Here is a 134,505-nt window from a genome sequence, read left to right as displayed (position 1 = left end):
AAAAAACCGAACCAAAACCAGGTCAAACCGACCGGTTTCGGTTCGGTTTGGTTTTTTAGGGCAAAACCGGTTCAAACTGGTTTGACCTGGTTTTTCCGGTTTTGGCCTGGTTTTTCCGGTTTTGGCTTGGTTTTTTTCAGTTTGGCTCGGTTTTTCCAGTTTGGCTTGGTTTTGGCTCGGTTTTTTTCCGGTTTTTTGTCGGTTTCGGTTCAGTTTGGTTTTTTCGGTTTTTTGCTTATAAAACCGAAACCGAACCGAACCGGCCAGTTTTTTCAAAAATTTAATCGGTTTTTTTTTTCGGTTCGGTTTTTTCAGTTGTTTTTTTTTTCGGTTTTCTCGGTTTAATCGGTTTTCAGGTTTGTTTGCTCACCCCTAGTTTCTTGTTGTGGTAATTACTTCATTTCGGCATCAACATTGAAAAACTTGGAAAGCTGGAGTTTTCAATCCCTTAAAGAGTCTTCTTCAACATTAGTAGAAGATAAATTCATCAGTAACGCTGTGTTCATACAAGAGATTCCAATGCTACTAAAAAGCATTGCATTCGTTTAGATGACTTGACTTTGATAGAATTGGGAAGTAGAACTCTCTGTGTGCACTAACAATAGGATCATATATAGTAAAAAGGAAGAAAAGAAAAGATATCACCCCTCTTTTTTATTATCAGGAATACAACATCTTTAGGTTATTAAAATTTGGTGGTGACGGAATGGCTAGATTTCATATAGGAAAACATAGCAAAAGGGAAAAATCCGAACTGAAAAAAACATGAAAACCAAACACAGAACACCAAGAGGTGCTATTAGATAACATAGCAGCAGGAATAAGAAAACTGGATAAAATAGCAGCTCTCTAGTTAAGATCAGCTGGTGGAGAAGACTGACGCATCCTAGAGAAGATTGGAGCTCCATAATTGCCTCCTGGACCAGTTTTGCAAGAAATGGAAGCTTTTTATGCTTTAAAAGGCAGGCTTGCGGAGGAGAACAACTGAATTGATCACATCATTAGTAGGGTGAAAGATGGAGAGAAGCTCAAAGCCAAGAACATCCTGCTCCTCGACAACAGGATAGAGAAAGGCTCTAGCCCCTTTTGCACTCCTCACCAGCAGAACCCCACCCTCCTTCATGTACTTCCTTATATGGCCTAGAATCTTGACTTTGTCTGCTTTGCTCATGCCAACCAAGGCAGCCAAGAATATGCAATCATATTCACTCAGCTTCTCTTTAACTTCCATTATGTCACCCGTCTCAAACTTCATTCTCTTCTCAAGTTCAACATCAGAAGCAACAATTTGACGAGCGACATCATTAGCAGCCTCATCAATGTCAAAATTATCAAAGTGAGTGAATTTCATATGATGTGTAGCCATTATAAAAGAAGTGAGAGGCATTGGACCTGAACCCACAAAAGCCACCTTCTTTGGCTGCAGCACCACACTTTCATTCAAGATCCTGTATTCAATGTTGGCTAGCTTGACATAGTTCCCGTAGTAGGGAAAAAGGTTAAGGTTGTTCAAAGGTTGATGGATTTTGCTCAAGAACGTTGCGAATTCAAGCTCCAACAGGCCCTCGGCATGGCCACATAAATTGATGAGGCTTTCTCTCATTGCTTGCACTTCTTCAGGCAAGGCAGTAATGTCTATGGATGATGGTAGGATACATAGTTTCACAAGGTTAGAGAAGAGGCTATTAACTTGCTTCGAAGGCCTTAACGAGCTAAGCTTGGATATGCTAGCATGGATTTGCGTTACCCGAGCTATGAGGAGCTCAGTAGAGATTTGGCTCTCGCAGTTGGAGATTTGGAGGGCAGCCATTGATGATGAATAGTTTGCAGTATCTGATTCTGTTGTGCGAACTATTCAAGCTGCTAGCTAGAGTGTGTTGGTCGTGTGGTAAGGCCTTCCTATCGAAGTATTTATAGTAAATGCTGAACAGAATCATGCGCATTATTGAGAAAAATATACAAGTTTCGTACAGTGTAAGACCTTTATTATTTAATGTTATTGATTAGTGTTTCTTATTTGCTGAAATTTCCTACATGATCCGAATTCCTTACGCAGTAGAAGCTTTCTTTAACGTTGATCTATTAATTAGTATTGAAGCATGAAAATTAATGGTGCTAATATGCTGGAAATCTTACATGGTCAACAACAACCGTGCTGCTCCATGCCGTATATGATCTAAATTAGCAATGGATTGCAGCAAAAAACAAGATCCCATGAAGCTTCTTTCCCAATTTTTTCAAATATAAAACAATAGTATGTGGTGGCCACGTGATGCAACCTATATGTGTCAACTAGGGCTTCACTCTTTGAACATTTTGAGCTTCGATGCCTTTCACACTCTGTTTTCTAAGTATATGATATAGTATGCTTTTAAGCAGATACTAAAAGTGATTTATGTTCACACTACGCTCATAATCAACTGGGAGTCAAAGGTCATCAAGGCATGGAACATGCCTTAGGAGTTCAATTTCTTAGGTTTTTTTATTGATTTGTCAATCGTTTGCTTAAAAGATTGTCTCTGTATTTCATCAAAAAAGCTGATATAATTGCAGAATTTAGCCCCCAAGTTTCTCCAACTCCTGGGCTCTAGATTTTGCAGAACCTTATCAACCTGGCTCTGCCATTGAGTGGGGTATTTTAAGTTTTAACTTGTGTGTATCATATCATCAAGAGGGCAGCAACACTTTTATTGAGCCGGGAATGAATTAAAAGCATATAGTAAAAAATTTCAAATTTAATTAGAGGCGCAATTTGTAAGAAGATTACAGGTTTCTCTTATAACAAAACCTACCCAGATCGTGTCAGTCTGTCTACTGTTGGCACAAATCCTATCACAGGACAGAGTTCATGCCTGCCTGATCACCAGCCCACTGCTCACACGCCATGAAACCCTAGTCCAACCCCATGCACCATTCTTTTACACGGTGTATCAAGCAAGCATAGCTCCTACATTATTTTGCCGTCTAAGCTTAGTGTCGAATTAAACTTTTTTACGTTAAAAAAATATTAAGAAGTTGTTAATATTTTTTTTAATAAAAAAAATTCAAAATGTGTAAGAATAGATAGTTCGGTTACTTTGATATATTTAAAAACATGGTTTGACTCAAAATAAATATTTAAAATGAGATTTTTTTAATAAATAATAAGACGATAACATATTAGATCAATTCAGAATAACACGAGTTAACCTGTCAATCATCATACCAAAAAAATGAGATCATCATAACCTCGTAGAAAACAAATCAAAACAAGTTGTGAAATTCAATTTTTAATAAACTCAATGTTAAATGATAGAATTGAAGAAAATCAATTAAAAAAATACCGAGTCAACTCGGGGTTAACTTATCAAACCCACGTCCTGGATCATGAGACTGGAATAACTCAATAAAAAACAAATTATAAAGTTCAATAACCATAACCCGAGTCATAAGATGAGAATAACTTTTTAGAAAACAGACCAAAACAAATTACAAAATTTAATTTCTAATTAATTCATTGTTAAAGGATGAAATTAAAAAAAAAACTAATTAGAAAAAAAAACTTGAATTAACTAAGTTAATTTATTAAACCTATAATACGAGTCAAAAGTTTAGAATAAAACATATAAAAAAAAATTGAAAAAAAAAAATATAAATCTCATTTCTTAATAAATTTAATATTAAAAAATAAAATTAATATATATATATATATATTAAAAAAATAATACCATTTCAATAAATTGTATTACATGACTCCTCCATTAAGATTTTTCTTTTTAAAAAAATTATGTAAGGCCTTGCTTCCCTATAAATTGGCCCGTCTATTTCACCTCTCTTTGACGAATGTTCGAATTCATGAAATAGAACTCTGCTTACCATAGACAAATAGACCTCTGTTTGAGAAATAGAACTTGTGCTTATAGGTACTTCACAGAGAATACCAGTTTAAGTTTTATAAATTTAAGAATTATTTTTATAATTATTAATTTTAAAATTTGTAAAATTAATTGAATTAAAATAAAATTTTTACTGTTGAAAAGAAGAGAGGTCTGAAAGTTTCTAACTTTCTATAGACAATTTTTTTTTTTTATCAAAACAAGAAAGAATAATAGAATAGAGTTAACACCAGTGGGTTTGGCTCCCATCGCATGCCTTGCTATCAAAGCCATTAGGCAGATGAATCTCCTTTCTCCTCTAATGTCCAAAGTCCCAAATCTCTTTTCACTTCTTGACCTAACTTGTTAATCCCCATGACCAAATCAAAACCAACTCGAACCCACATGCCCCTTTGACCCTCCTCCCTTTGCCCTTTGCTTTCTTGTCCAAAAAATACACAAAAGAAACTTTTCTAAAAAACAAGCCAGAACCTCATCATTCGTTCTCCTTTTCCTGTCCTTCTCAGGATATTCCTGTCCTGACTAATTCCCTAACCCCCTCTTTGATTTCTCTCTTTCTTGACTAATCTTCGAAACCCTAAAAAAGAGAAACTGCTTTAGTTCCTTGCATGATCATGTCTTCACTATTTTCTTGTAAAGATCAAGACTTTTCCAGAACCCTTGACTCTCTTCACAAAAAGCTAACATTTTAGGGTTCATTTTCGGATTCCAAACATAACCCATTTTTCTACATACAATGTCTGATGATATGCTAATGCATTTCTCTTCAAACTCTTCAAACCAATCGGACCAGTCTTTGCCTACTAAAATCGCTAAACTTGAAGCTCGTATGGCTGGCAAAGTATCTTCTGTCTGTCCTGCCCCCCATGTTCAGCTCCAGCAGCAACAACAGAAACAGCCCATTTGGTCTTCTGTTTCTCCGGGTCCGAGATTTGGGCCTCCTGAGGAATTGGCAGAGTCTAGTGATTCTGACGATGATGTAAGTTTTCATGTTGTCATTGTGTTTATTTATGAATTTGAAGTGGGTGTTATAGAAATGGTGAAACTTATGATTGTTTTGTTACGTGGAGGATAATTACATTGACCTGTTTGATATATTTGATTTTGTTATGAATCATTTTATGTGCTGTGTAGTCATACTTTGTATTTTCCAGGGCTTAATCACTTCATATTCAATCCACATATGCTTGTACTTTGCCAAACTTTGGTTGAAAGTTGAATTGATTACTTGGTCGTATTCAGTTTGGACTTTGTAAGGAGCCTGTAGATGCAAGTCGAAATTTTTATGTTTGGACTATATGTGTTCCTCATGGAATAATAGTGGGTGATGATTTGTTGGTTTGAGAATGTGGTTTTCAGAATTTTTGAAAAATGTTTTATCATTATGTTTTGGTTTTGAGTTTCTGTTTTATGTGTGGGAGTTAAAGAGGATGCTATGTGTGAGGTTCTGCTTTTTGATGGGCTATATAAAATGGGCAATGGATGGATATTCAAGAGGGAATGTTGCTTCTGTAAACAAGTGGTTACTAAAAGATTCATGTTGGTTTCTAGCATTGCTGAAATATGCGTAGTTAGGATTTTGCTCTAGTGTTGTAATTGATATTATAAGGTTGAGAAATAACACTCGATAAATCAAGTTGTTTCTCAATGGTGAACTTAAATAGAATGTTGAAATTGATGTATGGTGGCATAGATGGACCTCAATATCGAAGTGTGATTGCAACATCTGTTTGCTCTTTAAACACATGAAACTTTGTTGATTTGTTGCAGTTAGATTGCAATGGAGCACATGCAATTTTTTAATCTATGCTCTGTACTTCTGAAGTGATGCTAAATGTGCAATTCTTGTGTATACTTGTGTGGAAGCTTACCTTTTCAATTAAGGAAGCCATTTAAACATTATGCTCAGTTATTTATTTTTCCTGACCTATGACTTTGTCTTTTCCCTCTTTTATGCAGAATGGAGGGGGATTTCTTATACAAGCAAACACTCAGAAGCGCCGGAGATTACAAGAAAATGATAATTCAGCTGTCTTTGAACATCTTGAGGTAGATTGATGTTAGACAATCTACTTTGGTCTGCAGTTGTTCTTCTCGATCATTTTTTTTTTAATTTGTTTGTGTGACCATTTTGAGGCAATAGTTATGATTGACTGGTAAACTAGAAGATGATAACCTTATGTAGATTTTCTAGGCATAGTTTAGGTGTTGCTTAGCCAATTCCTTAACATAAACTCCTCTTTTGACTCTCATTTAGGCAAAATATTTTCACACTAATCTCTGTTTAAAACAATAAAAAAGACACAGACAGTGAATGATGGAAAGCAAAAGATTGGGAAAACTGTAGAGACCAAGGTCAGTACTGATGCAAATAGGAGAAAACAAGGTCGTGGAAGGGGGCATTCTAATTCTAGTAGAGGTCGTGGTGTGAGAGCTAATGATCAGACGAGATCACAGAGTTCTGTTTCAGCAGCCTTGCCTTCAAATGGTCAGCTTGAGAATTCATGTCACAAGGTATATGCTCTTTCTCCAAAAATTCCACTAAATCCTGGTTTCATCTATTTATTGAAATTCAATTTCATTGTAGGTTACATTTCAACATAGCAAAGAAAGGGTTTGCTCCTTTTAGGGGCTCAGTTTATCTCCTCTTAACCTGGCATAGGAGAGAAAAAAATATGTATATATGCCTTAACAGTACAGTGTACTAATATGTGAGAGAGTGAGTTTCCACAACTCCATGGTGTGTGTGTGGAAACTGCAAAGATGTGATTTTATGGGTTGAGTTGCAAATGAACTATGAGCCAATTCTCTTATTGTGCAATACAATGAATTGGTTGTACAATTATTGGTGCATTTATACTTATACTATGCGTCAATATGTGTGCATTACTTTCAGGTCCATTATGTAGTGTTTGAAAAGTATGTCGTTCAGGAGGAAATTTATGGTGTATTAGGGAAAATTGGAATCTAAATCTGGCATAACATTCCTGCAGACAGGCATGCCATGATTTCTTTTATTCAAAATGAGGAGTTTAATTGCATTTTTTTAAGGCTTCTAGATTAGATACTGCAAAATTTATTGAAGAATTAAGTGAGTTGTGATAACCATATTGAAAAGGAATATATTGTACTTTCATACTGTTATACAAAACTGAAGGGAAGATATGCATTTTCATTTCTTCCTTTAACATGATGCCTTAATGGCTCTCTTTCCAACTCAATCACAACTTATTGATCAAATTTTTTGTACATCATCAACCATTTGTAACCTGAAAGGAAATGGACATCATTTAACACAGAAAAAAGCAGATAAGGCATTTGTTCTAATGCAATATTTTCTTTGCTTAACATCTGGGTTGCCAAACTATGCTAGTTGTTTGCGACGGTAGTTGGTTGATGATTGTGAGTGAGAAACAGATGGTGAGCTTCAGTAGCAGGCTCATGCTTTTTTGGGAAAATAAAATATGGTTTTAGTGAGCTTCTCCAATTACATTTTAGTTCAAAACCTTATTTTGCAATGACTTTCTTATGTTTTATTAAATAGACTAATCTAAATATACTCATATTTCTTTTTCCTTAAAACAAACACATCCTCCTATTTAATAATTCTTACTGTTCATTTAATGTTTATTATCATAACCATGAGGTGAGATTGCAGTGACTTGTAATTGATATCATGAAAATAGTTATGAATCTTATTTTTTGTCATGCTTGAATTGAATCTGATTTGGAGGCCATTTATCGCTGCTCTCGTGAATCTTTAGGTGGCAAGTTTCCTTATGGAATTCATTGTTGTTTATTGCATTGATAATTTTTTTTGTAGTTGACCATAAGAAACTACAATTTGTGGCCTAGACCCATTACTTTGACTGCAAAGGCCACTAAAAGACCGCAACTAGAAATGTTTTGTCATACATACTGAACCCTTACTCTGCAGCTTAATGTTGAGAACTGCAGGAATGCAATCTATATAAATCTATTTAGAATGACATACATATTCATTACACAGGATAGCACGGCCAAAGAGCACTTCCAAAATGGTGATTGCACATCTTTAGAGGTATCAGTTCAGTGATTTGGTGTTAAATTGTTCAGATTTGTAGAATTCCTGCAATTTGTTAGATTTTATTGTTGCTGTTGTTTTTGCCGTTGCAATTTGTGGAATGCTTTCCTCAAGGCACAACTTGTTTTGACACTGCATTTCTAATCCTTCTTTTCAACTGGATTTAGGAGGAGCTCACATCTTTACATGCTAAAGTGGCTGCACTAGAGGATGATCTACGTAAATCTTGTCAAGAGGCCTCCAATAATCATGATCTCTGCCACCAGTTAGAAAAGGTATAGTTTTGCCATTACTTTATGGATTTTGGTTATTCACTATGGCTAATGATCTTTTATTATATCTGCACAGGAATTGAAGGAACTTAAAGATCTTGAACAACAAATGAAGCCAAAGGTATGCTTTTGGAGGGACTTTGGTTTTTTGTCCATTTTTTTCTCGCATTCTCAGTAAGTAGTATATGGTAATAAAATACCCAAATGTTTCAAGTTTTGTTGCATGCTATGATGCCATATGATACTTAGCAAATGGGTTAAGTTGTTTGTGTCTCTTATTTTGCACCCTTACTAAAGAATTGGATATTCTAAAGTGGGAAATGTAATGTTGATGAGGAGATTAAATATGGCTGCCCAATAAGGAATGTATCAATGGTGCAGGAAGATTCTAGAGATGATGAAACTTGGAAATAACCAAACATTTAACATTGTTTTAGCCGGAAGGCAATGACATTTAAGGCACGTGTTGTTGCAAGTCATTGGTGAAGAGTTTTGGGCTTGTTAATTTACTTGATTTAAAATTGTTAGTTAATACCTTTTGCATATGGCTTCAGGTGGAATCTTGATCCTGACGTTTTTATTTTTTCACTAGGCATTTAACCTGCATGCTTAATTTTCTCTTCATTGTGTAACCAGCAATAGGCGGGTTATCCACACATTCAGTAGTTTAATAAGTTTTTCATTAGCAGATTTGTGACCATATCTAATGCTCATTTACTCCTTGATGCAGAGGACCAAAATCATATCGGATCTATTGATATCTGTTTCCAAAGCAGAGAGACAAGAAGCAAGGATGAAAGTTCGCCAAGATTCTTTAAGACTTGGCAGCGTGGGTGTTATCAGGTATACTCACATCTTCTTAAGCTTGTCCTGAATGTGCTTGAATGATCTCTCTTGGAGTTATCTAATAGAATTATCTCTTGTGAGTGATAAAAGTAGTGAAAAAAGATATTGATGAAAAAGGACCACCGAATTAGACAATCTGGGACCATGATCTCTTGAACCGTGTATGATCCCAGTGTGCAAGTTTTGGATTGTATAACATGCATGATCCGTTGAAGAAATAGGCTCTAAAGTGATTAAGTAATTACATTTTTTGACACTAGGTCAGTACAATCTACTTTGTGGAAAAACAAATTCTATAATGCAACTTAGGAGAAAAGCTACTTCAAAGTAAAATCTAGAATACCAACAAGTTTTGATTCTATAACATTGCAGGTTGCTCACATCCTTCAGTTAATTTGTTGGTTTCTCTTTTAACAGCAGAAAATTTTCCTTGAATTTTTTTTTGTTCATATGGGAGTGCTTATTTTCTTTGTCCATTTCAGAGCTGGAACTATCATATCCGAGACGTGGGAGGATGGGCAAATGCTGAAAGATCTAAATATCCATCTTGTATGTTGTAGTCATCTCTCTCTCTCCAGTTAATTTGCCTTATTACAAGCTCAATTTTTCTTCATTATGAGTTACTTTTGACAATTTTCCTTTCTTTTTCTAATTTGCAATGTTTCCAAACTTCGAAAATGGTTTTGTAATTTAGCTTTTTAGTATTTTGCTTTACTAGTAGTTTGCTGCTTTCTAATTTCACTCAGTTGATTGGCCATGATTCCACTAGACTCATTATCCCAAGCTGGTTCTTCATCTTTAATCCCGCATCCATGTTCTGTTGAAATTCATTTCCTATTAAGGGTTCTTTTCAGTCTTTAGTTTTCATTAACAATAAATCCAGTTTTATGGAATTTGTTTACAAGCTCCTATATAGGTGGTCGTAATGTTCTTTCATGATTTAATTTTCAGAGACAGTTATTAGAAACCAAGGAGGCTGTTGAGCGGCAGCGGAAATCATTGAAGAAGCGACAATCTGGTAAAACATATTTCTTGTAATATTTGGCAGTAACTTCTTTCTACTCTTTGTGCATGTTCTTGGCACGTTTCAAACTATGGTTCAGGCATTTATATACCAAGAAAGGATCTTTGGTGATCTTCAGTCACAAGGCATTGGTGCTGTCTATACTCTAAATTATTGGCATATGTCTCTGGCTATGAGAAACTATCTGAAGCTTTTGTGGCCTTCCAAGTTACTGCCATATTTATGATCTGCTTTCTGGTTGGCCTCTTGCTTGCTGTCATGCATGCCTATATGCTGATGGGTGTATGGTAATATATTGCCCCAAAAGTTTCTGTATATTCGTTGCTAACTCGGGTGGGTGACTTTTTGGAAGAAAATGGCTTATTATCGTTTATTATTGCCACCCGTTGCACTAGAGGTGATAGATTGATGTTGCACTGATGTGTCCTGGCCTCAAACCCCAGCAAAATAATATTACTTATCACTGTAAAATGAGTAAATAAAAAGAAAAGAATTATTCCTCATGCTTTTACGATGTCTATCTTCTACCTGTGATTTATTAAGATACTTTCTGAGTATTAACATTAGTTGTTGTTGCTATGAAGACAAAGGTGATGGTACAGATGCAGAATCAGGAGCACAAGAAGAAGATTTTCTCATCCAGGATGAGATTTTTAAATCTCGTCTAGTGAGCATCAAGCGTGTAAGTCATTCTGTTATCTCCATGTTGCCTTTTGCAAAAGTTGCAAGTGCTCCTTTATACATGCATCCCTTGTTATTGAGTTGTTGATTCTCTATAGGAGGAAGAGACAATTTTGCGTGAGAGAGACCGCTATGAACTGGAAAAGGGACGGCTTATACGTGAATTGAAAAGGATACGAGATGAGAATGGTTCACGTTTTAATAATTTTCAGATTTTAAATCACCGATACGCCCTTTTAAACCTTCTTGGGAAAGGAGGATTTAGTGAGGTTTACAAGGTCAGAACTTACAGCAAGTAGTTTCATTTGATGATAGAAACATTAACCTCTGCTTGTTTGATGAAATTCATATTTACCATGACAAGAGTATAGATTATTCTGTTGCCAATATTGGCAATTGTAAAAAGCACATCCTTTTGCAGTGATTTGAAGTGAGAAATTTCCGGCAGGCTTATGATTTGGTGGAGCATAGATATGTTGCATGTAAGCTACATGGTCTGAATGTTCAATGGAGTGAGGATAAGAAGCAAAGTTACATACGGCATGCACTGCGAGAGTACAATATTCACAAGACCTTGGTGCATAATCACATTGTTCGGCTTTGGGACATTTTTGAAATTGACCAGAATACATTCTGCACAATCTTAGAGTACTGTAGTGGTATGACATTAAACTCCTTGACAACTATCAATCTGTTTATTGATGTACAGTAGAGTGAAGACCCAATCTATTAGGGCATCCAAACATTTGGATTATGGAATTTGCCTCCAACACTCAGGTTTTTTTCTTTTCATGTACCCATTTTCTACTCTCAGGTAAAGATCTTGATGCTGTTCTTAAAGCTACACCTGTATTACCTGAAAGAGAAGCTAGGATCATTATTGTCCAGATATTTCAAGGCCTTGTATACTTGAATAAGAGAGCACAGAAGATTATCCATTATGATCTGAAGCCTGGGAATGTTCTTTTTGATGAATTTGGTATCGCAAAAGTTACTGATTTTGGTCTTAGCAAGATAGTGGAGGAAGATGTTGGATCCCAGGGAATGGAACTTACATCTCAGGGAGCTGGAACTTATTGGCAAGTAACACTGAAGTTTGTCATCTGTGATTTTGGATGTTGTAAATGTTTGATCTTTTGCTTCAAGAAATAAATGCACTTGCAGTAATTTCCTAGACAATTAGTTCCTACTCTCTTGATAAATCTTCTCTAGTTTAGCTATATGGGCAAAATTCTGATTCCGTTTTCTTCTTTTGTAATTTTAGGTATTTGCCACCAGAATGCTTTGAGCTCAGCAAGACCCCTTTAATATCATCAAAGGTATATTTTCTCCCTATCAAGGACATTTAGTCACAGCCATAGCCAAGAGAATAAAATGCATTTACTGAAATGAGAGTGTCCCCTGTTTTTTGGGATTCATGGTTCTCTGACTCGTTGCTTACCTGCTGTTCAGTGATTGAGTCTATTTAGACCTCCATGAGAATTCCAAAGAGTTAGTTATAACCGAATATAATTGACTGTTTAAGCTTCATCTATTTAACCTTCATCAAAATGCCCTTTCTTGGGATGCAGGTTGATGTCTGGTCAGCTGGAGTTCTGTTTTACCAAATGCTCTTTGGTAGACGCCCTTTTGGGCATGACCAAACTCAAGAACGAATACTACGCGAAGATACAATTATCAAAGCTCGCAGGGTTGAATTCCCTACAAAGCCTACTATCTCAAATGAGGCGAAGGTGAGTTTGATTTGAATCTGGCAGTTTTCACTGCATATTTTCTTAGGTCTTATTCTCACAGCAACAGTGGATGATGATTTTTGTACGTCCATCTGATGGATTACAGGATTTGATTCGTCAATGTTTGACCTATAACCAAGCAGAGAGACCAGATGTTTTGACCATTGCTCAAGATCCATATCTTACATACTTGAAGAAGTAAGAGTGTACAAAGTCAAGGATTAAAGATTTAGAGAGAGCAGGGCTGGCGGTGGAGAGTTTTCTTTGGCCAAGCAGGAAAGAAGGTTATTGCAGTACCAACTTGGAGTTTTGTATAGGTTGTAAAGGTTTGTAATTTTCCCATTCTTTCTCAATGTAATTCAATTGAAATGTATCCAGATATTTTTTTTCATGGTTTTTTTTTTTTAATTTGTTTTGTCAACACATAAAAATCATTAAAAAACATTAATTCAATACTTTTTCATGTGAAAAAATAGTTTGAAAACATGTTTCGCGTTAAGCTTTATATCAGCACTTAATCACTACTATTAATTTTGTGAATTATATAGCACTGACCAAAGGGAGAACAAATTGAATAAAAAAAAAACTCAAAACTTGGATAAAACAATATGCACTAATTCTCACATATTAAGCTAAGAATACTGGTAATTTAGTGATTCCAACAATTAAATCTTACATATGAAAATAGAAGAGCTTAAAATTGATGCATATTAACAAAAAATAAGTTGAAAACATTATGGATTGGAGTAGTGATGTTTTTTAAATTTCATTTGATCCTTGAATTTTTTCTTTGCACAATTGAGTTTTTTTTAGTCTAAATTAGACCTCAATTGCCTTTTTTTTTTAGAGAGGGTTGAATTGAAAGATAAATAATGAAAGTGAAAAATATGGATAATATAGGTGGCACTTTCAAATTTGTTTGTGAAGTATATTTTGGTCCTCCATCTTTTTTTGCTATAAGGTGATTGGTTCTGTAATTTTAAAAATAAAAAAAACTACACTTTGGTATCAAAATTTATTTTCCTCTTTTTTTAGTTTTTTTTCGTGAGAGGATTCGTCGGATTTCAGTAAAGAAAGAAATAGAGCTCTTCGTTGGCGACGAACCTAACCACCAAAATTGTTAAAATTGGTGTCAATGGGTTCCACTAGGTAAGGGGAGTCTTATAGTAGTTGTTTTAAACCTCAAAGTAACTTAAAAAACCAGATCTAGATCAAGGATGCAATATTTTTTCCAGTTTGTTTTAGTGGTTTGAACCTTTTTTTTTGGGTTTATTAGGTTGATAGATTGGTTTTTTGGTGTTATAAAAGTGTTTTGTGGTTGAAATGGTTGAAAAAATGAGTTTTTTGGTACAAAAAACCTGCAGATCCAAATTTTCCAACAACCACAATGAATGTTGAATTTTGGGCTGACAAGCAACACGTCGTTTGCCAATTCTTTTTTTTTTTTTATAAAACAAACAGGGGCAGATGACTTGAAAAAAATTGCAGGCCCAGGTATGCGGGCCTGGGCTTTTCCTTTCTTTATACTATTCTTTTTTTTTTTCAATTAATACTTTTTTTATGTCTTTTTTAAAATATTTTTTAATTAATACTCCTCCTATGTCATTTTTTAGGCTTATTTAGTCTTTTTTAAATAATGATTATTTTTTAATTATATTGAATGTCTTTAATTTTCCATGAAGTTAATACGATTTATCTTTAATTTTTTAATATTTTCATATAAATTAAATTTATTTTTATAATACAAATTGATTTTAATAAACAAATTCATTTAACACAATTGTATAAAACCCTGTGTTATGCTATTAAATATCATGATCTATATTTACCTTTTAATTTTTGCAGGTTTGTTTTTATTTATCATCAATTTATTTTTATATCAAATTATTCTGACCTCGTGATCTAGGATGTATGATAGACATGTAATCTTGACATATCTCATGTTCAGGTTACTGATTTAACGTGGTAGCCCAACTTTTTCTAGAGTGATATTTTTTTTTTTTTATTGTCACCTATTAAAATTTAACTTGATTATTTTAAAAAAAAATTATTAAAAAAAATTGATTCTGCCCGTTGCTTCCCGGCTGGCAATCTAGTATCATCTCCTTCATGTATAGGCTGAGGCATCTTCAAACATTAGAGAGCATCATGGCTGCCGGTATCAACAACAATAAAATGGGATGATGATATTTAAAAGACCGTTTGGCCTGCGTTTCTAAAAAAAATTTAATTTTTTTTTATATTTTGGATTATTTTATTGTATTGATTTTATTAGAAATAATTTTTTAAAAATAAAAAATTATCATTTTAATACATTTCATCATTAAAAACATTTTAAAAAACAATTACAACCACACTCCCAAACAGACACTAAGATCAGAAACAACACCATTGGTATTTCTGCCATGATATTCAATAATAAAGTGAATCAGAATTATGATGTTCTTGAATTTTCTCATAAAAAACATGATGGCAAATCTTGAGATAAACAACACCGTATTAGTTTCATAACCATTCATACCTTGAGAAGTTAATTTTCCTTGGAAATGATCAATTGTTTAAATTAAACCATAATAATTTACCCGCTATTTTTCCTTAATTAATTAATATACATATTATTAAGAAATAACTATTTTATAAAAAAATTTCCAATTATCAATTCAATCCTCAAAACAAATAAATTTTCATCATATTACCCTATTAACCCTCACTTAAAAGTATATTTATTAAATTCAACATGACTTAGTATGTCGATTCAGAACCCGATTCAAAGATCAAATCTAGTCAACTTCAATGATTTTTTTTTTAATATTTTTTCCAAAACAATGTCATTTTAAGATATACATAGGTTGACCCCAAAATAAATAAATTATCACATGGGTTTTCCATCTATTAGACATTACTCGAGTAACATTTACTCCAAACAATAGTTATTAAACCAAGCATGGTTTAAAAAGTCTACTTGAAATCTAATTGACTTGGGTTTTTTTTGAACCTGAATAGATATTGACCCGATCAAACTAAGATAAAACCAAAATTATGAATTTCAAGGATTTTTGTTTTCAATCTTTTTTTTTTTAAAATGATGTTATTTTATGATAAATCTAAATTGAATTATCAATTTATAGGTTTATCAGGTCAATCCGCGACATGAATCTTGGATTAAATTTAATACCTATGATTAAAACTTTTTCCTCCAAAATGACATAAAAGAGGACCTATTTTGTTTTAAAATGAAATCATTATTATCACATGTTATAATAATATGGGTAATGCCTAATAGATCATGTCATGGGGATCCCATTAGTAATATTTTTTTGTTTGGGAACCTACTTGAGAAACATGAAAGAAAACTATCCGTTAACAGCCTCGAAAAATCAAACCGACCACACAATAGGAAAAGAGTCACGTTAAAATTAAAACAACCCGCCTGCAACACTTCCACTTCATTGATTTTGATTTACAGTACACGAAAAAAAAATTCCTTGATATTTCAAGTTCCTCTTTTCTTTGCCTGTTAAATTCTGTAACAACAATGGAGTTCCACGGTGGAGACAAAGTAGAAGTATGTAGCGAAGAGGAAGGATTTCTTGGATCATATTATGCAGCGACAGCGGTCAAGAAACTTGAGGCCAACTCTTATGCAGTGCAGTACGAGAACTTAGTGGAAGAGGAAGACATGTCAAAGCAACTGATAGAGACACACCGCAAGCCCAGCGCTAAAACACACTGCTTGATCAGCACTCTGCTCAACGGCCTTAACAGGCGCACCCACCCAACACCTAAACCATTAACTCGCCCGTCCGCTCAAACCCAGTCCTCCACTACTCTTCTTCTTCTTCAAGCCAAACCCCTTTCAGTCGATGGAGTAACAATTTCGTAAGTTTTCTTGCTAATCTAGCTCCGCTACGTCGTGGTTTTAGTGCCTGCATTTGTTACTTAGAACTCAGGGTTTGAGACTCCGATTTTTGTATATTCTGTAAATTTCTGGAAGTTGAAACCCTAGTTAGCAGTTGTTAGTTTTTTAAGCATTTATTTTTTAATCTTGGAAACTGTTTTTGTTTTATTTATTTATTTTTGATTTCCTGCTTAAAAAAGCATGAAATAATTTCAGAGATTTTGGATCGTACAGAGATAGGCATGCTAATCCTTTTTTATTTTGAAAATTTAAATTAATTTTTTTCTGTCTCTAACAGTAAGAAAACTCCGCTAATGGTGCTGTTCTTTAATCTCTTTGGAAGGTGGATGATTCTGTAATTTCAGGATGTATATAAAGCAGGTAATGTCGTGCCGGAATTTTTTTTTTTTTTTTTTTTTTTTTGTGTATGGTTTTGTTTTTGAAAATACAGATCGAGCTGAATTTCATTTCTGTTCGGATAAAGGCTGTAATCGAGATTCTAGGTAGGGGTGAGTAAAAAAATCGAAAACCGATTAAACCGAGAAAATCAGAAAAAAACCGAACCGTGAAAAAAAAACCGATTAAAATTTTACCAACCGGTTCGGTTTCGGTTTTATAAGCTTGAAACCGAAAAAACCAAACCGTACCCAAACTGAAAAAAACCGAGCCAAACTGAAAAAACCGATTCGAAACCGATCGGTTTGAACCGGTTTCGGTTTGGTTTCAGTTTTTTTTATTTTAAAAAAATATTTGGTTTAGTTTTTTTTTTTGTGATAAAAATTGAATCGAATCGAAAATGATCACTTTTATTTCTAGGAGCTATCGAGAACAAATTGCTACCGAGTTCCTTTCAGTTCGAAAATTAATTGTGTTGGTAAGTTTGTTTTAAGAGCTATCGAGAACATATTGATTTATTAATTTTTTTTAATATAATTTTATTCATTTGTTGTCTAGCTGTTATAATATATTGAGTGAGGAGTATTTTAAATTTCTGGACTGAAGGATTATTCTTTTTTTGATAAGTGTCAATAGTCAAATTGATCTCTTGTATTGCCATTGTAGCAAACAATGCACTTAAGAGCTTCTGTTTCTGTAATGGATGCTGGCAAGGATAAAATTGTTGCTGCTGCAACTTGACCACATCTACTGGAGAAATCAGTTGAGAATGATTGATTTGGTGGCTGCCTTTACTTTTAACAAAACTGCTTTGCATTCTGTTCATGCAATGACTGTTTTGCTGCTGGTAAGGATTAATTTAGAAACCAAATGGGTTCCCTTAGAGATGCCTTATCTGCTGAATTCATTTCTATAGGAGATGCCTTTGTGATGGATGATTTCTGCGCAATTGTGTTGGTTCATTTACATTTTCATTGAGTCACTTTCTACATGCAACCATTGATTTATTTGATTTTTATCTTGAGAGAATATATGACCTGTGTGCATTTGAGTAGCATTCTTAAATATGACTCATCATGGAAATGTGCATAAATTTTATAAGCTTTTGGCTTGGTGTTTGCTTACAAAACATTATGTATATTAATTAGGACGCCTAAATTTGCATTACATTCAGTTCTCCACCATGCTTGTTCTAACTAAAATTGTATTGATCCAGCAAAAACATTGATTCGAGTTTGTTGTTAATAATTTGTATGTTGGTTTACGTGCAACTGAAAACTCAGTATTTACTTGTGCTATTTTGTTCTAGAATGTTATTTCTGTACGTGCTGCAAATTTGGGTTGAAAGTTTTTGGTGTGAGAAGCTCTGTAGTGATTGCTTTTGGAATCCAAGGATGGATAGTTGTGAGAAGAAGTTTTAATTTCATAATTGTGGTCGATTGGTACTAACTATAAAAGTAAGCAAGGCTATGGTGTCTACCCCAAACCACAATGCTACTAGGAAATTTATATGATTTGCGAAGTAAAACAATTTTTTCTTGATATGATATTTGTAAGTAACTTAAATTATTTGACTGGAAAGTTCTTGGATACTGGTGGAGCATTGTTTATGCCCGAGGGCTTGTCTATAAATGTGTGCATTTTTGGAAAATTTGCATGAGCTAAATTGTCAATGAAGTTGATGTGACTTCTGCAATGGTCTGCATGCTTATATCGCTGCATATTCTTCTTAATCTCCTAAGTGTTTACTTAAACTGTGATATGTCAAGATTTGGATGTGTCCACAAACTGATGGTTGGACTGCATAACTGTTGATGGTTAGGATAAATTAAAATCTTATTTGTTATTTTACATGATGATCGTTATACATGTTTATAATGCCTTAACAAGTTACTAATGATCAGGTGATTAAGTAAGGAAGAAAGTCGATATAACGAGGTTTTTTTTATGACTATCGATGCTCAAAATTGAAGTTTATGAACATAATTATGTAGAATAGATCGCATTGAGGTAAGAAATCTCATGAATGTGTAATTTCCATCACGTAGACTAAAATGAGAAAAGCGGAGCTAGAGACTAATTTCATAACTAATCTGAAATGACAAAAACAAAAGTTGGAAGCCATAATATCCTTTGCAAAGTCTGAAATTTTACATGGTGAAGCTGAATTGAAGGGGCAGGAACTGAATGAAGCTAACTTATTGGCTGAAGTCGTAACACAAGAACTCTGAAGGGAGCTTTGAGTTGTTCTTAGAAACTTGATTATAATATTTCACTGTAAAAGACTTCTTCGACTAGCTGTTCTTCCAGGTGTTTCTGATAGAATGGATAGACTCATTGGCTTAAGTCACAACACAAGAACTCTGAACTATGAATTTGCTTTATTGCTTTTTTATGTGATAAATGACTAGGTCGAGCTTCAGTTTTTTGTTCTTGGCTTTTAATGTATTGTTAAACTATTATGTTTTGTAATTAATCAATGTTTTAAATCTATTTATCCTGCCTGATTTGCTAGCCGATATCTATGCTGAAATCCTAGAAGATGATGTGTCAGCTGATATATATATATATATATATATATATATATATATATATATATATATATATATATATATATATATATATATATAAAAGCTGATCAATTGGCTAATATGAAGAGTATGAAAACATTGATTGATTTACATACAATTCATCAAATAAATGGATTTGCAAAATAAACAAATGAAGTCGTTCAACAAATAATTAACGTAATTAATGACAAAATATGAAGTGAAAGTTTTAATTGATTATGGAATTAACATAGATAGCTTAAACATCTCTCTTCACTTTCTACTTGAGAAATTACTTAGGAAAATTATATATTTGTAAGGAAATTACTAGCCTATTTTGCTAGTGGTTGAGTTATATTTTTGCTAAAATTTAATTTTTTTAAATTAATATTTTATATTTTTAGATCGTTGTAATGCATATAAAAAATAATATATTTTTTTAATATATTTTTAAATAAAAAACACTTTAAATTATAGAAAATAACACCCATAAACTTTGTATATGATAATAGCTTCACCTTCGTTTTTTTTTTTGATAATCATCGAGAGTATATTGAGAAGGCCATAAAGCGAATAGCCAAAGAGAAATACAAGCGATATAAAAAAGAAGAAAAGAAAAAAGAAAAAAGAAAAAAACTGATTTACTACAGCAAACAACAAGAAGACTACCTAAGATTTCTTATTACTCCATAATTTGATGCCATCAGAAGATCTTAAGAGGTCATTTCCTGTATAATTGAAGTTTGAATCTTGAGTATGCAACCAAATAGCAACCCGATGAAGGATGGTGGAGAAACAATCAAACAAGTTTATAGTTCCCTCCTCAAAAACAATTTTGTTCCTCAGCAACCATATACCCCAAATAGTACTACTTGAAATTAATCTCCAAGCTGATCTTTGGAATTTGCCATGTACCATTTCGGGCCACTGCAGAAGCAGCAAGTCAACTGTTCTCGGTAAACAACATTGGATACCCCACCAATCCAAAACTTTCATCCAAACACTCCTAGAAAAGTTACAATGTATAAAAAGATGCTCTGAGGTTTCCAAATTTGAGCTGCAAAAGACACATGAAGCTTGTGTGGCAGACAAAACAGTCCGTTGATGGAGAAAAGCTCTTGTACTAACTTTGTCCTGTACTGCCAACCAGAGAAACACCTGAACTTTCGGAGGGGCCCCTTTAATCCAAACATTGGCTTCGAAGACTCTATCAGTCGCAGAGGAGGTATTGTCAATTAGGGTGCAACACGATTTAACTGAAAAGCTTCCATCAGAATTGCATGGCCATATAAGTTTGTTATCTTTTCTTTGACGAATTATCGTTGGCTCCAACATTGAGAGCAAATGATGAAATTGTTGCTCTTCATAAGATAAGAGCTTCCTACGCCAAACCAAATTCCATCGCCATTGATCATTCACCCATTGACCCATCTCATTAACCAAACCATTCCGAAAAGTAGAAATTTGGTAAAGCTTAGGGAAAATGCTACGTAAAGCATTTGATCCTATCCACACGTCAGACCAGAAAAGGATGGAGGATCCATCTCCAATCTTGAATTTAATGTTTTCACGCAATACTAAGCCGATGACACTGTTTGGATCCAAGATTGACAAAACGTCTTTCCAAAATGGGGAAATATGACCATGCAATTTTGGGATTCCATTCTCGAAAGTTGGGGAGTAAAGATGGGTTGTTACCTGTTTCCATAAGGCATGGTCTGGTAAGCTTAGCCTCCATATCCATTTGAAAAGCATGGATATATTTTTTGACATTAAAGAACCCAATCCGAGGCCTCCTTCTTTTCTAGCTTTCACAACAATACGCCACTGCACCTTGCAGATTTTCTTTTGCTTCGCCACTCCAGACCACAAGAATCTTCGTTGAATAGATGTTAGTATATTACAGACACCTTTCGGCATAAGAAAAGAAGACATATAATATACTGGCAATGAACTCAAGACACTTTTGATTAGGCAGATACGTCCTGCCATACTAAGCATACGACCTCTCCACATGCTCAACTTTCGTCTGAAATTCTCAATAATAGGCTTCCATGTAGACAATCTTTTAGGATTGGATCCTAAAGGCATGCCTAGATAAGAGCAAGGCAAGAAATCAAATCTGCAAAAGACTGAATATGCCATACTAGCACAAGTATCTTCCCCAACATTTATGCCAATTAAAGAGCTTTTATGGAAGTTAATGTGCAAACCTGAACAAATAGCGAACCACAACAGGATCCTTTTAACTGTTTTGACCATATGAAGATTAGCAGGCATGAAGATCAAAGTGTCGTCTGCATATTGTAGGTGACTGAGGCAAAAGCTGTCTCCAAAAGGGATACCTTTGAAAAGATCATTTGAAGCTGCTCTTTGAAACAAAACAGATAATCCCTCTGCTGCTATTAGAAAAAGGAATGGAGAAAGGGGGTCACCTTGGCGAATCCCACGACCCATTAGAAGGAGATCCATTAATCAACACTGATAATTTTGCAGTGGAGATGCAAGTGTTGATCCAATTAATCCATTTTTCACCAAAACCCATATGCCTCATAACCTGCTCTAAATAATCCCACTGCACACTATCGAAAGCTTTGTGAAAATCCACCTTAAAGATAAGGCTCGGCACTCTGTGTCTTTTCAAGGAATGAACTGCTTCATTGGCAACCAAAAACCCATCAATTATTTGCCTCCCTGCCAAGAAAGCTGTTTGATTCTCACTGATAAGGTCATGCATAACCGCTTTCAGACGGCTAGAAAGAACCTTAGCCATTATCTTATAAATGCCATGAATCAAACTAAGAGGCCTGAAATCTTTGAAGCCAACTGGGGAAGCTATCTTCGGAATTAGATGAACATAAGCATGATTGACTCCTTTTGGAAGCCTACCTGTTTTGAAGAAATTCTTGGCCAGGTCTAACAGATCATCTGCAATGAAATTCCAAGCAAGCCTGTAGAATTTGAAATTGAAACCATCTGGACCCGGACTCTTGCTCCCATCACAATCCCAAACACTCTGCTTTAATTCTTCCAAAGTGATATCTCGCTCCAAGCTAGCTGAAGAAGAAGCCGAGAGTGTTTTAAAACCAACAAGCCCTAAACCAATTCGGAATCTATCAGGACTTCTAAATAAGTTGGAGAAGAAGTCAACTGCCGCATCTTTTATGACCGGTAAACCTTCAACAACAGAACCATTATGAACCACTTTCAGGAGATGGTTTTTAGCCCTCCTGAAGTTAGCAACTAGATGGAAGAAACGCGTGTTGCGATCGCCCAGGCGACACCAAATTTGGCGAGACTTTTGACACCACATGCTTTCTATATGCAAGTTACATTGCCACTGTTTCTTGATCAATGAATCAAGCGAGTTCTGCTCTACAATAGATAATTGCCCATACTCTGATTTCTTTTCTATTGCTGAAATATTGCTTTGGATCAATGACAAAGCAGTCTCCTGATGCCCAAAACCAACCCTGTTCCCTGTCCCAAAGCAGTCAATGACAATAGCTTCACCTTCGTGATTAATCCACCTTGCAATTATAATGAAAGACATGGGTGAAGAGCTCAAATCCAACCACTTGACATTAAGGTATTGGATTGTTTGAGTACTATGAATTTTCTGTAAATATTTTGTTTGCCTTCCAAAAAAAAAAAAAACTAAAAAGAAAGATGCAAGGAAGGACTTTCAGGCTCCATTGACCCGGTCGTATTGGAACTAAGATATGTGAAATGAAAAAAAAAAAAATGATGGGTTGGTATATAATTTATATAAAAAAATTCATCTTGAATTGAAATAAAGTGAATGAGAATTTAGGTCATGGTGCCATCCCCTTGTTGTGCTTTTAGCATGCGTATAGGTGGCCTAAAAAGCCTCCAAATAATTCCCATCTGCATGTCTTGGTCATGTTTTAATATTTTTAATTAATTACATTTCGAGGATGCATTTATTGACTTTGGAATGAGTATTTATTTTGGTGTTTGTGTTTATTTTTCCCATAACAATCCCCTTAATCATAAATTTCTCTGCGTACCCCAAACGTTCGAGGTTGGTGGCTTTGACTTGGCTTCATTGGGGTTTGTCCACTACATATGTATTAGTAATTGTAGACTTTGATTTGGTCAGTGTTATGTGAATTCTTCCTAGCTACTAGCTAGGTACCCCTATTTTGTAATAATGATTTCTTGATTTATTAATTTTTAACTCTCTCATTATATCTTCGATCAGCCGTTAAATAATTTCTAGAAATTAATAAAGCTCCAAATCGAAGAGCGTGAAAACATTGAAAGATTTAGATATAATTGATCATCAAATAAATGGACAAGTAAAATAACCAAATGAAGTCAATTAACAATTAAGCAATGAGAAAAATCTAAAGTGAATGAAAGTTTTAATTGATTATGGGCTAAAACATCTCTCTTCAAGTTTGCACGTGAGAAATTACGAAGGAAAAGTATACATTTGGGAGGGAATTAACCAGGCAGATGCAGCCAACGACTTTGCATGCATGCCAACTGAGATAGCATATCTTCTAGAGATCTTCTACATGTTTTTTTTTTTTTTTTATACAATTTTTCTTGCTTTGAAAAATAAAAACCGAAAAGAAAGATCTAGGAAAGTAGTATATATATATATATATATATATATATATATATATATATATATATATATATATATATATATATATATATATATATATATGTCCTCTACAAGAAAAGAAGTTGCAGTAGTGGTTTGGAGCTTCTTCATACAAATCTTCTAGGGGTCAATTGCTACTTATTAAGCTGGGAGGTGCATAGTCATGTGGGTGTTTTTGCTGATGATGTCGCTATTATCGTGTCCAGCTGCAGCATCAACAGCAAGCCCAGATGTAAAACCTGGCTGCCAAGATAAGTGTGGGGATGTTAGTGTTCCTTACCCCTTTGGGATTGGAGAACAAAGCTGTGCCATGAATAAGCCCTTCTTTCTAAACTGCACTTCAGGCGCTGATGGGCAACCTGAACTGTTGTTTGGAAGAAACATGCCTGTTCGCAAAATATCACAGCTGAACGGCACAGTCACTGTAGGCGTATACACTGCTTCCGACTGCTATAACGAAACAGCATGGAACAGGACAGAATCTTCTGTCACCCTTGGATCAGGCCCCTTCATGTTCTCAGACACCCTAAATGTATTCACAGGTATTGGTTGTGATACCTCTGCTCAGGTGATCAACAAAGATCGTACATACGGAGCTGCATGTCTCTCCATATGCACCGAAAACGTGAGTTTGTTAGAGAATAATCCTTGCTCAGGTTCTGGATGCTGCCAAACCTCGATTCCCAGGGGCCTCAAGTCACTTAACATTTCGACTTCCAGTTATAACAACCACGCGAATGTTTCGGACTTCAATCCTTGTGGATTTGCCTTTTTAGTGGACAGAAGCTCCTTGAAGCTTTCAGATTGGCCGCTCTCTCGCAAGCCAAAATATGGAAATGATGCATATGCAACAGATGTTGTGATTGAATGGGTAGTTAAAAATGAGACGTGCGAAAAGGCCAATAAGACAAGTGCGTATGCTTGTGGCTCTAATGCAAATTGCACGGACTCTGAGAATCAAGGATATCGTTGCTTATGCGAAAAAGGGTTCGAAGGAAACCCTTATCTCCAAGATGGCTGCCAAGGTAAACTGATTATTTCTTTTGTTTAGGCTTTAATCACTAGTAATTATGCTTATCTTGTTTAGGCTTTAATCACTAGTAATTATGCTTATCTTGTTCAATGTGGTCTCTAATTGTCAGTGCGGTGTTCATCACGTTGAATTTTTTTTTCCCCAATAGATAAGGATGAATGCAAGGATCCAGGAAAAAACCCTTGTGAAGAAGGTACTTGCGAGAATGTGATTGGAGATTACAAGTGTCGATGTCCACTTGGCAAGTACGGTGATGGTAAAACAGGCTGTAAAGGACCTGGTATCGTCACAATTATTGCAGGTAATTAGCTTTCTTTGCATTCTCTTGTAAGTATAGAAATTCGGCTAACTTGGATGGATCAAAATCAATTTTTTATATTATTTTATGTTTTTATATTTAATGGGATGTTGATTCATTTATTATCGATTTTTTTCATTTAATTAAATTAAAATTAGTTTGTTTATTTTAGTTGAGTATGTAATCCAAGTCATATATATATATATATATATATATATATATATATATATATATATATATATATTTTAAATACACTTATTATACTTAAATATTATTTTTTATATAAAAAAATAATTCGGCTTGGTACAGTAACTATTCATGAATCCCTTGGTTCTAATATGAATAGCCTGTTTTTTTTTTTTAATTATTATTGTACTTGGACTAACGATTTTCTTGCGTAAACATATTTTGAAGATATTTGCCGTAAAAAAAAAAAATAGAGATATGGATACTGAATTTTTTTATTGCAAAAATCCTCAAGGCCATCAATTAGTAATTAGTAATTAAAAAGGTCTGAACTTTTTGATTTTTTAAAAATGTTTTTTTAAACTACAATTAAACCATTATAAATTAATATCTTTTAAAACCATAAAAATTAATTAATTAATTAAGCTATATTTTTTAAACTTCAAATTTAAGTTGGGATTAAACAAAAATATTATTTAATAAAATTTATGAATTTATGAATTAAGGTTTATATAAAGTGTACACTGTTTTCATGATCATAAGATGCCTTCTAAAAAATTACTTCAATGAGACACGTGGAATCACATGATTTAAACAAAAAAATTAAAAAGGGGTTAAATTAACTTGATTATTTTTATAAATTAATGGTTTGATTGAAAACTCTCTCTCTCTCTCTCTCTCTCTCTCTCGTGTTCTTCAATCAATTGTTTTAGCTTTGCTTCATTTCTTCTCCTTCTGGCTGCTATTGACGTTGAGGAGACCACGACATTTGAGGTAGCGCTTTTGATCGGAAGGCTAACGAAGGCTTGATTTTAACTTCACTTGATAGTTCGAGGGATTAAAATAAATTAAAAAATAAAACATCAGGAATTTAGTTGGATTAACGAAGCTCAAGGAGGCTTTCGATCAATTACAATAGTAAATAAATATTTTCCCTTGATTTGATTTTGAAAGTAACGTCCTTCTTTGACATTTTCTTGCAGCTGTTGGCGCAAGCATTTTCCTTGTGGTCATTTGTCTGCTACTCTACATGATCTGCACGAAAAGAAAAAAGGAGAAGAACTTCCAAGAGAACGGGGGAAAATTTTTAAAGAATCAACGAGTAAGGATTTTCAGCGAGGCAGAGCTGGTAAAGGCAACTAACAATTATGCTGATGATCGGAAACTCGGGGAGGGTAGTTTTGGTTCTGTTTACAAGGGAGTTTTAACAGACAATACAGTGGTTGCTGTCAAGAAGTCCAAAGGGGTGGACAAAGCTCAGATGAATGCGGAATTTCAAAAGGAAATGAGCATTGTTTCACAGGTCAATCACAAGAATGTGGTAAAGCTCCTGGGCCTGTGTTTAGAGACCAAAGTTCCATTACTCGTCTATGAGTTCATCTCAAATGGAACTCTTTCCAAGCACATCCACGACAAAGGTTCCCGGATATTGGTTTCCTGGACCAATCGTTTGAGGGTAGCATCGGAGGCTGCCCTTGCGCTTGATTATTTGCACTCTCTGGCAGACCCTCCGGTTATTCATGGAGATGTCAAGTCAGTAAACATACTTCTAGACAATAATCACACAGCGAAAGTAGCAGATTTTGGAGCTTCGGTGCTGATGTCTCCTGGCCAAACCGATATCTCAGCTACAAAAATACAAGGGACCCTAGGCTACCTGGATCCTGAGTATCTTATGACGGGTATTTTAACTGTTCAAAGTGATGTCTATAGCTTTGGGGTAGTTCTTGTGGAGCTTCTCACTGGAGAGATGCCAAACTCCATTTCCAAGTCTGGAGAGAAACGAAACGTTATTCAACACTTCATCTCAGCACTGGAAAATAATCATCTCTTCAAAATTTTGGATTTCCAGACAGCTGATGAAGATGATATGGATGAGATAGAAGCTGTAGCAGAGCTTGCAAAAAGATGTCTAAATAGCATGGGAGTAAACCGGCCAGCCATGAAGGAAGTGTCCGATGAGCTTGCTAAGCTGAAAGCTCTTCACCAGAAATCATTGGCTCAGCAAAATAGCGAGGAAACAGACTACTTGTTAGACGAATCATCACAATCTTTCTGCGAGAATGCAAGTCATCTCATGAATCAATCCCAGACTGTGATATCATTGCAGATGGAGAACTACACTAACAGCAATTAAAGTGAGACCACAATCAGTTTCCAACATTCAATAAGTCAGATAGCTCCATTAATAAATTGTAGATTATGGCTATGGATGTTCTTGAGTTATTGTCTCTAGTAATTCTCCAGCAGGAACTTGGAAGCTTGACATATTTCAAGAATCCAGATTTTCCTTTTCTTTTGTCACCTATGTTCAAATAAAAATTGTGTGTTTACAGGACTAATTAATATACTCTCTCAAAAAGAAATTGATAAGTACCTTCGATTTCCTAATCAAACCAGATTCAATGATGTTTACCTACATTCACAGACAGAGAAAGCTCCACAGCTAGCTCAAATTTCCATAGCATACGAATTCTTACCACAACAAGATTCCAAGAGCAGCTATAACCATAGTTTAAATTCAACCTGTTGATCTCAGGTTTTTGGGTCAAGTGAATTGATCTCGAGCAAGTCTTAAGTTTTGAGTTATGTGAATTGATTGGAGTTAATTTAATTTTTTAATTTTATAAAAGTAAAAATGGTATAATTTGAATAAAATTAAGAAAGAAGAAGAAAAACAGATCTCAGGTAATCTAGATTTTTTATTGGATCCATTTTCCTTTTATTTTTGTTGAAACTCTTCCAAGACTAAGCTCTGAATCACCAGAAATTATGGGTTAACTGTGAAAGAAGTCAGGTTTAAAACAATGAGGTGTTCTTTTTCTCCTTTTTATTTTATTTTATTTTATTAGAGTAGAATAAAATAAATAATGTAATCGCCTTTAATTTTGACTTAAAATAATCAATTTCTTTTCTATATTTGTATCCTCCGTACGCGCACACTTATAACTTTCCTTAAGAAAAAGAAAATATACTGAAAACATGGGATTCAGTAATGACATCAAGTGACCATTTCTCTTTTTCTCTTCTTTTTTTGGCAATAAAAGAAATTTACGCCCCTAAAATTTACTGTGATCTCTTAATTGAAAATTTAATATTAATCAAACTAATCATAACTTATTATTTTTCACATAGTTTTATAAAAAAAAGGACTTGAAATCATGTGTCATATTATGTGTTGTATTAATTGATGATAACAAGGATAAGTTTTATAGCATTGTTTTTTGTGTGTATTGGCTCGGTTAGATGGTGGTAGATCAGTTACTTGTGAATTCTTATATTAAATCTAACCAAATGCACAAATTATCTATTCAAAATTAAAAATATTTTTAAATTTCCTCCTATAATTTTTTTATCTTTCAAATTTGATCTTTTTTATTTTAGTTGCTATTTATTTTGTTTGGGATCATTTTTTAAATTATTATTTTTTACAAATTTCATCATCCTTGAGTTTTTTTCCTATCAAATTTTATCTCCATTGTTTTTGTTGCTTTTTTTATAAGTTTTTTTATTAATATTTTTCTCACGATTTCATCTTTTAGAATTAAATTTATTTAGATTTAATATATATATATATATATATGTGTGTGTGTGTGTGTGTGTGTGTGTGTGTGTGTGTAATGGATTTGATATAAATATTGTCAAACATGATTTAAAACCTAACTTGAGATATATATATTTGTATGATATAAATAATGTGATATCTTTTTAGATTAGAAAACTGATAGCTAGCATTTAGAGATGGACCAAGGAACCACAATCATCATGTTATGAGAAATAATTGATTTTTCTTTTCGATGTTAATTGGACACTTTGAGGATAAGTTTTTTTTTATCTATTCTAGATGTTGTACTGGCTATACATGTTCAAGATTTACTTAACTAGTAGATGTGCAAGAAATGATCATGAGGGCATTTTTAGCATTGGGTTTTCAAGTTACTGGTTCTTCATCTTGGATTTTAGACTCAAGTGTATCTAATCATATGATCAATTCTCTCAATGGTCTAAATAATGTCAGAGAAAATTGTGGCTCTTCACATATTTAAACAGCAAATGGTAGTGTTCTATCCATTGTTGCATTTGGTGATATATCCTTTTTCCTTTAAAGATGTTCTTGTGTCATCTAAACTCTCTATGAATTTAGCTTTTGTTAGTCAGCTTGTTGACCAAAATTATGATGTACACACTTTATTCATGATGGTTGTTTTGTGCAAGATCAGATGTCAGGGTAGTTGATATATAGCGAAGGAGCCTAAACATGGATGTCTCTTTTACCTACAACGACCTATTCCACGAAGCTTACCTTCCTTCCCTGTTCTGTCTTTACTTTGTCATAAGTCAAGGGTGTCAAATGAAGTCTGGCATAAACGTATTGATCATCCTTATTTTAGGGTTCTATCTTATTTGTTGAAATCTGGTCTATTGAATAATAAAGAGCATTCTTCTTCTACTATGTTTTTTGATTGTGCAACTTGTAAACTTGAAAAAAGTAAGACTTTTACCCTTTTCTTTTGAAATAAGTAGAGCCACTCATAGTTTTGAGATCATTCATAGTGATGTCTGGGGTATCAATCCTCTTATTTCTCATGCACAATACAAATATTTTGTAATATTTATTGATGATTACAACAGATATACATGGGTGTATTTCTTGCAAAACAAATCAGAATTTTTTCATATGTTCAAACTGTTCTTAGCTCTTGTTGACATTCAATTTTCAGTTGCTGTTAAAATTCTTTGGTCCGACTCAGGTGGAGAATATATGTCTCATGAGTTCCAATCTTTCTTGCAATCTAAATGCATTATCTCTCAATGTTCTTGTCCATTAATAATAACTATTAATCTCGGTTGTATATGCTCTCATAAATATGAAAGTAGATTTAGCTTACCATGTATACCTTCCTAAAATCACTCTAGATAATTAGCATGTACAGATTTAAGTTTCTTTGTATAATTGGCAGTCTGCCTTATATAATGAAGACCTTCTAAAAAGAAAGGCATTTTGAGATTCTAACCATTACGTTACTTATATTTGTTTTAGATAAGCAGAAGGATGAAACGTTAAAACACTTTCAAAGGGGTTGCTTAGTAATTCCGCCAAGTATTCTATGAACTTATGCAAGGCGGTCATGACCATCTCGTTATGATGAAGAAAAAGGTTAGTTAAAGGAGCCTTTTAAGTCTTAGTTTCATTTGTTCTTTCTATCTCCTCCTATTGTTCATTTTTCCTTTGCTACTCTTATATATGCAATGCCTTGGCATTATTCCTTTGTCTTTTTATTGTTTTCTAAGTTTAGTCAGTATTTTTTTTTTGGTCTTTTATGTTGAAATTTTGAGATAACCATATGAGTGTATTTTAAAGTTTCATGTCTTACATTTGTGATCAATCTAGATAGCTGTTGAAACAGTTCTATAAATTTTATGGTATCCTGACAGGATGTTGATCACAGAGATGATAATTACGATGATGATGGACTTCATGAAACAGATCTAGAGGGAAGGGTTGTGAAATATGTTGGTATGATAATGATGGTATATATGTATTTGTTATCGCTCAGTTATGTGTTTATTTTTCGCATAAACAAGGAGGTAGAAATAAAAAAGGACAGATTAGATGTCCCTAATTGGATAATAAATAGGTTTTTACTTCAGAACTTTCTGTTTATTGACATGGAAAAAGTGGTAAGATTAGGATTTCAGCTGGTTTTAAAAAATATTTTTCTCCATGAAATGCATGCAAATCTTGTTTTTATTTGTCATGTTGCCTTTTAGTAAACATGGTGAGCGAAAGTATATTGCCCGCGGTATCTTCTATACTTGAGAATATGGGCATGCTTATTTACAGGGCAAGGGGAAACACAATCAATGAAACGGTTGTCAGGGGGTCAGAAAACTGTTGTAGCCCTGACATTGATATGTTCCATGCAACAATGTGATCCTGCTCCTCCCTTTTATATATCTCTTTGACGAGAAAGACGCAGCATTGGATCCACAGTACAGGACTGCTGTTGGAAGTATCCTATTTCCATGTATTCTATTTTGCTGTCTCCTTCAAGCTTTAATGGTTTCTTTTTGTGGTCTTCTTTTGGCTATCAGTATGGAGTCGGATGTAAATTTCGCTTTCCTGCCATGCTGTTCTGTTGCTACTACTCATTGAGGGGAGTTGATCTTCAGCCTCCTAGAGTGGAAGTAGGTATTTATATCTAATGGGAAACTCGTGCATAATTGAATACATGCTTGTATATATGCAGATATGTGCATAGTGTTAGTTTTTTGTTGCATGCTGTATTCCAGTGTAATATTTTCCATCTTAGCTCATATGAAATTTATCTGTGTCTAGATGTGATGAGGGTTATTCTTCAATAGGGGCAAGTGGCCACTTAATCTGCTACTGGATCTGAATAATTTGATTGACAGCAAGATTCTGAGAGACTACTACTCATCTGATATTGTTTAACCATATGAATGGCAAGATATTGGCTTGTACCTCCGTGCAATGAAAATAGAAATGTCAACCCTATAAAGAAGATCTAAGGGCTGTTGGTGTGTAGTTATGTGTGCTCTGTATTGATTTTAGCTATTTTTTTTTCATCTAATATATCCTTTAGAGGAGATCCTTGATTACATTGTTTGCTAGACATGATCCGTCGCCTGTCGCCTCGCTGATATGACAAATACACAATTTATAACCACCACTTTCAGGCCAGAACTTGTGAAGGTTGCTGATAAGTTACATGGGGTGAACACACAAAAACAGGGTGAGACGTGTCAGTGTTGTCTCCAAGAAAGACGCACTAGAATTTATCGAGCATGACCAATCTCATAATGCAGAATAAGGTCAGAAAGTTTTTTAACACACGAGAATTTCTTCTTTCTTTTTGTAAGTATATTTACATTTTCATGGATCTGCCAATTTTATATCCTTGGACTTGGTGAAATCCGTTGCTAGTGATAAACCGTGACTTAAATTAACTCATTCATCCTTGTCGGTCGGTGCGGCCAAACTCTGATGAACGATGACAGATTGATCTATATGACACTGCTGCAATATATTTGTTAGCTCTCACCATGAACTATATCTTTTTTGCTGGAATCTCAAGATTGTAAATAGATGCTAAACACCTAGGCATGTATGAAAATTATGCTTTTCAATATATTCTCTCCTGTTATTTACTTAATGGAAAATTTTCTTTCTTGGTATTGTTGATGAATGCTACTGATTGGATTTCTATAGGCCTTCATGTCTCCTCTAGATGCATTATTTGAATTGAAATTCATGCTCAAGTTTTCCTTTGGTTAAGAAATCAATATTCCTCGATCATCTTTTCCCCCTTGAAAGAACCTTATTGAGCTGAAATAATAATAATAATAATAATAATAATAAAAGGTATTTAGGCCGCGTTTGGGAACGCGGTTGAAACCACATTCTTTTAAAATTTTAAATTTTTTTTGCTTTTTTTTTTTTATGTTTTCAGATCGTTTTGATGTGCTGATATCAAAAATAATTTTTAAAAAATAAAAAAAAAAATTATTTTAATATATTTTTACATGAAAAATACTTTCAACAACAATCACTATCACACTCCTAAACAGTCCATGCAAAAGCGGAACAAATATACCATTTTTAAGGCCTAAAACTTCATTTTCTCTCTGCCTATTTTCGTGTAACAATTTAGATGGCTGTAAATAGGGCCAGAGTTGGATTTTGCTTCAGTAGTTGGATGGAGTAGGTATTTATTTGGGTGCTCAATCCGAATTATTTTTTAAATCATTTTAAAAAAAGTAAGATATAAATTTAAAAAACAAAATTTTATTTCTATCCATGAATCATAAATTATAAAATAAAGTTTAAATTTAAGTTTATATATATATATATATATATATATAAATCTTTCACGAATATTAAGATACAAATTTATATTTTATATTGAAAAATAAAATTATAATTTCATAAAATTAAATAAAAATAGATTAAAAAAAAGGGATAGGGGTGAGGTTGAGGATGGATTGAGTGAATTCTTCTTAGTTTTTGTATTTGATAGATGATTGATTAATATTACATATATACTAAAAAGGAAAATGGTTTTTTACTGTAAAAATAACATAATCCTAATTTTTTTCAATTCTTTGTTGTAGTGGAGATAAATTTTTAATTTTGTTTTTTTAGAAAAAAATGTTTTTCTTATATTTTTTCTTTTATACTTGGCATATTTATCATTTAATATTTGATTTATTTATCACTATTTTTTCTTATCTTTATTTTTTGTAATATTTTTTTAGTTTTTTCTTTTTTTTCTTGAAATCTTTTTTTGAAAAAAAATATTATTTTTTATTATTTACACTTATAATATTTATCCCTCTATACTTAGCCTCTATATACTATTCTTTTTGTTTTTATCTTCATTCTTGTGTAATTTGTTTTTAATTTTTTTTCTTTACTTTTTTTTTTGAAAAAATATTATATAAAGACTCATAAAATGGTGTTTTACTATAGCAATTGTAACATTGCCTTATTTTTCTACTATATTAAAAATTAACTTGAGATCTTATAAGTCTTTATTAATATATATAATCTTCACTATATTTTATTATATGTAAGTATCGATTTTTTGATTAATAGTTATAGTTTTTACTCCATGTAAAAAAAAAACTTTAATAACACCTATAAATTAGTTTTTTTTATATCAAAAAAGAAATTATTCGCCTTGCAGTAAGGCGAGTTGAATAGACACGTTAATATTTTTTTTTATATTTATTGGTATATATGATTCTTGATTTATTTAATTAAATATACATGTAAAGTTTTTTTTATTTATAATTAGGATTTTTTTTTTAAAAAAAAACACATTTGAAAAGCTTGTATATTTTTTATTTTTACTATAAAAAAATAATAATCTGATTCACGACTATATGCACGGGTCAAATAACTAGATGTGTACACAACGAAGGCGGGTAAATTTGCCATCAAATGAAACGAACTCTTTTTACATCGTTTTTTATTACGAGCCGATGGAGCCTTTGCGGTTGCTCTGCAATCAATTTAATAGACCTATGGACCTGAAGGCCTTCTTTGAGTCCATAGGTCTACTATCAATTTTCCTTGTGATTATTTGTCTCCAGTTCTACATGATGTGCTGGAAAAGAAAAAAAGTAAGGAGAAAAGCTTCAGAGAGAACGAGGGAATGGCTTAAAGCATCAGCGAGCAAGGATTTTCGGTGAGGCAAAAGCAACCAACAATTATTTTGATGATCAGAAACTTGGGAAGGTGGTTTTGGTTCTGTTTACAAGGGAGTTTTAGCAGATAAGACCTTGGTTGCAGCCAAGAAGTTTAAAGGGGCAGACAAGGCTTAGATGAACGAGGAATTTCAAAAGGAAATTAGCCTTGTTTTGCTGGTCAATCACAAGAATGTGGTCAAGCTCTTTGGCCTGTGTTCGGAGACTAAAATGCCATTGCTAGTTTATGAGTTCATTTCAAAAGGAAATCTTTTCAAGAACATCGATGACAAATTAAAAGTTGCATTTGCTAGCTTCCTGGGGCAATCGTCGAAGGATAGCATCGGAGATTACCCGTGCGCTTGATTATCTGCATTCTCTAGCAGACCCTCCAATTGTTCATGGAGATGTCAAGTCGGTGAGCATGCTTTCAGACAACAATTATACGGCAAAGATTGCAGATTTTGGAGCTTGACCACTGATTTCTTCAGGCCAAACCATCATAGTAAAAAAAATATAAGCCACTTTTAGCTAGCTGGATCCTTAGTATCTTGTGACAAAGTGATGTCTATAGCTTTGGAGCTGTCCTTGTAGAGCTTCTCACAGGTGAGCTGCCAAACTGAGATCTCAAGTCAGGAGGGAAACTGGACATTACTCGGTACTTTATCTCCGCACTGGAAAATAATCATCTTTCCAGAATTTTGGATTTTCAGGAAGCTGATGAACGTTAAATGGATGGGATAGAAGCTGTAGCTGAGCTTGCAAATTATCATAAAAAAAAAAAAAACACTAAAGCTACTGGTGATATGATTGTCGATCTACTATTCATTGTAATAATATAATTATGAATTTACCCAACCAAAAAATAACGACACTAGAGCTCCTAGCGAGGTCATCCGACTCTGCCTTAGTGTAGGGCAAGGTGGCCCATGGGGAGCCGCTTGTAGGACACGGTTTTCTAGTTTTTCATCATCCCTTGTTTTTTTTTTTTATTTTATCATGAGAGGACGTGGGTTGTGGAAGAAGAAGAAGAAGAAGAATAGTGCCACTTAAAAGGACATTGTTTTTTCTTAAAAAAAATATGAAATGGTGTCGTTTTGACTGAAATGCGCTGTTTCATTTAAAAGAAAATGATGCCAAATTACGTTAATTTTCGAATTAACCATCAATGTTGGTGGGGGGGGGGGGGGGGAGAGACAAGAAGAAACAAAAGAAAAAAACAAAAAGCTTCTCTTCCCCAATTGCACTTCCAGGGGAAGAAGAAGAAGAATAATGCCACTTAAAACGACACTGTTTTTTCTTAAAAAAAACATGAAATAGTGTCGTTTTGACTGAAATGCGCTGTTTCATTTAAAAGAAAATGGTGCCAAATTGCGTTAATTTTCAAATCAGCCGTCAATGTTTGATTTATTCAATCAAGTCCTTAATTGCAATTTTGATTTTAAGAATTCATTCAATTGCATTCCTGCCAAATTCAATATCCAGCCCTGAAGTTGGCTGCCTTTTTTATTTCGGTCATTGGTCTCGGAATTATGCAATTTGACCCTCATTTGAGCAATAAACTTTCAATTTCTTCAATTTGACCCTTGATTTAGTCAATTGCAGCCCCTCTATTTACACGCATTTTTCATTTTGGTCCTTGATTTTGGATTTCTTCAATCAAGTCCCTAATTAGCCATCAAACATTAATATTTATGTAGTTAAGCCCCTGATTTGACCAAATTAATATTTATGCAGTTAAGCCCCTGATTTGACTAAATCAACTCTAAAAAAATATAATTTGACCCCAGAACCTTAATTTCTTTCAATTAAAGCCCAAATTGACTTAAAAATTAATTTTTCTTGCAATCAAACCCTCAATAAATTCAATTAATCTTCAATAAATTTAATTGAGTCCATAAACATCTAATTTTGAACTTTTCTTTCTCAAATTAAATTCTCTTTGTCAATAGGGCTCTCATAAGTAAAAAATATAATGTTAGATTTCAATCTTTGTATTTTTGAACCTCCTCAACCAATTTCTAACTATTTTTTGGGCGCTCCAGCATCCTTTTCTCACTGTTATTATATTTTGGATTTTTTTTGTTTTTATTCCGAATAAATTTTTTGATTTTTGGAAGAGAAAAAATAAATTTGGGGAATAACCCAAAATGAGTTATGACAAAGATGATGTTTCATTATTTTTTATCCTCTTTTTTGTTTTTTATTTTTATTATCACCCCTCCTATTTTTCAATTTATAAATAATCTATCAAAATACAAACATTTTTCAATTTATAAATAATCTATCAAATTACAAATATTTTTTAATTTCACCCCCTATGATTTTTTAATCTTTCAAATTTGGTCCTTATTATTTTAATTACTATTTATTTTGTATGGAATCATTTTTTTTTTTCAAATTTTATCTTCCTTGGTTTTGTTCTCTCAAATCTTATCCTCATTGTTATGTTGTTATTTTTTTTGTTTTAAGAAGTTTTTTTATTAATATTTTTCAATGATTCATATAAAATTAAATTGATTGAGATTTAAGGTTCTTTATTGAATTTGAGTCTAGAATTCAGTGAGTTGTGGGTTCTAAAAATTAGATTAGATTTAGAAAATTCAACTGAGTTTGCTTGGTACTTTTTAAAAAGCTTATGTTTTTTTCTTTGAGTTTTGCTTTGTTATTTTTTGTAATTTTTCTTTTATCAGATTATAATTAGGTTATTTAATAATCCGAACAAACATAGATTAATTCTATTTACCTTTTTATAATTAGGTTTTTTTACCCTAATATTTTTTTTACATTGAAAATTTCTTTTCCTGTGGATGTCTAAATAGCATGCATGGTAGTAAACCTACCAACCACGAAGGAAGTATGTGATAAGATTGCTAAGCTGAAAGCCCTTCATCAGAAATCACTTATTAGGCGAATCATCACAATCTTTCGGCAACAACGCAAGCCTTTCCCATGAGTACTCAATCCCAATAATTAATGTAATTAATGAAAAAATATGAAGTGAAAGTTTTAATTGATTATGGATTAACATTTATAGCTTAAACATCTCTCTTCACTTTCCACTTGAGAAATTACTTCGGAATATTATATATTTGTAAGGAAATTACAAGCCTATTTGGCTACTTGGTTGAGTTATGTTTTTGTTAATTTGTTTTTTAAATTAATATTTTATATTTTTAGATTATTTTAAATTAAAAAACACTTTAAATTATAGAAAATAACATCCATAGACTTTGCATAAATAGCTTTCACCTTCATGATTAACCCACCTTGGAATTATAATGAAAGACATGGGTGGAGAGCTCAAATCCAACCACTTGACATTAAGATATTGGATTGTTTTAGTACTATGAATTTTTTACAAATATTTTGTTGGCCTTCCCAAAAAAATAAAATAAAAAACTAAAAAGAAAGATGCAAGGAAGGACTCTTAGGGCTCTATTGACCCGGTTGTATTATTAGAACTAGTCATAAATTAAATTAAGATAGGCAAAATGAAAAAAAAATGATGGGTTGGCATATAACTTGTATATAAAAAAAGGAACAACATGATAATTTATATATAAAAAATTCATGTTGAATTAAAATAAAGAAAATGAGAGCTCAAATCCAACCACTTGACATTAAGATATTGGATTGTTTTAGTACTATGAATTTTCTACAAATATTTTGTTGGCCTTCCCAAAAAAAAAAAAAAAAAAACTAAAAAGAAAGATGCAAGGAAGGACTCTTAGGGCTCCATTGACCCGGTCGTATTATAGTAACTAGTCATAAATTAAATTAAAATAGGTAAAATGAAAAAAAAAATGATGGGATGGTATATAACTTGTATATATAAAAAAGGAACAACATGATAATTTATATAAAAAAATTCATGTTGAATTGAAATAAAGCAAATGAGATTCACTTGCCATTAAGATATTGGATTGTTTTATTACTATGAATTTTCTACAAATATTTTGTTGGCCTTCCCAAAAAAAAAAAAAAAAACAAAAAAGAAAGATGCAAGGAAGGGACTCTTAGGGCTCCATTGACCCGGTCGTATTATTGTAACTAGTCATAAATTAAATTAAGATAGGTAAAATGAAAAAAAAAAATGATGGGATGGTATATAACTTGTATATAAAAAAAAGGAACAACATGACAATTTATATAAAAAAATTCATGTTGAATTGAAATAAAGCAAATGAGAGCTCAAATCCAACCACTTGACATTAAGATATTGGATTGTTTTATTACTATGAATTTTCTATAAATATTTTGTTGGCCTTCCAAAAAAACAAAAAAAAAAAACAAAAAAGAAAGATGCAAGGAAGGACTTTTAGGGCTCCATTGACCCGGTAGTATTATTGTAACTAGTCATAAATTAAATTAAGATAGGCAAAATGAAAAAAAAAATGATGGGTTGGTATATAACTTTAATAAAAAAAAAAAGGAACTAGGATAATTTATATAAAAAAATTCATTTTAAATTGAAATAAAGCGAATGAGAATCTTAATAGGGATTTCTAGCATTTAGGTCATGGTGCCATCCCCTTGTTGTGCTTTTAGTATGCGTATAGTTGGCCTAAAAAACCTCCAAATAATTCCCATCTCCATGTCTTGGTCATGTTTTAATATTTTTAATTAAATACATTTCGAGGATGCATTTATTGACTTTGGAATATGTAAGTGGGAGTATTTATTTTGGTGTTTGTGTTTATTTTTCCCACAACAATCCCCTTAATGATAAATTACTCTGCGTATCCCCAACGTCAAGGCCGATGGCTGTGATTTGGCTACATTGGGGTTTCCATAGTTTGTCTACACATGTATTAGTAATTTTAGACTTTGATTTGGTCAATGTTATGTGAATTCTTCCTAGCTACTAGCTAGGTACCCCTATTTTGTAATAATGATTTCTTGATTTATTAATTTTTAACTCTATCATCATATCTACGATCAGAAGTTAAATAATTTCTTGAAATTAAAAAAGCTCCAATACGAAGAGCGTGAAAACATTGAAAGATTTAGATATAAGTGATCATCAAATAAATGGACAAGTAAACTAACCAAATGAAGTCAATTAACAATTAATTAATGAACAAAATCTAAAGCGAACGAAAGTTTTAATTGATTATGGGCTAAAACCATAGTTATTATACCCGGACCGGCCCGACGGGTTGACCTGAGACCCGGTTGACCCGGAGGCTGGACTGGTTCGGGTTTGTCAAAAGACCGGCCGGTGCAACGACTCGGCCAAACCCGATCGACCCGGCAGGTCAACCCGTGACCCGGGCGAGACCCGGTTTTTTTTTTTTTTTTTCAAATGTAGGATTTGAAACCCATTAGTATATTTACTCTATGTTCCCAAGAAAAAAGTTATGTTTTTTCAATATGAGATAAAAAAAACCTTTTAGTTTAAATACTTAAACTTAAAAAGATAACATAGTATGTGAGATTTGAAACCCATTAGTATATATACTCTATAATCCCAAGAAAAAAATTATCTTTTTTCAATATGGGATTTCAAACCCATTAGTATATATACTCTATGTTCCCAATAAAAAAAGTTATTTTTTTTCAATGTGGGATTTGAAACTCATTGGTATATATACTCTATGTTCACAAGAAAAAAACTATATTTTTTTAATGTGGGATAAATTTTTTATTTATTTAAATACTTCAACTTAAAAGCTTAACATAATATTTTTTTAATGTGGGATAAACAACTTTTTAAAATATTATTTTAAACTTCATTATTTACAATATGTATAGCCTATATTTAGATGGATTTTTTCTTAATTTTTTCATATAAAATATTAAAACTTTAATTTTTTTTAAAAAATTTTCGAGTTGATCAGGGTTGACCCGAGTTGACCCATGAAACCCGGGATCCGGCTCCTTAGCCGGGTCAACTCCCAGACCGAGTTTAATAACTATGGTTAAAACATCTCTCTTCAGTTTCCACATGAGAAATTACGAAGGAAAAGTATACATCTAACCAGGCAGATGCAGCCAAAGACTTTGCATGCCAACTGAGATAGCAGATCTTCTAGAGGTCTTCTACATGTTTTTTTTTTTTAATTTTTCTTGCTTTGAAAAATAAACTCGAGAGTGAAATAGAACCTTGACTTTGGATAAGCCGTCCTGCCCATTTAATACTTCGAACCCTCCAATAAGGTCAATTGTCTTAAAGGGTAATTGGGCCGGAAAAAAAACCGAAAAGAAAGATCTAGGAAAGTAGTTTTCGTGCTCTGTGTTAATTAGCTTATATATATATATATATATGTCCTCTACAAGAAAAGAAGTTGCAGAAGTTAGTGGGGGGCGGGAGAGAGTTAGTTTGGACTTAATTTGGAGCTTCTTCATACAAATCTTCTAGGGGTCAATTGCTACTTATTAAGTTGGGAGGTGCATATATAGTCATGTGGGTGTTTTTACTGATGATGTCGCTATTATTGTGTCCAGTTGCAGCATCAACAGCAAGGCCAGATGTAAAACCTGGCTGCCAAGATAAGTGTGGGAATGTTAGTGTTCCTTACCCCTTCGGGATTGTAGAACAAAGCTGTGCCATGAATAAGCCCTTCTTTTTAAACTGCACTTCAGGCACTGATGGGCAACCTGAACTGTTGATTGGAACCATTCGTGTTCACAATATATCAGTGCTGGAGGGCACAGTCACTGTAGGCATTTATGCAGCATTCGACTGCTATAACAAAACAGGGAACAGAACAGACAAATTCTCTCAGCATATCAGACTTGGATCAGGCCCCTTCATGTTCTCAGACACCCGAAATGTATTCACAGCTATTGGTTGTGATACCTTTGCTCAGGTGACCAACAAAGATCTTACATACGGAGCTGCATGTCTCTCCATATGCACAGAATATGTGAACATGTCAGAGAAAAATCCTTGCTCAGGTTCTGGATGCTGCAAAACCTCGATTCCCAAGGGCCTCAAGTCACTTAACATTTCAACTTTCAGTTATAACAACCACACGAATGTTTCGGACTTCAATCCTTGTGGATTTGCCTTTTTAGTGGACAGAAGCTCCTTGAAGCTTTCAGATTGGCGGCTCTCTCGCAAGCCAAAATATGATAAAGATGCATATACAACAGATGTTGTGGTTGAATGGGTAGTTAAAAATGAGACGTGCGAAAAGGCCAATAAGACAAGTGCGTATGCTTGTGGCACAAATGCAAATTGCACGGACTCTGAGAATCAAGGATATCGTTGCTTATGCGAAAAAGGGTTCGAAGGAAACCCTTATCTCCCAGATGGCTGCCAAGGTAAACTGATTATTTCTCTTCTTTAGGCTTTAATCACTTGTAATTATGCTTATCTTGTTCCATGTGGTCTCATCAAGTACGTTGAATTTATTTTTTCCACTAATATTTTTAACATTTACAATAGATATGGATGAATGCAAGGTTGGAGGAAAAAACCCTTGTGAAGAAGGTACTTGCGAGAATGTGATTGGAGATTACAAGTGTCGATGTCCACGTGGCAAGTACGGTGATGGTAAAACAGGCTGTAAAGGAGTTGGTATCATCACAATTATTGCAGGTAATTAGCTTTCTTTGCATTTTCTTGTAAGCATAGAAATTCAGCTAACTCGGTTTCATCAAAACTATTTTGTTATTTTATTTTATTTTATTTTTTATATTTAATGGGATGTTGACTCATTTATAGATTTTTTTCATTTAACTAAATTAAAATCAGCTTATTCATTTCAGTTGAGTATAATATTATTCAAGTCACATATTTTTCTTTCTTTTTAAAATACACCTAAATATTATTTTTTATGTAAAAAAATAATTGGCTCCACATCAAAGAAGCACGGGCTTGGTACAGTGACTATTCATGAATCTCTTGGTTCTAATATGAATAGCCTGTTTTTTTTTATTGTACTTATACCAACAATTTTCGTGCATAAACAATTTTCGTGAAAAAAAAGAGATATGGATACTCAAGACCATATTATTTATGAAGATGTTTTTTGAAAAAAATCCTCAAGACCATCAATCAGTAATTAAAAAGGTCCGAACTTTTTGATTTTTTAATACTGATTTTTAAAACAACAATTAAACCATTATAAATTAATATATTTTCAAACCATAAAAATTAATTAATTAATTAAGATATATTGTTTAAACTTCAAATTTAAGTTGGGATTAAACAAAAATATTATTTATGAAGGTTATATAAAGCATACAGGGTTTATATAAAGTGTACACTGTTTTCATGATCATAAGATGCCTTCTAAAAAATTACTTATATTAGACACGTGGAATCACATGATTTGCAAAAAAAAAAATTAAAAAGGGGTTAAACTTAATTATTTTTATAAATTAATGGTTTGATTAAAAAACTCTCTCTCTCTCTCTCTCTCGTGTTCTTCAATTAATTGTTTTAGCTTTGCTTAATTTATTCTCCTCCTGGCTGCTATTGGCGTTGAGGAGACCACGACATTTGAGGTAGCGCTTTTGATCGGAAGGCTAACGAAGGCTTGATTTTAACTTCACTTGATAGTTCGAGGGATCAAAATAAATTAAAAAATAAAACATCAGGAATTTAGTTGGATTAACGAAGCTCATGGAGGCTTTCGATCAATTACAAGAGTAAGAAGTTAGTAAAAAATATTTTCCCTTGCTTTGATTTTGAAAGTAACGTCCTTCTTTGACATTTGCTTGTAGCTGTTGGCGCAAGCATATTCCTTGTGGTTATTTGTCTGCTACTCTACATGATCTGCACGAAAAGAATAAAGGAGAAGAACTTCCAAGAGAACGGGGGAAAATTTTTAAAGAATCAACGAGTAAGGATTTTCAGCGAGGCAGAGCTGGTAAAGGCAACCAACAATTATGCTGATGATCGGAAAATCGGGGAGGGTGGTTTTGGTTCTGTTTACAGTGGAGTTTTAACAGACAATACAATGGTTGCTGTCAAGAAGTCCAAAGGGGTGGACAAAGCTCAGATGAATGCGGAATTTCAAAAGGAAATGAGCATTGTTTCACAGGTCAATCACAAGAATGTGGTAAAGCTCTTGGGCCTGTGTTTAGAGACCAAAGTTCCATTACTGGTCTATGAGTTCATCTCAAATGGAACTCTTTCCAAGCACATCCACGACAAAGGTTCCCGGATACTGGCTTCCTGGACCAATCGTTTGAGGGTAGCATCGGAGGCTGCGCTTGCGCTTGATTATTTGCACTCTCTTGCAGACCCTCCAGTTATTCATGGAGATGTGAAGTCAGTAAACATACTTCTAGACAATAATCACACAACGAAAGTAGCAGATTTTGGAGCTTCGGTGCTGATGTCTCCTGGCCAAACCGATATCTTAGCTACAAAAATACAAGGGACTCTAGGCTACCTGGATCCTGAGTATCTTATGACGGGTATTTTAACCGTTCAAAGTGATGTCTATAGCTTTGGGGTAGTTCTTGTGGAGCTTCTCACTGGAGAGATGCCAAACTCCATTTCCAAGTCTGGAGAGAAACGGAACGTTATTCAACACTTCATCTCAGCACTGGAAAATAATCATCTCTTCAAAATTTTGGATTTCCAGACAGCTGATGAAGGTGATATGGATGAGATAGAAGCTGTAGCTGAGCTTGCAAAAGGATGTCTAAATAGCATGGGAGTAAACCGGCCAGCCATGAAGGAAGTGTCCGATGAGCTTGCTAAGCTGAAAGCTCTTCATCAGAAATCATTGGCTCATGAAAAAAGCGAGGAAACAGACTACTTGTTAGGCGAATCATCACAATCTTTCTGCAAGAATGCAAGTCCTCCCATGAATCAATCCCACACTGTGATATCATTGCAGATGGAGAACTACACTAACAGCATTTAAAGCCGGACCACAATCAGTTTCCAACATTCAATAAGTCAGATAGCTCCATTAATAAATTGTAGATTATGGCTATGGATGTTCTTGAGTTATTGTCTCTAGTAATTCTCCAGGAACTTGGAAGCTTGACATATTTCAAGAATCCAGATTTACCTTTTCGATCTTTTGTCACCTATGTTCAAATAAAAATTGTGTGTTTACAGGACTAATTAATATACTCTCTCAAAAAGAAATTGATAAGTACCTTCGATTTCCTAATCAAACCAGATTCAATGATGTTTACCTACATTCACAGACAGAGAAAGCTCCACAGCTAGCTCAAATTTCCATAGCATACGAATTCTTACCAGAACAAGATTCCCATCATTTTCTAGCCATTGCAAGAGCAGCTATAACCATTGATGTTATGCCATGTCATCAACATTAACAATCTTATAAATGAATGTATTTTAAATTCATTATTAGCCCCTTCAACTCCATCTTATTTAACTTCTATACCCTCTATCAGTTGAGCGGCACAATTTGATTGGTTCAACTCAAAAATTACTCCCAAAGCCTTTGATTTTTCATTAATTGAATCTCATCCATCCATCACTACGCGCACATGATCTCGATCATGCATCTATTATGTGTGATTTTTCCATTTGTTTTCTTTTTTTCTGTAACTCCGAGATTACAATTCTAAAATTTAGGGAACAAGACTAGAATCCCTTAAACCTTGAAAGTATGGCCTTTAACCATAGAAAAACTCCGAACTAAAAACTTTAAACAATCAATATTCCCCTCTTATATTTAATTTGAGACAAAACTGACCTGAGTATAGAAATTTAAATCATATAAGATTCTAAAACTTATATGAAAAAAAAATCGACTTGAGTCATGTGTCATATTATGTGTTGTATTAATTGATGATAACAAGGATAAGTTTTATAGCATTGTTTTTTGTGTGTATTGGCTCGGTTAGATGGTGGTAGATCAGTTACTTGTGAATTCCTCTATTAAACCTAACCAAATGTACAAATTATTTATTTAAAATTGAAAATATTTTTAAATTTCCTTCTATAATTTTTTTATCTTTCAAATTTGATCTTTCTTATTTTAGTTGTTATTTATTTTGTTTGGGATTATTTTTTTAATTGTTATTTTTATAAATTTCATCATCCTTGGGTTTTTTTCCTATCAAATTTTATCTCCATTGTTTTTTTGTTTTTTTTTATAAGTTTTTTTATTAATATTTTTTCCACAAATTCATCATTTAATTGAATTGATGGAAGATAGTAGACTCTTTGATATCATTGATGCTCAGGTTAAGGGGGATTGCACTGAAGAGGAAGCCATAGTTATAGCGAATCTTGCAAAGAGATGTTTGAATATGAATGGAAGAAACCGGCCACCAATGAGAGAAGTTGCGATGGAATTGGAGGGGATTCTATTATCACGTAACGGTATCAATATTCAACAAATGGTTGAAGTGGATAATTCATCTAGGTCGATTTCCTGCAGCAGTTTCGAGATTGGTACTATAGATGTACCATTAGATTGCAAGCTGTTGACTTCTTCTGAAACATGGTGAGCGATTAAGAAAAATATCACAAATCATATGTTTCTTTTTTGTTTTTAACACTTTTGCGAGGGTTGCTGATTGAATAAAAACTTATAATTGTATTGTGGTCCATGTGTTTTAGCACATGTTCTTAGTCTTTCATGTTAAGAACTTAATAAATTAAAAATCCTTCGCGCTGATTATAAGATCAATTGGTAACTTGAGCCATGTCTCTATCTTGAGGAATCAAAGCCATCTTCAGTTAGCAAAGACTTCATTTGAGAAGTATTTAGCCTCTCGAATCCTCTGGTGTGAGAGGATTCGAGAGGCTAAATACATAGACGTGGACATGGTTACAAGCACAGGATATGACATATGACATGCATTTCGAATTATGTAACAAAAAAGTTGCCCTTAATTTATTGTACTAAAAATATAGACGCACAATTGTCGTTCATAAAAATCATTTTGAAGATATTGGCTGTAAAAAAAATCCTGAAGGCCATATATCAATTAGTAAAATGGTCTAAATGTTTTTATTTTTTAATACTATTTTTTTAAACCACCGTACGTTAAACCTTTATAAATTAATATTATTAAAATAATGAAAAAAAATTAATTAATTAATTAAGATATTGTTTAACCTTCGTAGATGCGATAAACCCTAAACTAATTAATTAGCTAGCTTCGTAGCTCTGTATGTTTCCCAACGCCAGGATGGGCTCAGCCCAATATAATTGGGCCAGCCCCATCCAATATATTAATATAATATTATTATATAATATAATATAATATAATATATAAAAATAAAAAAATTACACAGAAAAACAAAAAAAATATTTTGTTTTATACATACATTCAAGTTTCTCAAAATAAAAAATCATATCGAATTTTTATACAACAAAAATTTAAAAATATTTGTTAACAAAAAAAATTCAACATTTTATTCTTTAATATTCAGATTGAGAAACTGAAATGCCGAAAATATCATTCTACAGCTTAAAAATTCTTGTACGTGTCCTGCAAGGACTAACATTTCTTCTTTTAATAAAAAAAATAAAAATTATTTCTTGAACTTGACCTTACCTTAATTTTCAATTCACTTCTTTCTTTATAAATCTTCAATATTGAATTAGTAGTACAACACTCACCTCATCTTTAATTAATTCCACACTTTATTTTCAGACTTGAAAACTTTTATTTTGAAAATGCTCCACCAAGAATAAAGTGATAGTAGTAAACATCACCAATAAATAATTCCGTCGTTTTTCTCTCATTCAGTCACATGGTTACCACAAGCATTTCTTGCAAAATCTGGCTTTGGGGTCCTTTGAAAATTATTAAGGAATATCATCAAGACATCGATGACAATCACACTCAAATTTCAAAGAATCTATCCCAACGAGTATTTATGTGCTCATAGCTCTGCCCTTAATTTTCCACAGGAAGATCCAAAAGCCGAAAGGGTTGATGTGCGTTTTCCACGATAATGGATGGCATCGAAGTGGCTATAGACGATCCAAAAATCAACCCTTTGACCCGAAGGTGGTCGCTACCTTGCCAGTTAGATTTTGCGAAGCCATGGACCCTGATTTTTCATCCACGTGTTTGAAAATATAGTTATAATTATTTTTTAAAATATTTTTTATTTAAAATTATATTAAAATAATATTTTATATTTAAAAAAAATTATTTTTAATAACAATACATTAAGTAATTTAAAAATACAAAAAATATTAATTTAAAATAAAATAAAATAAAATAAAACATTTTAAAAAATACTTTTAAAATTCAAAAACAAACAGAGCCTATTGTGGGGACCTACTCTTTGTTATTTGTATGGGGAGTGTTTTTTAAAATATTTTTTATTTTAAAATATATTTTTTTATTTTTGATATCAATACTTCAAAATAATAAAAAAATGATAAAAAAATATTAATTAAAAATAAAAATAAAAAACTTTAAAATATTTAAAAAACTTGATATAACCATATTTACAAACAAACACTTTAATAAGGTCACTGCACTATGTGTGGCTCTCATTTTGTACTAATTCTTTCATTTAATAAATTGAACTAAGATAGGCGAAATGAAAAAAAAAAATGATGGGTTGGATAATTTAGATAAAAAAAGGAACTAGGATAATTTATATATAAAAATTCATGTTGAATTGAAATAAAGTGAATTCGAATCTTAATAGGGATTTCTAGAAGTTAGGTCATATATGGTGCCATCCCCTTGTTGTGCTTTTAGCATGCGTATAGTTGGCCTAAAAAACCTCCAAATAATTCCCATCTCTATGTCTTGGTCATGTTTTAATATTTTTAATTAATTACATTTCGAGGATGCATTTATTGGCTTCGTAATTAATATGTAAGAGGGGGTATTTATTTTGGTGTTTGTGTTCATTTTTCCCTTCAACATCAATGTATCTTTAATTAGTTTCAAAGTTAGTTGAGATTAAGTTTGTTTTTAATAATTTTAAGAATACATACTTAATATTAATTATTACATTAATGTATTTAATTAGAAAATCAAATTCTATTAAATACGAATTCTAAATATGAATTAAAAAAAAATCCGCTTAATCGTTAATTACTCTGCGTACCCCCAACGTCGAGGTTGGTGGCTGTGATCTGGCTTCATTGGGGTTTGTCTACACATGTATTAGTAATTGTAGACTTTGATTTGGTCACTGTTATGTGACTTCTTCCTCTATTTTGTAAGAAACTCCTATTGGTCAATTTCAAAATAGTTGAACTACTTTGGTGACCTTTGAGACAAAAAGGTATAATTCTCTAGTAAGGATATTTAATTTGGCCATTTAATATTATTTCCTATGGTTTTATAAGAAACTCGAATTGTATCATCTGTTATATTATAAGAAAAACTAAATGTTGCGGAAAAATTATTGTACATCAAAAGAGTTTTTATTATGAATTTTAATAGTGATTTCACTTTAAATTTTTGAAATTGTATACTATTTTCTACCCGCCCAGAGTCTTCCATTTTGAAATTGTCACGGAGGAGGAGGGTTTTTTCTCACTTCTTTTCTAAAAGTGACACTTTTTATTGTAGTTGTAAAATTATGCGTTATAAATTCAAAAGAATATTGTTTTAGATCTTTTAAATAAAATATTTTTAAAATTTAAATCGAGTTTTATTTAAATTTTCATCACGTTAATTAGATTATAAATAATTTTTTGTATTTATTAGCATAAATAATTCTCAATTTATTTAATTAAATGCATGCATAGAGTTTTTAATTTATAATTAAGATTTTTTTTTGGTAAAAAACACACATTTAAAAAGCTTATATATTTATTTATTTATTAAAAAATATTATATAAAGACTCATTAAATGGTGTTTCACTATAGCAATTGTAATATTGTCTTATTTTTTTAAAATATTAAAAATTAGCTTGAGATCTTAGAAGTTTTTATTAAAATATATAATTTTCACTATATTTTATTATATGTAAGTATCGACTTTTTGATTAACAGTTATAGTTTTTACTCAATGTAAAAAAAAACTTTATTAACATCTATATATTAATTTTTTTGCATCAAAAAAGAAATTATTCATCTTGCAGTGAGGGGAGTTAAATAGATACATTAATATTTTTTTTGTATTTATTAGTATAAATGATTTTTGATTTATTTAATTAAATTATTTATAATTAAGTTTTTTTTATAAAAAAAATATATTTGAAAAGCTTGTGTATTTATTTTATTTTATTTTTGGCTCAAAACATTATCACACACGCGACTCTACGCGGTTCAAATAACTAGATGTATACACAATGAAGGCGGGTAAATTTGCCATCAAATGAAACCAATTCTTTTTACATCGTTTTTTATTAGGAGCCGATGGAGCCTTGCTTCCGGTTGCTCTGCAATCAATTTAATAGACCTATGGACCTAAAGGCCTTCTTTGAGTCCATAGGTCTACTATCAAATTGAGCCCATTATTGGTGATGGGCTTGTAAGTAACATTAACGGCCTATCACTACTTTGGAAACTCCTAACTGTAAAACAATAGAATAGAAAATAATTGGATTTGAATCTTCTCAGTTCCTGTAAAACAATACAATTCTGCATGATGTGCAGGAAAAGAAAAAAAGAGAGGAGAAAAACTTCAGAGAGAACGAGGGAATGGCTTAAAGCATCAGCGAGCAAGGATTTTCGGTGAGGCAAAAGAAACCAACAATTATGTTGATGATCAGAAACTTGGGAAGGTGGTTTTGGTTCTGTTTTCAAGGGAGTTTTAGTAGATAAGACCTTGGTTGCAGTCAATAAGTTTAAAGGGGCAGACAAGGCTTGGATGAACGATCGAGGAATTTCAAAAGGAAATTAGCCTTGTTTTGCTGGTCTCTTTGGCCTGTGTTCGGAGACTAAAATGCCATTACTAGTTTATGAGTTCATTTCAAATGGAAATCTTTTCAAGAACATCCATGACAAAAGGTTGCATTTACTAGCTTCCAAGGATAGCATCGGAGATTACCCTTGCGTTTGATTACCTGCTTTCTCTAGCAGAAGCGCCGCTACTGTTCCGGTGGTGCAGACGGCCTTCCCTGCAATTTTTGAAGTTTTTAAGGGTTATTTTGTAAATTTTAAATTGTTTAATGTAATTTTTGTTTAGTTTAGAATTTTTTATAATTTTGTATTGTGAATGTAAAAAAAAGAAAAAAGAACAATATAGTGAAAGTGAATGTGCTGTTTGTATTTTTTTTATGGATGTTTTTTTTATGATAAAATTGCAGAGAATAAAGAATAATTTAATATTTTGATTTGCTCACGGTTAAGAATTATGAACTTACACGTAAGTCGTATTTCTAATACCTGATGAAAAGACAAAAATTTTAAAACTTCTTTAACACATCAAAGCCACGAAGCAGCTTACCTCAGGTAGGGTGCATTAGGGGTGCTAATACCTTTTCCTAACCACAACCAGCCCCTTACCCGTGAATCTCTGACAAGACCAGTACACCCGGGTTTTCTAGTAGCCCTCAATTAAATACTAGGTGGCGACTCCCAACGAACATATAAAAAACAAAATGAAAAAAGTCACCAAGCCAACGCCAATGCCGCGCGGGTGTTGTGCGACAATAATTACCATGCACCTTATTTATGTTTTCCTTTAATCTTAGCAGAAGCAGTCTTCTTGCACTTGTGTATCCGAAAGGATTACTTAAAAATCAGTAGCTCTTAGTTTCCAGCTTACATCAATCAAGTCTCGAAACTTAACTTAAATGTTGGGAGACACTAGTAATTACATGAAGTGCTCTGCACGTGATTCACTTTTTTTTTTTAATATTTAGATAAATAAATTTTTAATATAAAAGATTATTTGATAATATATCAAGTTTTAATAAAAAAAAAATGTAAAAAAAAATTGGTAGATATCAAAATTAACACGTTTGGTTAGCTGACATACCTTTTCTGTTGTATTAATTTCTATCATTTACCCATTAGTCCAATTCTCACAATAATAGATCAAAGGGAGGTTTCTGTACGCAGTGCTCTCACATTTTTCATTGAGTAATACATCAAAACTAAATGCTTTCTTTATGAGAAAATAGTGATTTTACCATAACAATGCTTCGGTGAAGAAAATATGGGAAAGTGAAGGTATATATCATCAATAATTATAATCTTTTTGACGTGGGCAGGCCATCACGTGATGGTTTCAGTGAATCCAGCGAGGACTTTGGAGCAGTAGGGGCAGCAGGAACTTACAAGGAAATTACAGCTTATCCTGTAATTTGAGAACTTTTATATTGTTGAAAAGAAAACGTGTTGATTGTACGTTTTCTACTTTGATAAAAGTACTTTTTAGAAGATAAAATGTTAGTCTATTCAAATGAAAGGAAATGTAAAATTGATGTGAAATTAATAACTGTATATTATATTGTTCTACTTTCAAAAATTTCATAGCCAAGACTTTTCATGTGATGAGAATAGCATAAATAATGTTTCTGATTGGACCCAAGAAATGAAGGGTAAGCTATCAGCTTTTGGCCTTCATACTGATGGTTTAGCTTTTATTAAATGCAAAAGATTAACAAAAGATGCTGAACTACATGAACAAAGACTTGACCATAAATTTTAAAGATTCCATGGGTTCAATCATCCACATTATTATTTAAATAGAGCTTATATATAGATTAAGTTAAAAGTACTATTTTACCCTTAATATATAAAATAAAATAAATATATTATTTAACACCCCTAACGTCGAGGTTGATGTCTGTGATTTGGCTTCATTGGGGTTTCCATAGTTTGTCTACATATGTATTAGTAATTGTAGACTTTAATTTGGTCACTGTTATGTGACTTCTTCCTAGCCAGGTACCTCTATTTTGTAATAGCTCCTTCATTTCAATGATTTCTTCATTTTTAACTCTCTCATCATATCTTCGATCAGCAGTTAAATAATTTCTTAAGATTAATAAATCAAGTTCCAATATGAAGAGCGTCAAAACATTGAAAGACTTCGATCCTGTTTGATATCGTAGTATAGTGAATATTTTAATTTTTAATATTAGTATATCAAAATTATTTAAAAATACACAAAAAATAATTTAAAATATAAAATATTAATTAATTTTTTAAAAAATATTTTTTAAAAAAAAACATACATATTCTTAGATATAATTCACCAAATCAATTCACAAGTAAAATAACCAAATGAAGTCAAGTAACAATTACCTAATTTAATTAATGAACAAAACCTAAAGTGCAAAAACTTATTCCACGTCATCTTTGGTTTTTATATTTATTTTATTCTGATTAAAATTCTCTCAATATATATAATCGACATATTTTAATTGGTACTTATAAACAGAGTTAGCAATAAAAAAAATCCTAAATTAAGAGACAACTCTAAAGGAAATTTGTTAACAAAAAAAAATTGAATATTTTGTTCTTTAATATTCGGATTGAGAAACTGAAATGCGGAAAATATCATCCTACAGCTTAAAAATTCTTGTACGTGTCCTGCAAGGACTAACATTTCTTCTTTTGATAAAAAAAAATAAAAATTATTTCTTGAACTTGACCTTACCTGAATTTTCAATTCACTTCTTTCTTTATAAATCTTCAATATTGAATTGGTAGTACAACACTCACCACATCTTTAATTCCACACTTAATTTGTTTTTAGACTTGAAAACTTTTATTTGGAGAATGCTCCAATAAATAATCCCCTCCTTTTTCTCTCATTCACTCACTGAAATTATTAAGGAATATCATCAAGACATCGACGACAATCACATCAAATTCCAAAAATAAACCCTTTGACCCGAAGGTGGTCACTACCTTGCCAGTTAGATTTTTCGAAGCCATGGACCCAAAGGCCACTCCTTATTTTTCATCGGTTGATTTTGAAAGTATAGTTATAATTATTTTTTAAATATTTTTTTATTTAAAATTATATTAAAATAATATTTTATATTTTTTAAAAAATTATTTTTAATAACAATACATTAAGTAATTTAAAAATACAAAAAATATTAATTTAAAATAAAATATTTAAAAAATTACTTTTAAAATTCAAAAATAAACAGAGTATAATTTCATTATGAGTGACTTTGCTATTGTTGGGACCTTCTATTTGTTATTTGTAGGGGGAGTGTTTTTTTAAATATTTTTTATTTTAAAATATATTTTTTTATTTTTGATATTGATACTTTAAAATAATAAAAAAATGCTAAAAAAATATTAATTAAAAATAAAAATAAAAAACTTTAAAAAATTTTAAAAACTTGATCAAACCACATTTACAAACACACACAAATTAACAAGGTCACTGCAATATGTGTGGCTCTGTACTAATTCTTTCATTTAATAAATTGAACTAAGATAGGCGAAATGAAAAACAAAATGATGGGTTGGTGTATAAATTCTATATAAAAGAAGGAATAATTTATATAAAAAAATTCATATATGGTGCCATCCCCTTGTTGTGCTTTTAGCATGCGTATAGTGTATAGTTGGCCTAAAAAACCTCCAAATAATTCCCATCTCTATGTCATGGTCATGTTTTAATATTTTTAATTAATTACATTTCGAGGATGCATTTATTGGCTTTGGAATATGTAAGAGGGAGTATTTATTTTGGTGTTTGTGTTTATTTTTCCCTTAACAATCAATGTAACTTTAATTAGTTTCAAAGTCACTTGAGATTAAGTTTTTTTTTTTAATAATTTTAAGAATACATACTTAATATTATTACATTAATGTATTTAATTAGAAAATCATATTCTATTAAATATTAATTTAAAAATATGAATTTAAAAAAACTCCTTAATCATTAATTACTCCTTAATTTAAAAATAAGATAGCTTTTACATTACCTTGCAATTATAGTGAGCCCCTCAAGCTCACCTAATTGACATCAAGATATTTTGGTGGATGATTTATAGTACTAGCTAGGAGTCTTCTACATGTATTTTTTTCTTGCTTTGAAAAATAAAAACTGAAAAGAAAGATCTAGGAAAGGACTCTCAAGACTCTATCGACCCTGTAGTCAAGTTTTTTGGCGCAGTTAAATAATATAAATATAAATGCCCTTGGAAACAAAAAAAGTAACAGGGTAAGTGAGGTTTATTTATTTTTAAATAGTAAAATAACTTCATTTTTCTTAAAATAAAAAACTTAAAAAACCATTTAGCGTGCGTGCAGTGATATTCGATGGTAAAATACACCTATCCGCCGTGTTTGTTGATTCATAAAATGGTGGTGCAGCTCATGAAGTGACACGTGTAGTGATAATCATAATGGTTCAGCATGATTATATATTTTTCTCCTTTCCTTTTTTTTTTTTCTCCTCTCCTCGAAATCCACATTGATTCTAGAATTTATAGTTGTCCTTGTCAACCTATTTATTTTGTCTTTTAATTTTGATTATTATTCTTTTGATTTGTCTTTTTTTGTTTTGGATTAATTTTTGGATTGGTTTTTATTTTAATTGCATCCCTTATTATTTGGTTTTATTTAATTTTTATATCAAATATAATACTCATTATTTTAATTGTTTTTGTTTTTTTTTATTTTCTTGATGTTTTTTTCAATTTTTTCCCTCAACATTTTTATTTTATTTTATTTTATTTGAAAGTGTGCTGAATGGCTTAGATATTAAACCATGTTCTGATAAAACCTTAATTATCGAGTGTTCTTTGACATATACAAGGTGACTTTTTGTAATAGCTAGGAATGAGAATTTAATTCAAATATAATTAAATGAGGTTTTTTTTGGATATATATATATATATATATATATATATATATATATATATATATAATGGATTTGATATAAATATTATCAAACTTGATTTAAAATCTTGGGATATATAAATTTGTATCATATAAATTTTATATGTAAAACCGTTAAAATATGCATAGCTCTCATTTTGTACTAATTCTTTCATTTAATAAATTGAACTAAGATAGGCGAAACGAAAAAAAGAAATGATGGGTTGGTATATAAAAAAAGGAACTAGTATGCATGGTACTACTACTAAACCGACCAACCACGAAGGAAGTATGTGATAAGCTTGCTAAGCTGAAAGCCCTTCATCAGAAATCACTTATTAGGCGAATCATCACAATCTTTCGGCAACAACGGAAGCATTTAGAACTGGACCAGTCATTTAACGAGATCAAGGAAATATATATGCAGCTCTTTTGTAGAAATCAAGCTGAATTGGCTAATATGAAGAGTATGAGAATATTGATTGATTTACATATAATTCATCAAATTAAATAAATGGATTTTCAAAATAAACAAATGAATTCGATCAACAAATAATTAATGTAATTAATGAAAAAAATATGAAGTGAAAGTTTTAATTGAAAAAATATGGAATTAACATACATAGCATAAACATCTCTCTTCACTTTCCACTTGAGAAATTACAAAGGAAAATTATATATTTGTAATGAAATTACGAGCCTATTTGGTTACATGCATGGTTGAGCTATGTTTTTATTAAAATTTAATTTTTTTATATTTTTAAATCATTTTGATGTGTATCAAAATTAAATATTTTTAAATATTTTTTTAATATATTTTTAAATAAAAAACACTTTAAACCAACTATAAAAAATCACAATCATAGACTTTTCATACTATAGCCTTCATCTATTAACCCCCCCTTGCAATTATAATGAAAGAGATGGGTGGAGAGCTCAAATCCAACCAAATGACATTAAGATATTAGATTGTTTTAGTACTATGAATTTTCTGCAAATATTTCGTTTGCCTTCCTAAAGCAAAAACTAAAAAAAAAGATGCAGGAAGGATTCTCAAGGTTCCATTGACCCGGTCGTATTGGAACTAGTCATAAATTAAAAATAAAAATGATGGGTTGGTATATAACTTTTATATATATATATATATATATATATATATATATATATATATAAATAAAGGAATAATTTATATAAAAAAATTCATGTTGAATTGAAATAAAGTGAATGAGAATCTTAATAGGGATTTCTAGCATTTAGGTCATATATGGTGCCATCCCCTTGTTGTGCTTTTAGTATGCGTATAGTTGGCCTAAAAAACACTCCAAATAATTCCCATCTCGACGTCATGGTCATGTTTTAATATTTTTAATTAATTACATTTCGGGGATGCATTTAATGGCTTTGGAATATGTAAGAGGGAGTATTTATTTTGGTGTTTGTGTTTATTTTTCCCTTCAAAATCAAGGTATCTTTAATTAGTTTCAAAGTTACTTGAGATTAAGTTTTTTTTTAATAATTTTAAGAATACATACTTAATATTAATCATTACATTAATGTATTTAATTAGAAAATCAAATTCTATTAAATATTAATTTTAAAATATGAATTAAAAAAAAATCCCCTGAATCATTAATTATTACTCTGCGTACCCCCAACTTCGAGGTTGGTGGCTTGATTAATTTGGCTTCAATATTGGGGTTTGTCTACACATGTATTAGTAATTGTAGACTTTGATTTGGTCACTATTATGTGACTTCTTCCTAGCTACTAGCTAGGTACCCCTATTTTGTAATAGTGATTTCTTGATTTATTAATTTTTAACTCTATCATCATATCTACGATCAGAAGTTAAAATAATTTCTTGAAATTAAAAAAGCTCCAATACAAAGAGCGTGAAAACATTGAAAGATTTAGATATAATTGATCATCAAATAAATGGACAATTAATTGATTATGGGCTAAAACATCTCTCTTCAGTTTCCACATGAGAAATTACGAAGGAAAAGTATACATTTGGGAGGGAATTAACCAGGCAGATGCAGCCAACGACTTTGCATGCCAACTGAGATAGCTTTCAAATTCGTGATTGGCCTATACCTTGCAATTATGGTGAGCCACTCAAGTTCAGCTACTTGACGACATCAAGATATTTTGGGGAATGATTTATAGTACTAGCTAGCTAGGAGTCTTCTACATGTATATTTTTCTTGCTTTGAAAAATAAAAACTGAAAAGAATGATCTAGGAAAGGACTCTATCGACCCTGTAGTCTTGGACTTGGTCGTGTTAACAATTGTTTTAGTGATCTGTGTTAATTAGCTTACATATATATATATATATATATATATATATATATATATATATATATATATATATATATATATATGTCCTCTACAAGAAAAGAAGTTGCAGAAGTTAGTGTGGGAGGAGAGAGTTAGTTTGGAGCTTGTTTATACAAATCTTCTAGGGGTCAATTGCTACTTATTAAGTTTGGAGGTGCAGTCATGTGGGTGTTTTTGCTGATGATGTCGCTGTTATTGTGTCCAGTGGCAGCATCAACAGCAAGGCCAGATGTAAAACCTGGCTGCCAAGACAAGTGTGGGAATGTTAGTGTTCCTTACCCCTTTGGGATTTTGGAACGAAGCTGTGCCATGAATAAGCACTTCTTTCTAAACTGCAGTTCAGGCGCTGATGGGCAACCTGAACTGTTGTTTGCAAGAAACTTTCCTGCTCGCGAAATATCTGTCCTTGAAGGCACATTAACTGCCAGCTTATACACTGCTTTCACCTGCTATAACGAAACTGGGAGCAGGACAGACAATTACCCACAGTCTTTCACCCTTGGATCAGGCCCCTTCATGTTGTCAGACACCCGAAATGTATTTACAGTAATTGGTTGCGATACATATGCCGGGATGACCAACTATGAGTTCACATACGGAGCTGCCTGTATCTCCTTATGCACCGAAGATGTGAACATGTCCGATGGAAATCCTTGCTCAGGTTCTGGATGCTGCCAAACCCCAATCCCCAAGGGCCTCAAATCACTTAATTATCCATTATCAAGTTTTTACAACTACACGAACGTTTCGGACTTCAATCTCTGTGGATTCGCATTTTTAGTGGACAAGAAGTCCTTCAAGATTTCAGATTGGCCGCTCTCTCGCAAGCCAAAATATGGAAAAGATGCATATACTACAGATATTGTGATTGAATGGGTAGTTAAAAATGAGACGTGCGAACAGGCTAAAGCTAATCAAAGTACATATGCTTGTGGCACTAATGCAAAATGCACCTACCCTGAGAATATTGGTCAAGGATATCGTTGCTTATGCAATGAAGGGTTCGAAGGAAATCCCTATCTCCCAGAAGGATGCCAAGGTAAACTGGTTATTGCTTTTTGATATGATTTAATAATCACTAATAATTATGCGTATGCAGGTTATGTTGTTCCCCGTTGTCTCTTGTCATGTTCAGTGTTCATCAAGATTTTTTTTTTGTTGGTAGTATTCTTAGATTCAAATCCGGGAAAAGATAGACTACAGATTCAAGAATGGGAAAGGACTACACCATTTTGTGTTGCTTAAGTCCTATTCAGCCATCTCCATCGTGAAGAATAATAAAAAAGAAAAAAGAAAAAAGAAATCTGTTTTCGAAGTTTGAAATTTGGCCTTACAAAGCATTCTATTTCACGTACTATTTCCTTTTTATAGTTTTTTTTTTTTTAATTTGTATATTCAGGTTTTGTTTGCTAATATTTTTAACATTTACAGTAGATATAGATGAATGCAAGGTTCGAGGAAAAAACGCTTGTCAAGAAGGTACTTGCGAGAATGTGATTGGAGATTACAAGTGTCGATGTCCACGTGGCAAGTACGGTGATGGTAAAACAGGCTGTAAAGGAGTTGGTATCAACACAATTATTGCAGGTAATTAGCCTTCAGTTTTTTACACACGCACCTGAAGCAGTTAATAAGAATATATACTAGTTATTTGATCTGTGACTTGCCGCAGGTCAAGTAATTTTTTTTTCTTTTAATAAAACAATATTTTTTATTCTTTTTTAATATAAAAAGATTTCAATCACAAATAAAAAATTTCATATATATATTTAATTAAATAAATTCAGAATTATCTCTGCAAATAAAAAACAATTATAAAACATAATTTTTAACTAACTGAAGTTAACTAGCTAAACTCGTAACTTGAATCATGAATTTTATTGAGCTAATAAATAATTTTTTTCAATAATTTTTTTTTATCTTAGATGGACACCTATAAAACTGAGAGCCAACCAAAAATTAGGGCAATTGAAAAAAATATATCAAATTACAACAAATTATGTTGCCTAATTAATAATCAATAAAATATTAAATGATAAAATTAGAAAAAAAAATTAAACAAGAAAGATCAATAAATATCAACTGTGATGGATAAAATTTAAAGAAAAAAATAAAAAATAAAAAGAAGGAAAAAGGCCCAGTCACTTGGGCTTAGTTGGCTAGAGCAAATGGCTTTAAAAAAAAGACTCAAGCGCACTGGCCTAGAGTAGCCCATGCGCTTGGGCCTTATTATTATTATTTTTTAATTTTTTATTGTTGTTTGCCCTTAATTTTTTAAATAAAAAAAAAAGTTGGTGAAGTGTTATCTACCCTGTCAAGATTTTAGCGACCAAATTTAAGCTGTGATATGTTTCAGACAAAAAAAAAACATTTTCAACCATGTTTCCATAAAAACAAAATCTTCAAACACCTTTTAAAGCATATTTATAACCTCAAACAACTCAAAAATTATACCGAAAACCCACAATCAACCCCAAGCCAAAACTATTTTCATGCTCAAATCTACCATAAAAGTAAGTCAAGGGAAAAAAAACACGTAGTATAAACTCTTCCTATTAAAAAGAAACTCAAAGATACTAAAATCACTATTTTTTCATAGCTTGAATTGATGTAAATGATAATTTTTTCTCTCTACAACTAGAATCTAATATTTTTCTCTTTCCTTTTTCAAACCGAGGATCAAAAGATAATGAAAATAAAGTTTGAGACAAAAATTGACTTTGTTCTTATATTTTAAAAATTGAAGGGACCAATTATTTATAATTAGAAAAGTTTGGGGACTCTACAATGAATATTTCAAGTAAACTTTTTTAAAGCCTATTAATTCTTTTTTGTTTTCACTTTAATCTCCAGTCTTTTAATCTCACCCCTTCTCTATCAAATTAATCTAAATTAGCTTTTAATTCGGCAATTTAAAGATGAATTTTAAAAAAAATTTGAAATGAAATTTTATTTTTTACCATAGAAGTCCACAATGAATTGTAAAAGGATCTACAGTTCTCTTGCCTATTTTTATTGGTCGCTATACATGTATCCCTTGGTTTTAATATGCCTGAGCTAAGTGATATTTTCAACTCAAACCATATGCCTGAGATAAGTGATTTTTTTTCCCTCTGAATACAGTTATCGGTCTGGCCCTTGCAGTACTGTTGTTGCTCATTGGTGCTTGGTGGATGTCCAAACTTATCAAAAGAAGGAAGTGCATTCAGTTGAAGAAGTTGTTTTTCAAACGGAATGGTGGTCTCTTATTGCAGCAACAATTATCCTCGAGTGATGGTAGTGTTCAAAAGACAAAAATATTCAGTTCAAATGAGTTGGAAAAGGCGACCGATTATTTTAATGAGAACAGAATACTTGGTCATGGCGGCCAAGGCACCGTTTACAAGGGAATGTTAGCTGATGGGAGTATTGTTGCAGTTAAGAAGTCTACAATAGTGGATGAAGAAAAACTAGAAGAATTCATCAACGAGGTTGTCATTCTTTCACAAATCAATCACAGAAATGTGGTTAGGCTACTTGGATGTTGCCTGGAGACTGATGTTCCTCTGCTAGTCTATGAATTCATTCCCAATGGAACTCTTTCCCATTATCTCCATGAGCAAAACGAGGACTTTACGTTATCATGGGAATCGCGGTTACGAATCGCCTCGGAAGCTGCAGGTGCGATATCCTATCTTCACTCGACAGCATCTATCCCGATTTACCACCGAGACATTAAGTCCACAAACATACTCTTAGATGAGAAATATAGAGCAAAAGTTTCAGATTTCGGAACGTCAAGATCAGTTTCCATTGATCAAACTCATCTGACCACCAAGGTGCAAGGTACTTTCGGTTACTTAGATCCAGAGTATTTTCGAACCAGTCAATTAACAGGAAAGAGTGATGTTTATAGTTTTGGAGTAGTTCTCGTCGAGCTCTTAAGTGGGAAAAAACCAATTTTCTTAACCCATTCACTGAAAACCATGAGCCTAGCCGAACATTTCATTGAATTGATGGAAGATAGTAGACTCTTTGATATCATTGATGCTCAGGTTAAGGGGGATTGCACTGAAGAGGAAGCCATAGTTATAGCGAATCTTGCAAAGAGATGTTTGAATATGAATGGAAGAAACCGGTCAACAATGAGAGAAGTTGCAATGGAATTGGAGGGGATTCTATTATCACGTAACGGTATCAATATTCAACAAATGGTTGAAGTGGATAATTCATCTAGGTCAATTTCCTGCAGCAGTTTCGAGATTGGTACAGATGTACCATTAGATTGCAAGCCGTTGACTTCTTCTGAAACATGGTGAGCGATTAAGAAAATATATCACAAATCATATGTTTCTTTTTTGTTTTAACACTTTTACGAGGGTTGCTGATTGAATAAAAACTTATAATTGTATTGTGGTCCATGTGTTTTAGCACATGTTCTTAGTCTTTCTTGTTAAGAACTTAATAAATTAAAAATCCTTCGCGCTGATTATAAGAGAGTTTCTTTGATCAATTGGTAACTTGAGCCATGTCTCTATCTTGAGGAATCAAAGCCATCATCAGTTAGCAAAGACTTCATTTGAGAAGTATTTAGCCTCTCGCATCCTCTGGTGTGAGAGGATTCGAGATGCTAAATACATAGACATGGACATGGTTACAAGCACAGGATATATATAGGTACATTTTTTACACATTAAAGACGAACGTCCACATATGACATGCATTTCGAATTATGTAACAAAAAAGTTGCCCTTAATTTATTGTACTAAAAATATAGACGCACAATTGTCGTTCATAAAAATCATTTTGAAGATATTGGCTGTAAAAAAAATCCTGAAGGCCATATATCAATTACTAAAATGGTCTAAATGTTTTTATTTTTTAATACTATTTTTTTAAACCACCGTACGTTAAACCTTTATAAATTAATATTATTAAAATAATGAAAAAAATTAATTAATTAAGATATTGTTTAAACTTGAGGAATAAAAATATTATTTAATCAGAATTATTAATTTATCAAATATAATAAATTGATGTAATATAAAGCCAACATCGTTTCCATGGTTCCTTCCTAAAAAGTAACTTAAATGAGACACGTGGAAGCACATGATCTGCAAACAAAAAAAAATTAAAAAAAGGGTTCCACTTAATTATTTTAATAAGTTTTTTTTTCATTCTCTTTTATATATATATATATATATATATATATATATATATATATATATATATATATATATATATATATATAAAGCTCTCTCTTTATCTATATCTCTCACACATGTAATTCTCAAAATCAAAACACCCAAAGAGTACCACATCAGAGACAACCACCATCATGGAAGCAATACATAACTTTCGTGGTTGCTTATCTACAAATAAAAGGCCTGTATTTGTTCTTCAATCAATTCATTGCTTGTCCTTTCGGCTACATAACCACCATCATGGACCTAAAGGCCTTCTCTGAGTCCATAGTTCTTGTTGTAATCAATTTTTGGATTCTCACAAAATATATATATAAAAATATATATATATATAGCCAAAAAAGGTTAGAAAAATAAACAGGAGGCAGAAGCGCTCAGAAAATGCTCGGAAAAGGGGTCAATGAGGTTAAAAATACAAAGATTGGATTTTTGACAGTATATTCTTGAAGGAGGAGAGCCCTGTTGAGAAGGAAAATTTGAAATTTGAGGAGAAAAGCCCAAATTTGGATGTTTCTGGATTTAATTGGATTTTTAAATGAATTTATAGGGGATTTGATTGCAAGAAAAATTGATTTTTAAGTCAATTTGGGCTTTAATTAGAAGAAATTTAAGTTCTGGGGCCAAAATATTTTTTTTAGGAATTTACTAGGTCAAATCAGGGGCTTAATTGCATAAATATTGAAGTTTAAGGGCCAATTAGGGACTTAATTGAAGAAATCCGAAACCAAGGGCCAAATTGGAGAAGGCGCGTAAGTATAGGGGTTGTAATTAACGAAATCAGGGGCCTAATTGAAGAAATTGGAAGTTTATTGATCAATGAAGGGCTCAATTGCATAAATCAGAGGCCAAGGACTAAAGTGAAAAACGCGGCCAACAAGAGGGGCGGAGACCGAATTTGGCAGGGATGCAATTGAAATGAACAAAAGATGATTGAGGGCTGATTTGAACATTGGCGCGTTCTGGCGCCACATATAAATAAAACGACGCGTTTTCTCCAAAACGACGCCGTTTCATACATTCAAAAAAAAAAAAAAGAAAGAGCAGAACGGTGTCGTTTTGAACGACACTGTTCCTCTTTCTTCTTCCCCCCGAACATTGCAGCGGGGAAGAAGGAAAAAAAGGGCTTTTGTTTGAATTTTGCCGGGCCCTCTCTCGCCTGGAGCCCACCGACCGAACACACTGGCCGACCACCCGCCGCGCACCTGCCAGAAAACCGGGGGGAGCCGAACCTTGGCAGTCGCGCCCAATGGCCGACCAGCCGGCTGCTCCCCATGAGAACAGTAAAAAGCCACGCCCTTGGCTCTATAAAGAGAACCCAAGAACACTGATACCAGAGGTGGTGAAAAAGAAGGAAAAGAAACGAAAAAAACAGGAGGGGAAGAACGAAAAAACCGAAAGGGAGAGAAAAGGAGAGAAGAGGAGAAGAAACGAAAAACAGGGGAAAAGAAAAAACGAGGAGAAGGAAGAGAGGCAGAGGACAGTAAGAATATAGAGAGAGAGAGAGACCGAAACATAGCGAGAGGAAGGAAGAGTTGAAAACTTGAAGAAAACAAACCGGGAGGATCATGGGAAAGCACTGAAAAAAGTAGCACCGCCGCCGCTGCTTGGAGCCGCCGTCCGTGAGCCAAGACACCGCCAGCAGCCTCCAGCAGCACCAGCACCTCCACGACGCCACTGTAGAGAGAGAAGAACGTTGTTGACAGAGGGAGCAAAGGAAACAAAGAGAAGAAGCAGTGTCGAAACAGTAGGGAGGAGGAAGAAGGTCGCAGCAACGCCACTACCGCCGTCCGTGAGCCACCAGCCTCCGCCTCCAGCAGCACCAACACCAGCGCCACCGCCTCCTCCGCGCCAGGTAAACTTTCCTTCCCCCTCATTTTACTTTTGTCACCTGCGTTTCCTTCTGCATGCGGAACATTCGTTCTGCATGCAGGAGGATGGGGGAAAATAATTCCCCCCGTTAGTTTCTTGTGCTGGGCCAGACTTGTTCTGGCCCAGCTGGTTTTGTTGATGGGCCAGGCGGATCCTGGCCCAGCCCTGCCTTCTGGGCCGGGTCTGGCCCAGAAGAGAAATACCAGACTCTTGTTGGGCCGGGATCGGCCCAACACATTTTGGGGCTGAGTCTGGCCCAGTTCGTTGGGCCGGCCCAGCCCAACCCAATTTAATATTATATATATATATATATATATATATATATATATATATATATATATATATATATAAAATTAAGAAAATTCTGCAAAAATATATTTACCAAATCTGTGATTTTGTTGTAATTTTATTACTGTATTTTGATCAATATCGGTTTGTATTTTTATACTGTAAAGATACAAATCCGGTATTAAAATACCCGGTTTTCGTCAAGACATAAAAAATAAAATAAGTTAAAAATATTTTGTTTTCGTGCATACGGCCTAGTCTCTCCAATATATATATATATATATATATATATATATATATATATATATATATATATTATAACATCATATTTTCATACAAGAAAGGAAATTTCAAAAACAATATATGTATCAGCATGCATTTTGGCTTTAATAACCAGTTTATTCAAGCCATGAGAACTAGGCCAATATTTTAAAAATTCTAAAAAATCTTTTTGTCCTCTTTTAGTATAGGGGATTACGAATTTATACGTAAAACGTATTCCTGATGTTAAAAATATGATTTTTACATAGACGTTAGAACGGTTAGGTTTTACCCGATAAGATAAGGACCTCCTTATTGAGGAGGACTTTTCTTGAACCATAGACAGACCAACAACTAGAAATACAATAACACCTTAGCTTTTTTTATCAGACAATCAAACAATGCAGCTTACCTTAGGTAAGGCGTATTTGGGGTGCTAATACCTTCCCTTTACGCAACCAGTCCCCGTGCCCGATCTCTGAGACCAGTTAGGGTTCCTAGTGACCAAAATACTAGGTGGCGACTCCCACACCATCTCTCACTGCTAAGAGACAAAGAATTCCTTGTCTCCCCATATTTACCAGATATATATATCCCCCCATACATTCGAGGGTGGACGATCGCCGCGACGTCGCTCACGTGCGACAGAATGACGACTCCACTGGGGACCTTGTGGACTAAGCTTTGTTTTTGTCTGATTTGTTTTTTGTTTTCGTGGGTTTATTGTTAAATATAGAACTGTCTCATGCATATATGCTTTAAATATTTTACACATATTTTACACATATTGTTCATGCATTATATAGAACTGTCTCATGCATCACATACTTTGATTATTGAGAGCACACACAAACTTTAAGTTAAGTGGGGGACTAGCAGCTTACCTTACGACTGTTAGTCAAGGTTTAAGTTTGTGTAAACCCCAACTCTTCGCTGAGTGCTTAGACTGGCAATAGTTGGTACATGTGCCATCTTATTGCCTACAAGCCCCCATATTGCCTCCACGAGGGCAATCACTGGGACAGCAAGAGACCCTTTTTAGAGACTGAATAGCCAACCTACCCTCGTCAAGCACAAAAGATTTAGAACCGGCTATAGGGTGTATGCTCCACAAAGTACATTTTGCAAAAAAACAACCTAAACCATAAAGCATTTGGTTTTCAGGTCTTTTGAAACGATAAGATGGCCATCATTACCAAATTTACTACTATGGAATATGGGCAGAATTCTGAATTGTCACAACTATCAGAGGGAGATTGCTCTAGATATGATGCAAGGAAGCTTCCAGTAGTTAAAGACCTGAATTGCGTAGTATATGAGATGAAGAGAATATTGGGCCATAGTCAAAACATTGATGAGGCGGCATTTTTCGGGAAGTATGGGCGATTGTTGGAAATAGCAAAGATAGAAGTATTGAACCCAGCAATCAAAGCCTTGATTAACTTTTGGGATCCCGATTACAGATGCTTTTCCTTTGGAAATGTGGATTTGTGTCCCACTATAGAGGAGTATGGAATGTTGACGGAGTTTCCCAAACACCTGCACCGGGTTTATTTTCCTTTGAGAAATGACAAGGTGATTCCTGAGTTGTCAAAATTGCTGAAGATTCCATATCTGAGCAGATTTTTAAAGAAGAATGGTAGCGGTTTAAAGTGGAAATTTCTGGAGGTTGAACTAGAAAAGAAAAAAGAGCAATACGGGTCAATGCTAGAAAGAGACAGGTTAATCGCTCTGGGGATCTATGGGCTCATGTTATTTCCAAGCTTAATAGGGGTTATAAGCCTAGAAGCTGCTGCTGCATTCGTGGAATATGAAAATACTCATGTCAACCCTACAACTGCCATATTAGCTGAGACCTTTCTGACCCTCAACCATTTTAGAAAGACGGGGAAAGACGCAGTGAGATGTTGTACTCAATTATTATACATCTGGATGGTAAGCCATGTTGAAACCAAGAAGCCGATCTTTAATAATTTTTGGTGGTTTAACCAAAAACCCTTGAAGATAATGGAGGAAGAAGAATGGGTAATCCTAGGTGATCAAGGTTGGATGAAAAAACTGCAAGAGTTACCTAGTAGCAGCTTTAGTTGGAAGGCCCCTTGGGTTAAATCAGTTGATATCATAGTAAGTTGTGGACAAAAATGTTGGGTACCTTTAATTGGGATCACAGGTTATGTCAGCTATGCTCCGGCTCTGGTGATAAGACAATTAGGTGGCATACAACATATCCCAAGAACTGTGAGACTTGCTGAATTTTTTGGGTTTTTCAAGGATCAATCCGCGAGAGAAGTTCTTGAAACCATCAAACAAGATTGGTGCCATTTGACTGTAATTCAAAAGGAGTCAGAAAGTTTGAGAGACCCTAGCTCAAGTGAAGGATATGAAAAGTGGAGGAATTTGACCCCGATTGCCGCTCCGAAAAAAACCATGTCCTGAAGATGGGCCTTCACAAATTGAAGAAAGGTCATTGAAAAGAAAAAAGGTCAGTAATGAGGAAGACCTTATGGAGCAATTAGAAAGACTACAAATAGAATTGGGAAAGAGTAAGGGAGATAAAGCAGCATTAGAAAGGATGATGATGGAAGGAGATAAAAGCAAAGTGTTTCTGAACGAACAGCTCGAATCTAGAGATGCGAAAATAGTGATGTTAGAGCTGCAATTGAGCAAAGGAAAGGCTGTAATAGAAGAGTCCGAGAAAGAAAGAGGAAGACTGATTTTGGATTGGATGCAAAGCAGCTCTGAATTGGAAGCGTTGAAAGCCGACTTCAACGGCTATCAAGAGAATGTCGGGGACAAATTCTTGCATGTTCAAGCAGAGTTGTTGGACCAAATTGAGAAGTATGATGAGTTAAACAAGAGATATATGAAGAGAGAAAGTCGCCTAGCTGAATTGCAAGAGTTCGAAAGAAAAGGGAATGAAGAGGAGGTTTTAAAGGCAGATTTGGCAGCTAAGAAAATTGAAATTAGAACGCTGAAGGTGAAGTTTGACAAAGAACGAGAAAAGGTGAAACAGTTGACCAAAAAGTTGGAAGTTTCAGAAAAACATAAAAAACAGATCGACACCAACAACAATACCTTGAATCGGAACAACATGTTGCTTATAGAGAAGATGGCCAAAGTAGATGAGCAAATGGATGAAGCTACCATTCATGCACGGATTATTAGAGCCAATGCTCGGAGGGTGGGAAGGGACATCTTTCGTTATCGACAAAGCTTTCTTTTTATTATTTTGTACCCTCTTTTCAAGAGATGTATTAGCCAATATTAATGAAAAGGGGCTTTGACCCATCTTTTGTAAAAAAATATAAGCCTACCAAAGCAGCAGCTTGAGCAAAACTACTCCTGATAAGGAACGCAACAAAAAAAGTCCATGCCCATTACGCCAGAGGAATGTTGGCCATCGATCGTTTTTTTGAAAAAAAAAAAAACAAGCTCATATTACATATGCATTCATGCATTGTTTCTTTATCATACATTCATTTACATTTTTCCATGCGCGCCAGACCGTGAAACATAGGTCCCACATCCAAAATCCACAACACCCGGTCTAGAGCGAGAATGGAGAACGAAGAGAGAGCTCACTTAGAGTCACATTATCAGACCGAGTTGGAGTCCGTAAAAAATGAAGTTTCTCGGCTAACCGACTTACTTGACCAGCTTCTAAGAGCTAAGAATGGGGAGGGAACATCAGCACAACAGCCTGAAGGAGCGCCAGCAGCTCACATCCCTCAAGCATCTCAAAACCAGGGGGCAAACTCGGCCAATGAACAACATTTTGTGCCTATCACCCCTATCCAGCCAACTCAAGCTCCAATCACTGTGGATTTAACAACGGAGGGAGTCCCGGATAATAGGTCTCCCAGTTTGATAGACCAAGACAAGTTATTTGCTCTGGAAGAAAGATTAAGGGCAGTTGAGGGTAATGACTGGTTTGACCCTATGCGAGCAGCCGAAGTATGTTTGGTACCAAACATCGTGGTGCCAAAAGATTTTCGGATAGCAGAATTCATTAAGTATACCGGTTTGGAATGCCCAAACACTCACCTTCGATCCTACTGCAACAAAATGGCGGAAGTAATCCGTGATGATAAATTGCTAATCTATTTCTTTCAAGATAGCTTAGCAGGATCCGCTTTAAGCTGGTACATGAGGTTAGACAGCATTAGGATCAGGAGCTGGAGGGACTTGGTGGAGGCTTTCCTGAAGCAGTACAAGTTTAACATGGAGATCGCTCCTGATCGAACAAGTTTAATGTCAATGGAGAAAAGGAGCCAAGAGTTAGTAAGGGCTTATGCACAAAGGTGGAGGGATGAGGCAATGCATGTCCAACCCCCTTTGATAGAAACAGAGATGGTGAGCTTGTTTGCTAATACCTTCAAGGCACCTTATTATGAGCACCTAATGGGTAGTTCCTCTCAACATTTCTATGATGCGGTACGCATAGCTAAAAGGATAGAGCAAGGGATTAAAGCTGGGCGTATAGCAATGCCGGTGGAAAAGAAGGGTTTTATTGGAAGAAAGAGAGAAGGCGATATTAACAACTTGGAAGGCGGGTATAAGGGCAAGAAAGTAGAATCCCACAATCCACAAGTACCTACCTCTCAATTCTCACACATGAACTTTAACCAACCTTTTTCCCCTAATCGAACAAATAACCAGTCAAACAACCAAAATCACTACCAAAGACCCCATACAAGATACACTTCAGAACAATTGTCGCCGCTACCCATGCCTTTGAAGGACATGTACGCCAAACTATTGAGCATTGGGCACATAGCTCCAATCCCTACACTACCATTACAACCACCATTCCCAATTTGGTACAAGCCCGAGTTAACTTGTGAGTACCATGCGGGTAATCCCGGGCATGGGATTGAAACCTGTTACGCTTTCAAGAAAAGATTGTTGGAGCTTATTAAGATAGGATGGGTATCCTTTGAAGACAAGCCCAATGTTAATTCAAACTCGTTGCCTAAACATGCCTCAAGTAGTAGTGGAATAGGCATGATAGAAGTTGGAAATCAATGCAAGGTGTTGAAGGTGTCTATGGAAAAGATGTACTACATGTTAGTACGATCAGGATTTCTAGAGGCAAATGTGCAAAGCCATTCGGAGGGAGGTGGTTATTGTGAGTTCCATGGAAGAGATGGACACCATATTGAGGATTGCATCGAGTTTTGCGAAAAGATTGCAAAAATGTTAAAAATAGGGCAATTGAGAATTGAACCCATGGAGAGCAGGGGTGAGGTGAGTATGATGGAAGGTCAGATGGAGATGACAGGAGTATGCAGGGTCCAACAAACAGCTAATGGTCCCCCAAGGCTAATCTTGGTTAAACCGTCCTACACAAAAGGGAATCACAATGCCATGCCTTATAATTATGGTTATGCCTCCAACGTTCGAGCTCCTCCTCCTTTGTTCCAGACTGAGATAAGTGGTTTGACCAGGAGTGGTCGTTGCTTTACGCCTGAGGAGTTGAGGAAGGAAAAGGGTAAAGAAGTGGTAGATCTGGACAAAGCACTAGAAGTTAATAAGCCGGTAACGGAAGAGGAGTCGAATGAATTCTTGAAGTTGATCAAGCATAGCGAATATTGCATAGTAGATCAACTAAAGAAGACTCCAGCTAGGATCTCCCTTATGTCCTTGATACTCAGCTCTGAGCCGCATCGAAACGCCTTGCAAAAGGTATTGAATGAGGCATATGTACCCCAAGACATTGAACATAAAACCATGGAGCATCTAGTGGGGAGGATCCATGCAACTAATTACTTGTACTTCATAACTGATGAGCTCGATGCTGAAGGTACCGGACATAACAAGCCTTTATACATTACGGTTAGGTGCAAGGACTGCCTCATAGGAAAAGTACTCATTGATAATGGCTCGGCCCTTAACGTGTTGCTAAAGCACATGCTGGAAGAAATGCCAATCGATGAATCCCATATAAAGCCAAGTACTATGATGGCCAGAGCGTATGATGGCTCGCCTAGGCCAATAATTGGGACTTTAGAAGTGGAGCTATATGTGGGACCACAAATGTTCCTAGTAACACTTCAGGTTATGGATATCCACCCTTCCTAGTATGTTGTTAGGAAGACCTTGGATTCATGCAGCGGGGGCAGTAGCTTCGTCATTGCACCAATGCCTGAAGTATATCATAAATGGGATGTTGGTCACTGTCAAGGCCGAGGAGACAGTATCCATGATAAAGAATGTGGTTGTGCCTTTTATCGAAGCGGATGATTGCAAGGATAACAATATCCATGCCTTTGAGATTGTGAACACCGACTGGGTGCCGGAGAACACAGTGCTAAGAAGGCCAAGGATCTCAGAAGCAGCAAGGATGGCAAGTCTATGCTTCTTGAACCGCGGGATCCCATTTCAGTATAACCTTATTATCGGGATACCAGAAGGGGTTAATCTGGCAAGGATGAAAAGTGCTTGCTCAAAGATTTGGGCTAGGGTACCAACCTAACCAAGAGGATTATCGGTGGGCTGCTGGTCGGAGAAGGGCAAGAAGGATGACTAGAATTAAAGGAAGAGAGCCTGATGAAGAAAAGCTAGAAATCCCTCCCCTTAGCGTGTCATTCCCAAAAGCCACATACATAATGCAACATGATAAAGGAGCCGAAAGCCTTGGTCAAGAACTGTCAAACATGGGCATAAATACCTTGGGGGAAAACAAGGTGGAAGGAGATGACATGAAGACAGTAGCAAGAAAGGGAGATGAAGCACTCCCACAACTGACGGTCTACACCATAGAAGAAGTCTCCGCCAAGACCTTTGTGCGCAAGTTGGCTCAGGACGAGAAGTTTCAGAACTGGGGGACCCAAGAAGCTCCAGTGGTTTTCAAAATGTAAACCAACTTTGTTTGCCTTAACATGCTTTTGTCATTGCTTATGTTTGCTTTTATTTCCTCTAGTTGACAATCAAGGCTCATGATGTCAGCTAGATTTTATGTTTGTCATGGAGCCCACCTTTTCTTTAAATGAATGATGAGATCATGCACTTTTCAAATTTGTTTTTTATACATTTACACCAAACACTTCCCGCTTTCAGGAATCCTGAAAGCGGATCTCCTACAACATCACATACATTTAGCATCAAGAATAAATGGCCAAACTTGAACGAGCATGTGATAGCTATGGAAGAAGAAGAATGGGATGAAAGCAATATTAGTGAATTCACCAGGCTAGTAGAACAACAGGAACAGACTTGGAAGCCTATCGCCGAGGAACTCAAAATCATCAATGTGGGTAGTGATCAGCTCAAGAAAGAGTTGAAAATAGGTACCTTAATTACTTCTGAACAAAGGATAAAAATGATCACCCTATTACGAGAATATTCAGATGTCTTTGCTTGGTCCTATGAAGATATGCCTGGTTTGGATACAAATATTGTAGTACACAAGATACCGTTGGAAGAAGGTTGTAAGCCAGTCAAGCAGAAGCTGAGGAGGGCCCACCCGGATGTTTGGATCAAGGTCAAGGCAGAACTTGAGAAGTAATGGGATGCTGGCTTCCTAAAAGTAGTTAGATATCCACAATGGGTATCTAACGTTGTTGTGGTGCCTAAGAAGGAGGGGAAGATTAGAGTTTGTGTGGATTTTCGGAATTTGAATAGAGCTAGCCCTAAGGATGATTTTCCCCTACCACACATAGATGTTTTAGTGGATAACGCTGCCCGGAGTTCCACTTATTCCTTTATGGATGGTTTTTCAGGATACAACCAGATAAAAATGGCTCTAGAGGATAAGGCGAAAACAACTTTTGTCACACCTTGGGGAACCTACTGCTATAAGGTCATGCCATTTGGTTTGAAGAATGCAGGAGCAACATATCAAAGAGCAATGGTGACTTTGTTCCACGACATGATGCACAAGGAAATTGAGGTGTATGTGGATGATATGATTGCCAAGTCTAAAAAGGGACAAGATCATGTCGAAGTTTTGAGGAAGTTATTTGAGAGGTTGAGGAAGTATGAATTAAGGCTTAATCCTGCAAAATGTTCATTCGGAGTTAAATCGGGCAAGCTGTTAGGATTTGTGGTAAGTGATAGAGGTATAGAGGTGGATCCAGATAAAGTAAGGGCCATCCAAGCTATGTCATCCCCTAAGACGGAGAAAGAAGTAAGAGGATTCTTGGGAAGGTTAAACTACATTGCTCGATTTATAGCTCAGCTAACAACGACGTGTGAACCTATATTCCGACTACTAAGGAAAAAGAATCCTGGAACCTGGAATGAGGAGTGTGAGGAGGCATTCAATAAAATCAAGCATTATTTACAAAATCCACCTTTACTGGTTCCTCCGGTATCAGGAAAACCTCTAGTACTATATCTAACAGTAACTGAAGCAGCCATGGGATGTGTATTGGGTCAGCATGATGAAACCGGAAGGAAGGAAAGAGCTATTTATTACTTAAGTAAGAAATTCACTGAATGTGAGTCTAGATACACGGAGATAGAAAGGCTTTGTTGTGCGTTGGTTTGGGCGGCAAAGAGGTTGCGACATTATATGTTATACTATACCACTTGGTTGATTTCAAAAGTGGATCCTCTGAGGTATATTTGTAACAAGCCCTTTCTCTCAAGTCGAATTGCAAGATGGCAAGTTTTATTAGCAGAATATGACATAGTATATATGACAAGGAAGGCCGTAAAAGGAAGTGCAATCGCGGACCATCTGGCCGATAATGCTGTTGAAGATTACGAACCTTTGGATTTTGACTTCCCCGATGAAGATATATTGTCAATAGAGAAAGAAGAAGAGAAGACAGATTGGTGGACGATGTTTTTTGACGGTGCAGTGAATGTATATGGTAACGGGGCCGGTGCGGTAATAATCTCTCCTGATAAGAAACAATATCCAGTTTCGGTTAAACTACATTTCGAGTGCACCAACAATACGGCTGAGTATGAAGCTTGTATCCTCGGGTTAGAAGCGGCATTAGAGTTGAAGATAAAGAAGTTAGATGTATATGGAGATTCAATGTTGATTATCTGTCGGGTTAAAGGGGAATGGCAAACCAAGGAGGAAAAGTTGAGGCTGTACCAGGAATACCTATCCACGCTAGCAAAGGAATTTGAAGAAATTAGATTCACCTATCTGGGAAGGGAGGGGAACCATTTTGCGGATGCTTTGGCCACGCTAGCTGCTATGACCACCATTGATCTCAAGTGCAAGGTACAACCAGTACACATTGACATTAGAAATGACCCAGCTCACTGTTGCTTAGTGGAAGGAGAGATAGACGGACAACTTTGGTATTACGATATCAAAAACCTTGTGCAAAATCATGAATATCCGGTGGGAGCTTCCAAGACGGATAAGAAAACCTTGAGAAGGTTGGCTATAGACTTCTATTTAGATGGAGAGATTTTGTACAAAAGATCATTTGATGGAACCTTGCTAAGGTGTTTGAATGAGGCAGATGCTAGAAAGGCATTACGGGAGGTCCATGAGGGGATTTGCTCAACCCATGCTAGCGGGCATATGATAGCAAGGAAAATACAAAGGGCTGGTTATTTTTGGATGACGTTAGAGAAAGACTGCATCGACTATGTCAGGAAATGTCACAAGTGTCAAGTTTACAGTGATAAGGTCCATACACCGCCAGCTCCGCTGTTTAATCTAATATCTCCTTGGCCATTTGCAATGTGGGGAATTGATGTAATCGATCCGGTTAACCCAAAAGCTAGCAATGGGTATAGATTCATCCTCGTGGCTATTGACTACTTCACCAAATGGGTGGAAGCTAATTCGTATGCCCATGTAACACAGAAGGTAGTGAAGAGGTTTATAGAAAAGGACCTGATTTGTCGATATGGTCCTCCGGAAAAGATAGTGACCGATAATGCACAGAATTTCAATGGCAAAATGATAGTGGAGTTGTGTACCAAGCGGAAGATCAAGCATTCGAACTCCTCGCCATACCGGCTAAAAATGAATGGCGCAGTAGAAGCCGCCAACAAGAACATCAAAAGATTATTCAGAAAATGGTGGTCACGTATAGAGATTGGCATGAGATGTTGCCATTTGCTCTCCATGCATACCGCACTACCGTCAGGTCCTCGACAGGAACTACTCCATATTCTCTGGTGTATGGTATGGAAGCAGTGATGCCTTTGGAAGTAGAAATCTCGTCGTTAAGAGTGTTGATGGACTCCAAATTAGAAGAGGCCGAGTGGGCCAAAGTGAGGCACGAGCAACTGAACCTGATCAGTGAAAAGAGGATGGCTGCAATATGTCATCACCAACTTTACCAGAAACGAATGGCCAAGGCATATGATAAGAAGGTTAGACCGCGGTTGTTTCGAGAAAGGGATCTAGTATTGAAGAAAATATTGTCACTACCTGGAGACAATCAAAGCAAATGGGCACCGAATTACGAGGGTCCTTACGTAGTAAAGGCATTCTCAGGAGGAGCGCTGAAGTTGGCTAGAATGGATGGAGAAGACCTAGCTCGACCTGTGAATTCTGACTCTGTAAAAAGATATTATGCTTGATGTAGGCTCCTAAATCAATAAAGCAAAGTTTGGCCATTGACTTCTTTCTCTTTTGCATTGATCTCACAACAATCATTTTTTGCATTAATCCCAACAGTGCATGTCTTGTTGTTATCGCACCTAAAAAGTTTAGCATCGGCTGAATGAATTTCTTCTCTATACAAAAGCCCAGACTAGGATCACACCCCTACACTGGGGGCAATACGAGATGTTTTTATGAAAAGTCTTACGTGTTTAAAATCGGACGGAAGCCTATAGATTTGAAAACCAAGCTAAAGCATTTGACAAAAGCATGACAAAGAGGCAATGACAAGTCATATATTTTGGGAAAAGGACTACTTGAAGAAAGTCAGAGACTTCTTCTCTAAGAATATGATAGGAGGCAACACGAGAGATGAATCTAGCATACGACTTCAAAAGCAAGCTCATGTTAAGAAGGAGTCTCATGAACTAGAAGAAGAGGATGGGGCCTATGTTTCGAAACCAGGTACGAATGCATGCATGGCATCTAATCATAAATCATTGCATATATGTTTTTTGGATCGTTACAGGAGGAGACCTTAATGCATTCCAACAAAATTGGAGACGAAGAAAGAATCATTGAGTTGATTCTAGAACAACGAGAAGAGAAGATAATAATTTTCAAACCCTGCCATCAGGAAGAACGACATCGAGCAATCGGTAAAAGGGAATTGCCAGATGGGATTCCAGGTTGACCGATTTACAAAATAGATTTTTTGGTTTTTGATTAAAGGAGATCGCCAGAAGGGATCTCATTATTTCAGCTTCGAATAAAAGGAATCGCCAGATGGGATTCCAAGTTGTTTGAGATCGCCAGAAGGGATCTCGTATTTCGATATTGGTCAAAGGAGGTCGCAAGAAGGGACCTCGTATTTCAGCTTTGAATAAAAGGAATCGCCAGATGGGATTCCAAGTTGGTGGAGATCGCCAGAAGGGATCTCGTATTTTTCTATTTGGAGGTCGCCAGATGGGACCTCATGTTTCATGTTTGTTAAAAGGAATCGCCAGATGGGATTCCAAGTTGAATAAAGGAGATCGCCAGAAGGGATCTCGTGTTTCGCTATTTGGAGGTCGCCAGATGGGACCTCGTATTACCTGTTGAATAAAAGGAATCGCCAGATGGGATTCCAAGTTGAGGGAGATCGCCAGAAGGGATCTCGTATTTCGCTATTTGGAGGTCGCCAGATGGGACCTCATATTTCGTTTGAATAAAAGGAATCGCCAGATGGGATTCCAAGTTGATTAAAGGAGATCGCTAGAAGGGATCTCGTGTTTCGCTATTAGGATGTCGCCAGATGGGACCTCATATTTCATGTTGGTTGAAAGGAATCGCCAGATGGGATTCCAAGTTGATTAAAGGAGATCGCCATAAGGGATCTCGTGTTTCGCTATTTGGAGGTCGCCAGATGGGACCTCGTATTACATGTTGGTTAAAAGGAATCGCCAGATGGGATTCCAAGTTGAATAAAGGAGATCGCCAGAAGGGATCTCGTATTTCGCTATTTGGAGGTCGCCAGATGGGACCTCATATTTCGTTTGAATAAAAGGAATCGCCAGATGGGATTCCAAGTTGAAGGAGATCGCCAGAAGGGATCTCGTGTTTCGCTATTTGGAGGTCGCCAGATGGGGCCTCGTATTTCATGTTGGTTAAAAAAAAAAAGGGATCTCGTATTTCGATATTGGTCAAAGGAGGTCGCTAGAAGGGACCTCATATTTCATTTTTGTTGAAAGGGAATCGCCAGATGGGATTCCAAGTTGTGTAAAGCAACAATTATAGATTTTGGTTTAAAGAGATCGCCAGAAAGGATCTTAAGATGATAAATTTTGATCATAGTTTTTTTTTTGGTTGAGGAGGATTGCTGTAAAAGACAAGTTTCAGATCAATCAAGCTTCAACCAGATCAGTTTCAGGAGTTTCGTTTTGGGGTTTATCTTTATAAAACTTACTGCGCAAAACCCCTGCTCCGTAAGCATTATAAAGAGGGGGCATCTGTTGTAACCCATTTTTGGGTCCCCACAAAATATATATATATATATATATATATATATATATATATATATATATATATATAGCCAAAGGAGGTTAGAAAAATAAACAAGAGGCAGAAGCGCTCAGAAAATGGTCGGAAAAGGGGTCAATGAGGTTAAAAATACAAAGATTGGATTTTTGACAGTATATTCTTGAAGGAGGAGAGCCCTGTTGAGAAGGAAAATTTGAAATTTGAGGAGAAAAGCCCAAATTTGGATGTTTCTGGATTTAATTGGATTTTTAAATGAATTTATAGGGGATTTGATTGCAAGAAAAATTGATTTTTAAGTCAATTTGGGCTTTAATTAGAAGAAATTTAAGTTCTGGGGCCAAAATATATTTTTTAGGAATTTACTAGGTCAAATCAGGGGCTTAATTGCATAAATATTGAAGTTTAAGGGCCAATTAGGGACTTAATTGAAGAAATCCGAAACCAAGGGCCAAATTGTAGAAGGCGCGTAAGTATAGGGGTTGTAATTAACGAAATCAGGGGCCTAATTGAAGAAATTGGAAGTTTATTGATCAATTAAGGGCTCAATTGCATAAATCAGAGGCCAAGGACTAAAGTGAAAAATGCGGCCAACAAGAGGGGCGGAGACCGAATTTGGCAGGGATGCAATTGAAATGAACAAAAGATGATTAAGGGCTGATTTGAACATTGGTGCGTTCTGGCGCCACATATAAATAAAACGGCGCGTTTTCTCCAAAACGACGCCGTTTCATACATTAAAAAAAAAAGAAAGAAAGAAAGAGCAGAACGGTGTCGTTTTGAACGACATTGTTCCTCTTTCTTCTTCCCCCCGAACATTGCAACGGGGAAGAAGGAAAAAAGGGGCTTTTGTTTGAATTTTGCCGGGCCCTCTCTCGCCTGGAGTCCACCGACCGAACACACTGGCCGACCACCCGCCGCGCACCTGCCAGAAAACCGAGGGGAGCCGAACCTTGGCAGTCGCGCCCAATGGCCGACCAGCCGGCTGCTCCCCATGAGAACAATAAAAAGCCACGCCCTTGGCTCTATAAAGAGAACCCAAGAACACTGATACCAGAGGGGGTGAAAAAGAAGGAAAAGAAACAAAAAAAACAGGAGGGGAAGAACGAAAAAACCGAAAGGGAGAGAAAAGGAGAGAAGAGGAGAAGAAACGAAAAACAGGGGAAAAGAAAAAACGAGGAGAAGGAAGAGAGGCAGAGGACAGTAAGAATATAGAGAGAGAGAGAGACCGAAACATAGAGAGAGGAAGGAAGAGTTGAAAACTTGAAGAAAACAAACCGGGAGGATCATGGGAAAACACTGAAAAAAGTAGCACCGCCGCCGCTGCTTGGAGCCGCCGTCCGTGAGCCAAGACACCGCCAGCAGCCTCCAGCAGCACCAGCACCTCCACGACGCCACTGTAGAGAGAGAAGAACGTTGTTGACAGAGGGAGCAAAGGAAACAAAGAGAAGAAGCAGTGCCGAAACAGCAGGGAGGAGGAAGAAGGTCGCAGCAACGCCACTGCCGTCGTCCGTGAGCCACCAGCCTCCGCCTCCAGCAGCACCAGCACCAGCGCCACCGCCTCCTCCGCGCCAGGTAAACTTTCCTTCCCCCTCATTTTACTTTTGTCACCTGCGTTTCCTTCTGCATGCGGAACATTCGTTCTGCATGCAGGAGGATGGGGGAAAATAATTCCCCCCGTTAGTTTCTTGTGCCGGGCCAGACTTGTTCTGGCCCAGCTGGTTTTGTTGATGGGCCAGGCGGATCCTGGCCCAGCCCTGCCTTCTGGGCCGGGTCTGGCCCAGAAGAGAAATACCAGACTCTTGTTGGGCCGGGATCGGCCCAACACATTTTGGGGCTGAGTCCGGCCCAGTTCTTTGGGCCGGCCCAGCCCAGCCCAATTTAATATTATATTATATATATATATATATATATATAATTAAGAAAATTCTGCAAAAATATATTTACCAAATCTGTGATTTTGTTGTAATTTTATTACTGTATTTTGATCAATATCGGTTTGTATATTTATACTGTAAAGATACAAATCCGGTATTAAAATACCCGGTTTTCGTCAAGACATAAAAAATAAAATAAATTAAAAATGTTTTGTTTTCGTGCATACGGCCTAGTCTCTCCAATATATATATATATATATATATATATATATATATATATATATATATATATATATATTATAACATCATATTTTCATACAAGAAAGGAAATTTCAAAAACAATATATGTATCAGCATGCATTTTGGCTTTAATAACCAGTTTATTCAAGCCATGAGAACTAGGCCAATATTTCAAAAATTCTAAAAAATCTTTTTGTCCTCTTTTAGTATAGGGGATTACGAATTTATACGTAAAACGTATTCCTGATGTTAAAAATATGATTTTTACATAGAAGTTAGAACGGTTAGGTTTTACCCGATAAGATAAGGACCTCCTTATTGAGGAGGACTTTTCTTGAACCATAGACAGACCAACAACTAGAAATACAATAACACCTTAGCTTTTTTTTATCAGACAATCAAACAATGCAGCTTACCTTAGGTAAGGCGTATTTGGGGTGCTAATACCTTCCCTTTACGCAACCAGTCCCCGTGCCCGATCTCTGAGACCAGTTAGGGTTCCTAGTGACCAAAATACTAGGTGGCGACTCCCACACCATCTCTCACTGCTAAGAGACAAAGAATTCCTTGTCTCCCCATATTTACCAGATATATATATCCCCCCATACATTCGAGGGTGGACGATCGCCGCGACGTCGCTCACGTGCGACAGGTCTACTATCAAATTGAGCGCATTATTGGTGATCGGCTTGTAAGTAACATTAACGGGCCTATCACTACTTTGGAAACTCTTAACTGTAAAACAATAGAACAGAAAATAATTGGATTTGAATCTTCTCAGGTTCCTGAGGAGATCCAAATGCTCATCACTTAGCAAAAAGTTAGTAAATGTATCCTTTCCATTGGTTCGTTTTGTAAGTTACACACATCTTTCGTTGACATTTTTTTGCAGCTATTGGAGCAACAATTTTCCTTGTAATCATTTGTCTACAATTCTTCATGATGTGCAGGAAAAGAAAAAAAGTGAGGATAAAAACTTCAGAGGGAACGAGGGAATGGCTTAAAGCATCAGCGAGCAAGGATTTTCGGTGAGGCAAAAGCAACCAACAATTATTTTGATGATCAGAAACTTGGGAAGGTGGTTTTGGTTCTGTTTTCCAGGGAGTTGTAGCAGAAAAGACCTTGGTTGCAGTCAAGAAGTTTAAAGGGGCAGACAAGGCTTAGATGAACGAGGAATTCCAAAGGAAATTAGCCTTGTTTTGCTGGTCAATCACTAGAATGTGTTCGGAGACTAAAATGACAATAAACTAAGCTTTGAATGTAAAATTGTCTTTTTAACATGTATTTAACATATTATATGAAGTTATATTTATCATTTTATTTTTATTTTACACAGTAAAATTACTACTGCTTTGGAATACAAAACTCTTATACTTTAGTCTTGGGGGTGTTCCTGCCCTTTTATTTTTTTCAAAATAGTTAATAACTTAGGTATCTTTTGAGACCAAAAAAGTATAACTCTGTTATTTTATTCATTTGATATTGGTTTTGTTGTAAATTTTGAGTTTTTTTTTTTTGTATTATTATTATAAGGAACATATATTAAATATTATTTAAAAAAAAACTTGTTGGCATGTGCAACGCATTAGCCAATGTGTGAGTGGTCCTCGCATCATTTAGGTCGCGCGTGTGGGACTATCCGGCCATCAAAAATAGCTTTTCAGGGTGGTGTTTAAAAGATCTCAGCGCTCTTTACATGGTGGTGTGCTGGTTTGACGTCAGAGTTCATTTCTTTTTTTTTTCCTTCTCTCTCCACAAAATTTATGCAACCCATGCAAAAATTCAGAGCACCCTCTTCAATTTTTTTTTCTTCATATTTTGTCCATATCCTTTTGATTAATACTTTTTTATTTTAGAACGAGCTATGAAATTACAAGTGTTTTCCGATTTCACCCCTCTATAATTTTTTAATCTATAAATAATTTATTAAATTATAATTTTTTTTTAATTTCACTCCCCTACAATTTTTAAATATATAAATGATCTATCAAATTATAAATATTTTCAATTTCACCATTTGCTATTTTTTAATCGATAAATAATCTATCAAATTACAAATGTTTTTTAATTTCCCCCTATAATTTTTTCAACTTTCAAATTTGGTCCTTATTATTTTAGTTGCTATTTATTTTGTTTAGGATCATTTTTTTTAATTTTTTTTCTATCAAATTTTATCTCCATTGTTTTTGTTGCTTTTTTTCTTTTGTAAGTTTTTTATTAATATTTTTTCCATGATTTTTTTATTCAAAATTAAATTTGTTTAGAGTTAAGCTTCTTAATTGAGCTAATTGAGCCCAGGATCAGGATTTCACAAGTTACAAGTTTTAGAGATTAAACTAGGTTTAAGATATTTACCCAGGCTTGCTTGGTTTTTTTTTTCTTTTTTAAGATGATGTTTTATTATTTTTTATCCTTTTTTTTTGTTTTTTGTTTTATTATTTTTGATTTAATTCTATTGGGTTAAACCTCTATAGTTTTTTTTTAATATCACTCCCTCTTATTTTTTAATCTATAAATAATCTATCAAATTAGAAATATTTTTATTTCACCCCCTATGATTTTTTAATCTTTCAAATTTTGTACTCATGCTTTTAATTGCTATTTATTTTGTATGAAATTAATTTATTTATTTTTTCAAATTTTATCTTCCTTGGGTTTTGTTCTTTCAAATTTTATCCTCATTTGTTATGTTGTTTTTTTTTTTTTTTTTGCTTTAGAATTGGATCAGTCATTTAATGAGATCAAGCAAGTATATATGCAGATCTTTTGTAGAAATCAAGCTGAATTGGCTAACCAAAGACCAGTTCTTCAAAGAATCTTAGTACTTATGTTTTGGGACACAGAATCTGGAAGTGTGCTGAATGGCTTAGATATTAAACCATGTTCTGATAAAACCTTAATTATCGAGTGTTCTTTGACATATACAAGGTGACTTTTTGTAATAGCTAGGAATGAGAATTTAATTCAAATATAATTAAATGAGGTTTTTTTTGGATATATATATATATATATATATATATATATATATATATATATATATATAATGGATTTGATATAAATATTATCAAACTTGATTTAAAATCTTGGGATATATAAATTTGTATCATATAAATTTTATATGTAAAACCGTTAAAATATGCATAGCTCTCATTTTGTACTAATTCTTTCATTTAATAAATTGAACTAAGATAGGCGAAACGAAAAAAAGAAATGATGGGTTGGTATATAAAAAAAGGAACTAGTATGCATGGTACTACTACTAAACCGACCAACCACGAAGGAAGTATGTGATAAGCTTGCTAAGCTGAAAGCCCTTCATCAGAAATCACTTATTAGGCGAATCATCACAATCTTTCGGCAACAACGGAAGCATTTAGAACTGGACCAGTCATTTAACGAGATCAAGGAAATATATATGCAGCTCTTTTGTAGAAATCAAGCTGAATTGGCTAATATGAAGAGTATGAGAATATTGATTGATTTACATATAATTCATCAAATTAAATAAATGGATTTTCAAAATAAACAAATGAATTCGATCAACAAATAATTAATGTAATTAATGAAAAAAATATGAAGTGAAAGTTTTAATTGAAAAAATATGGAATTAACATACATAGCATAAACATCTCTCTTCACTTTCCACTTGAGAAATTACAAAGGAAAATTATATATTTGTAATGAAATTATGAGCCTATTTGGTTACATGGTTGAGCTATATTTTTGTTAAAATTTAATTTTTTTATATTTTTAAATCATTTTGATGTGTATCAAAATTAAATATTTTTAAATATTTTTTTAATATATTTTTAAATAAAAAATACTTTAAACCAACCATAGAAAATCACAATCATAAACTTTTCATACTATAGCTTTCACCTATTGACCGCCCTTGCAATTATAATGAAAGAGATGGGTGGAGAGCTCAAATCCAACCAAATGACATTAAGATATTGGATTGTTTTATTATTATGAATTTTCTGCAAATATTTTATTTGCCTTCCTAAAACAAAAACTAAAAAGAAAGATGCAGGAAGGACTCTCAAAGCTTTATTGACCTGGTTGTATTGGAACTAGTCATAAATTAAACTAAGATAGTCAAAATGAAAAAAAAAAATGATGGGTTGGTATATAACTTATATATATATAAAAAAGGAATAATTTATATAAAAAAAATTCACGTTGAATTGAAATAAAGTGAAGCAGAATCTTAATAGGGATTTCTAGCATTTAGGTCATATCCGTCCCCTTGTTGTGCTTTTAGCACGCGTACAGTTGGCCTAAAAAACACTCCACATGGTTCCCATCTCTACGTCATGGTCAAGTTTTAATATTTTTAATTAATTACATTTCGGAGATGCATTTAATGGCTTCGGATTATGTGAGAGGGACTATTTATTTGCTGTTTGTGTTTATTTTTCCCTTAACAATCAAAATGTATCTTTAATTAGTTTGAAAGTTACTTGAGATTAAGCTTTTTTTAATAATTTTAAGAATACATACTTAAAATTATTACATTAATGTATTTAATTAGAAAATCAAATTCTATTAAATAGTAATTCTAAAATATAAATTAAAAAAAAAAACAAATCCCCTTAATCATTAATTACTCTGCGTACCCCAAACGTTCGAGGTTGGTGGCTGTGATTTGGCTTCATTGGGGTTTCCATAGTTTGTCTACACATGTATTAGTAATTGTAGACTTTGATTTGGTCAATGTTATGTGAATTCTTCCTAGCGGTTTCCATGTATTAGTAATTGTAGACTTCCTAGCTAGGTACCCCTATATATTTTGTAATAGCTCCTTCATTTCAATGATTTCAATTATTTTTAACTCCCTCATCGTATCTTCGATCAGCAGTTAAATATGATTTCTTAAGATTAATAAATCAAGCTCCAGTACGAAGAGCATCAAAACCATACTTATTAAATCTGGTTTAGGGTTGATCCGGTCAAGGGGTTGGATCCTGGATTTCATGGGTCAACCCGAATCAACCTGGAAAAATTAAAAAAAAATTAAAGTTTTAATATTTTATATGAAAAAATCCATGTAAATATAGGTTATACATATTGTAAACAATGAAGTTTAAAAGAATATTTTAAAAAGTTTTTTATCCCATATTAAAAAGATATTATATTAAGCCTTTAAGTTGAAGTATTTAAACCAAAAGATTTTTTATCCCACATTAAAAAAACATGATTTTTTTCTTGGGAACATAGAGTATATATACTAATGGGTTTCAAATCCCACATCAAAAAAACATAACTTTTTTCATGGGAACATAGAGTATATATACGAAAGGGCTTCAAATCCCACATTGAGAAGATACTATGTTATCCTTTTAAGTTGAAGTATTTAAACCAAAAGACTTTTTATCCCACATTGAAAAAACATGATTTTTTTCTTGGGAACATAGAGTATATATACTAATGGGTTTCAAATCCCACATTAAAAAGATACTATGACGTTATCCTTTTAAGTTGAAGTATTTAAACCAAAAAGTTTTTTATCCCACATTGAAAAAACATGATTTTTTTCTTGGAAACATAGAGTATATATAGTTATATACTAATGGGTTTTAAATCCCACATTCGAAAAAAAAAAAAAAAAACCGGGTCTCGTCCGGGTTCGCCCGGGTGGCTCGGGTCATGGGTCGACCCGCCGGGTCGCCCGGGTTTGACCGGGCTGTTGCCCCAGCCGGTCTTTTAGTAAACCCGGACCGGTCCAGCCACCGGATCGACCAGGTCCCGGGTCGACCCGCTGGGTCGGGCCGGGTTTAATAATACTGATCAAAACAATGTAAGTAGTGATTATTTTTTAAAGTATATTTTTTATTTAAAAATATATTAAAATAATATATTTTTATATTTTTTAAAATTAATTTTTGATATTAGCATATCAAAATTATCTGAAAATACACAAAAAAAAAATTAAAACAATTTTTTTTTTAATTTCTTAAAAAAATACTTTTAAAACATGAAAAGAAATATATTCTTAGATATAATTCACCAAATCAATTGACAAGCAAAATAACCAAATGAAGTCAATTAACAATTAACTAATTTAATTAATGAACAAAACCTAAAGTGTAAAAACTTATTACAAGTTATTGAATTGTTTGATTTTTTTTTTAATTTTTATATTTTGATGGAGATTCTCTTAATATATATTGACAATATATTTTCATTGATGTTTATCACTAGAGTTATAGTGGAAAAAATTCAAAAAAGACAACAAAAGGGAATTTGTTTACAAAACAATTGAATATTTTGTTCTTCAATATTCAGATTGAGAAACTGAAATGCCAAAAATATCATGTTACAGCTTAAAAATTCTTGTACGTTCCCTACAAGGAGTAACGTTTCTTACCCTTAATCATTTATTACCCTGCGTACCCCCAACGTCGAGGTTGGTGGCTGTGATCTGGCTTCAATGGGGTTTCCATAGTTTGTCCACTGCACATGTATTAGTAATTGCAGACTTTGATTTGGTCAATGTTATGTGAATTCTTCCCAGCCAGGTACCTCTATTTTGTAATAGCTCCTTCATTTCAATGATTTCTTGATTTTTAACTCTCTCATCATATCTTCGATCAGCAGCTAAATGATTTCTTAAGATTAATAAAGCTCCAATACGAAGAGCGTGAAAACATTGAAAGATTTAGATATAATTGATCATCAAATAAATGGACAATTAATTGATTATGGGCTAAAACATCTCTCTTCAGTTTCCACATGAGAAATTACGAAGGAAAAGTATACATTTGGGAGGGAATTAACCAGGCAGATGCAGCCAACGACTTTGCATGCATGCCAACTGAGATAGCTAGCTTTCACATTACCTTGCAATTATAGTGAGCCACTCAAGTTCAGCTACTTGACATCAAGATATTTTGGGGAATGATTTACAGTACTAGGAGTCTTCTACATGTATTTTTTTCTTGCTTTGAAAAATAAAAACTGAAAAGAAAGATCTAGGAAAGGACTCTCAAGACTCTATCGACCCTGTAGTCTTGGACTTGGTCGTGTTAACTATTGTTTTAGTGGTCTGTGTTAATTAGCTTATATATATATATATATATATATATATATATATATATATATATATATATATATATATATATATGTCCTCTACTAGAAAAGAAGTTGCAGAAGTTAATTAGTGGGGGGCGGGAGAGAGTTAGTTTGGAGCTTCTTTATACAAATCTTCTAGGGGTCAATTGCTACTTATTAAGTTGGGAGTTGCATAGTCATGTGGGTGTTTTTGCTGATGATGCCGCTATTATTGTGTCCAACTGCAGCATCAACAGCAAGGGCGCCAGATGTAAAACCTCGCTGCCAAGACAAGTGTGGGGATGTTAGTGTTCCTTACCCCTTTGGGATTAGAGAACCAAGATGTGCCATGAACGACGACTTCTTTCTAAACTGCAGTTCAGGCGCTGAACTGTTGTTTGGAAGAAACATTCCTGTTCGCAAAATATCAGTGCTGGAGGGCACAGTCACTGTAGGCATTGTTGCAGCATTCGACTGCTATAACAAAACTTGGGACAAAGCAGACAAATTGTCTCGGCGGCGTATCAGCCTTGGACCAGGCCCCTTCATGTTCTCAGACACCAGAAATGTATTCACAGCTATTGGTTGCGATACCTCTGCTCAGGTGACCAACAAAAATGGTACATACGGAGCTGCATGTCTCTCCATATGCACAGAATACGTGAACATGTCCGATGGAAACCCTTGCTCAGGTTCTGGATGCTGCCAAACATCAATTCCCAAGGGCCTCAAGTCACTTAAAATTTCAACTTCACTTTATTCCGGAAACATGAATGTTGCGGACTTCAATCCTTGTGGAGTTGCCTTTTTAGCGGACAGAAGCTCCTTGAAGCTTTCAGATTGGCCGCTCTCTCGCAAGCCAAAATATGGAAATGATGCATACAGAACAGATGCTGTGATTGAATGGGTAGTTGAAAATAAGACGTGCGACCAGGCCAAAGCTGATAGTACAAGTGCGTATGCTTGTGGCACTAATGCAAATTGCAACTACCCTGAGATTGGTCAAGGATATCGTTGCTCATGCAATGAAGGGTTCGAAGGAAACCCTTATCTCCCAGATGGCTGCCAAGGTAAACTGATTATTTCTTTTCTTTAGGCTTTAATCACTAGTAATTATGCTTACCTTGTTCCATGTGGTCTCTAATTGTCAGTGCGGTGTTCATCAAGTACGTTGATTATTTTTTTCCACTAATATTTTTAACATTTACAATAGATATAGACGAATGCAAGGTTCGAGGAAAAAACCCTTGTCAGGAAGGTACTTGCGAGAATGTGAATGGAGATTACAAGTGTCGATGTCCACTTGGCAAGTACGGTGATGGTAAAACAGGGTGTAAAGGAGTTGGTATCATCGCAATTATTGCAGGTAATTGGCTTTCCTTGCATTTTCTTGAAGGCTTATAAATTCAGTTAATTTGGGTTGATGAAAACTGTTTTTTATTTTATTTTTTTATATTTAATGAAATATTGATTTATCTATTATTAATTTTTTTATTTAATTAAATTAAAATTAATTAATTTATTTTACGTTAGGTTTAATTTAGGTCGCATTTTTTTTTTAAAAAGGTACACTTATTATATTTAAATATTATTTTTTATATAAAAAAATATTTCTGCTCCACATCAAAGCCCGGGCTAATCTATTCATGAATCCCTTGGTTCTAGTATGAACGAGATGACATGCCCGCGCGCTGCCACGGACTTATAAAACAAATGTATTTGATAGTGTTATAATTGTGAACCAGCGCTAGATAAGTAATAGAAATTAAAGGCATGATGGAGCAAATATTTCATGATGAAAAAAAAAGTTGTGTTGGTGATCCAAAACTTAGAGACCGAACAAAATGATTTGTAGTAATTTACAGTGTTTTGTGAGGAAAGATACAGTGCTTTCGCCACATGATTTAGCTTTTCAGTTAATAAAAAGAAAAAAAAAATACAAAGCTAAATTCTCTACCAACTTAATATTAAAAAAAACCAACAAAGATAATTTTGGAAGGAAAAAAACCCATGAGAAAAAACATTGTAGCAATTGACAATGTTTTGTGAGGAAAACTATAACGCTTTTCCCAATAAAATAAAAGAAAAAACCATTTAGAGAAATATTATAGCAATCCACAGTTTTTGTGAGAAAAACTACAACTCTTTCCTCATATGATTTAGTTTTATTGTAATTATAATTCTTAACCAACTCAATATTAAAAAAAAATCGACAAAGATAATTTTGAAAAAAATCATAAAAAAATCACATGGAAAAACACTGCAACAATTCACAGTGTTTTAAAGAAAAAAATTATAAAGCTAAATTCTTAATCAACTCAATATTAAAAAAAAAATCGACAGAGACAATTTAAGAAAAAAAATAACAAAACAAACACCAAAAAAAGGAAAAAAAATCATGTTGGAAACACTGTAGCAATTCACAGTGTTTTGTGATGAAAGCTACAGTGCTTCCCCACATGATTTAGCTTTATTTGTAATGACTTGTAATTGTAATTCACAAACAACTTAATATTAAAAAAATAAAATTGAAAAGGATAATTTGAAAAAAATTATAAAAAAAACCATGTGGGAAAAAACACTGTAGCAATGAACAATAATTTTCAAAAAAAGTTACAGTGCTTTCCTCACATATTGTAACTGTAATTTTTAACCAGCTCAATATTAAAAAATAAAATAAAAAAAAGATAATTTTGGAGAAAAAAAATCATGCGGAGAAACACTGTAGCAATCAACAATGTTTTAAAGAAAAAAATTACAAAACCAAATTCTCAATCAGCTCAATATTAAAAAAAATCAACAAATATAATTTTGAAAAATAAAGAAATAAAATAGAAAAACTAAGTGGAAAAACATCACAGCAATGCACAGTATTTTAAAGAAAAAAATTACAAAGCAAAAATTTTAACCAGGTCAATATTTAAAAGGTAAAATCAACAAAAATAATTTTGAAAAAAAAATAAATGAAAAAAAAAGAAAAAAATAAGAAAGTTGAACAAAAAAATTTGAAAAAAAAAGAAAAAAAAAGAAAAAAAAAGAAAAGGAAAAGTAAAAAAAAAAAAAGGGAGAAGAATCACTGTGGATTCCTGTTGTAATCCACAGTGTTTTGTGTGTGGGGGAACAGTAAATCCCCCACACGGTTTAGTTATATGTATATAATAGCCTGTTTTTTTTTTTATATTATTATTATTATTATTATTGTACTTTGACTAACAATTTTCGTGCATAAACATATTTTGAAGATATTTGCCGTAAAAAAAATAGAGATATGGATACTCTCATGTTTTTTGAAAAAAAATCCGCAAGGCCATCAATTAGTAATTAAAAAGGTCTGAACTTTTTAATTTTTTAATACTGATTTTTTAAACTACAATTAAACCAATATAAATTAATATCTTTTCAAACCATAAAAATTAATTAATTAAGATATATTGTTTAAACTTCAAATTTAAGTTGGGATTAAACAAAAATATTATTTAATAAGAGTTATTAATTTATGAAGGTTATATAAAGTATACAGGGTTTATATAAAGTGTACACGGTTTTCATGATCATAAGATGCCTTCTAAAAAATTACTTAAATGAGACACGTGGAATCACATGATTTGCAAACAAAAAAATATTAAGAAGGGGTTAAACTTAATTCTTTTTATAAATTAATGGTTTGATTAAAAAATCTCTCTCTCTCTCTCTCTCTCTCTCTCGTGTTCTTCAATCAATTGTTTTAGCTTCGCTTCATTTCTTCTCCTTCTGGCTGCTATTGGTATTGAGGAGACCACGACATTTGAGGTAGCTTTTGATCGGAAGGCTAACGAAGGCTTGATTTTAACTTCACTTGATAGTTCGAGGGATCAAATTAAATTAAAAAATAAAACATCACGAATTTAGTTGGATTAACGAAGCTCATGGAGGCTTGCGATCAATTACAATAGTAAGAAGTTAGTAAATAAATATTTTCCCTTGGTTTGATTTTGAAAGTAACGTCCTTCTTTGACATTTGCTTGCAGCTGTTGGCGCAAGCATTTTCCTTGTGGTTATTTGTCTGCTGCTCTACATGATCTGCACGAAAAGAATAAAGGAGAAGAACTTCCAAGAGAACGGGGGAAAAATTTTAAAGAATCAACGAGTAAGGATTTTCAGCGAGGCAGAGTTGGTAAAGGCAACCAACAATTATGCTGATGATCGGAAACTCGGAGAGGGTGGTTTTGGTTCTGTTTACAAGGGAGTTTTAACAGACAATACACTGGTTGCTGTCAAGAAGTCCAAAGGGGTGGACAAAGCTCAGATGAATGAGGAATTTCAAAAGGAAATGAGCATTGTTTCACAGGTCAATCACAAGAATGTGGTAAAGCTCTTGGGCCTGTGTTTAGAGACCAAAGTTCCGTTACTGGTCTACGAGTTCATCTCAAATGGAACTCTTTCCAAGCACATCCACGACAAAGGTTCCCGGACATTGGCTTCCTGGACCAATCGTTTGAGGGTAGCATCGGAGGCTGCACTTGCGCTTGATTATTTGCACTCTCTGGCAGACCCTCCAGTTATTCATGGAGATATCAAATCAGTAAACATACTCTTAGACAATAATTACACAGCAAAAGTAGCAGATTTTGGAGCTTCGGTGCTGATGTCTCCTGGCCAAACCAATATCTTAGCTACAAAAATACAAGGGACTCTAGGCTACCTGGATCCTGAGTATCTTATGACGGGTATTTTAACCGTTCAAAGTGATGTCTATAGCTTTGGGGTAGTTCTTGTGGAGCTTCTCACTGGAGAGATGCCAAACTCCATTTCCAAGTCTGGAGAGAAACGGAACGTTATTCAACACTTCATCTCAGCACTGGAAAATAATCATCTCTTCAAAATTTTGGATTTCCAGACAGCTGATGAAGGTGAAATTGATGAGATAGAAGCTGTAGCTGAGCTTGCAAAAGGATGTCTAAATAGCATGGGAGTAAACCGGCCAACAATGAAGGAAGTGTCCGATGAGCTTGCTAAGCTGAAAGCTCTTCACCAGAAATCATGGGTTCAGCAAAATAGCGAGGAAACAGACTACTTGTTAGGCGAATCATCACAATCTTTCTGCAAGAATGCAAGTCCTCCCATGAACCAATCCCAGAGTGTGATATCATTGCAGATCGAGAACTACACTAACAGCAATTAAAGTCAGACCACAATGATCAGTTTCCAACATTCAATAAGTCAGATAGCTCCATTAATAAATTGTAGATTATGGCTATTGATGTTCTTGAGTTATTGTCTCTAGTAATTCTCCTGGAACTTGGAAGCTTGACATATTTCAAGAATCCAGATTTACCTTTTCTTTTGTCACCTATGTTCAAATAAAAATTGTGTTTACAGGGCGTACTACTCTCTCAAAAAGAAATTGATAAGTACCTTCGATTTCCTAATCAAACCAGATTCAATAATGTTTACCTACATATTTCACAGATAGAGAAAGCTCCACACCTAGCTCAAATTTCCATAGCATACGAATTCTTACCAAAACAAGATTCCCATCATTTTATAGCCATTGCATGAGCAGCTACAACCATTGATGTTATGCCATGTCATCAACATTAACAATCTTATAAATGAATGTATATTAAATTCATTATTAGCCCCTTCAACTCCATCTTATTTAACTTCTATACCCTCTATCAGTTGAGCGGCACAATTTGATTGCTTCAACTCAAAAATTAATCCTAAAGCCTTTGATCTTTCATTAATTGAATCTAATCCATCCATCACTACGCGCACATGATCTCGATCGTGCATCTATTATGTGTGATTTTTCCATTTGTTTTCTTTTTTTTTCAGTAACTCCAAGATTACAATTCTAAAATTTAGGGAACAAGACTAGAATCCCTTAAACCTTGAAAGTATGGCCTTTAACCATAGAAAAACTCCGAACTAAAAACTTTAAACAATCAATATCCCCCTCTTATATTTAATTTGAGACAAAACTGACCTGAGTATAGAAATTAAATCATATAAGATTCTAAAACTTATATGAAAAAAAAATGGACTTGAATCATGTGTCATATTATGTGTTGTATTACAAGGATAAGTTTTATAGCATTGTTTTTTGTGTGTATTGGCTCGGTTAGATGGTGGTAGATCAGTTACTTGTGAATTCCTCTATTAAATCTAACCAAATGCACAAATTATTTATTCAAAATTAAAATATTTTTAAATTTCCTCCAATAATTTTTTTATCTTTCTTATTTTAGTTGCTATTTATTTTGTTTGGGATCATTTTTTTAATTGTTATTTTTTACAAATTTCATCATCCTTGGGTTTTTTTCCTATCAAATTTTATCTCCATTGTTTTTATTGTTTTTTTTCTTTTATAAGTTTTTTTTATTAATATTTTTTCCATGATTTTATCATTTAAAATTAAATTTATTTAGATTTAATATTCTTGATTGAGCTCAGGGCTAAGATTTTATAAGTTGCAAGTTTTAATGATTAGACTACATTTAAGAAGTTCACTCGGGTTTACTTGGTTTTTTTTTTTATTTTAAGTTGATATTTTATTATTTTTTATCCTCTTTTTTGTTTTAAATGTATATATATATCTGTGTGTGTAATGGATTTGATATAAATATTGTCAAACATGATTTAAAACCTAACTTATATATACATTTGTATCATATAAATAATGTGATATCGTTTCAGATTAGAAACTACGTACACTGATAGCATTTAGAATTGGACCAAGGAACCACAATCATCTAGATGTTGTACTGGCTATAAATGTTTGAGATTTACTCAAGTTCTACAGCAGTAACTAGTAGATGCCCACCATTAAACTAAAAACCAGACCCTTTTGAGAATTTCTAGTTCTATGGATTAGTTGAAATTAGATAAAGATGTTTCGTTACTTGGTATGAGTATGCAATTGAACTTCTTATCTCTGTTGTTGCAAGTCCTTGTGCCTCTCTTGTCGTTTCCTTTATATTCTGATGTTTTAATGTTAAATAGGTCATCTACTTGTGTGTATCCCAAGAGCAAAATCTTCAGGAAGAAAATTATAGGCTGAATGCACACTTAAAAGAGCGAAATGCCTACGTTGAGAGCCGCATAGCTGAAATCATCATTTTCTAGTCTCGTGAAGTATTCAATAGTCATAAAGCATAGAGAAACAAGCTACAAGATGAGCGGAAGTATGTATCTTTTTCTCTTTTTATTTTGGTCAGGCTTATTGAAAGACCATAGTTTGACTAGGCTTACTCTTGAAATTGATAAGCTAAGAACATAAGTGTACTTATTCCTCTTCCATTGGGTCTTATTTATAGGAAAATCACTTGTAGATGCTAGGAATAAAATAGATCAACTTAAAGCCAGTGTGACCAAGAAACAAGATGAGATGGGCACAGAGCTCATTGATCACTTAACACCACAGGAAAAATATGAACTATCCCAGCTGAACTGAGAAATAAAAGATCTTAAAGAGGAGCTTATTAAATTTAGAATAGATCGCATCACGTATTGTTTCTAATACTGTATTAGTTGCCTAAAGCTGCTCATGGCAAGGGGAAGGATCGTGACATGAGCACTACACGATGCTATAGTTGCAAGAAATATGGTCATATTTCCCCTAATTGTCCTAAACAATTCTATAATTACTGCAAGCAGCAATGTCCACATGATGTGCAGGAAAAGAAAAAAAGGGAGGAGAAAAACTTCAGAGAGAACGAGGGAATGGCTTAAAGCATCAGCCAGCAAGGATTTTCGGTGAGGCAAAAGAAACCAACAATTATGTTGAAGATCAGAAACTTGGGAAGGTGGTTTTTTCCTCTGAATACAGTTATCGGTCTGGCCCTTGGAGTACTGTTGTTGCTCATTGGTGCTTGGTGGATGTCCAAACATATCAAAAGAAGGAAGTGCATTCAGTTGAAGAAGTCGTTTTTCAAACGGAATGGTGGTCTCTTATTGCAGCAACAATTATCCTCGAGTGATGGTAGTGTTCAAAAGACAAAAATATTCAATTCAAATGAGTTGGAAAAGGCGACCGATTATTTTAATGACAACAGAATACTTGGTCATGGCGGCCAAGGCATCGTTTACAAGGGAATGTTAGCTGATGGGAGTATTGTTGCAGTTAAGAAGTCTACAATAGTGGATGAAGAAAAACTAGAAGAATTCATCAACGAGGTTGTCATTCTTTCACAAATCAATCACAGAAATGTGGTTAGGCTACTTGGATGTTGCCTGGAGACTGATGTTCCTCTGCTAGTCTATGAATTCATTCCCAATGGAACTCTTTCCCAATATCTCCATGAGCAAAACGAGGACTTTACGTTATCATGGGAATCGCGGTTACGAATCGCCTCGGAAGCTGCAGGTGCGATATCCTATCTTCACTCGACAGCATCTATCCCGATTTACCACCGAGACATTAAGTCCACAAACATACTCTTAGATGAGAAATATAGAGCAACAGTTGCAGATTTTGGAACGTCAAGATCAGTTTCCATTGATCAAACTCATCTGACCACCAAGGTGCAATGTACTTTTGGTTACTTAGATCCAGAGTATTTTCGAACCAGTCAATTAACAGAAAAGAGTGATGTTTATAGTTTTGGAGTAGTTCTCGTCGAGCTCTTAAGTGGGAAAAAACCAATTTTCGTAGCCCATTCACTGAAAACCATGAGCCTAGCCGAACATTTCATTGAATTGATGGAAGATAGTAGACTCTTTGATATCATTGATGCTCAGGTTAAGGGGGATTGCACTGAAGAGGAAGCCATAGTTATAGCGAATCTTGCAAAGAGATGTTTGAATATGAATGGAAGAAACCGGCCACCAATGAGAGAAGTTGCGATGGAATTGGAGGGGATTCTATTATCACGTAATGGTATCAATATTCAACAAATGGTTGAAGTGGATAATTCATCTAGGTCGATTTCCTGCAGCAGTTTCGAGATTGGTATAGATGTACCATTAGATTGCAAGCTGTTGACTTCTTCTGAAACATGGTGAGCGATTAAGAAAATATATCACAAATCAAATGTTTCTTTTTTGTTTTAACACTTTTACGAGGGTTGCTGATTGAATAAAAACTTATAATTGTATTGTGGTCCATGCATGTGTTTTAGCACATGTTCTTAGTCTTTCATGTTAAGAACTTAATAAATTAAAAATATAGACGCACAATTGTCGTTCATAAAAATCATTTTGAAGATATTGGCTGTAAAAAAAATCCTGAAGGCCATATATCAATTAGTAAAATAGTCTAATTTTTTTTATTTTTTAATTCTAATTTTTTAAACCTCCGTACGTTAAAGCTTTATAAATTAATATTATTAAAATCATGAAAAAATATTAATTAATTAAGATATTGTTTAACCTTCGTAGATGCGATAAACCCTAAACTAATTAATTAGCTAGCTTCGTAGCTCTGTATGTTTCCCAACGCCAGGATGGGCTCAGCCCAATATAATTGGGCCAGCCCCATCCAATATATTAATATAATATTATTATATAATATAATATATAAAAATAAAAAAAATCTCAAAAAAAATTCAAAAATCCTTTCCAAAAATTTGTGGTTTTTCTGTGTATTTTTATACAGTTTTGCTTAATATTGATTTGTATTTTTATACCGTAAAGATATAAATCCGATATTAAAATATTTGGCTTTAACCAAAACATTGCAAAACAATTACACAGAAAAACAAAAAAGATGTCTTGTTTTTATACATACGTTCAAGTCTCTCAAAATAAAAAATCATATCGAATTTTCATACAACAAAAATTTAAAAATATTTTTTAGCATGCATCTTGGCTTTAATAACCAATTTATTAAAGCCACGAAAACTACGTCAATATTTTAAAATTTTGAAAAACATTATTATTTTTTCTTTTAACATCTAGGATTTTGAACTTATATGTAAGATGTATTCCTAATAAAAAGTAGTTTTTTTATTGACATTAGAACGGTTAGATTTTATCCGATAAGATAAGATTAATAGAGCTTCGATATGAAGAGCGTCAAAACATTGAAAGACCAATCATGTTTGATATGGTAGTATAGTGAATATTTTTATTTTTAAAATTAATTTTTAATATTAATATATCAAAATTATTTAAAAATACACAAAAATTAATTTAAAATATAAAAAAATAATTAATTTTTTTTAAAATATTTTTAAAACACAAAAACAAACATATTCTTAGATATAATTCACCAAATCAATTCACAAGTAAAATAACCAAATGAAGTCAAGTAACAATTAACTAATTTAATTAATGAACAAAACTTAAAGTGCAAAAACTTATTCCACGTCATCTTTGGTTTTTATATTTATTTTATTCTGATTAAAATTCTCTCAATATATATAATCGACATATTTTCATTGGTACTTGTAAACAGAGTTAGCAATAAAAATAAAATCCTAAAAAGACAACTCTAAAGGAAATTTGTTAACAAAAAAAAATTCAACATTTTGTTCTTTAATATTCAGATTGAGAAACTGAAATGCCGAAAATATCATCCTACAGCTTAAAAATGCTTGTACGTTTCCTATAAGGACTAACATTTCTTCTTCTGCTAAAAAAATAAATAAAAATTATTTCTTGAACTTGACCTCACCTTAATTTTCAATTCACTTCTTTCTTTCTAAATCTTCAATATTGAATTAGTAGTACAACACTCACCACATCTTTAATTCCACACTTTGTTTTTAGACTTGAAAACTTTTATTTTGAGAATGCTCCACCAAGAATAAAGTGATAATAGTATACATCACCAATCAATAATTCCCCCGTTTTTCTATGCCCGCACTTGACCCGACAAGTATTTATGTGCTGATAGCTCTGCCCTTAATTTTCCACAGGAAGATCCAAAAGCCGAAAGGGTTGATGTGCTTTTTCCACGATAATGGATGGCATCCAAGTGGCTATAGACGATCCAAAAATCAGCCCTTTGACCCGAGGTGGTGATAATCCAAGTGGCTATAGACGATCCAATGGCATCCAAGTGGTTTCCTTAAAATTATATTAAGATAATATTTTATATTTTTAAAAAAATTATTTGATTTTGTAATAATAATTATTATTACAAAATATTTTTTTATTTAAAAATAGTATAATAATAATTTAAAGTATTTTTTACTTAAAATATATTAAAATAATATATTTAGATCCCCTTGTTGTGCTTTTAGCATGCGTGTAGTTGGCCTAAAAAACCTCCAAATAATTCCCATCTCTATGTCTTGGTCCTGTTTTAATATTTTTAATTAATTACATTTCAGGGATGCATTTAATGGCTTTGGATTATGTGAAAGGGAGTATTTATTTTGGTGTTAATTTGTGTTTATTTTTCCCTTCAACATCAATGTATCTTTAATTAGTTTCAAAGTTAGTTTAGATTAAGGGAGCGTTTGGCTCTGCTGTTCAACCTGCTTTTCGGCGAATTTCAAATTTTTTTTTTTTTTTTTGCTAAAATTGAGTGCGGTTTGTACTTTTTGGATCGTTTTGATGTGCTGATATCAAAAATGATTTTTAAAAAATAAAAAAACATCATTGGCATGTATTTCGGCACGAAAAGCTATTTGAAAAGCAACCACTACCACACTCCCAAACACCCTCTAAGTTTTTTTTAATAATTTTAAGAATACATACTTAATATTATTACATTAATGTATTTAATTAGAAAATCATATTCTATTAAATATTAATTTTAAAATATGAATTTAAAAAAACTCCTTAATCATTAATTACTCTGCGTTGCCCAAACATCGAGGATGGTGGCTGTGATTTGGCTTCATTGGGGTTTGTCTACACATGTATTAGTAATTGTAGACTTTGATTTGGTCAGTGTTATGTGACTTCTTCCTAGCCAGGTACCTCTGTTTTGTAATAACTCCTTCATTTCAATTATTTCTTGATTTATTTATTTTTAACTCTCTCATCATATCTTCGATCAGCCGTTAAATAATTTCTTAAGATTAATAAAGCTCCAATACGAAGAGCGTGAAAACATTGAAAGATTTAGATATAATTGATCATCAAATATAAATGGACAAGTAAAATAACCAAATGAAGTCAATTAACAATTAATTAATGAACAAAATATATCTAAAGTGAATGAAAGTTTTAATTGATTATGGGCTAAAACATCTCTCTTCAGTTTCCACATGAGAAGTTACGTACGAAGGAAAAGTAAACATTTGGGAGGGAATTAACCAGGCAGATGCAGCCAACGACTTTGCATGCATGCCAACTGAGATAGCTTTCACATTACCCTGTAATTATAGTGAGCCCCTCAAGGTCACCTACTTGACATCAAGATATTTTGGGGGATGATTTACGGTACTAGCTAGGAGTCTTCTACATGTATATTTTTCTTGCTTTTTGAAAAATAAAAACTGAAAAGAAAGATCTAGGAAAGGACTCTCAAGACTCTATCGACCCTGTAGTCTTGGACTAAGTCGTGTTAACAATTGTTTTATTGGTCTGTGTTAATTAGCTTATATATATATATATGTCCTCTACAAGAAAAGAAGTTGCAGAAGTTAGTGGGGGGCGCCGGGAGAGAGTTGGTTTGGAGCTTCTTTATACAAATCTTCTAGGGGTCACTTGCTACTTATTAAGCTGGGAGGTGCATAGTCATGTGGGTGTTTTTGCTGATAATGTCGCTATTACTGTGTCCAGTGGCAGAATCAACAGCAAGTGCAGATGTAAAACCTGGCTGCCAAGATAAGTGTGGGGATGTTAGTGTTCCTTACCCCTTTGGGATTTTGGAACGAAGCTGTGCCATGAACGACTTCTTCTTTCTAAACTGCAGTTCAGGCGCTTGTGGAGCGCCAATTCTCCTTAAAAATTAAGTCTGTTCAAACCGATTGGGGTGGTGAATATCGAAAACTAAATACATATTTTAAAACGATTGGTATTCATCATCGTGTGATCTGCCCGCACACTCATGAACAAAATGGGATGGTTGAACGCCGTCATAGACATATTGTTGAAACTGGACTAACTCTCCTTGGGCAGTGTCACGCTCCCCTTAAATATTGGAGTTATGCTTTTGAAAGTTCTGTTTATTTGATTAATCGCATGCCCACTCCAGTTCTTAATAATAAGACACCGTTTGAATGTCTTCTAAAATCAACACCTGATTATGCGTTTCTTCGTACATTCGGGTGTCTCTGATTTCCTTTTCTTCGTCCATACAATGCTCACAAGTTAGACTTTCAGTCCACTCCTTGTGTTTTTCTAGGATATAGTACCTCGCATGTCGGTTATCGATGTCTTGATTTGTCATCCAAACGAATTTACCTTGCTCGTCATGTCCGGTTTCATGAAAATGTTTTTCCTCTTGATAAAACTGAACAGATTGCAGCAACACCCAAACAGCCCTCTGCTCCATCTATACCTGTCACTTTACATCCTCTCATACAACCCTCTTCAGTCCCTTCACCACTGCCCCCTACACTGCCTACACTTCCTTCGGCTCACTTACCATTATCTGCATGTTATTATGATCATTCTTCAATTGCAGGTTCAGATTCGTCACACTCACATGCGTCACCCGATGCTGCTGCCAGCTTCCCTGGTTTATCCCCTGTTCGCTCCCCTGTTGTGGGTGCTTCTTCTGCTGGGTCTCCTTCACGGTCTGCGCCTATATTGAGTTCTTCAACCACAGGTTCTTCCTCTCTTTCCCCTCCTGGTATTAACGTATGTGTTGATCTGTCTAAGTTCAATCTTCAGCATGTCCCTGCCACTGTCTCTTCTCCATCTCAGCGGGCTCGCACCCATCCTATGGTGCTTCGACCGCGGCCAGAAAAAAATGCTAATCTTAGCGTTGCGGCTGTCTCACGAGTCACGACCTTACCTCAGCAGGAGCCAGTGTCATTTAAGGACGCAAACAGGTATGTTACTTGGGACACTGCCATGCAGGAGGAACTTCGGGCACTTCACTCTAATCAAACTTGGACGTTAGTGCCTCCCCATTCAACTATGAATGTGATTGGCAGTAGATGGGTTTACAAAATAAAAAGACATGTTGATGGTCAAGTTGCCCGATATAAAGCACGATTAGTTGCCCGTGGCTTCACTCAGCAAGAAGGGATTGATTATTTGGAGACGTTCAGTCCAGTGATTAAGCCTACAACAGTTCGCCTTGTGCTCACTATTGCTGTCTCATATGATTGGACCATTCATCAGTTGGATGTTCATAATGCTTTCCTAAATGGCAACCTTCAGGAAGAGGTATACATGGCGCAACCGCCTGGGTTTGTTGATCCTGCACTCCCATCTCATGTGTGTCGTCTCCATAAATCTCTATATGGTTTGAAACAAGCCCCTCGTGCTTGGTACAACCGGTTGAGTGAGTTCTTACTCTCCATTGGATTTCAGGCATCCAAGGGTGATACTTCTCTGTTTATTCTCTCTCACGATGGTGCTATGATTTACTTGCTTGTGTATGTTGATGATATTTTATTAACCGGGAGTAACTCAGTTGTGCTTCATAGATTGATTACTTTGCTACAATCAGAATTTAAGCTTCGGGATTTAGGCTCTGTTCATTTCTTCTTGGGCATTGAAGTTAAATCTACTGCTATGGGTATCTTATTAAGCCAACATAAATATGCCCTCGATATCATCCAACGAGCAGGTATGACTTCGTGCAAACCAGTTGATACTCCTCTATCTGCCTCCTCCAAATTAGGACTCATACCGGGTACTCTCTACTCTGATCCCACACGGTATCGACAGATTGTTGGGGCATTACAATATCTTACCTTCACTAGACCTGATATCTGCTATGCAGTCAACAAGGTCTGTCAATTTATGCATGCCCCCACTGAGGATCATTGGTCTGCTGTTAAACGCATTCTGCGTTACCTCCAGGCTACAGCCACTTATGGTCTGCACATCACTAGGGATTCTCCCTTGTCTCTTCATGGTTTCACAGATGCTGATTGGGCTGGTAGTATTGACGATCGCAAATCCACAGGTGGTTATCTTGTGTACCTTGGCTCCACCCCTATCTCATGGAAATCCGGGAAACAACGCACTGTTGCGAGGTCTTCTACTGAAGCGGAATATAAAGCCTTAGCTGATGGTACTGTTGAGATTTTATGGATTCGCTCATTATTGACAGAACTTCGGGTCCCTTCTTCAACTGTGACCACGCTATGGTGTGATAATTTAGGGGCCACTTTCTTATCTGCAAATCCAGTATTTCACGCTCGTACTAAACATGTTGAAGTTGATTATCACTTTGTCCGTGATTGGGTTACTAAGCAAGAAATTCAGGTACGGTTTATCTCTTCCAAAGATCAACTAGCCGATGTCCTTACCAAGCCTCTTCCTCCAGTCTCGTTTGCTTACTTTCGATCCAAGCTTCGGGTGGAATCCCCACCTTCAGCTTGACGAGGTGTATTAAGGAAAGAGACCCTATACAATGTAAACACTCTTATATAGGAATAGTTATTGTATGTAATACATCCCACCATTATATTGTACACAACCCTACAAGTATAAATACAAAGGATGGCTGCTACCCTTAAGCAAGCTACACAATTATACAAAACTATCTCTCAATTAACTTAACTATGAATACTCTTATTCCTTTATTCCAGTAATAAAATACAAGAATTCTTTCTCTTCTTTATATCCCCGATTACCTGAACAAATACCTAAAAGCTGATTTGGCTTCATTGGGGTTTGTCTGTCCACTACATATGTATTAGTAATTGTAGACTTTGATTTAGTCATTGTTATGTGACTTCTTCCTAGCCAGGTAACCCTATTTTGTAATAGCTCTTCATTTCAATGATTTCTTGATTTATTAATTTTTAACTCTCTCATCATATCTTCTATCAGAAGTTAAATAATTTCTTAAGATTAATAGAGCTCCGATATGAAGAGCGTCAAAACATTGAAAGACTTACATCCTGTTTGATATCGTAGTATAGTGAATATTTTTATTTTTAAAATTAATTTTTAATATTAGTATATCAAAATTATTTAAAAATACACAAAAATTAATTTAAAATATAAAAAATTAATTAATTTATTTTAAAATATTTTTAAAACACAAAAACAAACATATTCTTAGATATAATTCACCAAATCAATTCACAAGTAAAATAACCAAATGAAGTCAAGTAACAATTAACTAATTTAATTAATGAACAAAACTTAAAGTGCAAAAACTTATTCCACGTCATCTTTGGTTTTTATATTTATTTTATTCTGATTAAAATTCTCTCAATATATATAATGGACATATTTTCACTGGTACTTATAAACAGAGTTAGCAATAAAAAAAATCCTAAAAAGACAACTCTAAAGGAAATTTGTTAACAAAAAAAAATTGAATATTTTGTTATTTAATATTCAGATTGAGAAACTGAAATGCCGAAAATATCATCTTACAGCTTAAAAATTCTTGTACGTGTCCTGCAAGGACTAACATTTCTTCTTTTGATAAAAAAAATAAAAATTATTTCTTGAACTTGACCTCACCTTAATTTTCAATTCACTTCTTTCTTTCTAAATCTTCAATATTGAATTAGTAGTACAACACTCACCACATCTTTAATTCCACACTTTGTTTTTAAACTTGAAAACTTTTATTTTGAGAATGCTCCACCAAGAATAAAGTGATAATAGTATACATCACCAATCAATAATTCCCCCGTTTTTCTATGCCCGCACTTGACCCGACAAGTATTTATGTGCTGATAGCTCTGCCCTTAATTTTCCACAGGAAGATCCAAAAGCCGAAAGGGTTGATGTGCGTTTTCCACGATAATGGATGGCATCGAAGTGGCTATAGACGATCCAAAAATCAACCCTTTGACCCGAAGGTGGTCACTACCTTGCCAGTTAGATTTTGCGAAGCCGGCTACCCTGATTTTTTATTGACGTGTTTGAAAGTGTAGATATAATTATTTTTTAAAATATTTTTTTATTTAAAATTATATTAAAATATTATTTTATAATTTTAAAAAAATTATTTTTAATATCAATACATTAAAGTAATTTAAAAAAAAAATTAAAAAATACTTTTAAAATCCCAAAAACAAATAGAGCATAATCTCATTATGAGTGACTTTGCGTTTGCGATTGTTGAGACCTACTATTTGTTATTTGTATGGGAGTGTTTTTTTAAATTTTTTTTATTTTTAAATATTTTTTTTATTTTTAATATCAATACTTCAAAATAATAAAAAATACTAAAAAATATTAATTAAAAATAAAAATAAAAAACTTTAAAAAATTTAAAAAACGTGATCAAACCACATTTACAAACAAACATTTTAACAAGGTCACTGCAATATGTGTGGCTCTCATTTTGTACTAATTCTTTCATTTAATAAAATTGAACTAAGATAGGCGAAATGAAAACAAAAATGATGGGTTGGTACGTATATAACTTGTATATAAAAAAAGGAACTAGGATAATTTATATATAAAAATTCATGTTGAATTGAAATAAAGTGAATGGGGATCTTAATAGGGATTTCCAGAATTTAGGTCCTATATGGTGCCATCCCCTTGTTGTGCTTTTAGCATGCGTATAGTTGGCCTAAAAAACACTCCAAATAATTCCCATCTCTATGTCTTGGTCATGTTTTAATATTTTTAATTATTTACATTTCGGGGATGCATTTATTGGCTTTGGAATATGTAAGAGGGAGTATTTATTTTGGTGTTTGTGTTTATTTTTCCCTTCACAATCAATGTATCTTTAATTAGTTTCAAAGTTACTTGAGATTAAGTTTTTTTTTTAATAATTTTAAGAATACATACGTAATATTATTACATTAATGTATTTAATTAGAAAATCAAATTCTATTAAATATTAATTTTAAAATATGAATTAAAAAAAACTAATCCCCTTAATCATTAATTAATTATTACTCTGCGTACCCCCAACATCGAGGTTGGTGATTTTGTAATAGCTCCTTAATTTCAATGATTTCTTGATTTATTAATTTTTAGCTCTATTATAGAATATATATATATCAGAATAAAAAATTAATATAGAATTATTTCAATGTTGTAATCCCTACAGTTACTGTTGTATTCTACCGTGTATATATAAATAGGAAGGTTGGTTAAGGTACAACCTAACACATTCTATTATTCTTAACTTGGTATCAGAGCCCTAAAATAATTAAGTTATTGAGATTAAATTTTTTATATAATTTTAAGAATACATACTTAATGTATTTAATTAAAAATCAAATTCTATTAAATATTTTTTATTAATATTTTTTTCCATGATTTCATCATTCAAAATTAAATTTGTTTAGAGTTAAGCTTTCTAATTGAACCCAAGATCGGGATTTCACAAGTTACAAGTTTTAAAGATTAGACTAGGTTTATGAGGTTCGTCCGATTTTGCTTGGGTTTTTTTTTCCCCTTTTAAGATGATGTTTTATTATTTTTTATCCTCTTTTTTGTTTTGTTTTTTATTTTATTATTTTTGGTTTGATTCTATTGGGTTAACCCTCTATAGTTTTTTTTTTTCATATCACCCCTTCCATTTTTTAATCTATAAATAATCTATCAAATTAAAAATACTTTTCAATTTCAACCCCTATGATTTTATAATCTTTCAAATTTGATCCTTGTTATTTTAATTGCTATTTATTTTGTATGGAATCATTTTTTTTCAAATTTTATCTTCCTTGGGTTTTGTTCTCTCAAATCTTATCCTCATTCGTTAAGTTGTTATTTTTTTTTGTTTCAACAAGTTTTTTTTTATTAATATTTTTCAACGATTTTATCATACAAAATTAAATTGATTGAGAATTAATTAAGGGTTTTTTATATTGAATTTGGGTCTAGAATTCAGCGAGTTATGGGTTTTAGATATTAGATCAGATTTAGAAAGTTCACTTGAGTTTGTTTGGTATTTTTTTAAAAGCTTATGTTTTTTTTTGAGTTTTTCTTTGTTATTTTTTATATTTTTTTTCTTCTATTAGATTATTTTAATAAATTTTTAAATAAAAAACACTTTAAATCATAAAAAAAAATAACAGTCATAGACTTTGTATTTGATAGCTTTCACCTTCATGATTAATTAACCCGCCTTGCAATTATAATGAAAGACATGGGTGGGGAGCTCAAATCCAACCACTTGACATTAAGATATTGGATTGTTTTAGTACTATGAATTTTCTGCAAATATTTTGTTTGCCTTCCGAAAAACAAAACTAAAAAAAAAGATGCAAGAAGGACTCTCAGGGCTCCATTGACCCGGTCGTATTGATCTAAGTCATAAATTGAACTAAGATAGGCGAAATGAAACAAAAAAAAGGATGGGTTGGTATATAATTTATATAAAAAAATTCATCTTGAATTGGAATAAAGTGAATAAGAATCTTATAAGGTGCCATCCCCTTGTTGTGCTTTCAGCATGCGTACAGTTGGCCTAAAAAACACTCCAAATAATTCCCATCTCTATGTCTTGGTCATGTTTTAATATTTTAAATTAATTACATTTCGTGGATGCATTTAATGGCTTTGGATCATGTGAGAGGGAGTATTTATTTTGGTGTTCGTGTTTATTTTTCCCTTCACGATCAATGTATATATTTTTTATTAATATTGATGTTCGAGTTGTACAAATCTTGATTATATAAGTATTCAGTAATTTTGAGAGGAGTTAAATTCATAATTATTAAAAAATAAATTTTAAATTTAATAAATTGAGCTATCTCTCATATTTACAATCAATATATATTTAAAAATTAATCTCAAGTAAATTTGAAACTAATGAAAGACACAGTCAATGTATCTTTAATTAGTTTTAAAGTTACTGAGATTAATTTTTTATATATAATTTTAAGAATACATACTTAATGTATTTAATTAAAAATCAAATTCTATTAAATATTAATTTTAAAATATGAATTAAAAAAGAACAAACAAATCCCCTTAATCATTAATTACTCTGCGTACCCCAAACATCGAGGTTGGTGTCTTTGATTTGGCTTCACTGGGGTTTTCATAGTTTGTCTACACATGTATTAGTAATTGTAGAGACTTCTTCCTAGCCAGGTATAGACCTCTATTTTGTAATAGCTCCTTCATTTCAATGATTTCTTGATTTTTAACTCTCTCATCGTATCTTCGATCAGCAGTTAAATAATTTCTTAAGATTAATAAATCAATGAATATGAATAGAATGATGATGTTTTATTATTTTTTATCCTCAATAAATAGAATGTAAAGACAAGTTAAGTAAGGGTTTACTATTCCTCATCTATAAATATCCAAAATTTTATACCTAAGACCCCATAAATAGTTCTAAGACATATATTATATATATAGAAAACGGAAAAATTCAAAAACATATAAGAATAATAATTAATTTTAGCTCGAAGAGTTTGTAGAGTAATCCTGCCCTCTGTAACCCATTCGAGGCGTGCAATTTCTTTTCCATCAAGATGCCTTGCAATTTATACTTGAATTCCTTTTGTATTGCTCTGCTCAGTTAATTCAATAGCCTTTTTCATTGCTTTGCGAAATGAAACTCTATTCTTTAATTGTCCGGCTATAAATTCTGTAAGAACATTCAGGTGCATGTAAGGGTTTTCAATTCTTGTAATACAAATGTTAAGTTTTTGGTTCATACAATTAAGTTCTTTTTGTACATTTATCTGTAATTCTTCGATCCTTTTAGGTGTAGCTTTTGTTAAAAATTTTAGGAATCCTAAATAGATTATAACTTTTTTTTATTAATATTGATGTTTTGAGAGTCAGCTTGCATATATCTCGATTATGTAAATCTCCAGTAGTTTTGAGGAAACTTAAACTCAGGATTATTAAAAAATAAATTCAAAATTTAATAAGTTGAGCTATCTCTCGTATTTACAATCAATATATCTTTAAAAATTAATCTCAAGTAAATTTGAAATTAATGAAAGACACAATCAATGTATCTTTAATTAGTTTTAAAGTTATTGAGATTAATTTTTTATATATAATTTTAAGAATACATACTTAGTGTATTTAATTAAAAATCAAATTCTATTAAATATTAATTTTAAAATATGAATTAAAAAAGAACAAACAAATCCCCTTAATCATTAATTACTCTGCGTATCCCAAACGTCGAGGTTTTTACCAATAAAATTAGCAATGAAAAAAATTCAAAAAAGACAACCCAAAAGGGAATTTGTTAACAAAACAATTGAATATTTTGTTCTTTAATATTCAGATTGAGAAACTGAAATGCCGAAAATATCATCCTACAGCTTAAAAATTCGTGTACGTGTCCTACAAGGACTAACATTTCTTCTTTTGATAAATAAAAATAAAAATTATTTCTTGAACTTGACCTTACATGAATTTTCAATTCACTTCTTTCTTTCTAAATCTTTAATATTGAATTAGTAGTACAACACTCACCACATCTTTAATTCCACACTTAATTTGTTTTTAAACTTGAAAACTTTTATGTTGAGAATGCTCCACCAAGAATAAATTGATAATATATAGTAAACATCACCAATAAATAATCCCCTCGTTTTTCTCTCATTCACTCACTTGGTTATCGCAAGCATATGTAGGGATCCTTTGAAAATTATTAAGGAATATCATCAAGACATCGACGACAATCACACTCAAATTTCAAAGAATCTATATCCGCACGAGTATTTTTGTGCTGATAGCTCTGCCCTTAATTTTCCACAAGAAGATCCAAAAGCCGACAGTGTTGATGCGCGTTTTCCACGATAATGGATGGCATCCAAGTGGCTATAGACGGTCCAAAAAATAAACCCTTTGACCCGAAGGTGGTAACTACCTTGCCAGTTAGATTTTGTGAACTTCAAACCCACTACAACTTCTAATTTTATCATAATTGGCCTCACTCAACCCATGATCTGACTTGATGGTGAACACCTGTGCTACGGCTTATAATTTACTGTGGTTCGTGCACCCATCCCATAATGGTTCGTTAGAATCTTTCAACAGATCAAAAAACCTTATTGCATCTGCATTAAGTTCTTCATTTATGATTGGACATTGACTGACATTACCTTGATTCATTCTTATTGCATCCATAATCATATTCCTATAAGGATTACTGTTGTCATTTACAACTTCATGCACATTGCTAGCACTAGAAGTTGACCCGACCACCCTTTTTATCATGCTCTCATTAGGAACAAATAGTTCTCCATATGCATACCAACACAGGTAATCCTTCATGAACCCTTTGGTTAGAAGACGCATTCTTATAACATCTGGATGCAGAAACTTTTTATTTTTACACTTCCTACATGGACACCTAATACCGCCATCAGTAAAATTCCTCAAAATAAATGCTGTGAAATTAATAAAATCCTAAACCCCATTACAATAATCCATCCTCCGCAATCCCTAGGGTAAATCTCGATACATCCATGAACGATCATCCATGACTTCTTTCGAATCTCTATAAAATCATGATAACAACGTATATTAATTAACTATGTTACGTAAATAAATTTGCAAAAATATTGGTTTGCCCCGACATTATCCAACAAACTAAAAAAACACTTATGTTAATTATCAATTATCAATTATCAATTATCAATTATCAATTATCAACGTCCATACAAATTTATACATATATAAATTTATAAAAATCACAACTCCGCAAAAGATATTGATAAAAATTAAAACGGACCTGTTAAACAAGCTATTATTTATTTCATGACAACACATCTAATTCGGTGTAATTCAAACAAAGTTTCAATAATTTACAAACAAATACAATTTGATAAAATCTAAAACAAACTATAACAACTATAAAATTATACATTCATGCTACAAGTTTCTTTGACAAATAACAATAAAACAAGTATATACATTAACAAAATACATATAATAAAAAAAATAAAATTAACATTTTAATGTTAAAATTAAAAAGGATAGATTTACTTACAAAAAATGATAAAATTCATAATAAATCGAAGAATGGATGTTGTGATCACGTACAAAAGTATAAGAAAGATGGGTGCTTGTGTTGAGAAGAGGGGGATACTTTTAGGGGGGGTGGGTGGTTGTTTACAGTTTGGGAGGGGAGAGTTGGGATGGGGAAGAAGGAGAAATAGAGGAGGAGAGAGTCGGCAGATTATGGATATATTGGCTTTTACCGATGGAATCATTGACGGACACGTCCTATCGGTATACCCGTCGGTAATTCTGACGGTGAATGGGTCATGTCACTGTATGGAGATCCCAGTTTGAATCCCTCTGTCATTCCATCGGTAAAATCTTCTGAAAAAATTGCACGTCATCAAACTATTTCTTTTTTTCAAAATTCTATATATTCCGTCGGCAATTCGGTCGGTATATACCGACGGAATTATTCTGTCAGTATATACCGACCGAATTGTTGACGAAAGCTATGCCATCGGTAATTATTACCGACAACAAAGGTCTGTCGATATAAACCAACAAAATTAGAGACGGAATTATATTCGTCGGTAATTCCATTGGTTTTTGCCGATTTTCTAGTAGTGTTATGAATGAGGAATCTTCAGGAGTACCATCATCTATTTGTTGTAATTTTTATTTTCTAGGATTTTTGTCCTTCGGGCATGGTATAGATTCATTTGCTAAAATGTTGCATTTTTTCCTTCAGGGATTTCAATTCTAGATTAAGCATTTGCAGCTAAAATATGATATTTAACCACCTTTTCACTGTTGGTGAAAACATTCGGTAATTGATTTGCAATATTTTATAAATAAATTATCTTTTAAACTTCAAGTTCACATTAATTTGTTCTTAGATCAAAATGAAATAACTTCAAGTTATTTAAGTAATTTCTTGTCGTGCATGTGTGAGTGTTTTGTTTAAGACGATGGTAGGAGAGTTCTGATTTTATAAATAAAAAGTAGCATGTGTGAATGTTTTGTTTAAGATCTAATATAGAAAAAAATATTAAATTTAATAAATAAAAACTTGTTAAAAAATACCACACTCTTATTACTACTAAAAATGAAATAAAAGTAGTTGTCAATAGTTGTGTAGAAACTTGTAACAATAATATGAAATGGAAATGCATAGATATTCTCGATGACAATATTCTCAAGTATTTCGATATATGCTTAGCTTCATGAATACTTACTTGGATTTGCTTTTATATATATATATATATATATATATATATATATATATATATATATATATATATATATATATATATATATATATATATCAGATTAGGCTTTAGGCTGGGTTTAATAAAACTCAATCGTAAAAGATTTGGTTTTAGGTTTGGTATAGATATTAATCTATCCTAACCCTACACAAAAACTAACTTGAAATAATTAAATAATTTAAAAGTTTAAAATATTCACAAGTATATCAAGTCTAAATAGTTATAAATTATAGAGCTTTCGGTTCAGGTTAGGTTAAGATCCAAGTTACAAATACTAAAAACCCGATCAAGTCGGGTTTGCATATCAAATTAAAAATTCATATGCATTTCATCAATTCAGGTAATTATTTTAAATTTAAATTTAAATATAGATAATACAAAATCAAATTTATAGATATCCAGTGTCATCGATGGAAAGAGAAAGAGAAATCAGCAACTTAAATTAATTTATTCTTAAAACTTTCTTAAGCATGCTTTAATTTCTTTTCCGTTTTATAAAATTTTTATTGTTCTATTAGAATGATTTAAAAAAGTAGTTTTACAATAAGTTATGAAACAATACAAAGTAGGTTACATTGATGTTATGCCATGTCATCAACATTAACAATCTTATAAATGAATGGTATATTAAATTCATTATTAGCCCCTTCAACTTCATCTTATTTAACTTCTATACTCTCTGTCATAACCCAAATTTTGACCATTTTTGTTTTAATTATTATTATTATTTTATTTACTGAAAAAGATAAAAAAATGATGATAAAAAAAAATAATGATGATTAAAAAACAAGTAAAATGAAGAATGAATTAAAATTTGGTTTGAGGGCAACATGATTGATAAGTTTTGAGATTTAATTGAGTTTGAAATTAATTTAATTAATCCAATTAAGGGTTTAATTGGAGGATTGATAAGTTTTGAGACTTAATTAAGCTTGAAAATTAATTTAATTAATCCAATCAAGGGTTTAATTGGAGAATTATTAAGTTTGGAGACTTAATTAAGCTTGAAAATTAATTTAATTAATCCAATTAGGGACTTAATCGAAGAAATATCAAAGTTTGGGGTTTAATTGGGGTCTAAATTGCAAAAATTAAAATCCAAGGACCAACTTGAAAATGGCGCAGAAATGTAAGGATCCAATTATATTTTAACCAGGGGTTTGATTGCAAAATTAAAAGAATTACAAGGACCAAATTTGCAGCCAGCAAAACGGGGTCGTTTTGCAACGACTGTTCACCGTCTCTTTACTCTACAACGGCTCTGCCATTAAAGGCAGAGACGTTTCGTCCGTTGGCAGCTAACACGGACGTTTTCTTCATTGAAGGCGTCGGTTACGGAGCATTTAGGGTGGGGGGCAACTGTTACCACCACCGAGGCTGTTGCTGGCTCTATAAAGGCTGAACAAAGGCGACCAGAAGGGAGAGAGAGAAAAGGCAAAACAGAGAGACGGAGAGACTGGGAACGAAAGAAAAACTGGGAGAGACAGAGGACAGAAACCCATAAAACAGAGACCAATACAAGCAGTAAACCCAGAAAACCAACACTAATATCATCGTCTTCAATCGCCCCCCTGCAAACAAAAAAAAGAAGAACCCAAGCAGCAAGCCGTGACCTTCATCATCACAGAAACAAAAGGAAAACAGAAAGAGGAAAGCCACCGTGACCAGAACCATCGTTGCACCCTGCCTTCGGTGTTTCCAGAACCAGGTAAGTAGGCTTCACATCCCCCGCTTTTCATTTTAATTCACTCCCTTTACCTGCACATGCACGCGTGATTTAATTCACGCGTGCTTTATGTACCCAACCGGTCACTGGCTTGGGCCAGTGACCGGCTGGGCTGGGTCTAGCCCAGCCCCAAAAAAATATAGGAAAAATAAAAAAAACAGAAAAAATAAAAAAAAGTAAAAAAAATAAAAAATAAAAAATGTGTATGCATGAATAAAAATAATGTAAATTTACTGGTTTATTCACTGACGCCAGAGTCAGGAATAAAAATACCGGTTTAAATTTATATTATTTTTATTCGGTGTATTTTATTTTATTTAGCTAGAAAAATAAAAAAATATGTGCATGCGTAAAAATCAATTTATTTTTATTTATTTATTCACTGGCGCTAGAGTAGGGAATAAAAAATATTGATCTAAATTTTCGTAGCTACGAATTTTTACCAACGCCAGAGTTGGAATTATTCGAGCTCGAATATTCACTGACGCCAGAGTCAGGAATATTATAAACAAATCATCATAGCATAAGCGAATAAATGTTTAGCAATTGAAGACAAAACCAACAATGCAGTTTGCCTTAGGCAGAACGTTTAAGGGGTGATAATATCTTCCCTTTTACGTAACCAATCCCGTACCATAGAATCTCTGTTGACCAGTTAGGGTTCCTAGTGACCATAATACTAGGTGGCGACTCCTTAAACAAGACCTTTTCCCCTTAAAGAACCAGATGCCAGAAATCTGTTCTTTTTCCATAATTCAAGAGAAATATTTTTTAGGGCCGCCGCGATGTCGGGTGCGACACTCTCTATCAGTTGAGTGGCACAATTTGATTGGTTCCACTCAAAAATTAATCTCAAAGCATTTGATTTTGCATTAACTGATTCAATTTGGCACAACTTCTATACCGTCTATCACTACGTACGACATTTATTTTATTGCATTTGGATATATATATATATATATGATAAGTTACAGTTGTGAAAATAAAAAAAATAAAAAAAAGGAAGAGAAGATGTTGAAAAATTGTTGCCGTGGGCCGTTAAGTCTTCATCGATCGACCGAGTCTGCTCTCCATGTCAATTTTTTTTTTTTAATATGAATTTGCATTCCTCATGCTCATGGATTGAATAATGGTTTCCATTGTAGTATAAATTATCTACACAGATTAGAGAGGGAAGTAGTTTTTCCAAGTCATACAAGTTGGGCAGTGCATAAAAAATGATCATGTTTAATTGCTATTATTGTATTGGCCAGTGGCAGCAGCAACAAGAAGGAGCTGACTTGGCAGCTAGCTGACATACACTACATACTCACATATTAATATATAATAAGATGCAAATCTATTATTTTTCATTGATTTTCGAAGGAGCTGACTACGTTAACGTTGTTGTCAAGATTGGGTCAGAACAAATGTAAACTGAAACTAATAATTTCATAATGAAAATCCAAAGCTACTGCTATGATCTTCAAAAGTCTTTATTGATTAATATTTTTATGGTGATTACGTACGTCTCTGCTAATCCAATACTGACATCTGGGAGTGCTTATCACCCAATTAAATCACAAATAAATTTTAATGAGATCAAGGAATTATATATGCAGCTAGCTCTTTTGTAGAAATCAAGCTGAATTGGCTAATATGAAGAGTATGAAAACATTGATTGATTTACATATAATTCATCAAATAAATGGATTTTCAAAATAAACAAATGAAGTCGATCAACAAATAATTAATGTTATTAATGAAAAAATATGAAGTGAAAGTTTTAATTGATTATGGAATTAAAAAACATAGCTTAAACATCTCTCCTCAATTTCCACTTGAGAAATCACAAAGGAAAATTATATATTTGTAAGGAAATTAATTACGAGCCTATTTAGCTACGTGGTTTTAACTTGACATAAAAAACAATTTCAATTTCAATTTCAATTAAATAAAATAACACCCATATACTTTACATACGAAAGCTTTCACCTTCATGATTAACCCACCTGGCAATTATAATGAAAGACATGAGTGGAGAGCTCAAATCCAATCACTTGACATTGAGATATTGGATTGTTTTAGTACTATTAATTTTCTGCAAATATTTTGTTTGCCTTCCATAGAAAATAACTAAAAAGAAAGATGTTATTAGTAAAATATGAATTAAAAAAAAAAACCTTTAATCATTAATTACTCTGCGTACTCCAAACTTCGAGGTTGGCGGCTGTGATTTGGCTTCACTGGGGTTTCCATAGTTTGTCTCCACATGTTATTAGTAATTGTAGACTTTGATTTGGTCAATGTTATGTGACTTCTTCCTCTATTTTGTAATAGCTCCTTCATTTCAATGATTTCTTGATTTTTAATTCTCTCATCATATCATCAATCAGCAGTTAATTAATTTCTTAAGATAAATAAAGCTCCAACACGAAGAGCGTGAAAACATTGAAAGATTTACATCCCATTTCATATTATGGCAATAGTTTTTTTAAAAATATTTTTTATTTGTAAATATTATAATAATAATTATTTTTTATTTAAAAATATATTAAAATAATATTTTTTTTTAATTTTTTAAAATTAATTTTTAATATCAGTAAATTAAAATTATTTAAAAAAATTATTTTTTTAATTTTTTTAAAAATCACTTTTAAAACACAAAAATAAACATATTCTTACATATAATTCACCAAATCAATTGACAAGCAAAATAACCAAATGAAGTCAATTAACAATTAACTAATTTAATTAATGAGCAAAACGCAAAAACTTATTAAGGAATAATCATCAAGACATCGACGACAATCACACTCAAATTTCAAAGAATCTATGTCCGCACTTGACCCCACGAGTATTTTTTGCTCATAGCTCTGCCCTTAATTAATTTTCCACAAGAAGATCCAAAAGCCGAAAGGGTTGATGTGTGTTTTCCACGATAATGGATGGCATCCAAGTGGCTATAGACGGTCCAAAAATCAACCCTTTGACCCGAAGGTGGGCACTACCTTCTCAGGAAGATTTTGTAATAGCTCCTTCATTTCAATGATTTCTTGATTTATTAATTTTTAACCCTCTCATCATATCTTCGATCAGCCGTTAAATAATTTCTTAAAATTAATAAAGCTCCAATACGAAGAGCGTGAAAACATTGAAAGATTTAGATATAATTGATCATCAAATAAATGGACAATTAATTGATTATGGGCTAAAACATCTCTCTTCAGTTTCCACATGAGAAATTACGAAGGAAAAGTATACATTTGGGAGGGAATTAACCAGGCAGATGCAGCCAACGACTTTGCATGCATGCCAACTGAGATAGCTTTCACATTACCTTGCAATTATAGCTAGGAGTCTTCTACATGTATATTTTTCTTGCTTTGAAAAATAAAAACTGAAAAGAAAGATCTAGGAAAGGACTCTCAAGACTCTATCGACCCTGTAGTCTTGGACTAAGTCGTGTTAACAATTGTTTTAATGGTCTGTGTTAATTAGCTTATATATATATATATATATGTCCTCTTGCAGAAGTTAGTGGGGGGCGGGAGAGAGTTAGTTTGGAGCTTCTTTATACAAATCTTCTAGGGGTCAATTGCTACTTATTAAGTTGGGAGGTGCGTAGTCATGTGGGTTTTTTTGCTGATGATGTCGATATTATTGTGTCCAGTTGCAGAATCAACAGCAAGCCCAGATGTAAAACCTGGCTGCCATGATAAGTGTGGGAATGTTAGTGTTCCTTACCCCTTTGGGATTTTGGAACCAAGCTGTGCCATGAACGACGACTTCTTTCTAAACTGCAGTTCTAACGATGAAGGTCATACTGAACTGTTGGATGGAAACACTCCTGTTCACAATATATCAGTGCTGGAGGGGATATACACTGTAGGCATTGAGGCAGCATTCGACTGCTATAACAAAGCTGGGAACAGCACAGACTCTTTCGCACAGTCTGTCACCCTTCGATCAGGCCCCTTCATGTTCTCAGACACCCGAAATGTATTCACAGTAATTGGTTGCGATACATATGCCTGGATGACCAACAATGAGTTCACATACGGAGCTGCCTGTCTCTCCTTTTGCACCAAAGATGTGAACATGTCCGATGGAAATCCTTGCTCAGGTTCTGGATGCTGCCAAACCTCAATCCCCAAGGGCCTCAAATCACTTGACTATTCATTGTCAACTTCAAACGACTACACGAACGTTTCGGAATTCAATCTCTGTGGATTTGCATTTTTAGTGGACAAGCACTCCTTCAAGATTTCAGATTGGCCTCTCTCTCGCAAGCCAAAACGTGGAAAAGATGCATATACAACAGAAGTTGTGATTGAATGGGTAGTTCAAAATGAGACGTGCGAACAGGCTAAAGCTAATCGAAGTGCATATGCTTGTGGCGCTAATGCAAATTGCACTTACCCTGAGATTGGTCAAGGATATCGTTGCTCATGCAATGAAGGGTTCGAAGGAAATCCTTATCTCCGAGAAGGATGCCAAGGTAAACTGGTTATTGCTTCTTGATATGATTTAATAATCACTAATAATTATGCGTATGCAGGTTATGTTGTTCCCTGTTTTCTCTTGTCATGTTCAGTGTTCATCAAGATTATTTATTTTTTGTTGGAAGTATTCTTAGATTCGAATCCGGGAAAAGATAGACTACAGATTCAAGAATGGGAAAGGACGACACCATTTTGTGTAGCTTAAGTCCTATTCAGCCATCTCCATCGTGAAGAATAATAATAAAAAAAAGAAAAAAGAAATCTGTTTTCGAAGTTTAAAACTTGCTAATCATATCTGGCTTTACAAAGCATTCTATTTCACGTGTAATTAACTTGAGTTTCATGCCGGATCACATCTATTTATTCGGCACTATTTGTTTTTTACAGTTTTTTTTTTTTTAATTTGTATATTCATGTTTTTTCCACTAATATTTTTAACATTTACAACAGATATAGATGAATGCAAGGTTTTAAAAAACCCTTGTAAAGAAGGTACTTGCGAGAATGTGATTGGAGATTACAAGTGTCGATGTCCACGTGGCAAGCACGGTGATGGTAAAACAGATTGTCAAAGAGGTGGTAATGGTATCAACAAAATTATTGCAGGTAATTAGCTTTCTTTGCATTTTCTTGTAAGAATAGAAATTCAGCTAACCCCGGTTGATCAGTTTTTTATGTTATTTTATTTTTTTATATTTAATGTGATGTTGATTCATCTATTATTAATTTTTTTTCATCTAATTAAATGAAAAGTAGCTTATTTATTTTAGTTGGATCTATAATTCAAGTCATATATATATTATTTTTTTAAAATACACTTGCAAATTAATCCCTTGATTCTAATGTGAATAGCCTGTTTTTTTATTGTACTTAGACTAACAATTTTCGTGCATGAGCATATTTTGAAGATATTTGCCGTAAAAAAAAAGAAAGAGATATGGATACTCAGTTTTTTGAAAAACTAGAGGCCATCAATTAGTAATTAAAAAGGTCTGAACTTTTTGATTTTTTAAATTACAATTAAACCATTATAAATTAATATCTTTTCAAACCATAAAAATTAATTAATTAATTAATTAAGATATATTGTTTAAACTTCAAATTTAAGTTGGGATTAAACAAAAATATTATTTAATAAGAGTTATTAATTTATGAAGGTTATATATATAAAGCATACAGGGTTTATATAAAGTGTACACGGTTTTCATGATCATAAGGTTCCCTCTAAAATTTACTTAAATGAGACACGTGGAATCACATGATTTGCAAACAAAAAAACTAAAAAGGGGTTAAACTTAATTATTTGTATAAATTAATGGTTTGATTTAAAAAAAAAACTCTCTCTCTCTCCCTCCTTCTCTCTCTCTCGTGTTCTTCAATCAATTGTTTTAGCTTCGCTTCATTTCTTCTCCTTCTGGCTGCTATTGTTGTTGAGGAGACCGCGACATTTGAGGTAGCTTTCGAACGGACGGCTAACGAAGGCTTGATTTTAACTTGACTTGATAGTTCGAGGGATCAAAATAAATTAAAAAATAAAACATCAGGAATTTAGTTGGATTAACGAAGCTCATTGAGGCTTTCGATCAATTACGATAGTAAGAAGTTAGTAAATAAATATTTTCGCTTGATCGATTTGATTTTGAAAGTAACGTCCTTCTTCGACATTTGCTTGCAGCTGTTGGCGCAAGCATTTTCCTTGTGGTTATTTGTCTGCTACTCTACATGATCTGCACGAAAAGAATAAAGGACAAGAACTTCAAAGAGAACGGGGGAAAATTTTTAAAGAATCAACGAGTAAGGATTTTCAGCGAGGCGGAGCTGGTAAAGGCAACCAACAATTATGCTGATGATCGGAAACTCGGGGAGGGTGGTTTTGGTTCTGTTTACAAGGGAGTTTTAACAGATAATACAGTGGTTGCTGTCAAGAAGTCCAAAGGGGTGGACAAAGCTCAGATGAATGCGGAATTTCAAAAGGAAATGAGCATTGTTTCACAGGTCAATCACAAGAATGTGGTAAAGCTCTTGGGCCTGTGTTTAGAGACCAAAGTTCCATTACTGGTCTATGAGTTCATCTCAAATGGAACTCTTTCCAAGCACGTCCACGACAAAGGTTCCCGGATATTGGCTTCCTGGACCAATCGTTTGAGGGTAGCATCGGAGACTGCGCTTGCGCTTGATTATTTGCACTCTCTGGCAGACCCTCCAGTTATTCATGGAGATGTCAAGTCAGTGAACATACTTCTAGACAGTAATTACACAGCAAAAGTAGCAGATTTTGGAGCTTCGGTGCTGATGTCTCCTGGCAAAACCGATATCTTAGCTACAAAAATACAAGGGACTCTAGGCTACCTGGATCCTGAGTATCTTATGACGGGTATTTTAACCGTTCAAAGTGATGTCTATAGCTTCGGGGTAGTTCTTGTGGAGCTTCTCACTGGAGAGATGCCAAACTCCATTTCCAAGTCTGGAGAGAAACGGAACGTTATTCAACACTTCATCTCAGCACTGGAAAATAATCATCTCTTCAAAATTTTGGATTTCCAGACAGCTGATGAAGGTGAAATGGATGAGATAGAAGCTGTAGCTGAGCTTGCAAAAGGATGTCTAAATAGCATGGGAGTAAACCGGCCAACCATGAAGGAAGTGTCCGATGAGCTTGCTAAGCTGAAAGCTCTTCATCAGAAATCATTGGCTCATGAAAATAGCGAGGAAACAGACCACTTGTTAGGCGAATCATCACAATCTTTCTGCAAGAATATTGCAAGTCCTCCCATGGATCAATCCCAGACTGTGATATCATTGCAGATCGAGAACTACACTAACAGCAATTAAAGTCAGACCACAATCAGTTTCCAACATTCAATAAGTCAGATAGCTCCATTAATAAATTGTAGATTATGGCTATGGATGTTCTTGAGTTATTGTCTCTAGTAATTCTCTAGGAGCTTGGAAGCTTGACATATTTCAAGAATCCAGATTTACCTTTTCTTCTGTCACCTATGTTCAAATAAAAATTGTGTTTACAGGGCGTACTACTCTCTCAAAAAGAAATTGATAAATACCTTCGATTTCCTAATCAAACCAGATTCAATAATGTTTACCTACATATTTCACAGATGGAGAGAGCTCCACAGCTAGCTCAAATTTCCATAGCATACGAATTCTTACCAAAACAAGAATCCCATCATTTTCTAGCCATTGAATGAGCAGCTATATCCATAGTTTTTAAAATCAATTAACCCGTTGATCTGGGACAGGTCTCAGGTGATCAATTTAGATTTTTAATTCGATCAATTATCTCTCTATTCTTATTAAAACCCTTCTTGGTCTAAGCTTTGAGTCACCAGAATCATAGGTTAACCATCAAACCGGTTAGAGTTTTAAAACAGTTACTTCATCATGTAGAAATAAGCATTTCTTTTTCTTTTTAGAATAGAATTTTCTTTTTAGAATAGAATAAAAGGAATAATCTGATTGCCATCAATTTCTTTTCTATTTTTGTATCTTCCGTACGTGCACACTTATAACATTCCTTGAGAAAAAGAAAATATACTGAAAACTTGGGATTCAGTAATGACATCAATATTTGACCATTTTTCTTCTTCTCTTTTTTTTTTTTTGGCAATAAAAGAAATTTATTGAGAGAGGGCTTACGCCCCCAAAATTTACATTGATCTCTTTTTAAGACGATGCTAGGAGAGTTCTGATTTTATAAATAATTAACAAGTAGCATATGTGAATGTTTTGTTTAAGATCTAATATAGAAAAAATTAACTTTAATGTATAAAAACTTGTTCAAAGATATCATACTCTTATTACTACTAAAAATTAACAAATTAATCATTAGTACTCTCTAAACACTCTGAAAAATCGGTGAAGAATATTTTGTTGAAGGTAGATATTTTAAAAGCAGCCTGCCTAACTACGTACTTCCTTCATAATTGTTCTCAAGTCTTTTGATATATACTACAACTACATGGATATAATCTTTAATCGTCCCAAACAGATATAAAATTTTTAGATCTGTTTAGGTTTCAAGTTGGGTTTAGATAAAACTCAAAGATAAAATATTTAATTTTAGGTTTGATATGAACTATTTAAATTTACACAAAACCCAACTTGAAATAAATAAATAATCTTAAAGTTTAAAAAATTCATAGCTATATCAAGTTAATTATACACAAAACCCAACTTGAAATAAATTATAATATTCTGTAAGGGTTTCAGATTTGGGTTAAGTTAGAGTCCCAAGTTATGAATACATGAAACCTGACAAGATTGAATTTTGATATGAAATTAAAAATCCATACATGCTCGAGTTCAGGTAGTTATTTTGATTTTGGATTCAATTATAGATAATACAAAACCATATTTATAAATATCAGTGATATATATATATAGAGGGGGCAACTTGAATTAATTTATTCTTAAAAAATTCTTAAGCATGCAATAATTTCTTTTCATCTTATTTAACTTAATGAATGATATATTAAATTCATTATTAGCCCCTTCAACTTCATCTGATTTAACGTTTATACCCTCTATCAATTGAGTGGCACAATTTGATTGGTTCAACTAAAAAAATAATCTCAAAGCTAGCCTTTGATTTTTCATTAATTGAATCTCATCCATCCATCACTACGTGCACATGATCTTGATCATCTATTATGTGTGATTTTTCCATTTTTTTACTTTTTCCGTTTGTTTTCTATTTTTTCCCCTATCTTAATTTTCTTGTTCAACATGAATCAAAATAGAATTCTAGGTGGAGAATATATATTTAGAGTTGTAAATCTGAGGTGGCATATAGCGATAGAGTTTTTCAGGCTCTAAAATTTTACATCTTAAACTATATAGAAAAAAATATGGTCTCTTTAACTCCAAAATTACAGCTCTAAAATGTAGGGAACAAAACTAAATTTCTTAAACCTTGAAATTATAGCCTTTAACTATATATAAAAAAAACTCTGAACTAAAAATTTAAAATAATCAATCCCCTCTTGTAAAAAAATAACTAAAACTGATTTGGATATAGAAATCTAAACCATATAAAATTCTAAAACTTCATGAGAAAAACAAATCCTAAAAAATTAGAAAAATAATGAAAAATAATGAAAAATTGTTGTCTTGTAATAAAAAAATCCTAGTAACTTTTAGATATTCAAATCTGGTATGTTCTCGAAACTCGGATGGCATTGACTTGTAATTCTAATAGGAAATAGGGTTTTTAAAATGTTATAATAAAATTACATAATTAAGATCTATTTTCATCATAAATATGATCATCTAGTGTGTGTCCAAACCCTCTTATACTATGATATTTGTTAGTCGTCCAGCTTCAAAATTAAGGTTATTTGGAGATGGTTTTGGTTGAAAATGGGTTTCACACTAATCACCTTTGCCCAACGTGTCGGGTTCTATTTTTTTGAACCAAATCACAGCTTGTAAGGCTCTGTTACTTTGTTGTTTTCTTTAAAGATTTTCTCTTGCTATGATTTTCTTTTTATTCTCAGCTTCTTCTTCTTCTTTTTTTTAATTAACACTCCTTTTGGAACTTTTTTCCTTTTTGCTCACTACTAGCAATCAGATTTTGAATCAGTTAGAATTTATTTTTTATTAACGTCGGTGTTCGGGTCAGCTTGCGCGTACTTCGATTTATTTCACGGGCCCTGAAGTTAACGACCATGTAAATCTCTAATGGTCCTGAGGTTTATGGGACTCGAACTAGTGACCTCTAGAGAATAAATTTAAAATCTAATCAATTAAGCTACACCTCTCTAAATTAAATAGTTTGAATTTTTAATATGTTTCATGGTGTTGTTATTGAGCTCAAAAACAAAATCATCTTCATAAGCCAACTTGTGTGATTATAGTTCTTACCTATTCTAGCCCAGCCAGTAATTGGTGTTAAAATAAGACTTCGAGTTTTATTTTTTTTTCTTTATAATGTAAAATTATGGTACTTTAATAATGTATTCCTTACTATTTTATGATATCTCGAGTTCGAACTTATTCTTTATAATATAAATTACTGTGGACGTTCATTCTCAAGAGTAAGAGTTAATATAAGGTTTATTAAATTTTAAATGATCAACTCAACAAAGCTTAAAACTTATAATGCGTGCTATAGCCCGAGGGATGATATATATAAAATGCAATTATTTTTATGGACTTTACAAGTGGTTAATGTTTGTATATCTAGTCAACTTGGCAGCTTACATATACTTCAAACTCACATATTATAAAATATCAGAAGCCTAGGTGCAAGTATTTTACTTTTCATTCATTCTCGACGGTCGTGAGATTACTTATTTATTTATTTATTTAACGTGGGTATCCGAATCAGCTTGCGTGTACCTCGAGTAATTCGACGGGCTCTAAAGTTAACGACCATGCAAGCCTTCAGTAGCCTTAAGGTTTGTGGGACTCGAAGTAGTGACTGTGAGGACAGTAAAATTTACGTAGAAAAGGAATAGAGATGAACAAAAGCAGAGAATAGAGATGAAGAAAAATAGAGAGTGATCCTGTTAAACAGAGAAGAAGAAGAACTTTAGCACTGATTCTTTTTATTAATTGATTACTGTTTTCTTATCTCACATATGTTTATATATGCTATAGTAGAAAAGTTACGCACGTTATCTAGTCTCTCTTTATTTGCACTGAAACAATGCTAACTAATTCTCTTAACTGACAAACAATACTAACAGCTACTAACAGCATTCTAACAATTTCATTCTCCAATCTTTTGACATATGGCAGGACTAGAGCCTGTGATATCTTTACATTCCCCCTCAATCGCAGACTTGGAGGAGCCAAACATGAGATTGGAACAGTGGTGCCTTGATACAAAATGATAATCAATATGGAGGTCTTGTAAACTGAAGGTCTTTAGTTTGATCCTGCATTTTCCAAACCTGATGATCATCAATTTCAACACCTTTAAGATCAGAATCTGCATCAAATCGACTTGGACATTTTCTTGAGCCATCAACAAATCCAAAAATATCATGACTCTCAAGTAGAATTTGCATCTGAAAATTCCATATGAGATAATTTGTGTCATCCAGCTTGACTGTTACAGCTGTTGAAACCGTAGGAAGTAAACATGTAATAGAAGATTGAACAATTTGAAGTTGAGAAGTAGTCACCATTTTTAGAGTTCAAGAGACAGAGAGGAAAAGAATTACAAATTTGAGAAGAGAGTTGATGAAGCTAGAATTTTTCAGTTTGACAACATATCAAACAGATAATAGGCAGATTGATTATTATGAAAGAATTGGTTTAATAAGGCGATAATAATGTCAGAAACAGAGATTAGCAAGTTATTAGAAGTTTTGAAGTTGAGAAGTAGTCACCATTTTTAGAGTTCAAGAGACAAAGAGGAAGAGAATCACAGATTTGAGAAGAGAGTTGAAGAAGAATTTTTCAGTTTGACAATATATCAAACAGATGATAGGCAGATTAACAAATACACCAGAATTTCATGAAGAGAATGAGAATAAAGCCAGAATTCAGAAGCTAACGGCCACAAGATCAAAAATGCAGTAGCTCTGATACCATGTGAGGACAGTAAAATTTACGTAGAAAAGGAATAGAGATGAAGAAAAGCAGAGAATAGAGATGAAGAAAAACATAGAGTGATTCTGTTAAACAGAGAAGAAGAAGAAGAACTTTAGCACTGATTCTTTTTATTAATTGATTACTGTTCTCTTATCTCACATATGTTTATATATGCTATAGTAGAAAAGTTACACACGTTATCTAGTCTCTCTTTATTTGCACTGAAACAATGCTAACTAATTCTCTTAACTGACAAACAATACTAACAGCTACTAACAGCATTCTAACAATTTCATTCTCTAATCTTTTGACATGTGGCAGGACTAGAGCCTGTGATATCTTTACAGTGACTTCTATGGAGCAAATTCAGGGCCTGAACAGTTAAGCTACACCCCTCAGAATTAGTAAAATTATTATATTTGATCAATATTGATGTTGATGGGTGTGATTCTAGTAACAAGTTAATTGTTTTTATATTTTAATTTTTGTAATGTCTTTTTTTTATATAATAAGTTACAATTGTCGGAAAAAAGAAAGAAAAATAAGAGATGTTGAAAAATTGTTGCAGTGGGCTGTTAAGGCTTCAAGCCTGTTTGAAATTATAGTAGCGGTTGCGGTTTAAAGTGTTTTTTACTTAGAAATATATTAAAATAAAATTATTTTATTTTTTAAAAATTATTTTTGATATCAGCACATCAAAACGATATGAAAACAAAAAAAATTCAAAATTTTTAAAAATATTATAATTTGCATCGTGTTTCCAAACAAGCATTCAATCGATCGAGTCTGCTCTTCATATGTCAATTTTTTTTTTTTATGAATTTGCATTTCTCATGCTCATGGATTGAATGGTTTCCGTAGGAGTATAAATTCTCTACCACGTAATAAGGCCACACAGATTAGAGAGGGAAGTAGTTTTTCTATGTCATACAAGCTGGGCAGCAGTGCATAAAAAATGATCATGTTTAATTGCTATTATTGTATTTTAGCCATGTCATGTTTTTAAAATCTATACACCTAAAATAAAAATAATTATGGAAAAGAATAAGTTTTGATGACTCGGTGAGTAATCAAAATAAATACACTCAGCAACAATATTAATCATCAAACACGCATTGATTATTATTTTTCAAAAAAAACTCATCACATCATTTCCGTAACTCATAACACAATGCACAAAGCAAATACATTAAATTAACTCAGATAATTCGAATTATCCGACAGGTACAAATAATATAATCCATTACACCATTTGCAAAACTCAAATACTTCCCTCCCAAGGCATCTTTTATTATAATATTCATATAGATACAAACACACATATATGCTATATAGATATTTTTAAGGATATATTTCATAATAACCGCTCATAATCTTAGTGAATTCAATCACTTTCATTATAAAAAAATTATATATAATATCTTTGAAACACTTCAACATATTTAAACACGCCATAAAATTGATCAATAAAATTAGATAATAATATAGTCAATAAATCAAAATTCCCTTATGATGTTAATTGTGGTGTTTTGATAACATCTTTTTTTCTTAGTAAGAGATCTCGAGCTTAAATGATTATTTGTAATGTGAATAATGGTGCTTTGTAATGTTAGGCTTATTAAGTTTAAATGATTATTTGAACAAAGCTCAAAACTAATGCGTGCCTATAGCCAAAGGGCAAGCAACTTCGCAAGTGGTTAATGCTGATGTAGTCGACTTGGCAGCTGACTTACACAACAAACTCAAATATTAATATATAATTAGATGCAAAATCTTTTTTTTTTCATTGATTTTCGAAGGAGCTGACTACGTTGTTGTCAAGATTGGGTCAGAACAAATTATCTACTGATCAGACGAGACAGAACACAGATTGGATGGAGGCGAATTTTCATTGTCAGATGGACTTCATTATATATACAAGTCATTTTTCTTTTTTAAGACAAAGAAGAAAGGGGAAAAAAAAAAAGGGAGGATACGTTGAACAATTGTTGCAGTGGGTAGTTAAGTCTTCATCGGTGTACCGAGCACGCTCTCCATTTGTTATGTTTTATTCTGTTTTTAGAATTGGCATTCGTCATGCTCATGAATTGGATAGTTTCCCATAGCAGTATAAACTCTCTACCAGGAAAAAAGGCCACACAAATTAGAGGGAGATAGTTTTCTAAGCCACACAAGCTGAGTGGTGCATAAAAAATGATCCTGCAGATCATGTGGGTGTCTTGGCTGATGATGTTACTATTATTGTGGCCAGTGGCAGCTACAACTAGGTCAGATATTGTGAAACCTGGCTGCCTAGAAACGTGTGGGAATGTTAGTGTTCCTTACCCGTTTGGGATTTTGGAACGAAGTTGTGCCATGAACGACTTCTTCTTCCTAAACTGCAGTTCGAACGATGAAGGTCATCCTGAACTGTGGTTTGGAACTGGCATGGCTATTCACAATATATCACAGCTGGAGGGCACAGTAACTCTAGGCATTGATGCAGCATTCAAATGCTATAACAAAGCAGGGATACAGACAGAATCTTTCGCACAGTCTATGACCCTTGGATCAGGCCCCTTCATGTTCTCACACCTCCGAAATATATTCACAGCTATTGGTTGCGATACCTTTGCCCAGGTGACCAACTATGAGTTGACATATGGAGCTGCCTGTCTCTCCTTGTGCACAGAATATGTGAACATGTCCGATGGAAATCCTTGCTCAGGTTCTGGATGCTGCCAAACCTCAATCCCTAAGGGCCTCAAATCACTTGATATTTCATTATTTAGTTTTTACAACTACACGAACGTTTCGGACTTCAATCTCTGTGGATTTGCTTTTTTAGTGGACAAGAACTCCTTGAAGATTTCAGATTGGCCGCTCTCTCGCAAGCCAAAATATGGAAAAGATGCATATACAACAGATATTGTGATTGAATGGGTAGTTAAAAATGAGACTTGCGAACAGGCTAAAGCTAATCAAAGTGCATATGCTTGTGGCACTAATGCAAATTGCACCTACCCTGAGAGTGGTCAAGGATATCGTTGCTTATGCAATGAAGGGTTCGAAGGAAATCCCTATCTCCAAGAAGGATGCCAAGGTAAACTGGTTATTGATTTTTGGTATGATTTCCATTATTAGTGCTTTTTATATATGCTTTTGCACAGGTTATGTTCTTTCCCTGTTTGTCTCTTGTCATGTGTAATAAAAAAAATAAAAGAAGGAATCCTGTGGCCTAGCTTGAAATTTGAGCTAGCTTAAAATTTCCATCTCATGATTAGTGTTTTTTATTAAACTTTTCAACTTAAGCACTACCTGAGTTTCATGCTAGACCAATTGGTTAATATACATGCAAATCTTTCATTGCCTAATCATATCCATTTAATTGGCATGCACGATTTATTTTTTATATAATTTATTTTTCGAATTTATAATCAGATTTTACTCACTACTTTTTTAACATTTAGATATCGATGAGTGCAAGGATCCAGAAAGATATCCATGTCATGGTAGATGCAAGAACACCATTGGGAATTACAAGTGTCGATGTCCACTTGGTATGTATGGTGATGGTAAAATAGGTTGTCAAGGATTTGGTATCATCACATTAATTACAGGTACGTAACTGACCTTGGAATTTTAATCTTGTTATAATGAGTTTCTCCGTTTTGAGGCGTTCCTAGAAACCGTTTTTTTCTTTTCTTTTTTGGATAATTTTCGATCAAGTATATATTTTAAAAGACTAGCACATATAATCAAGATCCATGAATCTCCTAATCCCAACATGCATTGCCTGCCTTTAAGTGGATCAGAAAAGGGAATTAAATTTTAGTGCGTACAAAAATTAATCCGAGGACTGTAAGAAAAATCGAATTCAGATACAGAAGGATTATAATGGTCATATATATATCACTTGGTAAAAGGTTGGTAAAGAAATATTTTCTATTGATGTGTGTTTCAAGTAACATTTTTATTTGACATTGTTATGCAGCTATTGGAGCAGCCATTTTGCTTGTAATAATTTGTCTTCTACTGTACATGATGTGCAACAAAAGGAAAAAGGATAAAACTTCAGGGAGAACGGGGGAGTGGTTGTAAAGCACCAACGAGTAAGGATTTTCAGCGAGGCGGAGCTGGAAAAGGCAACAAAAAATTATGATGATGATCAGAAACTTGAAGAAGGTGGTTTTGGTTCTGTTTACAAAGGAGTTCTAGCAGATGGTGTCCAAGTTGCAGTCAAGAAGTTTAAAGGGGTAGACAAGGCTCAGATGAATGAGGAATTTCAAAAGGAAATGGGCGTTGTGTCACAGGTCAATCACAAGAATGTGGTGAAGCTCTTGGGCCTGTGTTTGGAGACCAAAGTGCCATTGTTAGTTTATGAGTTCATTTCAAATGGAACTCTTTTCAAGCACATACATGACAAAAGGTCGCAGTTACTAGCTTCCTGGAGCAGTCGTCTGAGGATAGCATCAGAGATTGCCCTTGCGCTTAATTACCTGCATTCTCTTGCAGACCCTCCGATTATTCATGGAGATGTCAAGTCGGTGAACATACTCTTAGACAACAACAACACAGCAAAGGTTGCAGATTTTGGAGCTTCAGTGCTGATTTCTTCAGACCAATTAAACCATTATAGCCACAAAAATACAAGGGACTTTAGGCTACCTGGATCCAGAGTATCTTATGACGGGTATTTTAACCGCAAGGAGTGATGTCTTCAGCTTTGGGGTAGTTCTTCTTAGGATACTGGCATGCAAACCCAATAAGATAAAAGACAAATGATAGAATAAAATGAGAAATTGGACACACAAGAATTTACGTTGTTCATCTAATTTGGCTACGTCCACGAGCAAGTATAGAAGGATTTTACTAAGTAATGTGAGAATTACAACCTCTCTCTACTAATAGGAAAACAACTAAAATCTCTTTATTATTAGGAGAAAATACATCATTTAGAGGGTGTTTGAATATGAGGTAGCTTGTGCTTTTTTGAGTAAAAAGCATGTTTTTATAGCTTTTACAGGTGTGGTTTGTGCTTAAAAGGTATTGTACATTTGACAAAAAGCCACCACACCTCAAAGCCAAACACACCCTTACTATCTCACAAATACCTCACAGCTTTGTGGGATTCCTTTCCCTCTCACTCTCCTTTTCTTCTCTCTTATTTCTCTCTTGTGTTCTGCATCTAATGCTTGGATGCATTGTTTATTTATAAGCAAACATCCATGCAAAAGAACATCCATGCAAAAGATAAGGGGTACCAATTGGTGCTGCAAGTGGCACCGAATTGATACCCAACATTGTTGACTTTGCCAACAATGCTAGCTGGCTTCACAGTTCTTGTGGAGCTTCTCACGGGAGAAAAGCCAAACTCCAGTTTCCAGTTCTGGAGAGAAACGGAACCTCATTCAACACTTTATCTCAGCACTGGAAACTAATAATCTTTTCAGAATTTTGGATTTCCAGGCAGCTGATGAAGGTGAAATGGATGAGATTGAAGCTGTAGCTGAGCTTGCAAAAGGATGTCTGAATAGCATGGGAGTAAACCGGCCAACCATGAAGGAAGTGTCTGATGAGCTTTCTAAGCTTAAAGATTTTCATCAGAAATCATGGGCTCAGCAAAATAGCGACGAGACGAACTACTTGTTAGGCGAATCATCACAATCTTTTGGCAAGAAAGTGTTGGAAATTTGGCAGAAATAGAGAACAGAAAATTGAAGGATTTAGGCTGCACACTCTCTAATTTGGTAGAATACAATACATATGAAAATGGTACTCTCACGCCTTTTTCATTATGAGATTCATACAATATATAGACATTAATAGTTGCGACTCTTCAATACTAATAGTTGTAACTCTTCAATACTAATAATTGTGATCTTTAATACTAATAGATGCAACTCTTCAATACTAATAATTGTGACTCTTCAATACTAATCTTGATAAATAAGTTTAATAACTAACAGAAAGAAGGTCAGCCAATGACTCATTCTCAGACTGTGATATCATTTCAGATTCAGAACTACACTGATAGTATTTAAAACTGGAGCGATAGTCTTGTCAGCATGGTCGCTTTATGAATTAGTCTCAACTCTCAATTATGTCAAGTAAATTTTCAGTACTGTTTGTACAGGCAAGAAGGTATGTTGTAGCTTGTTTGAATAAGTTGTAGCTTTATGGAAGCTTAACATGTTTCCAGATTTACCTCTCTTTGTGCCATAAACTATATATTCAAATAAAATTGTGGGTTTACTAAACCAAGATTATTGACTGATTAAGTGCCTCAACCTCAACCAATGAGCTTGCAATTCGGCGGTACTCTTGCACGAGCAAGATAGTTGATATCTCAAGTCACACACATGTACACTTACATGTTGTATAATGAAGTCTAGTAAATTTACTTTAATTTAATTAAATTAAGATAACCGCTTTTGATGAAGTTTCAAAAATCTAAGTAACTTAAGAATGGGATTCTCGGATTGAATAATCAGTTAATCAAATGGTATTAATAATCTCATTCATTCTCTCTAAATAAGGTGGTTGATAGCTTATACTTGGAGCTTGATAGGTCAATGTGGTTTATGACTATTACCTGTAAAATGTCCTCTTTGGTTGTTGAGGGGACCCTCTAATGCTTAAATAAGTATTTTTTTAGAGAGAAAAAATACAATAATAACTAAAGAGAGATGCTCTGAAAATATATATGCAGTATAAAATAAAGATTGTGAACATTTGTTTTGAAGATCTCATGGTGTATTTATAGTCCATAAGTCTTGTCTTTTTGTGAAGATGAAGGACTTGAGTGTAATTTCACCTTTATTATGTTTGAAGTTTATTGTGAGTTGTTTTTCGCTCATTTTATCAAGCAAAAAGATGAAGATATGGCAGGCTATAAAAGACTTTAATTCACCTAATAGTGTTGGCAGAGTGTATACTTGTTTAATTAAGCCTATTTGTTGAGAAATAAATTCTCTAAAATTTTATGTAAGAATCTATAGAATTAATGGCGTTAAATTCATGTATTATGTTTGAATTCGAGAGTGTGGAGGATTCGGCCATGCTTGGGCTATGATGAAAAAAATCTTCAAGCTCAACACTTTCAAGAAACACATGATAGGCCCATCCTGTTGGCATCACGGCGTATCAGGCCAAGCTACAAACCCAGCAACCTTTGGGTCCGGCATTGGCTAGACACACCTCGGGGTTTGGCACATCACCAAACTCAATCATGGCTAGGTCTTGTCAACGTCAGATCTAACACGCCTAGGCTTGGCACACTGTTAAGCCCAACCGTAGCTGGGTTTAGCATTGGCAAACCTAATACGCCTGAGGCTCGGCACTCTACTAAGTCAAATCATGGCTGGGTCTAGTTAGTGCCGACGCAACATGCATGGGGCTTGACAAACTACTAAGCTCATGTGTGGTTAGGTCTGACTAGTGTGGGACCCACACGCTTGGGCTTGGCATACTGTCAAGCCTAACTGTGGCTGGGTCTGGTGCTAGCTAGCTAGACCCAATAAGCTTTTGGATCTAGCTTTGGCCAGAGTCAGCGTACCTCCACTAGGGAGTGTTTGTGTCAATGCATGCCAGCACAACACATCCGAGAATTCAGGAAAATTATTGTAAGCCCCAGATAAAACAAAATTTTATAAGACACTGAAATAAATGTTAAGATAAGTAGATATATATCTTGAATAATTACCTTAATGGAAATAAATGAATAAAAACAAAAATAAATAAAATTTCAAAAATAGCCCTGAAAAATAGAAATACAGAAACGTGAATAAAGACCGATGTGGAAATTGGATTATGATGAAATAAATTTTCTTAGGATGTAAATTAATGAAAATCAAATAACTCGGGTAAAAGGTGGTTAACCTGTATCGGTACTCGAGAATTTTATGCCCAAAACATGAAGTTTACTATCGAGGGACATGAATGGAATTAATTAAATTGTTACAATTTATAAGTTCTAACAAAGGAAGTGGCCCGGCCATCATAAGAGAGAAAGGAAGGGAAAAAAAAAAAAACACAAGAGAAAAACATTAGAAATCAAGAGAAAAACAAGAAAAAGGAGAGAGAGCTTTTGAAACTTGTAAGATTGAAAGACTTGGAATATTAATTCAAAAAGAATCAAGTGACGAAGCGAAGATAAGAAAGCGAGAGGAAGGTCGGCCATCCCTAGGAGGAGAAGAGAAGTTGGGAGAACTTAGATTGGTAAGCATGAAAAATTAATATTCTTACTTGAATGAAGTGTTTTTTGAGTTTATTTGAGTAAGTTATCAAACAATGACAATTAAATTTGATTTAATTTCTTATATTCTTGACTCTTTAAATTAGGGTTCTTATGAGAAATTTGGGAATTTTGAGAAAAATAGTACACATGATGGAATTGAGGTAGAATAGTATAGAAATAGTGAATGTAAGTAGTAATTAAGAAAGAAATTGGATAAGTTTGAAGAAATGAATTTGTAACTAAGGATGAGGAAATAAAGGGATGATGTTTTGATTGTTTTATGTTTGAGAAATGATGTACCTTTTAAAAACCTATATAATATATTTTATTTTACCATGCGTGTTGAAATAAGTGAAGAAACATCATAAGAATATAAAAAGAAGGAATAAATTAATGGTAGGAATAGTTCATGGGAGAATTCTTTAAGTGAGTTAGAAGAAGAAAATTGATTAAAACTATACGTTGAAAATGAGGTGACTAATGAATGAAATTTTTAGTGCAAAACCCAATTACATAAAAAATATTACGTGCTTCAAATTTAGGCATGTAGGAGAAATATTAATGGATTAATAATGTAGTGCAATTTGATTGATTCAGGAGTTGTTTCGGGAGTAGGGCATCAGACAGGAGGAGCTAGGTCATCACCAGCAAACAGTAGGTGATTCATTACTTTCTTTTAAAATTCAAAGTTTCATTATTAGTTATGAAATGTTTATAACATATTGATGTGGAAAAAGTAGTAGAAGAAACTTGTTTGTATTATAATAGGGATGTTAGGTAATTCGTATGGAATTACCGGTTAGATTGCCTATTAATAGAGAATAGTCGGATGTTGGGTAATTCATGTGGAATTACCGATTTGATTGGCTATTAAAAGAGAATAGCCGGATGTTTGGTAACTTGTATGGAATTACCGGTTTAATTGTTGGCTATTAAGGAGGGTTAGCCGGATTTGAAGTAAATTGTGAATTACCAAATTGAAAGTTAAGCAATTGAGTGTTGGTTGTCGAGGTCCTATAAGTATAGGATTGATAAATTACGAATGAGTTATTGATGTTGATATGTAGTAAGTTAGTGATGAAAGATAATTTGATATATTTTGAAGAATTGTGAACATAATAGTTTTATCGTTTTTAATATGTTATCTTCCTTATTTCTTATTAATGTTATGTATACATGTATTTCACGAAGTGATAACGTAGCGTTAAATATGAACTTGAAGTGACACAAATTATTGCCCTATAAATCCTATATCTATTTATACGAAGAAGAAATCATGTATAACATTTTCATCATCTACTTCATTGGTTATAGTATTTCCTAGTTATTTGACCGAGTTCCATTATAAGCCTGGTATTTTTTTTCCAACAAGAAAAAAATAACAATGAAGGATTTTTTGACA

The 134,505-nt window shown here is 33.6% G+C and overlaps 4 protein-coding genes and 1 pseudogene across 17 annotated transcripts; 4 read left to right on the top strand and 1 right to left on the bottom strand.

The window, feature by feature from the left end:
• Positions 1–616: 616 nt before the first annotated feature.
• Positions 617–1,898, bottom strand: LOC18098035 (nicotianamine synthase). The gene has a single exon (XM_006384652.3). The coding sequence runs from the start codon at positions 1,808–1,810 to the stop codon at positions 956–958; it is 855 nt and encodes a 284-aa protein (XP_006384714.1). The 5' UTR covers positions 1,811–1,898; the 3' UTR covers positions 617–955.
• Positions 1,899–4,096: 2,198 nt separating this feature from the next.
• Positions 4,097–12,898, top strand: LOC18098034 (serine/threonine-protein kinase TOUSLED). 3 transcript variants are annotated; one of them, XM_006384651.3, is made up of 16 exons: positions 4,101–4,854; positions 5,835–5,924; positions 6,177–6,389; positions 7,885–7,935; positions 8,106–8,213; positions 8,287–8,331; positions 8,941–9,053; positions 9,539–9,605; positions 10,008–10,074; positions 10,665–10,762; positions 10,860–11,039; positions 11,210–11,420; positions 11,576–11,840; positions 12,026–12,080; positions 12,333–12,494; positions 12,601–12,898. In XM_006384651.3, exons 1-16 carry the CDS (start codon positions 4,612–4,614, stop codon positions 12,694–12,696), a joined length of 2,064 nt encoding a protein of 687 aa, XP_006384713.1. In that variant the 5' UTR covers positions 4,101–4,611; the 3' UTR covers positions 12,697–12,898. The 3 variants fall into 3 exon arrangements, 2 of the variants coding, with proteins under 2 accessions (XP_006384712.1, XP_006384713.1); XR_002981518.2 differs by lacking the exon at positions 12,601–12,898 and having other exon boundaries at positions 4,097–4,854; positions 11,576–11,924; positions 12,333–12,398; XM_006384650.3 differs by lacking the exon at positions 7,885–7,935 and having other exon boundaries at positions 4,100–4,854.
• Positions 12,899–24,032: 11,134 nt separating this feature from the next.
• Positions 24,033–120,357, top strand: LOC18110452 (wall-associated receptor kinase-like 8). 12 transcript variants are annotated; one of them, XM_052452055.1, is made up of 5 exons: positions 24,046–24,998; positions 25,155–25,307; positions 26,474–26,793; positions 91,315–91,429; positions 119,436–120,357. In XM_052452055.1, exons 1-5 carry the CDS (start codon positions 24,137–24,139, stop codon positions 120,155–120,157), a joined length of 2,172 nt encoding a protein of 723 aa, XP_052308015.1. In that variant the 5' UTR covers positions 24,046–24,136; the 3' UTR covers positions 120,158–120,357. The 12 variants fall into 12 exon arrangements, with proteins under 12 accessions (XP_052308011.1, XP_052308010.1, XP_052308015.1 ...); XM_052452054.1 differs by lacking the exon at positions 91,315–91,429 and having other exon boundaries at positions 26,474–26,908; XM_052452048.1 differs by lacking the exons at positions 24,046–24,998; positions 25,155–25,307; positions 26,474–26,793; positions 91,315–91,429; positions 119,436–120,357 and adding exons at positions 57,576–58,711; positions 59,104–59,259; positions 60,796–61,888; positions 95,891–95,991.
• LOC18098031 (wall-associated receptor kinase 2) lies at positions 41,160–44,796 on the top strand. Its single transcript, XM_024599952.2, has 3 exons — positions 41,160–41,975; positions 42,100–42,252; positions 43,383–44,796. Exons 1-3 carry the CDS (start codon positions 41,258–41,260, stop codon positions 44,534–44,536), a joined length of 2,025 nt encoding a protein of 674 aa, XP_024455720.2. The 5' UTR covers positions 41,160–41,257; the 3' UTR covers positions 44,537–44,796.
• A 6,736-nt stretch (positions 120,358–127,093) lies between the features above and the next one.
• LOC18098026 (wall-associated receptor kinase 2-like) lies at positions 127,094–129,664 on the top strand (annotated as a pseudogene).
• Positions 129,665–134,505: the final 4,841 nt, after the last annotated feature.

The sequence above is a fragment of the Populus trichocarpa genome, chromosome 4, assembly GCF_000002775.5.
Source record: "Populus trichocarpa isolate Nisqually-1 chromosome 4, P.trichocarpa_v4.1, whole genome shotgun sequence".
Classification (NCBI taxonomy): Eukaryota; Viridiplantae; Streptophyta; class Magnoliopsida; order Malpighiales; family Salicaceae; genus Populus; species Populus trichocarpa.
The sequence above is the reverse complement of the archived record's forward strand: the minus strand, read 5'-3'. Positions and strand labels throughout refer to the sequence as shown.

Bases quoted from the DNA above. Each gene is read 5' to 3' on its own strand.
- LOC18098035 (XM_006384652.3), bottom strand. From the start codon at position 1,810: ATGGCTGCCCTCCAAATCTCCAACTGCGAGAGCCAAATCTCTACTGAG.
- LOC18098034 (XM_006384651.3), top strand. From the start codon at position 4,612: ATGTCTGATGATATGCTAATGCATTTCTCTTCAAACTCTTCAAACCAA. The intron at 7,936-8,105 runs GTATCAGTTCAG...AACTGGATTTAG, and splicing joins GTGATTGCACATCTTTAGAG to GAGGAGCTCACATCTTTACA. The intron at 11,421-11,575 runs GTATGACATTAA...TTCTACTCTCAG, and splicing joins AATCTTAGAGTACTGTAGTG to GTAAAGATCTTGATGCTGTT.
- LOC18098031 (XM_024599952.2), top strand. From the start codon at position 41,258: ATGAATAAGCCCTTCTTTTTAAACTGCACTTCAGGCACTGATGGGCAA. The intron at 41,976-42,099 runs GTAAACTGATTA...CATTTACAATAG, and splicing joins TCTCCCAGATGGCTGCCAAG to ATATGGATGAATGCAAGGTT. The intron at 42,253-43,382 runs GTAATTAGCTTT...ATTTGCTTGTAG, and splicing joins TATCATCACAATTATTGCAG to CTGTTGGCGCAAGCATATTC.
- LOC18110452 (XM_052452048.1), top strand. From the start codon at position 57,835: ATGTGGGTGTTTTTGCTGATGATGTCGCTGTTATTGTGTCCAGTGGCA. The intron at 58,712-59,103 runs GTAAACTGGTTA...TAACATTTACAG, and splicing joins TCTCCCAGAAGGATGCCAAG to TAGATATAGATGAATGCAAG. The intron at 59,260-60,795 runs GTAATTAGCCTT...CTCTGAATACAG, and splicing joins TATCAACACAATTATTGCAG to TTATCGGTCTGGCCCTTGCA.